We start from the raw sequence: 144,179 nt of genomic DNA on the forward strand, positions 1-144,179 counted from the left end.
CTCTGTTTTTACCCCCAATACAAGGCATTTAAACACTGCAAGTGGCTCGTACTTGGCCGAGCACCGAGCGTACCCGAGCATAGTGATGTTTGTTCCAGTGGTCATCATATGTAAAGCACCCAAACTCTGAACTCCAACACTGATTTTTTTGAAAACTCTGTCTTTGGTACAAATACCAAACTTTACTGTTCGAGTCTGCTCATCTCTAAGAGGTCAGCCAAAAGCAAAGTCAGAAAACCTAAGGTCGGATCAAGGGGGAATCTTGGAGATAGATGTAGTCAGCATCAAAAGCTGGGTTCAGAACTGGATGAGGACAACAGATTAAGGCCGGTTTCACACATCCGGCTTTTTGCCGTTTTGCCGGATGCGGCGCTCTCCCGTACAGTTAATACAGTACAATGACAGCGCTGTAACTTCCGGGTCACATGCGCCGGTCACATGACAGCATGTGACCGGCGCTTGTTGCGCTGTCATTGTACTGTATTAACTGTACAGGAGAGCGCCGCATCCGGCAAAACGGCAAAAAGCCGGATGTGTGAAACCGGCCTAATTGCACAAGAATACAAGGAGTAAACCAAGCACAATAGTTATCAACTTCCAGCTGGGAGTTTAAGTAGAGTGTGGTTCTTCCCCTTTGGCCAGAACAAGGAGCTGATTGTACCTGTTGCCTTGCTGGACAGCACACACCCATTCTATCTAGCTGGGTGGCACCACATATTCCAGCCACATCAGTTTCTATGCCTGTACAGTGCCTGAGCCATCCAGTCATATTGGCCATGGTATCTCCTCCACCACTGGCAGAGTGACGATGGCAGCATCTGATGACAGATGTCAGTTGAGCAGATTCAGGAAGGATTGTAACAATAGCTTTCATTCTGACAAACCTAGTCTGTTCAAGTATTACATGGTCAGCCATTTATTTGAATTGTCAGCCGGTAAAGCTACAATTTTCTTGGTGACGTTGGACTACAATGAATTGTGTCCAAAAATACCCACTCCTGTCAAAAGTACCCACCTTAACCCAGACCCCATTAAGCTCTATCTGATCTTAAGCTTCATTACATCCTAAGAATAATTTTAAGACCACCTTTTTTGTCTTATTAAAACCATTTAGCCCAATCTGAGTGACGCAGAGGTTATTATCTTGATATACTTGAAACTTGTGCAGTTTTTACCTAATTTTCTCTTTTTTGTTGTATAATGCAGGGACTAGCAGTAAACAAATTTTGGAAATATGGTGGCAAATTACAACAAGTTGATGGAAGAAAAAACTGAAAATAAGGTACTGGTAATAATGGATTTGTTAAAATCAATGACAAATTACAATTAGAGAACAGCCTCTATGAATAAGATATTGAAATAGACTTGAACAATAATGTCATTAGGTCTTTATTTTTCTGGTCACTGGCACACCCGGTGCTTTCTACTGGATAGTAGCCCCTGCCAGTGAATACTTGCTGATTTGGGCAATCACCTTTGGCTCTGTTAATTTGTAGCAGGGACGCCGACTTACTCACCACCCCGGCCGGGTTGTGTCCTCCCCAGTTCCCTGCAGCCATCCACGAGTGCTCTTGCCCTCTCCTCACCTAGGGTCTGTGCACACCGCACAGGCTCCCCAGGAATGTGCTTAGGTTGTGCGCGTACATCGCCATTTGCACTATTTATTTAATGCACCCTCCCATTAGGGGAGGTGCCTGCAACACATCCTTAGTTAGTCAGTTTTCCAGTCTGCTTGCTAGTTGTCAAGTCCTGGTAAACATGTGTCAATCACCAGTACCTGTACTTGCCTTCCCATACTTGTCTACTCTTCAAAGCCCACCATACCTGTCTGTACCTGCTGTCCTGTATGCCTCAGCCATCCCGCCAGTACCTAAATGCACCTGTGTCCATACCTGAGTCCGTTTCCAGTCCTGGGGTCAGCTGCCAGAGTCCCGGTCACTGCCCTGGGAATGGTACCTGGTGTCTGCAGCAGGTGTTTAGTTAAGACCCTCCCACTGAAGGGTAAGTCCGAACTCCCCTGTGGTCCAGTGGGTCCACTCCTGCTCGCCACCCCAGCAGGATTGGCAGTGAGGGTTGCAAAATTGACTAGAAATGTAGAAGTTATACTTTTATTGTGGGCATCTTCCATCACGTTAAGTGAAGACCAGGAGGTTGTATCTGTTGGTCCACTGGTTCTGCTTGGCAACTTCTCTATCACAACATGTCTACTTCTTCCATTGCTTCAACTCCCATGTTGCACACCGACCAAACACAAGATGTGTACATGATTAGAGTTGAGCGCGGTTCGTGGTTCGTGGTTCTCCAGTTCTAGGCTCGAGTGATTTTGGGGCCTGTTCTAGATCGAACTAGAACTCGAGCTTTTTGCAAAAGCTCGATAGTTCTAGAAACGTTCGAGAACGGTTCTAGCAGCAAAAAACCAGCTAAATCATAGCTTGGTCTCTGCTGTAATAGTGTAAGTCACTCTGTGAATCACACTATTATCACATTTCAGTGTATAGTGTGCGTGAACAGCGCCTTCATATCACTGCTGTTTCTATAATGGCGATCGCCATTTTTTTTTTTTTTCTTGTCTTCCTTCCCTAAGCGCGTGCGTCTTGTGGGGCGGGCCAGCATGTCAGCCAATCCCAGACACACACACAGCTAAGTGGACTTTGAGCCAGAGAAGCAACGGCATGTGTGATAGGATGTCCATGTCACATGTCCCTGCATTATAAAACCGGACATTTTCTTCCAGGACGCCATTATCTGCTTTCTGCGTCTTTGGTGTCAGACATCACTGTCGCAGCTCCGTCCTCCTGAGTCCTATCGCCGATACAGCTGTATGCGCTGCATACACAGCGTTAGACAGCTTAGGGAGAGCACTTTATAGCAGTCCTTTTAAGGGCTCAAACCGGCAGGGTCAGAGTTAAGGTGACAGGTCCTGAAAACAGCAACAGCGTCTGTGTAGCCAAGGTCAGGGATTTCCTCCCTGCATTTCCCTATTAGGAGGGATAGAAAGGCAGGCTTCCATTCCTCTACCCATACCCACAATCCTGCCACTGTACCCTCCTGTCCTCTGCACACTCCAACTCATTATAACTAAGCCATTATACTAGCAAACACTCAGTGTACCTAGTGGCATCCTATACGTGGCTATTGGACTTTGCTATAGTCCCACTAGTGCAAAGACATTTGCAGAGCGCATCTGCCTGCATTGCACACTCCAACTCATTATAACTAAGCCATTATACTAGCAAACACTCAGTGTACCTAGTGGCATCCTATCTGTGGCTATTGGACTTTGCTATAGTCCCACTAGTGCAAAGACATTTGCAGAGCGCGTCTGCCTGCGTTGCACACTCCAACTCATTATAACTAAGCCATTATACTAGCAAACACTCAGTGTACCTAGTGGCATCCTAAACGTGGCTATTGGACTTTGCTATAGTCCCACTAGTGCAAAGACATTTGCAGAGCGCATCTGCCTGCGTTGCACACTCCAACTCATTATAACTAAGCCATTATACTAGCAAACACTCAGTGTACCTAGTGGCATCCTAAACGTGGCTATTGGACTTTGCTATAGTCCCACTAGTGCAAAGACATTTGCAGAGCGCGTCTGCCTGCGTTGCACACTCCAACTCATTATAACTAAGCCATTATACTAGCAAACACTCAGTGTACCTAGTGGCATCCTATACGTGGCTATTGGACTTTGCTATAGTCCCACTAGTGCAAAGACATTTGCAGAGCGCATCTGCCTGCATTGCACACTACAACTCATTGTTACTAAGCCATTATACTAGCAAACACTCAGTGTACCTAGTGGCATCCTAAACGTGGCTATTGGACTTTGCTATAGTCCCACTAGTGCAAAGACATTTGCAGAGCGCATCTGCCTGCGTTGCACACTCCAACTCATTATAACTAAGCCATTATACTAGCAAACACTCAGTGTACCTAGTGGCATCCTATACGTGGCTATTGGACTTAGCTATAGTCCCACTAGTGCAAAGACATTTGCAGAGCGCATCTGCCTGCGTTGCACACTCCAACTCATTATAACTAAGCCATTATACTAGCAAACACTCAGTGTACCTAGTGGCATCCTATCTGTGGCTATTGGACTTTGCTCTAGTCCCACTAGTGCAAAGACATTTGCAGAGCGCGTCTGCCTGCGTTGCACACTCCAACTCATTATAACTAAGCCATTATACTAGCAAACACTCAGTGTACCTAGTGGCATCCTATACGTGGCTATTGGACTTAGCTATAGTCCCACTAGTGCAAAGACATTTGCAGAGCGCATCTGCCTGCGTTGCACACTCCAACTCATTATAACTAAGCCATTATACTAGCAAACACTCAGTGTACCTAGTGGCATCCTATACGTGGCTATTGGACTTAGCTATAGTCCCACTAGTGCAAAGACATTTGCAGAGCGCGTCTGCCTGCGTTGCACACTCCAACTCATTATAACTAAGCCATTATACTAGCAAACACTCAGTGTACCTAGTGGCATCCTATCTGTGGCTATTGGACTTTGCTATAGTCCCACTAGTGCAAAGACATTTGCAGAGCGCGTCTGCCTGCGTTGCACACTCCAACTCATTATAACTAAGCCATTAGACTACCAAACACTCAGTGTACCTAGTGGCATCCTATACGTGGCTATTTGACTTTGCTATAGTCCCACTAGTGCAAAGACATTTGCAGAGCGCATCTGCCTGCGTTGCACACTCCAACTCATTATAACTAAGCTATTATACTAGCAAACACTCAGTGTACCTAGTGGCATCCTATCTGTGGCTATTGGACTTTGCTATAGTCCCACTAGTGCAAAGACATTTGCAGAGCGCGTCTGCCTGCGTTTGCCACTCCAACTCATTATAACTAAGCCATTATACTAGCAAACACTCAGTGTACCTAGTGGCATCCTATCTGTGGCTATTGGACTTTGCTATAGTCCCACTAGTGCAAAGACATTTGCAGAGCGCGTCTGCCTGCGTTGCACACTCCAACTCATTATAACTAAGCCATTATACTAGCAAACACTCAGTGTACCTAGTGGCATCCTATACGTGGCTATTGGACTTAGCTATAGTCCCACTAGTGCAAAGACATTTGCACAGCGCATCTGCCTGCGTTGCACACTCCAACTCATTATAACTAAGCCATTACACTAGCAATTTTTGCTGCCAGTTTAAGGCCTGTAGTTGCATTGTCAGGGATATTTATTCTTTATTATTCTGCTGTTAATAAAGCTAGACCACCACTGCAATCTACACCACCTCTCAATTTTTACTACCACATTTTCAGTCCACAATCTTGTCGCAATCAACATGAGTGGCAAAATGACAGATGCTGGTGGAAAGGGGAAGAGGCGTGGTGTAAAAGGCAACAAAGGTTTTGTCCGTGGGGAAGGTGGCAAAGCTCCATTATCATCTGCTGAAGATAGACCCTCTACCAGCAAAAGTAAGATGTCTACTACTTACCATGGACAATCCGATGTGCTCCCTTTTTTACGGACACGAACAACAGGAAGAAAGGTAGATGATGGGCAAAAAAGGAAAATGCTTGAATGGATCTCAAGTGGTCCAACAAGTGCCCTCTCAGCCACTTCAAGTACCGCATCCAAAAAACACCAGTCCTCTGAGTTGTCATCCCAATCACACTTGATTTCTCCCAGCTCTGAAGTCTCCATCAGCCCTGCACAGTATGGTGGAACTGAGATGGCTGAGTCTGCAGAGCTGTTCAGTCACAGTATAGCCTGGGAATCAGAGGTCTGCTCCCAAGCTACAGTGAGTACAGAACAGGAAATGGTCTGCAGTGATGCCCAGAACCTTTGTGACTCGGATTCAGGCCGTGAGGAACAAGTTTCTGAGCATAATGTTGACCCTTTGTCACAAACTGTAACACCTGTGGTTATAGACAATGAGGAACATTCTGATGAAGATGAGACGCAGATACCCGATTGGGATGACAACTTAAATATTCGGTCAGGGCAAGAAGAGGCTCGGTCAGAGGGGGAGGGGAGTGCAAACACAACAATTGATGATGAAGTTCTAGATCCCACCTACTGTCAACCCCCAGTCAGGCACTCGAGGAGGTCAACAGAGGCGGTGGAGGAGGATGCAACCGACGACGAAGTTACCTTGCGCCTTCCTGGACAGAGTCGGAGCACTGGTAGCACGTCTACAACTGCATCCTCAGCCACCACTCTGCCTCTGAGCATTATTCGGGGTGGATCAACAGGTCGCATGGCCTCTAAGCCTTGCCTAGCCTGGTCCTTTTTTGACATAGAAAAACATCGCCCAAATTATGTGATATGTAAAATTTGTCATGGTCGTCTTAGTAGAGGTCAAAACCTCAGCAGTTTGACAACTTCTTCCATGAATCGTTACATGAATAAATATCATATGGCCCGGTGGGAAGCTCACCGTGCTGCAATGCGGCCTAGCGGAGCAAACCATCCACCGCCTGCCCCTTCCAGTGCATCCGCGCGCTCGTCATCTTCTAGGACTGTTGTGACAGCTGTCACACCTGTTTTTCCACCAACAACTTCCACCACTGTAACCGCAACAGGCAGTTTGCTTGGTAGGTCGTCAGCTGTTTTAGAAGGGGAAACAAGTGAGTGTGTACAGCTCTCTCAGACATCGATAGCACCAACTTTGGATGAAGGCAACATCATGTCTCCGCCTGCACTTTCCTCACAAAGCTGCATTTTTCCAGGGACACCCTACTCAACACCGTCTACACACAGCAGCCAGATCTCTGTCCCTCAGATGTGGTCAAATAAAAGGCCACTTCCTGCGACCCATGACAAAGCGAAGAGGTTGACTCTATCCCTCTGTAAGCTGTTGGCTACCGAAATTCTGCCTTTCCGCCTAGTGGACACACAGGATTTTAGAGACCTTATGTCTGTCGCTGTGCCCCAGTACCAGATGCCTAGTCGCCACTACTTCTCTAAGAAAGGTGTGCCCGCGCTACACCAGCATGTCGCACACAACATCACCGCTTCCTTGAGAAACTCTGTGTGTGAACGGGTGCATTTCACCACCGATACTTGGACCAGTAAGCATGGACAGGGACGTTACATGTCGCTGACTGGGCACTGGGTAACTATGGTGATAGATGGTGAAGGGTCTGCTGCACAAGTCTTGCCGTCCCCACGACTTGTGTGTCAATCCTCTGTCTGTCCAAGTTCCGCCACTGCTTCTGCATCCTCCACCTCATCTGGGTCCTCCACCTCCGCCCCAAGCCTGCCTGGTCAGGCCACCAGCGTTCTCACTGCGCAGAAGGAATCACGCACGCCTCATTACTATGCTGGCAGCAGAGCGCAACGGCATCAGGCGGTCTTTAGCTTGACATGTCTTGGGAATAAGAGTCACACAGCTGAGGAGTTGTGGTCAGCTCTGCGGTCCGAGTTTAATAAATGGTTGTCTCCACTCAACCTGCAGCCTGGTAAGGCCGTGTGCGACAATGCTGCAAACCTGGGTGCGGCCCTTCGCCTGGGCAAGGTGACACACGTACCTTGTATGGCTCACGTGTTGAACCTTGTCGTCCAGCAATTTTTAACACACTATCCCGGCCTAGATGGCCTTCTGAACAGGGCACGAAAACTGTCTGCTCACTTCCGCCGTTCAAGCGCCGCAGCAGAGCGACTTGCATCGCTCCAGAAGTCTTTCGGCCTGCCGGTTCATCGCCTGAAATGCGATGTGGCGACACGCTGGAATTCAACTCTCCACATGTTACAGCGACTGTGGCAGCACCGCAGAGCCCTGGTGCAATACGTCATGACGTATAGCCTGGGCCAACGAGATGCAGAGGTGGGGAAGATCACCCTGATGGAGTGGTCTCAGATCAAGGACCTATGCACCCTTCTGCACAGTTTCGACATGGCGACGAATATGTTTAGCGCTGACAATGCCATTATCAGCATGACGATTCCAGTCATTTACATGCTGGAGCACACGCTAAACACTATTCGGAGTCAGGGGGTGGGACAACATGAAGGGGAGGAACTACAGGAGGATTCATATGCGCAAGGGACAACAACATCACCAAGGTCCAGACGTTCATCATCACCAACGCAGCAGGCATGGGACCATGGGGGACAGGGATTGACAAGGGCGCATAGTAGCAGGCGAAATGTTGAGCAAGGTGCAGGAGAACATGAAGAAATGGAGGACGAACTGTCCATGGACATGGAAGACTCAGCGGATGAGGGAGACCTTGGTTAAATTTCAGTTGAAAGAGGTTTGGGGGAGATGTCAGAGGAAGAAAGAACGGGTAGCACCTCTATGCCACAAACACAGCGTGGACTTGGTCCGCATGACTGCGCAAGACACATGAGTGCCTTTTTGTTGCACTACCTCCAACATGACAGTCGTATTGTCAAAATTAGAAGTGATGATGACTACTGGATTGCCACACTATTAGATCCCCGGTACAAGTCCAAATTTTGTGACATAATTCCAGCCATAGAAAGGGACGCACGTATGCAGGACTATCAGCAGAAGCTGTTACTCGATCTTTTCCACCAAACAACCGTGCAGGTGCAGGGAGGGAATCTCCCAGTTGTAACTTGACAAACATGGGACGGTCTCGTCATCTTCAACAGTCTACCCGTACCAGTAGGACCGTATCTGGTGCTGGTAACAGCAATTTTATGGAATCTTTTCATAATTTTTTTAGACCCTCTTTTGCAAGGCCACCAGAGACAACAAGTCTGACACATAGTCAACGGCTGGAGAGGATGATACAGGAGTATCTCCAAATGAACATCGATGCCATGACTGTGCAACTGGAGCCTTGCTCCTTTTGGGCTTCAAACCTAGAAAAATGGCCAGAGCTCGCAACTTACGCCTTGGAGATTTTGTCGTGTCCAGCTGCCAGCGTTGTCTCTGAACGTGTCTTCAGTGCTGCTGGGTGTGTGCTGACAGATAAGCGCACGCGTCTGTCCAGTGACAATGTGGACAGACTGACGTTCATCAAAATGAACAAGTCATGGATCCAGAAGGAATTTACAACCCCTGTGTCATCCTGGGGAGAGTAAATGCTTGTGGATTTGGAATGTGCTTGATGCAAATCTAGCTGTGAAGTGTACAACTAGGGCACAAGTGCTGCCACTGAATGGGTGGGTGTGTGTGGGGCACAATTTTTGGAAAAAAGGGAGACTCCGCTTGGAGTAACCCTTGCTTACAGTGTTTTTAAAAGAAGCCAAGATGAACAGAGCTGGGATCAGTAAAGACTTTGCTACCTACCCCGGTGTCATCCTGGGGACGGTTAATTATGGCGTATTTTTGAATGTGCTTGATGCAAATCAAAACATCCTGTTTGCAACTAGGGCCCAAGTGCTGCCACTAATGGGGTGGGTGTCTGTGTGGCCCAATTTTTGGAAAAAAGGGAGACTCCGCTTGGAGTAACCCTTGCTTACATTGTTTTTAAAAGAAGCCAAGATGAACAGAGCTGGGATCAGGAAAGACTTTGCTACCTACCCCGGTGTCATCCTGGGGACGGTTAATTATGGCATATTTTTGAATGTGCTTGATGCAAATCTAGCTGTGAAGTGTACAACTAGGGCACAAGTGCTGCCACTGAATGGGTGGGTGTGTGTGGGGCACAATTTTTGGAAAAAAGGGAGACTCCGCTTGGAGTAACCCTTGCTTGCTGTGTTTTTAAAAGAAGCCAAGATGAACAGAGCTGGGATCAGGAAAGACTTTGCTACCTACCCCGGTGTCATCCTGGGGACGGTTAATTATGGCGTATTTTTGAATGTGCTTGATGCAAATCAAAACATCCTGTTTGCAACTAGGGCCCAAGTGCTGCCACTGATGGGGTGGGTGTCTGTGTGGCCCAATTTTTGGAAAAAAGGGAGACTCCGCTTGGAGTAACCCTTGCTTACATTGTTTTTAAAAGAAGCCAAGATGAACAGAGCTGGGATCAGGAAAGACTTTGCTACCTACCCCGGTGTCATCCTGGGGACGGTTAATTATGGCGTATTTTTGAATGTGCTTGATGCAAATCTAGCTCTGAAGTGTACAACTGGGGCACAAGTGCTGCCACTGAAGGGGTGGGTGTGTGTGGGGCCCAATTTTTGGAAAAAAGGGAGACTCCGCTTGGAGTCACCTTGCGGTGTTTTACATGACTTTAGAAGGGCGTGCCATGCCTATATCTGTGTGTCCTCCTCTTTTTCCTTGTCCAGCTGTTTTGTTTTCGCATGAGTATATGTCCTTGTCACTTTCCCATGTGTTTGTGTTGTGTTGTGAGTTGTTTGTCACCTTTTGGACACCTTTGAGGGTGTTTTCTAGGTGTTTTTCTGTGTTTGTGATTGCCTGCCATTGTTTCCTATTGGCTCGAGTTCGGTTCGTCGAACGTTCGACGAGCCGAACTCGAACGGGACCTCCGTTCGGCGAACCGACCTCGAGCCGAACCGGGACCGGTTCGCTCATCTCTATACATGATGCTTTCTACGCTTCCAGACCTCTCTGAAAACTTTCCTCTGGAAACAAGACTTACTTTGCTGTAGATTATACAATTGGCTTCTTGATGGTCTACCAGATCTACCATTCAAAATGAAAAATACCTGCACCTGTTACTGAGTAAGAAAGTAGAAGATAAGCCTTGAAGGTGATAATACCAAACAGGTTCAAGCATTATTACTCTTGTTTAACCCAGTAATGTTCTATCTCGTTACTATACCCATAAAAAATTTTAAGGTATGCACTATCTGAAAATCAGATCTGTTGATTTCTTTTAGAAAAAAAAGGCCCAAGGGTTTTCTATGAAAAAAAAAAACAAATATGAGAAGGACAACTTCAAATTATTTTATAAAAAAAAAATACATCAAACTTATTTACTTAGAAATGGAATCTTGAAGAACACGTCAACTTCTACAACTTTCAGTTACTTAGAGGCTACCACGGAACTTACAGCACTATACGGAATGTGCTAACAAAAACGCTTGTAGAAATGATAGATTTGGACTTACGGTAGATGATAGATTTTGACTTTACGGGGAGTGTCACCATTTTACATATCTTTCCGACTTATGGCTTATACTGCAACAGTGAGATGCATAAATTTACTGGTTGCTATAGGAACACTGTTCCCATTATGGCTCACAATCTAAAGTCCCTATCTGTATGTCTTTGGAGTGTGGGAGAAAACCGGAGTACCCGGAGGAAACCCACGTAAACACAGGGAGAGCATACAAACTCCTTGCAGATGGTGTCCTTGGTGGTATTTGAACCCAGGACCCCAGCGTTACAAGACTGCAGTGCTAACCACTGAGCCACCGTGCCACCCTAGTATTCATCGTGTTAGGTAGCTTTCCTGCTGGATTTTCATCTCTCTTCCTTTAGGACCCAGCAGAGTCCTCATTCCATCCAGCTGCTGATTATCAGTAAATCACATGTGTGCCTCACAGGCGCAGGGGGATCCACGATCCACCCGCACCTTTTAACCCTTTAAATTTATGAGACCCCCCAATTACTAATCGTGTAAGCAAAAAGAAATAAACATAAAACACAGAGAAAAATCTTTTATTTATAAAAACAAACCAAAAAAACCCTCTTTCTCCAATTTATTAACCCCCAAAGCACCTATGCAGGTTTAACGTGATCCACAAACACGATGTCCCACGGCATATGGCTTTGCTACATATGAGGTTGCAGTACGCGGTCACAAAAGAAAATGTGACTGCTCACTGCGGTGTCAGGGACAAACCAATACCATATCAAAATGCATGCGGTACCGGTGCGTTTTTTTATCTGTTACAACTAGATCTATTATATCTCATAAATCCTTAAAACATAGCACCATTGTACATAGAGCCGAAATAATGTCTACTACTCGTCTGACCACATTCTGTTAAACATATTTATGTCCAAGTAACTATTGTAAATGAATAAATATTGCGAACAACAGATGTAGAGTCAATGCCGCTCCTGCAGAGAGTCTTAGTGAGTGTTGTTCTATTGTAGCTCTGTAAGGGACCGTGGAGAATTTGCATTATACGGTTTATCTTTTATGGCATCGAATACTGTGTATACACTATAATGTAGTACACAAGAAAAGAAAGGGATATACAAAGAGGTAGGATGCTTTCAAGGCTTGTCTTCAATTCCACCATCTGACAAGCTAGAAAGGCAACCGTAATCCTTGTTATTTGTTAACATGGAAGTGTTAGTTGTATCTTAGGAAATGTCACATCTTATATTACTGTCTCGAAGGACAACAACAAAACTAAGACTGTGGCAAAGTGAAACATTGCAAAGCACAAAAAAAAAGAAAAAATCAGTCCGAAATTCCATACAGGGCCAAAGTAATTACAAAAACAAATAAAATGTATCCAACGCAATAGACAAAAAGACATATTAGTGAAGCAACAGGGAAACCCACAAATAGGAATAAGCGTTACAAACCATATAATGAGCAAACAAAACAAGAATAAGTAATGCATGCAACAAAACAGAATTGATAAAGTGGTAAAGGAAAAATTAGAAAAAAGAATAGCAAATAAAAACAGTAATTCCTTGAGAAAGGAGGTAAAAAGGATACACATTCACCCAACACACCTGATAGGAGTTTCGCAAATGCTTCATCAGGGGTTTGACGAAGCATTTGTAAAACACGTGTCAGGTAGATGAGCTGTTATGTTCTGCTACTTATGTGCCCACGGGAGTTTGTACCTGCGGATATATCCAGAGGTACGGCCGCAGGTTTCCCGCAGGTGCACGCCGGAATCTGCAGCTATTTTTAGCTGCGGTAGTACAGCGAAAAAGCTGGGGTAAACCTGCGGGCATTCGAGTGACTTACCTGCGGAAGTGCCGGCCTCTATCTACATAGTGGAGGGTCGGGATTTCCGCAGTAATTCCGCAGAAATAATTGACATGCAATTACGTGCGGCTGCGGGACATCTGCAGCATGTTCCGCAGCCGCACGTATCCGCAGTATAGACACAGCCAGCGTCGGACTGGCTACCGGAGGTATCTCCAGTACTCCCAGGCTTGGATTCAGGTACCTGCATTGCACTCCTGAGCTTTCACCTGAGCTCCAGAGTGCAGTCAAGACTGTACCGCGAGCGCCGAGTGATTGATTCCCCGGCGCTTGCGGTTCAGTTCATGACAGCTGCAGACAGGCCGGGGTGATCTCCGGAGTTCAGGTGAGAGCACCAGAGATCACCCCGGCCTGTCTGCAGCTGACATTAACTGAACCGCAAGCACCGGGGAATCAATCACTCGGCGCTCGCGGTACAGTCTAGGCTACACGCCAGAGCTCAGGTGAGAGCTCCGGAGTGCAATGCAGGCACCTGAATCCAAGCTTACTGAAGATTCCTCCAGTAGCCAGTCCAACGCTGTACACAGCACTCCTCATGTCCCATAGGATAACATGGGGAGTGTCTGTACATGCTGAAACCTGTGGATTTATCTGGAAAATCCAGAAAACCCGCGGATTTTCCGCAGATAAATCCGCAGGTTTAATCTCCTGTGGGCTCATAGTGTATTAATTTTACCTCCTTTATCAGGGAATTGCTTTTTTTGGCACTACAATCTAAATAGTCTAATTGCATATCTAATTTTTCAGGGAATTTTTTTTGTGTCTGACAAAACATTGTGAAATGTGGGCCTGGGATGTTTGGAGTGGGGAGGGTGAAAGGTTAAATTCTGCTATTTTATAGTGTATCCCTGTTACCTTCTCTTTTAGGGAATTACTGTTTTTGGGGTCTGTCAAACAATTTATGGAATGTGAGTTTTGTGTTTTTGTGGGGGTAACCCATATAATCTGCTATTTTAGTGTGTATCCCTTTTACCTCCTTTATCAAATAATAACTGTTTTTTGGCACTGCAATCATAATATTTGATCTTGTGTACTTAAAGGTAGCGTGTCATGTGGAAATATATTATTAACCTACAGATATGGGGATAATCTGCAGGTTAATAGCATTTTAAACCTGCCCAGTAAACCCTGCTGCTGAGAGGAAATTAACTATAATCCTTCAGGCCTGCAACACACATCCGTGCCGCCGGTACGTGTTTGGTACGTTTTTGCACGTACCGGAGACACGGAGACACATTGACCAATGTTACCCTATGGTAGATGGCACACACACGTAAAATCACACAGAATGTGTGTCCGTGTGGTTAGTACGTGTGTGCGGTTTCCCACACGCCCGACATGTCCGTTTTTGGCGGTCAGCATGTCAATGGGTCCGTGCCTGCACGGGCGGCACACGTAGCATGTCCGTGTTCAGCACGTACCGTCCGTGTGTGTTTTTAAACGAACGATGACGGGGTTTTTCTTTTTTTTGCTAAATGTCAGTCTACTTACCTTTTTTTCTGCTGTTCTCAGTCATCATCCCTTTGGCGCTCGGTCTGTATCTTCCCCTGTCATACTCACTGATCTCCGATCGTCAGCGCGGCGAGGAACAGCTGTTCCAAAGAAACGCGGCTTCAATTAATTTGAAAATGTCGGCTGCTCATTAATCAATCTACTATTCCCTGCTTCCCCCGCCCACTGGCACCTATGATTGGTTGCAGTTAGACACGCCCACACGCTGAGTGACAGCTGTCTCACTGCAACCAATCACAGCCGCCGGTGGGCGGGTATATACTGTGCAGTAAAATAAATAATTAATTAATTAAAAAAATCGATGTGCGGTCCCCCCCAATTTTGATACCAGCCAGGGTAAAGCCATACGGCTGAAGGCTGGTATTCTTAGGATGGGGAGCTCCTCGTTATGGGGAGCCCCGCAGCCTAAAAATATCAGCCAGCAGCCGCCCAGAATTGCCGCATCCATTAGATGCGATGATTCTGGAATTCTATTCGGCTCTTCCCGATTTGCCCTGGTGCGTTGGCAATCGGGGTAATAAGGAGTTAATGGCAGCAACTCATAGCTGCCACTAAGCCCTAGATAATCATTGCAGGTGTCTATGAAACACCCCCAATGAGTAACCTGTAATTTAAAGGTAATAAACACACGTAACGAAAAATCCTTTATTTGCAATAAAAAAACACTAACAAATACCCTCGTTCACCACACAGGCATTACTCCTGGAACTCCTGTAGCGGGCCTGGTAAGCAGCAGGCAGGAAGGGGGCCCGGGCACGCTGACAGGCCCCTCCCCTTTCATTCCTCTGCTCACTGAGCGGGCCCCCAGGGGCAAGGGGCGTGCACATTGACACGTCACACTACATTTGTCAACGTCCACGCCCCCTGCCCCTGGGGCCCGCCCGGTGAACAGAGGAATGAAAGGGGAGGGGCCCGGGCAGTCAGCGTGTCCGGGCCCCCCCCTCCTGCCTGCTGCTCAGCTCACTACTCACTGCACGGCCGGGCCAGCCCTGCGAAATGTAGTGTGACATGTCTGGCCTGGACACGCTGACACTACATTTCGCAGGGCTGGCCGTGCAGTGAGCTGAGCAGTAGGCAGGAGGGGGGCCCGGACACGCTGACTGCCCGGGCCACTCCCCTTTCATTCCTCCCCTTTGTCTGTTAGCGTGCTTGTCAATAAAGTTTATTAGATGTGAATCCCACCCACAGTGATGATGACGCTATGACACAGGTCACAGGGCTGGATGGTTCTAGGCTGTAACCTCCCATCGTGGATCACGTGAGTGGTCACGTGATCAGCAAACCAGGAAGTCCTGCGTTCCAGTAGCTGTTCAACCAGGGTGGCGTGCGCTCCACTCAGACTCCATGTATCCGGTAAGGACATTATAATTTAGGGTACTTTCACACTTGCGTTTAGCGGAGTCCGTCACTATGGAGAATAGCGCAGTCCGTTAATGCACTGCGCTATTCTCCATAGACTTGTATGGATGATACACTGTAACGCAAGTGTCAGCGTTGCATCCACTGGACGACGCAGCGTCGTTATTTTGACGCTGCGTCTGGTGAAAGGAACGCAGCATGTAACTTTTTTTGAGCGGCGGAAACCTTTATTTTTCACTGCGCATGCTCATTTTTTTTTTTTTTTTAATCACAGAAACTTTATTTTGTTTCTTGGTGGCCGAACATTCCGCTGAGCGCCTGGCCGCCGGCATGTGAGAGGTCTCAGCTGAGCACTTGGCCGACGACATGTGAGAGCTCTCAGCTGAGCGCCCGGCCGCCGGCATGTGAGAGCTCTCAGCTGAGCACCCGGCTGCCGGCATGTGAGAGCTCTCAGCTGAGCACTTGGCCGACGACATGTGAGAGCTCTCAGCTGAGCGCCCGGCCGCCGGCATGTGAGAGCTCTCAGCTGAGCACTTGGCCGACGACATGTGAGAGCTCTCAGCTGAGCGCCCGGCCGCCGGCATGTGAGAGCGCTCAGCTGAGCGCCTGGCTGCTGGCATGTGAGAGCTCTCAGCTGAGTGCTTGGCCGCCAACATGTGAGAGCTCTCAGTTGAGCGCCCGGCCGCCGGCATGTGAGAGCTCTCAGCTGAGCGCCCGGCCGCCGGCATGTGAGAGCGCTCAGCTGAGCGCCTAGCCGCCGGCATGTGAGAGCTCTCAGCTGAGCGCCCAGCCGCTGGCATGTGAGAGCTCTCAGCTGAGCGCCTGGCCGCCGGCTATTGAGAGTGATCAGCTGAGTGCCCGGCCGCCGGCATGTGAGAGCGATCAGCTGAGCGCCCGGCCGCCGGGTGATCAGATGATCGTTCACAATAGTCTGCTGTCGGTAAAACTGTAAAGAAGAAAAAAAAAAAAAAAGAAAATAAAAGCTTTCTGTTGTTTTGTACGATCCGTTGCATCCGTTGTGCCATTATATGAAACGCATCCGTTGCATCCGTCACACAGCGCAATGCAACGGATGCCGTTCAACGCAAGTGTGAAACTAGCCTTATGCAGACCGGACTGTTGGAAAACATGTTAAGGCCGATTTGGCCGGGTGTATCATGTGAGTGGTGAAACGTACTGAGTAGGTTATCTGTATAGAACATATTGGACCATTCCGGGGTTTTTCCGGTGCCACTTTAGAATTTGCATGTTGATCAGAGGAGGGAGAGTAGGTGGGGAGGGAGACTTGGGCCCTATTTATAACCCCAGTATATCATATACTCCTATTGATATCAGGCTGAATAGGGATGAGCTCTGTGTTTGAGTCACTAGTGTTAGTATAGGGGCTGTATCTTTCTCCCCTGATGAGCAGGTGAAGTGAAACGCGTCGGGAGGCACCTGGTTTGAAGACAAGGGTCAGTTCCAACAGGGCCAGTTGTGGACTGCCCTTGTAAGTGCGGGAGCTTGTGGGGAGTAGAAGGGTCAGCTTAGTCCCTAACAGGGTCAGTGACTGGACCTCCACCTCCGCTTTGCGGTATTTGGATCAAAGAATACAGGAGAAGTTCGATCCACCATCTGAGATGAGAAGATCGGAGTGAGATCTTTCCACTTTTGAGTGGTTTTCTTTAATATCTTTCACTGATATGTATTGTATTAATGGGTATTGCTACCATCTAGAAAGTATATTTTCAGGGCACTAATCACGTTCCAGGGTGGTTGTGGTTGGCACCTTGTGTGCCTATACACTGTAATATGGTGGTGGTTACTCTAGAGACAGACACTGATTCATCCATTGATGTTTAAAGTGCCTATGGGTATTTAAAAACGAATAGTAACAACACACTATATACATTAATATAAACCTAGGAATGACTGATCCAATTGAACGAGCATAGTGCCTATATTTGTACATCTTATTTAGAGCTCATCGTTCTCTTGCTCTTTGTTGTTTTTGAGCGGATAGACAATCCCCTCTTTCTTTGAAATTTGTAGTGCCGTCGTAATTGAATTATGTGGATGGCTGAACCAATTTCAGGTTTTTAAATGGGTGTTGGATCACTGTGTGTATTTCTATTTTAGAAGGACCCCAATTAAAGGTTACGTTTTAAATAAATCACGTGTTGCTTTTTCGGAGTTAATATACATGTTGGAATCTGTTCTACTAAACCTACTGGTTGTGAATAAGTGCTTTTCTCCCCCAGAAATCATTTTTCCCAACGGATGATTACAGGACATCTGGACTCAGCCTAATTCTGCCTTATGGGGCATTTCTTGTTCACAACCCTCCTAAGCTCTCATAAAGAACAACCATCTGTTTAAATCTCAGCTTACAACGCCATGCATGGCCTAGGCCTGATCTGACCTGCATCCTCATATATGCTATGAGGCTGCTGAGGTCAGGAGACCCTTGGCCAGTCCATGCACTGTCCAAGTGTAGACCGGTTTTCACCGACTGCTGAATGAGCCTTAAAGTGAATCTGTCAGCAGATCCTTTCTCCCCCATCCGAGATCAGCACAATGTAGAGACAGAGACCATGATTCCAGCGATATGTCACTTACTTGTCTGTTTGCTGTCATTGTGATAATATCAATGTTTTCTCTGCTGCAGATCTAGCAGTTATACAGAGCTCATAATATGCTGGACTACCTGCAGCATGCCAAGTAGTCCTGTAATGATAATCTCCTGCTGATTAACCAGTGATGTTATCAAAACTACACCAAGCAGCCCAATAAGTAACAATTGCCGGAACCAGGACCTACTCCCCCACGCCATGCTGTGCCCGGATTAGGTGTTTAAAACCTGGTGACAGATTCCCTTCAAAGGGGTTGTCAGGTCTAAATCCATGTCTGCATTATCACAATTTGGTTTCAATTAGTTTAAAAACCTGTATGTGACACATTCCCTTAAAGAAAAAAAAATAGATATACCAACAATAAATTTATACTAAAACTTAGTTTTAAAAAGAAAAAAAAAAGTTAGAATAGAGTAGGGCCCTACCAAAAGAGTCTACCTTGTCATGGTGGTAGGCTTACAAAAATCTGATGGCCAAAACAAAATCTGCTGTCTGTGTGTGTGATACGGTGTTCATTGTGAAGGGTTAATGTGTGATTGGTGAGGCTGTAGTGCAGAAGTGAAGTTTTTCCAAGAGTGGCAATGATGAGACTATGGAAGATTCGCAAGGTGGAGGCGGAGCTGGGGTGGAGGTGGAGCTGGGGTGGAGGCGGAGCTGCGGTGGAGGCGGAGCTGGGGCGGAGCCTCAAGGGGGCCCCAAAGTTTTGCCAGTATGGGGCCCTGAAATTCCTAGTGGCAGCCCTGGGTATACCACATGGGCCGGGGAGGAAGTAAAAAGGTATACAGACATTACAGCACACAATCACAGTTTATTCTTTTTGTGAAGTAAAACCTTCCCTGCCTGTTTTTTTAAAAGTGAATAGAAAGAATCAATTTTATTTTTTTTTTTAAAAGTGAAAAATATTTTAAAGATAAATAGAAATTTAAATCCGGATTTAAACAAAACAAACCAGCTACCACTTTGCACAATCACAATGTATTGTTTTTTTAGTGGACGCCATGATTATCGAGTTTATTCTGTTATGTTGCTACCGTAGTGGGATCGTTTGTACAAGTGATTGGTGAAATAGTTGGTTGTCGACATTCCTTATGTGTATGGCCGGCTTTATCCTGACACAGCAGGTCCACATTTAAGAACTTTTCAGGTTACCGAAGTCTAAAGATGCCTCCAGTCAAATCAACTAGTGTTTCCCAAAAGACAGGCTACTTTCACAGTACTTTGGCGGCACTTAAGATCTACTATTCCCTATCATAGCAGACCTCTAGAGTGGAATTTGAAGAAATACTTGACAAATGCTTTAAAAAAATAGTAAAAAGAATTTTTTTAAAAAATCTTAAGAATTCTGAAAACAATATGTAAATCTAAATCTACAGCACCATGATGGGTCCATACACAAGGCCTTAAGCCTGCTTTACACGGTACGATCGATTGTGCGATTTCACAATCGATCGTACCCGCCCCCGTCCTTTTTGCGTCACGGGCAAATCGCTGCCCGTGTCGCACAAAGTTACTAAACCCCGTCACACATACTTACCTCTCGTGCGACCTCGCTGTGGGCGGCGAACGTCCACTTCCTGGAGTGGGAGGGACGTTCGGCGTCACAGTGACGTCACACGGCCGCCGGCCAATCAGAGCGGAGGGGCGGAGATGAGCAGGATGTAAACATCCCGCCCACCTCCTTCCTTCCACATAGAGCCGGCGGCGGCCGCGGGAGGCAGGTGAGCTGCTCATCGTTCCCGTGGTGTCACACGGAGCGACGTGTGCTACCACGGAAACGATGGGCGACTAAAGTAACCGATATTATGGAACCTAACGAGCAGTACCCGACTCACGATTTGTGAGCGATACTGCGTCGCTAGGAGGTGTCACACAGGCCGGCATCGCCAGCGATGCCGGATGTGCGTCACAAAAACCGTGACCCCGACGATCTATCGCCCGATAGATTGCCTGGTGTAAAGCAGGCTTTACTATGTGTGCGGAACTTGTATAGTTGTCTATGGGCATGAGAATCGCAAAGGGTTATTGGGGCCCTAAAGATTACTTTTTGGGCAGACTAATGGTATAAATGACTTGTTAGTGGCCCTGTTACATATTTTTCAGGGCTCTTTGCATACAGGTTCATATGACGGACCTTCAGGCACTCTTTGTACCCCAGCATGCTGTTATTGAGAGACACGGTATTCTTTCCTAGAAGCAATGCCTCAAGTGGAGAATATATCTACGATAAGACGTGCAATGCGACGTGCCAAGATTTTTTTCTCATGACTTGACACACACAGAAAAAAAAGGTGTATAGCCAGATAGAATTCCATGAGTGCCTTATTACTGATCTGTTAACTATGCTCGTGTGTATGAGGCCCAAGGGACCAGCATATTACATCTGTAGCACGCCTTCATCTCATAGAGATAATGTCCACCTTCATAATGTTATAGAAAACGAGTGCAGCATGGTTGCATTATACAATAGTGTAGCATCCCCTACATTAAAGGGAACCTGTCAGTTGATGCATGTTGCCCAAATAACCCAAAGCACAAACCTGAGACTAGCTGCATGGTGGCCAGGGACCATAGGGAGAGATGAGACTGGTCTGGTTTACCCCTGGCCGACTTCTTTTTCCATCACTCCAGGTGATTGACGGGTCTTTCTTTGTGTACACACATTGGAAAGACCTGTCAATCACCTAGATCGGTGCTGGGAACGGTGCTGGACTAGTCTCATCTTTGACTTTGGTCCTTGACCAGATCTTTAAAATATACAAAACCTAAGATAAAAATAAGCATATACCCTGCTGTAAGTAACAAATAAACTACTATATAAAGCTGTGTATGTTTGTGTGTATGTATGTATGTGTGTGTATGTATGTATGTATGTATGTCCGCTAAAGGAATCTGTACCATCACATTTACAATCACGAAATTTTGCACAGATGCCTCATTTGAATCAGGGAACGTCATAGACTATGTTTTGATGGGCAAATGTATCCCTGCACTTTACAGTTATTCACCAAAAACCTTGCCTTCATTAAAGTTAATGGAGCTGGGAGCTACAGGTCATTAATAGGAGCTGTGATTGGTTGCTATAGGCAACACAGGACATTCATAATATAAGAAGCTTATGTGTGAGGTAATATGATTTCTGTGAAGAGACGGACACAGACAGAGAAAGACAGCCATAGGCACAGACAGAGACAGACAGACATAGAGACAGCCATAGGCACAGACAAAGACAGACAGGGAAAGAGACAGAGACAGACAGAGACAGATAGAGACAGACAGGGAAAGAGACAGAAAGGGAAAGAGAGAGATAAAGGCAGACAGAGAAATAGACAGACAGAGGCAGATAGGGAAAGAGACAGACAGGAAAAAGAGACAGACAAGGAAAGAGACAGAGAAAAACAGAGACAGACATGGAAAAGGGCAGACAGACAGGGAAAAGGGCAGACAGACAGAGACAGTAAGACAGGGAAAGAGACAGACAGAGACAGACAGAGGCAGATGCAGACAGGGAAAGAGACAGATGGGGAAAGATACAGACAGATAAACAGGAAAGAAACAGACAGAGAAAGAGACAGACAGGGAAATATACCGACAAAGAGACAGACAGGGAAAGAGACAGACAGACACACAGAGACAGACAGACACAGACAGACACAGAGACACACAGACACACCGACAGACACACAGATAGACAGACAGACAGACCAAGAAAGAGACAGACAGAGAGACAGGCAGAGAGAGACAGACAAAAAAATACAGAGACAGACAGGGAAAGAGACAGAGACAGACAGACAGATAGAGGGACAGACAAAGAAAGATAAAGATATACAGAGACGGACAGAGAAAGACAGACAGACAGACAGAGACCGACAGACAGAGACTGGGAGAGAGGGAGAGAGACACAGAGACAGATACTAACCTGGGCAATGCCGGGTACTACAGCTAGCTGTATATAAAAACAACATAGGGCACTTAGCAAAAACTATTTTTGATCAAAAAAGCATCCCACCGCAACAAAGTGTACCACAATTGGGATGGTCCCTAATTTATGATTACAACCTCATCTTGTGTCAGATGACCTCAATGTAGAATGGGGAAGAGCTCTGCACCCATCTAATTTTAGGTGTTTTTTTCTAGGGGTCCAGTTTACCATGTATGGCTTGGTCAACCTTTTGTGATGTTATTTTCCATCTTAAACCCCATTTTTTGCCATGCTGTCATTATTTTTATGGGTCCTGTGGTTTGGGATTTTTTTTTCCAACAGGTATGTGTTGATGGTACTACATATTTGTGATATCTGTTATTTGTTTGCTTATTGCAATACCATTTATCCTATTGTGAATTTAGTGCATGTTGGGGGATGGTGTGAGTCCATACAGGAACACACATGCTGGAATTTTACCCTGATTGGTTTTTTTTAAATGTTTTATATGTTTGTGTTGTCTTGAATCTTGTTGGGTTTTTTTTGAGTAAAGTGTTTCCATACATTTGTGGTGATCCCAATTGCTATACACACCGTTTTTTGTGTTTCTTTTTTGCAAACATCATCTTGTCCCACATATAATAAGTCCCCACTCAGCTTCATCTGCAGAAATATAAAAAAGCTATAGCTGTCAGAATATAGTGAATATAGTTCCATTTAAATCTTTGAAATACATGATACACACTGTCTCTTGTGGGGGTTTCTGCAGTTATGACATGTCAGGAGCTCTTCAAATGTGACATGGCATACGCAATCTATTCCAGCCAAAATGGTGCTCCTTCCCTTTGTGCACCCAAACAGTAGTTTTCCACCACATATGGGGTATCAGCGTTTCCCAGGAGAAATTGCACAATCAATTGTATGGTACATTTTTTTCCTGTTACCTTTGTGAAAATAAAAAAAATTGAGGCTAAAGCACTATTTTTGGTGGAAAAAAATGTGAGTTTGTATTTTCATGGCTCAACATTATAAAATTCTGGGAAGAATCTGGGGTTCAAGGTGCTCACCACACATCTAGATAAATTCCTTCAGGGGTATAGTTTCCATAATGGGGTCTCTTGTGGGGGGTTTCTACTGTTTAGGCACATCAGGTGCTCTCCAAACACAACATGATGTTTGCTATATTCCAGCAGATTTTGCATTCTAAGCCTAAAAATGGCGCTCTTTCCCCTTCCGAGCCCTGCTGTGCATCCAAACAGTAGTTTTACGCCCCATATGGGGTTTTATAGAAACACCATATAATGGGGGGTTCTCTTTTCCTTTTCTTTTTGCCAGGGTTGTTTAAAAAACTGAGAAGGGGTGCATATGTTTCTATTATACTTTTTTAAATAACTAACCAAATACTGAATGTGTGCATCTGGTGTAAGAAGAGAAAAGGGTTTAAAAAGCCAGTATTTATGTGCATAAACATTGACAGACAACGCCTGCATAAAGGGATAATTTTTGGACTATGATAACAAAAAAGTTTTTTATTAACCATAGCCATATATGTTGAGGTCATATTTGCATTGCTAAGGTTGTTTTTGTATTAACTCCGCAGGCAGTAATATTACGTCCTAAGCAGTCATATTCTAATCCCCCTGGCTGTTGCCTGCAGCCTGCGGGGATCCGTGCATGTCATCTGATTTGTACAGCTGATTTGTGTAGTTGGGATCATCAGAAAAGAATTAGCGATCAGACTGCTGATCCTTATAGTCCCCTAGGGGAATTAGTAAAAACAAAAAATTAAAAAGTTAAAATAAAATAAAAAACCTAAAAGTTCAAATCACCCCCTTTTGCCCCCTTGAAAATTAAAGGGTTAAAAAAAAATAAAAAAATACACATATTTGGTATCGTCACATTTAAAAATGCCCAATCTATCAAAATATTAAATCAATTAATCTGATCGGTAAACGGTGTAGCGGCAAAAAAATTTCCAAATGCCAAAATTACGTTTTTTGGTCGCCACAAGTTTTGCGCAAAATGCAATGACAGGCGATCAAAACATAGCATATGTGCAAAAATGGTACCATTAAAAACGTTAGCTCGAGACACAAAAAATAAGCCATTACTGAGCCAAGATCCTGAAAAATGAGAACACTATGGGTTGCGGAAAGTGGTGCAAAACATGCGCCACATTTTTGGACAAATGTCTGATTTTTTTTAACCCCTTAGATAAAAGTAAACCTATACATGTTTGGTCTTGACAAACTCGTACTGATCTGAGACATCACACCGACACATTAGTTTTACCATATTGTGAACACGGTGAATAAAATATCCCAAAAACAATCATGCAATCACACTTTTTTTGCAATTTTTCCACACTTGGAATTTTTTTGCCATTTTCCAGTACACTATATGGAAAAACTTATGGTTTCATTTAAAACTAGAACTACTGAGGTAGTCATTTTGACTACTTTGCACTATGTATTTCTATATAGGTGTCACGAGTCCAGTAGTTCTAGTGTTAAAAGTACAACTCGTCCCGCAAAAAATGAGCGCTCATATAGCAAGATTGACGGAAAAATAAAAAAGTCACGGCGCTCGGAAGAAGGGGAGCAAAAAACCCCAAAAAACGAAAAACGGAAAGTTGTCCAGGGGTGAAGGGGTATAACTTCATTGAAGTTGGATACAGTCCTAGGACACCTCAGGCTATTACACATATCTTTTTCAGGACAGTTGAAGGCTTTGGATTACTTTTGATTCATGGAATAAACATATTGAGAAATATTTTTCTCCATTCTGGAGAAAGACATTTTTAGCAATGAGGGAAAAAAATGATTTGAGTAGTCTTAGGCCTTCCTTGACAGCTGCATTGTGCGTTAGTTTGCATGTTTTCTCAAACAATTGAACACCTGATTTGCTATACAACTTCCTCCCGAGCATTTCGCTCTCTGTTTCTTTGTTGTTCTTTAGTAGGATTGCTTTTTATTCTTTTTATGTACATAAAGAGATTGTACAACAGGTGAAGACAAACAACATCCAGTGTAAAAAGCAATAAAAAGCTGTAAAATAGACCAGTACAACAGGAAAAGCCAAACCCAACATGTAACTAAACTGCGTGAAATACAATATAGTACAATACTCTTGAAAAATATTAATTTTAAAATTTTTTGAATATTTTGTGTGGTTATGTATTCATTTTCAAACTAATCATGATTTTGAGATATGGAGATTGAAGTATAATGTAGATACAGTGCCTACAAGTAGTATTCAACCCCCTGCAGATTTAGCAGGTTTACACATTCGGAATTAACTTGGCATTGTGACATTTGGACTGTAGATCAGCCTGGAAGTGTGAAATGCACTGCAGCAAAAAAGAATGTTATTTCTTATTTTATTTTTTTTTTAAATTGTGAAAAGTTTATTCAGAGGGTCATTTATTATTCAACCCCTCAAACCACAAGAATTCTGTTTGGTTCCCCTAAAGTATTAAGAAGTATTTCAGGCCCAAAGAACAATGAGCTTTACATGTTTGAATTAATTATCTCTTTTTCCAGCCTTTTCTGACTAATTAAGACCCTCCCCAAACTTGTGAACAGCACTCATACTTGGTCAACATGGGACAGCCTTTGAAAGTTTCCACCCGTGCCGAGGCCAGGCTTGTCCGAAGAGTCAAGGCTAACCCAAGGACAACAAGGAAGGAGCTCCGGGAAGATCTCATGGCAGTGGGGACATTGGTTTCAGTCAATACCATAAGTAACATACTCCACCGCAATGGTCTCCGTTCCAGACGCGCCCGTAAGGTACCTTTACTTTCAAAGCGTCATGTCAAGGCTCGTCTACAGTTTGCTCATGATCACTTGGAGGACTCTGAGACAGACTGGTTCAAGGTTTTCTGGTCTGATGAGACCAAGATCGAGATCTTTGGTGCCAACCACACACGTGACGTTTGGAGACTGGATGGCACTGCATACGACCCCAAGAATACCATCCCTACAGTCAAGCATGGTGGTGGCAGCATCATGCTGTGGGGCTGTTTCTCAGCAAGGGGCCTGGCCATCTGGTCCGCATCCATGGGAAGATGGATAGCACGGCCTACCTGGAGATTTTGGCCAAGAACCTCTGCTCCTCCATCAAGAATCTTAAGATGGGTTGTCATTTCATCTTCCAACAAGACAACGACCCAAAGCACACAGCCAAGAAAACCAAGGCCTGGTTCAAGAGGGAAAAAATCAAGGTGTTGCAGTGGCCTAGTCAGTCTCCTGACCTTAATCCAATTGAAAACTTGTGGAAGGAGCTCAAGATTAAAGTCCACATGAGACACCCAAAGAACCTAGATAACTTGGAGAAGATCTGCATGGAGGAGTGGGCCAAGATAATTCCAGAGACCTGTGCCGGCCTGATCAGGTCTTATAAAAGACGATTATTAGCTGTAATTGCAAATAAGGGTTATTCCACAAAATATTAAACCTAGGGGTTCAATAATAATTGACCCACACTTTTATGTTAAAAATTTATTAAAATTTAACTGAGCAACATAACTTGTTGGTTTGTAAGATTTATGCATCTGTTAATAAATCCTGCTCTTGTTTGAAGTTTGCAGGCTCTAACTTATTTGCATCTTATCAAACCTGCTAAATCTGCAGGGGGTTGAATACTACTTGTAGGCACTGTATATGTAAGGACATGTACATGGGCCGAGGAAATAAAAAGCACAATTATGTAATAAATGATAGAACACTAGATAAAACTGCTGCTTAAAAAAGACTTCGGAGTAACAAGTGAAAAGAAAATTCATCTTTAGTGACCAGTTCCAGGCAGCTGATGACAAGACAAAAAGTCATGGGATACATTAAAAAAGGCTTAAAGTTCTGGGCTGCTATTTTTAGGCTGGGGTGGTCCGAATATCTATGGGCCTCCTCAGCCTAATAATACTAGCACTCAGCTGTCAGCTTTATCATGACTCGGTATAAAAATTGGGGAGACCTCAAGCCAGTTTTTTTAAATTATTTTTTAAAATAATTTTTAAAAAGCCGCATGCGGTCCCTCTTATTTTGAAACACAGCCAAGATAAGTGCACGGCTGGGGGCTGCAGCCTGTAGCCGTATGCTTTATCTGTTCTGTGACCATAAGCCATTTTTTAATTTATTTATTTTTACAACACTATAAAGACAGAGGCTCAAACCGCGTGTGTAATTTCAAGAAATCCCAGATGCTGTCACACGGGTTGAGGCGTGGTCTGACTGCAACCAATTACACGCTGGGACTAATGGTGGGCGGACAAAGCAGTGAATATGTATGAGAGTTAATTATCGGACTCGGAAGTAGTTTTGCAGCCCTGCAGGAAACACAGTAAGGGGACTTTTGGGATCCTTGCATGACACTCGGCTTGTGCTGGCAGCACAGCAGGAGCTGAGTGTCATGCGAGTGCCACTGCAACTGAGGTCCAATTATGCGATCGGACCTCAATTGCGGGGTACAGGCCAGCACTGAGGATGGGCGGTTCGGCACGGAGGACAAGAGAGAGGGATTTATCTCCCTCTCTCCTCTGTTGCCGGCTATTGCCATTCTCGCACTGCACTCGCGGTACACCGGTGTACCATGAGTGCAGTGCAATCTTTCTCTCGACCCATAGACTTGAATGGGTGCGAGAGAAAGAGTCTCGCATTACACTCGCAGCATGCTTCGATTGTTTTCTCGGTCCGATTGGGGCCGAGAAAATAATCGCTCATGGGTACTGGAACATAGGTTAATATTGGTCCGAGTGGAATGCGATGTTTTATCGCATTCCACTCGGTCCGATTTTCATGCCATGTGGCTTAGGCCTAAGTATAATGGTTCTGCTGTAATCCCCCTAGACCCTACTACCACCATTTAAAAGCATAATGTTGGGGTCCCCATACACTTATATGGGGATTGGTGTCCGGGCAGATGTTCGGGTTAAAGTCTAGTCTCGAACTGCGTATTTTTTTTTAAATCCGGTTGGACCCACGAAACCCGAAAATCTGCAGGTTCGTCCATTTCTATTCACTAATTCTTATTTTCCTAATAATATGATTTTTAATAATAGATTTATTTACTTATTATTTTTTTCAAAGTCAGAAACTTTTTTTATATAAATATTTTAACACATACATCTGTTTGGTGATTTCCATTTCTTTCTGCATAGAGCTGGGTTTCCGGTTGGTATTCTGGACTTCACAGACACCTGTAATATGTTTTTGTGCTTTAGATAGGGAACATTTTTTAAACAATGCTAAGAAGATATCACTCTGTGTAAATACATTATACTTTTTTATTATTTCTTTCTTGTATTTTTTGACCTGTGGCGCATATTTTGTTAAAAAAGCACAGCATGTCAATTTTAAAGCAGCAAGATGAACACAATTTAGGCCAAAAAAAATCACATAAAAAGCAAGTGAAAAAAACAAGCATGAAAAATGCAGGTCATCATCACCAAGGTGGATTTAATAGAAAAATGCATCAAAGAATCTACGTGTGAACATACCCCAAGAATTTTTTTTATAACAAAATTTAAGGAAATGAAATAACTGGTGCTGACAACCCGGTAATTTCACAACTGTTGAAATAGCAGGAACTCCAAGCAATTTCTGTAGTCTTGGTTGAAATTCTTCGGAAGACGATCTGGTTGGGGTTGTTTTATTCTTTTCAGGAATATGTGACTAATGATAGCGAGATGAAATAAGCAACCTGAGAACCATTGACTAGTTAACCCTACTATAGGAAACTTTGCTGTACAGGGAAGTCAGTAGCATATATTTTTTGGAAAGGTACAATGAGAGATAAGCAAAACAGTTAACAAGTCATGGGTGAAATTGTTTAATGTCAGATGACATTAGTGTCATTGTCCTTGGTGGACATCCTACGTAGTCCTCTACCGCTAAGCTTCCACCTGTGAAGGACCACTCATATATATATATATATATATACACACAGTATACACTGATGACCAAAAGGGTAACAATGTTTTGAGCTCTTGTCTTTCTGGCTCCATATCTCACCATCCACTACAGCTTTGGGCATGAGACAACCTTTATTTTATAGACAATCATCTTGGATATCTCATACATAAATTTGACTTTAGCAATTGATTAGTTATGCAGATTCTTGTCATGTCACTGCATTGTTTATTGATCTCCTTCTGTAGCTGGAATAATCTTTTTTTTCCTGTATTCTACAAATTACATCCTGTTGTTACATTCCCTAATAATTCAGTGTGATATTAGGTTGATTCCCAAGCAAAAGGTCACTAGATCGAATCAAGGAGCAGCCATGAAGATGATTTCCCAAGAAAAGAGAAACAGCATCATCCAGCTCATTGATAGCGGTCTGTCGGCCAAGAAATTTGCCAAACTGCATCATGTGAGGCCATGACAGCTGGAAGAATATGAAATGAAGTCCATCAATTCAAAAGCCAAGAGGTGGACGTCCAGGAAAAATATTGCATTCAACAAGTTGTTTTTTCACAAGGTCTATGAGATCTTGCGCACAAAACACTGTAGTGGAGGCAGCTCATATGTTTTGTCATAGTGACAATACGTAAGCTCCATGAGACACACGTTACACAAGTCTGGAATGGTGGCTCAAAAAAAGGTGAAGACGCCTCGAATGCAATATCGTTAGTTCGAGTTTTCAAAGAAGTACGTAAAGTGCACAGTAGAAGATTAGAAACAGGTGTTTTGGAGCGATGAGACAAAAGTCAATAGATGGCTCTGATTGGTGCAAATGGGTCTGGAAGAAACAAGGGAAAAAGAGGCTAACAGATTGAGAAATTGAAGGAACTGTCAAGTTCGATGGAGGAAACCTGACGATATGGAGTTGTTTCACAGCCAAAAATGTTGGATACTTGACCAGGATGGATGGGGGACTCAATGCTGACTTTTATGTGAGTCTCCTCAAAGACTCTCCTCGAATACTATGGGTATGAAAAGGATGACATAGTGTTCCAGCAGGACAACAACCCAAAGTATTTGTTGAGATTGGTGAAGAAATGGGTTAATGACAAAGAAGTAGAGGTGCTGGATTGTCCTCACAGTCCCCAGACCACAACCCAATTGAACGTCGGGTTGTGGGCAGCTCGATAGCTGAGTGGTCAGCACTACAGCCTTGCAGCGCTGGGGTCCTGTGTTCTAATACACCCAGGACAACATCTGCAAGGAGTTCTCCCTGTGCTTGCGTGGGTTTCCTCCAAGTACTCCAGTTTCCTCCCACATTCAAAAAGACATACTGATCGGGATCATATGTTGTTGTGTACTTACATATAAGTTCGACCAATAAATAAATAAATAAACATTTCCAGGTAAAGATGAAGATAAAGCTGTATACATCTAGAAGTGAGCCAACCAGTATACACCAACACTGGAAACGTGTAGAAGAGATGCGGGATCATATTTCGGTCGAGACACTCTTGAATCTGATCCAGAGCATGTCCAGAAGGATTCAGGCAGTGCTGAAAGCCAAAAGTGAATTTATAAAATTCTAACAAAATATCAGTGTAAATTTGGTGTGTCCCCTAAATAACATACAGTCATTAATGCCTAATCTGCTGTCCTTAAATGTTAACAATCCCTTTTATGGTGATATGTCAAATTCTCCTATGTTTATTTATGGCTGTCTTTACAATTATAGGAGACTTTTTCCCAGTATAAAATTAAACATTTCCCTGAAATTTGGGTCTATACAATATCTATAAAGTAATCCCAAACGCGCCCTTCTGTCCGAAGCCAGGATCGAACCATTTGATTGGTCAAAGCCGGGATCGAACCATTTGATTGGTCAAAACCAGGATAGTTCAATAGATTAAGAACATTCAGCTCACCGACTGCTGTATGTTTCCCCCTCGTTCCCTGGACTGTGCGCAGAAGGTGAGGCAGCCAATATAATGGTAATCCAAAAAATGAAAAAATCAAGCACGGTCCTCAGAGGTATATAAAATATTCCTTCTTTATTCAAAAATTAAAAGATTCAGGAGACATACAGCTAAGAAATATACACCATCTCAAAACTACGCGTTTCGACAACACGTTTTACTGCACCGTCGCAGCTACAGCCACAAAATTTTGCACACTCACACTTCTGGACCCCGAGAGTGTCATAGGCTATGTTTTGAGGGGAAATTTTAACCCCGCTCTTTACAATTATTCACCAAAAAACCTGCCTCCATTAAAGCGAATGGAGCTGGGAGCCACAGTGTCGCCAGAACTTCAGAAGAATGCGCAGCCACGCCCTTATATGGAATGTTGGCGTGTCACAATGCAGCCAGGGAAAGAGACAGACACAGACAGGGAAAGAGACAGAGACACAGACAGGGTAAGAGACGGACACAAAGAGACAGACACAGACAAAGAAACAGACTGACAGGGAAAGAGACAGACAGGGAAAGAGAGGGAAAGAGACAACCCGGGCGAAGCCGGGTAGTACAGCTAGTTTTTAAATAAAGATGGGCTATTTTATATACCTCAGAGGACCGTGCTGGATTTTTTCTGTTTTTTGGAGAGCCGGGATCGAACCACTTGATCGGTTAAAGCCAGGATCAAATCATCTGATTGGAGAATTGCCTCCCAGTAAGATCACCACTGTAGAGGTAACTGGGGCCTCATTTATACAATTGCCTCCCAGTAAGATCATTCTGGTTTCCTATAACCACTGCAGAAGTAACTGGAGCGTCATTTATGAGAACTGCCTCCCAGTAAGATGGTTCTGGTTACCTATAGCAATGCTGCTTTCTTCTTACAATCAGCGCTCTGCCGGCAGTGAGAGGAATTGACTCATGATAGGTATAGGAGTCATCACATGGCAACCATTGGCTCCACGTGATCACATCACGTGACTTCCGATGGGGGTGGGTGAGTGAACGCTTACCGTGCCGGGCATGTACATCACACTGTCACATTTTGATAGCGCAATGTAAGGGGTTAACAGGCACAGGTGGATCGCAGATCCACTTGTTCCTAGGAGGAAAACATGTCAGCTGTTCAAATCAGCTGACATGTGCAGGACTCACCGCCGGCTGCCTGCAGCAACCGGTGGTGAATACCCTGACATGATCCATGATGTACCCAGTATGTCATTTATCATGAAGAGGTTAAAGGAGCTGTGTAATGCTGACTTTCCCTCATAGAGGTGCTGTGGAGAAATAGAGCAAAGTACAGTTGTTGGCCGGGGGTCTTTTAGCTTTGTCAACAGGAATTTTGTAAAGTGGACAACACTTATAAGTGTCTGATATTTTGTACCCTCTAGGCCCTCAGACTTCAAAAAACTTTTAGGATGGGTGAAAACAAACTTTAATTTGCTGTAACTGGACTGTTATTGTCATGGTAGATGTCCCCTTGTTAAAAAAAAACAAAAAACCTCTTACACTGACATTCAGAGCATGAAAATATGTGTCCTTGAGAATGGATAGAAAACACTGACTCTCTATCTATCTATCCATCTATCCCTCTATCTATCTACTTGTCTTTCGTTTTATCCTATACCTATTTTTCTATCTACTATCCTTCTATGTATTTATCTATCCCTTTATCTATCTATCTATCTATCTATCTATCTATCCCTCTATCCCTCTATCTATCTATCTATCTATCTATCTATCTATCTATCTATCTATCTATCTATCTATCTATCTATCTATCTATCTATCTATCTATCTATCTCTCTATCTATCCATCCATCTATCTATTTTTCTATCCATCTCTCTATCTATCTATCTATCTATCTATCTATCCCTCTATCTATCTATTTATCTATCTATCTATCTATCTATCTATCTATCTATCTATCTATCTATCTATCTATCTATCTATCTATCTATCTATCTATCCCTCTATCTATCTATCTATCTCTCTATCTATCTCTCTATCTATCCATCCATCTATCTATTTATCTATCCATCTCTCTATCTATGGATAGAACACATACTCATTATAATCTGTTTATTTATCTTCGTATTTTAGTCTACAAAAAAATCATTGAGACGTCCATTTTTTTTTTTTTATAAAAGTCACTGATAAAAATTATCCCTACAAGTCTATGGCTCTGCAAAAGTAATGAGTAGAAGAGGTTTTGCAATTTTTTAGGGGGAGGGGGCATAAATAAAAATCACTGATGAAATTCGGATGAAAATCGGATCCAGGACACTGATGGAAATCACACTGTTTATTCCACGTACATGAAAAAAATGGCCATCTGAATGATGTCTAGATATATGTAATAACATTCTTTTTGATATTCTACTACATAATTCTTGGTTAATGAGTACACATCACTTGTGATTGGCTGACTAGGAAGAAATTAAGCAATTCTCTGTTTTTAATTAAAAAGAAAAATAATATTAATAATGAAAACTCTCTACATGGCCTCTAGAGGAGCTAACCTTGTGATAAAGTTCTTCTGGGTTTATTAATCTGGCAATGCCATATGGTTTCTTAAAGTCATCCATGGCTACATTTGCATACGCACTAACTTTGGAAGAACAGTAAAAGGGACGAATTATGTGGCATGACCACACCCATAACCACACCCCAAACCACACCCATTTTCCATTTCTTTCTCCCCGGGCAGGAGGAGATGTCAGAAGGTTGGTGGCAATGAGGAACATTCAGACAACACCCGAGACTGTAGGGCGTAGACCCAAATTCGGAATTGTCCCACTGTATCCTGGATGGATGGGACTGGATATGAGTAATCGATTCACAGGCCTCCGGTCCAGGTCAGTGGTACCTGGCAGCTGGACAGGAGGCCGTGAATCTTCTACCTTCCAGCATCCCCAAAACTGTTCTTGATCATCCAGGGCTGTTGCAACGTCCTTCTGTATGTCCTGCTCATCTCTAGTTGGCCCCTATGGATTTATTTTTTGTTAATTCCTTCATAGTTGTGGCAGCCAGAACTTTCTCATCTTTATAGAAGCTTCACTATATGACATATTGTTTTTTTATGTCTATAAGGCCATGCTCACACGTTGCATAAATTCTGTTTTTTGTTTTCTGCAGCTGTCCAACCAAAACTACGCAATAACAATTTTCTCTTGTTATTTCATTGTTGCTGCATATTTTATGTTTAATAGAGAAAAATAATCAATCATGCCATGTTTTTCCAATATTTTTCAATCACCATAAATAATATGATCGCTGTGTTGTCCGATCGTTACAATTACAAAAACGCCAAACATGTCCGTTATTTGCTAATTTGGAATGGTTTTTCTTTCAACATGTGTGTTAAACCGTATTTTCAATTTTTTTACATAATTTTGATAGGAAGAAAAAAAACCCTTCTCTTTTCTCCTTCCTCTACAATACAGGGACATAGAAATACACTGCTATGTACAATGTAACTCTATGTACCTCTATAATCTGCTTGGAGAGTCAGAGGCTGAACTGCAGCTTCAAGTACACAAAACTCTCCCTGTGACAGAGGTGGAACCTGTAGCTCAATGGTTTAGTTGCTGCCTGCAACTATAAAGGTTGTCAGTTCAAGTCCCAAGGACACTCAGAAGAAGAAATGATGACATTTTTAGAATTAGAATTAGAAAGAAATTTGCAATTGTTTTTTTTATTATTAATATCAGCTGACACATGCTGCCCGATCCAGTCAATGGCAGCAGTCATGGAGAATCCACTAGGGAACAGCCTGTCCTACTAGTCTCCTGTGCAGATTAGTCCCAGGATGGCTTTTAAAGTATGTTTCCTCCAAAACTCCCCTAAGTCTAACAAAAATGGCTGAAATCATATAGTATTAGGTTCCCCTTAATAGGGGTGTGCCGTAAAATCTAATGGGACAAAAATGATTTACAATTCTAAAAATAAACAAAATGAAAAAAAAATACAAAAAACTACTTTTTTTTTTAACTTTAACAGATATTTTTCATTGAACAAATAGTTGTTTAACTGTTTTATTATCTTATTATCCTCATACAATAAACCAAATCTGTTAACCTAGGTGACAGCACATTAAAACAATGTTGTCGGACCTGATTTTTTCATACATTCCACATCGTAAAAAAAGAAAAAAAAAAATTATGTCAATTAATCATTGTGATAAATATTCCTTTATATGTAGGTATATTATATGTGTAAAGCTGCATTCTCATGATCCATGTATTTATTGTTTCCAGATCGGTCAGGGGTCTCCAGATCTGGCCACAATAGCCTTATAAATGACAAACCGATGGCCTGGAAATCATGATCTGTACAATGACCAGTAGACACGGACATGTGAAACTCATCCTGAAGAATAAAAATTACAAAGTGAAGGCTGATTGACTAATGAAAAAAAAAATAAATAAAAAATTGAAGCAGTCCTTAAGGGGTTAAGTATGTATTGATTAACACACCCTAAAGTTAATAGCCTTATTTCTGGTAACATATTTGTCTTTTTGAGAACTCAATATTATATAATCCTCTTAGCTGGTAATAATAGAACACTATATAATTCAAATTCCCTAGAATAAGAATTTAGTTGGCAAATTGCCTCCATATTATTTCACATATTAAGGGGGGCACTGTATAATAATCATCATAACAAGCGATAAAAACACAAGAGGCAAAGGAAAAAGAACTGATAAAATATACTTGATTTCTCTTTAATGGATGTGACATTGATACAAGCAAGTGCAGCCTGATTTCTGCAATGTCAAGACCTGTCATTGTGGTGGAGGAACCTGTTGTACCTGTCAAAATCCTCCTCCCCTGCCATTCCAATAGTCCACCTTATAAAAGCTGTCACAGCCTTTCTACCCCTGCATTCCACCTGGTTAGACTGCTGCTTGGAGATTGCTGGTTTGGTGACAGTAATGACAACTCAGTCCCAGTAACCTACAGTGGAAGGTGCAGAACTGGGATTTATTGACTAAGTTTCAAGTCTTCCCAGGAGTTGGCACCATGGGTGTCCTCCACATTGTGCTTCTATCCGCACTATGCCTGCTTAACGCAAAAGCTGATGATAAAGACGGTAAATATCTTTTCTTTTTTTATAATTAAATCTATAGGATAAAGCAATTTTACATTGGGGGGGGGGTGTCTAAATTTTAAAAATTCAACAGGTTGTAATCAATAGAAACATGTTCCCGGAAGGATGAATGGGAGAAAGTATTTAATTGGGAAAATATCATATTAAATTATTTTTTAGTAATCTATTTCTTTTATCGGGATGTTTATCTTTTTGGGTCGAAATATTATTATTGATGATATTCAAGAAAAAGGGATTAATTTGGTCCTTTTACTTGGTAAATAAAGAAGGGATAACAGCAATGAATTCACCTAATTGGTGGAGCCGGATTAGATCTTAATTGGTATATTAGGCAATAATCTTGTAGACTGTGACCCCTCGTGGGCAGGGTCTTCTCTCCTCCTTTTCCTGTCCGTACCTTGTATTGGTCAATTATTGTACTTGTCTCTATTATGTATACACCTTTGTGCCATGGAATTAATAGCGCTATAATAATACTCCCGTTAAAGGGATTTTCTCTCGGGACACTGATTCAGAATACAACAAAGGCCAACAGTCCAATAGGGGTCCAATAAATTGGGTCATACGTTCATGGTTTAACAAATTTACAGTCTTCTAGGGGTCTAATAAATTAGGTCAGACATTCATGGTTTTACAAATTTATAGTCTAGGGGGCCAATAAATTGGGTCATACATTCATGGTTTAACAAATTCATAGTCTTCTAGGGGTCCAATAAATTGGGTCATACATTCATGGTTTAACAAATGTATACAGTCTTCTAGGGGTCCAATAAATTGGGTCATACATTCATGGTTTAACAAATGTATACAGTCTTCTAGGGGTCCAATAAATTGGGTCATACATTCATGGTTTAACAAATTTATACAGTCTTCTAGGGGTCCAATAAATTGGGTCAGACATTCACGGTTTAACAAATTTATAGTCTTCTAGGGGTCCAATAAATTGGGTCATACATTCATGGTTTAACAAATTTATACATTCTTCTAGGGGTCCAATAAATTGGGTCAGACATTCATGGTTTTACAAATTTATACATTCTTCTAGGGGTTCAATAAATTGGGTCATACATTCATGGTTTAACAAATGTATACAGTCTTCTAGGGGTCCAATAAATTGGGTCATACTTTCATGGTTTAACAAATTTATACAGTCTTCTAGGGGTTCAATAAATTGGGTCAGACATTCATGGTTTTACAAATTTATACAGTCTTCTAGGGGTTCAATAAATTGGGTCATACTTTCATGGTTTAACAAATGTATACAGTCTTCTAGGGGTCCAATAAATTGGGTCATACTTTCATGGTTTAACAAATTTATACAGTCTTCTAGGGGTCCAATAAATTGGGTCATACATTCATGGTTTAACAAATTTATACAGTCTTCTAGGGGTCCAATAAATTGGGTCAGACATTCACGGTTTAACAAATTTATAGTCTTCTAGGGGTCCAATAAATTGGGTCATACATTCATGGTTTAACAAATTTATACATTCTTCTAGGGGTCCAATAAATTGGGTCAGACATTCATGGTTTTACAAATTTATACAGTCTTCTAGGGGTTCAATAAATTGGGTCATACATTCATGGTTTAACAAATGTATACAGTCTTCTAGGGGTCCAATAAATTGGGTCATACTTTCATGGTTTAACAAATTTATACAGTCTTCTAGGGGTCCAATAAATTGGTTCATACATGCATGGTTTAACACATTTATACAGTCTTCTAGGGGTCCAATAAATTGGGTCATACTTTCATGGTTTAACAAATTTATACAGTCTTCTAGGGGTTCAATAAATTGGGTCAGACATTCATGGTTTTACAAATTTATACAGTCTTTTAGGGGTTCAATAAATTGGGTCATACTTTCATGGTTTAACAAATGTATACAGTCTTCTAGGGGTCCAATAAATTGGGTCATACTTTCATGGTTTAACAAATTTATACAGTCTTCTAGGGGTCCAATAAATTGGGTCATACTTTCATGGTTTAACAAATTTATACAGTCTTCTAGGGGTCCAATAAATTGGGTCATACTTTCATGGTTTAACAAATGTATACAGTCTTCTAGGGGTCCAATAAATTGGGTCATACTTTCATGGTTTAACAAATTTATACAGTCTTCTAGGGGTTCAATAAATTGGGTCATACTTTCATGGTTTAACAAATTTATACAGTCTTCTAGGGGTCCAATAAATTGGGTCATACTTTCATGGTTTAACAAATTTATACAGTCTTCTAGGGGTTCAATAAATTGGGTCATACTTTCATGGTTTAACAAATGTATACAGTCTTCTAGGGGTCCAATAAATTGGGTCATACTTTCATGGTTTAACAAATTTATACAGTCTTCTAGGGGTCCAATAAATTGGGTCATACATTCATGGTTTAACAAATTTATACAGTCTTCTAGGGGTCCAATAAATTGGGTCAGACATTCACGGTTTAACAAATTTATAGTCTTCTAGGGGTCCAATAAATTGGGTCATACATTCATGGTTTAACAAATTTATACATTCTTCTAGGGGTCCAATAAATTGGGTCAGACATTCATGGTTTTACAAATTTATACAGTCTTCTAGGGGTTCAATAAATTGGGTCATACATTCATGGTTTAACAAATGTATACAGTCTTCTAGGGGTCCAATAAATTGGGTCATACTTTCATGGTTTAACAAATTTATACAGTCTTCTAGGGGTCCAATAAATTGGTTCATACATGCATGGTTTAACACATTTATACAGTCTTCTAGGGGTCCAATAAATTGGGTCATACTTTTATGGTTTAACAAATTTATACAGTCTTCTAGGGGTCCAATAAATTGGGTCAAACATTCATGGTTTAACAAATTTATACAGTCTTCTAGGGGTCCAATAAATTGGGTCAAACATTCATGGTTTAACAAATTTATACAGTCTTCTAGGGGTCCAATAAATTGGGTCAAACATTCATGGTTTAAAGAATTTATACAGTCTTCTAGGGGGTCCAATAAATTGCGTCATACATTCATGGTTTAACAAATTTATACAGTCTTCTAGGGGTCCAATAAATTGGGTCAAACATTCATGGTTTAAAGAATTTATACAGTCTTCTAGGGGGTCCAATAAATTGCGTCATACATTCATGGTTTAACAAATTTATACAGTCTTCTAGGGGTCCAATAAATTGGGTTAAACATTTATGGTTTAACATTTAAATGACCTTAAAATTAAAAGGGGGAAAAACAATCCTCTTTGATCACTTTAAGCATATCCAGCTTTAAATGTACTCTTAAAGGGTATGTCCAAAAGTTAAAAAAAAGTCTACTTTCTTCCAAGAAACAGCACCACTTTTGTCTAATGGTCATGTTTGGTATTGCAGCTCATCCCCATTTAGGTAAACACAACATAAAACTTCTATATAACACAAAGTCTTTGGTGATATTCCAAAAAAAAAGTTGATCTTTTTGTTAATTTTTGATAAGGGATGAAAAATGTATCTTAGGATATTAAAGGATGAGTTGTGACACCTCTTCTGTGCATAAAGGGAGTTGTCTCGGGCAGCCTGCCATGTTATGTATACAGACAATTGATGTTTTTTTATATCCTCGGGTATAACCAAAGTGGCCAAGGCTTTTAAGCAACAATTAGGTTCCAAAAATGTGTGAGTATTCAATTGTACTTTGTAATTTAGTCGAGGGGGGCTAGGAAATGAAAAATCATGAAAATGACGAAAAACTCCACTGTGTATACATGCTCTCTAGTCTAATTATATCCATGACTGTAAAACACGAAATGGCATTTCTTCAAGACTCCTTCCCTGTGCGTGTTGTTTGAGTCTCTTAACAATAACTAGAGATTAGTTCACTTGAGAAACTAGAGCATGCAAGATCTACAGTGCGTTCTTGTATTCTCACATTATGTGTGGCCCCATATACGTGAGATTAAATTTGCATTCTTGCTCTACTTCATTCTTTTGCAGTTAAAATAAAGGTGATCACATTCATTTTAGTCTCTTTTGAGCATTCCTTGGAGGATCTTATCAGTGTATAGTAGTTGTAGCTGTCATGTACGTGATATATGATTTTTTTGGGGCTCTCACCACTAGAATCCAAAGTTCCCTTTGTGTATGGAGCTTTAGTGAGCATGTGCGACCACCACTCCATTCAGGTCGCACATGCTCACTCCATTCAAAGCTGAGACTCACACAATTCTTAGGATTGGAGAGAAAATCAGCAGCAAGACTTTCAGCAATTATACATTTATCAATTTCATATAGTTAGATGATATGTATAGCTTATGCTAAATCCCCCTAAAATTGCACAGTCAACTACAGAAGTCTAGGGAAAAAAAAGCTGCTGTATGCCAAAAAGATCATAGACACACAACAAACCTTTAAAACCTTATCCTTATCAGGTCTCTTATATTATAGCCATTCTAGCTGCCAATCATTATTAGCCTCCCATATAGGCTTGCTCCTATTATATCTGCAGCTCAATATGCCATATGTATATCACTCCTATTGTTAGTGATCACCATATTTGCTAATTAAAAATCAGTAGCCTCTCCAACGCGTTTCACCACACTGGCGTCATCAGGGGGCAGAGGCTATTATTAGGTTATTAAACCCTAACTACATTTTCATTTTCTTTTATAATTTTTTTCCAGCATGGAAAGTTATGAAGCTATGTAAATCATTTTATTAGTCTTAATTCCTATAAAAAACACTTCCAGACAAAGGTTTTTCCCAGTTTATTTGCCTTTAGCTGCATTGATATCAGAATATACTAATTTGGAGTACAGATGATGGCAGTAGACCTACCACTGCCATCATCTGTACTCCACATGACTAGATTCTGATATCAGTGCAGCTAAAGGCAAATAGAATGGGAAAATCTGGGGTCTGGAAGCCACTTATATGTAATTTACTTTACAGGAATTAAGACACATCCTCTAATAAAGTGATTGGCAACATTTCATAAAATGCTTTAAAAATTAAAGTTAGTTACTCTTTATATGTGGAGCTATGAATAAATTTTAGACTTCAGTTTGTAGCTATTAGGTGCATTTATTCAACATTTTTATTATCTTTGCTTGCTCTCATTAAATGAGGAAAAAAAATTGGGACAAAAATTAGACCCAATGCTTCAATTTTTTTCAGTGAGGAAAATCCTCTGTGAGCTAAATCTTTTAGCAGCACAATTCTTTCTCCAGCAATGATAGCTAGTTATAAACCCTTAGAACTAAATTTGGAGCCCCGGAAATTTAGCGCACAGAGGTATGATAGGATTGTTTTACAAATGTTGCAAATTATAGTGAATCTGTCGGGCAGCGCTAGGTCATTGTCCTCCCGCTTCGTTGTGTTCCAAAAGTTGATAGAACTGACATAAAAGCACCAACACCCGCAGTCAGTGTTGATAAACATTCAGCAAGGGTTTTTGCTAGTTTATTATTAACAGGAACATTTTTTAAAGGGAATCTGCCAGCACAATCCACCATCCTATTAATACAAATCAAAATATCCAGGAAGCACTCACAATCCACGGTGCCCAAATCCAGGGAAGACATCCACAATATGCAGCAAACTTGCTTGTAACCTGAATAATTATGGAATAAATCCCTTATGGTTTATGAAGTTTGGAGTGCCGATTTTTTATTTGCCCCATCTTATTAATATATATGGTTGGATATACGTCACTCTGTGGAAGGCTCCGGTGCCTGGATAGGATATCCCTCCAGGAACCGATGTATAAAGAAATCCGGAACTTCTTATGTTGCAGAAAATAAGATTTTTTGGGAATTGCGATTTATGTAATTAAAATGATGCTTTGGTCAAACAGTTAGACCTTCTTCAGGCTGACGCAATCTGTCTGAAGAAGGTCTAATTTTTTGACTGAAACGTCAGTTTGATTACTTAGATTGCAATTCCAAAATAAAATCATATTTTCGGCTACATAATGAGTGATGGATTTCCTTACAGATATCTTATAATATCTTGTATTATAATATGCTGTTAATACGTTAGGTAATGTCATCCATACTTTTATATATATATATATATATATATATATATATATATACACTCTCCTACTCCCTGACCTGAAAAAAACACTGTTCAAATAAAGTTTAAAGGGGGTGTCCACTACTTTTACATTGATGGCCTGTCCTTAGGAAATTTCATCAATCTCTGATTGGCTGTGGTCCGACACCCTCCACGCCCGCCAATCAGCTGTTCTTGGTTTCAGCGGTGGCAGTAGGTGGCCGTAAATGCTCAGTTTCGGAACTCCTCCATCCTCTGATAGCAGTCACGGCCAGGTAGTTCAAATCAAGAGGGGGTGGATGTGCAGTAGCCAGCCGCAACCGCTAACACAATACGAGGCAGTTCAAGTACTGAGCATTTCTGGATAACTGCTGCCACCGCTGGCACCGAGAGCAGCTGACCTGTGAGAGTGGCGGGTGTTGGACCCCTGTTGATCAGATATTGATGACCTATCCTAAGGATAGACCATCAATGTTAAAGTAATGGCCAACCTGCTCTGGGTATTATCGGAGCACTTCCAGAGCCTGTACCTCCCCAGTTCTACCCCCTTCACATTCTTCTGCTGACTGACCATGTAGTCAACTCAGTGATATCCTGTAGAAGAAAAAAGGGAACAAGCCCTTTCTAGTGTGAGGGTATGTTCTGTCCGGGTGCTCCCCATAGAAAAAAACTGACATCCATCGGACTAACGTTATTCAATTGGGCTGTTCGGATGCCAATTTGTTTTACACGTGGATCGAATGTCCATGTGAAAAAATAATCACTGCATTCACTAGTCTCCACTTCACCGATGGGACTCTCCTATTCAAGTCTAAGGGTATGCCAAAAAAAAAGGCTTCGGATGTTCTCTGATCACTTCAGCTCAATTTCCATGGGAATTACAGTAAAACAGCAATCTTTGCTCTGGGAGCAAGAGATTGCATAAATATAAATACCTATAAGTATGGATAAAAATCCTTTCTGCTGGACAACTCCTTTAAAGTCTATATTGGACCATCTATTGGCTTATTTTGATGGTGATCTTTAAAGGGACTGTCCATCTTTGGGGATTTTTTTTTTTTTTTTACTTAAATGCATGTATTTGGGACTAATATAAGATGACTGATAAATACTCAGTTAACTTATTTTGCAGCCAGCAAGAAACACGGAGGTTTTAAAAGGCAAATGGAGTCCAATTGGGAATATTTTTAGCCCTATTCCATGATTTTAACTTAAAAAAAGCTCCCTAGATGTTGACCACCCATTTAAGGTGTTTGAGACCTTTTATAGTACATTTTGTAATAATCTGTATATAATACACAACTTTTGCCCTTTAGGCTATTACTTTGTATTTAGGTTGTTACTCCAAATCAATGTTTCCAAAACTTCAGTCCTCGTGGACCTAATAGGTCATGTTTTCAGGAGTTCCTTAGCTGGTAAGGGAATCGTTATCAAGGCACCACCTGTCCAATGTTAACGAAATCCTAAAAACATGACCTACTGGGGTTCATGAGGTCTGGAGTTTGGGAAACACTGGTCTAAATGAACAGACTAATACTTTAAGTCATCCACAGAAGTTCAGTTTTGGTTGAAGAAAAGACCTTCTGAACCAAATTACTTCTATTTCTGGGTGAAAAAGGTAGGTCCGGTCTGAAAATCTTTGCCAATGTAGGCAACACAGCCAAGATTGATCTACGAAGTGGATCCTTAGTAAGGGTGATGTGATAGACCAAAGTCCCCCAAAAACAGTAGAATAAAGTCGGACTAAGTGGGACGATCGGCCTAAAATCCAATATTGGGACCTCCCAACAGATGATATTTCATGGAGGGAAATGTCAACAGCTGGTTGGGATTGAAGTTGGGAGTAATGGCTGACCTTTATCTCTCCCATCAAACTAATCTGTCTGGGGGCCTTTAGAGCTAGGGGGTCTTGATATATCTTTGTAATCCAGATTGAGTATAATTTACATCAGTTTAATTAGTATTAGACCAAAGTCACACTTGTGTATGACTCGGCGAGTATTGTATCGGCATTACCCGGGGCGGCCGCACACTCTATGGACAGGAGCTTCTCAGCTGCATGTATTTCTATGCAGCTGACCGGCTCCTGTCCGAGAGTGTGTGCTTGTGTCGGGTGATGCCGATGTGAGACTCGCCGAGTCATACGCAAGTGTGACTCTGGCCTTACACTTATGGCACCTACTTTGGCTTAGGTTGTCCTCAGAAGTACAGTTTCGGTTGGAGAATAGATCTTCTGAAGCCCCCTAGAATTACCAGATTCTTGCTATTTCTGGGTGGAAAAAGTAGTTCTGGCCTGTAGAGCTATGCCAGTGCAGTCAACATGGACAAGATAGGATCTTTTCTCCTTCCTGATCTACGAAATGGATCCTCAGTAAGGGTGACGTGACAGATTAAAGTCCCCCATAGATAGTAGACTAATATTGAACTAATTGGGACAGTCGGCCTTAAATCCAATATTGGAACCTCCCAACAAATGATATTTCGAGGAGGGAGATGTCAACCGCTGGTTGGGAGAAAAATTGGTAGTGACGGCTGACCTTTATCTCTCCCATCAATCTAATATGTATGGGGGCCTTTAGGGCTAGGGGCTCTTGAGTCAATTTTCACCTCTAGATTGAGTGTAATTTACATGAGTGCAATTAGTATTACACTTATGGCAACCACTTTAGCTTAAGAAATGCTTTCTGGTATCTTTAAAATTACATTTCATAAAGTAGTTTCAGAAATACCAAAGCTGAGTATAAACATGGAGAAATAAAGCAGCTTCTCAGAATGTACCTTACTTCATTCTATGGAGTCCATAGAGTCAGAGGCGTAACTTTACTCTTATGGCCCCAGGGCAAAATATTTGCCTAGGCCCCCACCAGCACCATTGGCATGTAGCCCAGAAGCGGGGGCCTTGGTGGAGGAGTTGCTAGATACTATGAAGATATATGTTGATAACCTGTAAAAATATATATATATATATATATATATATATATATACTGTATATATATTACCAATATTACCAACTGTTACTAGAAAAAAACAATATACGAAGACCAATATACCAATAGAGCAAAACATTAGGAACAAATAATAACGCCACACCATGACCACATTTTGTCAGCATATACAATGGTGACACTTGTGGACACCATCAGAAAAGTCCACTGATCAAGAACAGTATATGGGCCATGATTCGCCTCTACAGATATCCATGGTTGATCTCTTTTAAAGCACCCTCTCCAATTTTCCCAGACTTCTACAGTACCAGTACCTTGTTATTGCTCCAACCAAAGTTACAGAATGCCCAAAAATAAAGTACATGACAGTATTGATGCCCACCTTTGTGACCTCTTCACAATAGAAATGTACCCTCGCTTTCCCCATTTTTGTTTATGTCCCTATTTGTGTCCCTCATACAATAGTAAAATCCCTCTTTACGGTCAAATACAATAGTAAGAATGCTCCATGGCACCTATACAGTAGGTGGAACCACACAAGAGTAATATAACCCTTTGTGGCTCCAAAATAGTATTAATGCCCACCATTGTGGCCTCAAACATTAATAATGTCCTCCATTCATGACCCCATATATTAATATTGTCACCCATCTATGGCCCCACACAATTATATTTGTATGCATTTTTGGCCCCATACATTATTAATGTCCCATATTCATGACCCATATATTAATAATGTCCCCATTTATGGCCCTAAAACAATAATATACTCATTGTGGCCACCATACATTAATAATGTCCACAATTTGTCATACCATATACTTATAATTTCCCCCATTTGTGGCCCCATATATTAATATTCTTCTCCATTTATGACCCCATATATTAATAATGTCACCCATTTATGGCCCCAGAAAATAACATTTTAATGCATTTTTGGCCCCATACATAATTAATGTCTCCCATTCATGGCCCCATATATTAATAATGTCCCCATTTGGGGCCCTAATTAATAGTGTCCCCATTTGGGGCCCTAAAACCATAATATCCCCATTTGTGGTCAAAATATATTAATAATGTCCACCATTTGTGATACCATATATTACTAATCTCCCCAAATCATGACCCCATATATTAATAAAGCCACCTAGTTATCGTCCACACAAAATTACATTTTAATGCATTTTCAACCCCATACATTAATCATGACCACATTGTAGCCCCCACATATATTAATATATCCCATTATTGACCACATACATTAATAATGTCCCTTATTTGTGCTCCTGCACAATAACAGTGTCCCCCATTTTTATTCCCATGCATTAAAAATGTCCCCAATTGGGCGCCATTTGTGTCTTGCTAGATTAGTGATGTCCCTCTTTGAGGCCCCCATTCTGTAGTAATACCTCTTATTATGTTTTCATAAGTTTAATAAGAAGTAAAATGGGACCAATACTCATCAATCTGATATTTTGGGATGAAAAATGAGCAGACAACATATGGAAATGTAGATGATTAATTTGTTGGCTATAGCTAGTCTTTTCACCCTCCCTGATTCTTTAGAATTTGCCACTGTGCATAGGATATGATGAACGTACTCCTCAAACAGAGAGTAGCTCTTCAGACTGTTAAGTCCCAGATTTTATTTTTTACACTGCAGCCCTGTGAAGATATCTATGCTCTATTCTGCGGCACAATAAGGAGTGTTGTAAGGTGATACTTCTACCGATTAATGAGTAACCTTATTGTATTGCTCCTTTATACGACACAGTGAAGTGTTTGCCGTGTTGCCATAACTTGGAATGTTGTATTTTAAACAGTATTTCACATAAAACGGCAGGACAGAGTTATGACGGAGTTTTGGTATTATGAACTGGGTAAAGGGTGGGGGACTCCCGTCAAATATGTACCTTATGTCAACATTTCTATTTGTTATACCGTCAAAGAATGACAAGAACAAAAGTAACGCGTTACTGTATTTTTTTGGTATTTATGCCTTTTATGCTTGGTATTTTAAGATAAATTACTTGTGTTTACATAATTTTTTCTACGGTGGGTCCGCACCCAATCAATATCTTATGGCCACTGACCTGGAGTAGTTCCCTATTTGTGTCTCTTGTTGACAGAAGATGGGTTTGGTCAAGGAAACCTCTTCAAGGAAGCGAGAAAGCTCCTTGCAACCATTTATCATTACTGTGCAAATATCTCAAGTGACATTTTAGATCTTCCGCTAGGATCAACATGTGAAGAGCGTCGTGCATTGCTATGACTCTTTTTTTCCATTAGGGCTAGAAGGATTTGTGCTCTGCCGTACCCAAATTCAGCCCTTAGACCCCAAAAAATAAGTTTTGGGCCTTGGTGAACATCTGCTTTTCCAAATACCAAAGTTAAGCATATTAATCTCATAAAGAGGTATTTTATTAGTTTAGTTATATAGCACCATTATATTCCAAAGCACTTTACAGTCATTGTCATCCCTGTCACCATTAGATCTCATAATCTACTAATTCGTCTTCGGAATTTTGGTGGAAACTGGAGTATACCAACATAATAAGAACATACAATTGCTTGCAGATGTTGTCCTTGGTGGGATTTGATCCCCAGATCCCACCGTGCTAACCACTAAGCCACTGTGCTGACCACTGAGCCACCCTAATACCACTGAGCCACCATGCCCATTGTTATCCGGATGAGAGAGCCATTATAAAGAGTGGCTTCCCTCTGGAGGATTTGACATAATGGTGTATCATCTGGCTATTCTTTCATTAAGGTGGATAACACGTAACTACAATAAAAGTGTGGTGATCAGTTGATTTAACTGAATGAATCCTAGAAAAACAATAATCAGTAAATTTCAGTAAAAGAAAAAAAGAAGCAGCACTTTGAAAAAACAGATTTGTATCATATGGCTATCCTTTCATTTGGATTTGTATCATATGTTATCCTTTTATTAGGGTGGATTCCACGTTCTACAACAAAGGAGTGGTGATTAATTGATTGAACTATATGAATCCTATAAAAACAGTAAATATCACTAAAAAAAAGAACCAGCACTTTAAAAAACATAGATTTGTATCATATGGCTATCCTTTCATTAGGATTTGTATCATATGACTATCCTTTCATTAGGATTTGTATAATATCGCTACACTTTCATTAGGATTTCTATCATATGGCTATTCTTTCATTAGACTTTGTATCATATGGCTATTCCTTCATTAGGCTTTGTATCATATGGCTATCCTTTCATTAGGCTTTGTGTTATATGGCTATCCTTTAGGCTTTGTATGAAATGGCTATCATTTCATTAGGCTTTGTATCATATGGCTATCAATCATTTGGGGGAATTCCATGCGCTGCAATAAAGGCCTGGTGATCAATTGATTGAACTATATGAATCCTATAAAAACAGTAAATATCAGTACAAAAAAGAAGCAGCACTTAAAAAAACATAGATTTGTATAATTTGGCTATCCTTTCATTAGGATTTGTATCATATTGCTATCCTTTCATTAGGTTTTGTATCATATGGCTATCCTTTCATTAGGCTTTGTGTTATATGGCTATCCATTAGGCTTTGTAGCAAATGGTTATCCTTTCATTAGAATTTTTTTCATATGGCTATTCTTTCATTAGGTTTGTATCATATGGCTATCCAATCATTTGGGTGGATTCCATGTACTACAATTAAGGAGTGGTGATCAATTAATTGAACTATATGAATCCTATAAAAAACACTAAATATCAGTACAAAAAAGAAGTAGCACTTAAAAAACATAGATTTGTATCATATGACTATCCTTTCATTAGGATTTGTATCATTGGCTGTCCTTTCATTAGGGTTTGTATCATATGGCTATCCAATCATTTGGGTGGATTCCATGTACTACAATTAAGGAGTGGTGATCAATTAATTGAACTATATGAATCCTATAAAAAACACTAAATATCAGTACAAAAAAGAAGTAGCACTTAAAAAACATAGATTTGTATCATATGACTATCCTTTCATTAGGATTTGTATCATTGGCTGTCCTTTCATTAGGGTTTGTATCATATGGCTACACTTTCATTAGGATTTGTATCATATGGCTATCCTTTCATCAGGCTTTGTATCATATGGCTATCCTTTCATTATGCTTTGTATAATATGGCTATTCTTTCACTAGGCTTTATATCATATGGCTATCCTTTCATTAATATTTGTATCATGTGGCTATTCTTTCATTATGCTTTGTATCATATGGCTATCCTTTCATTAAGATTTGTATCATATGGCTATTCTTTCATTACGCTTTGTATCATATGGCTATCCTTTCATTAGGCTTTGTGTTATATGGCTATCCTTTAATTAGGATTTGTATTATATGGCTATTCTCTCAGGCTTTATATCATATGGCTATCCTTTCATTAAGATTTTTATCATATGGCTATTCTTTCACTAGGCTTTATATCATATGGCTATCCTTTCATTAAGATTTGTATCATATGGCTATTCTTTCATTATGCTTTGTATCATATGGCTATCCTTTCATTTGGGTGTATTCCGTGTACTACAACAAAGGTGTGGTGATCAGTTGATTGAACTATATGAATCCTATAAAACAGTAAATAGCTTCTTTTTGGGGGGGGGGATTAAATTTTTCTATCTAAGACCTTTGAATCGGGTATGTTGGAGCCTACCCTGCTGTACTATAAATGTTCCAGAGCTTCCTATAATTTGTCGTCTAGTGTTAGTAAAACGTTAGGTGATCTCTAATGTATGGCTTAAGAAAATTTTCTTTCTAAATTATTTTTTCAACACTTCTATTTAATATACATGTTTTTTTTTTTCAACAGGAACTTGCTTTTATAATGGAAAGACATTTCAAGATGGAGAAACAGTTTCTGAGAACTGTGTAGTCTGGTAAGTGACCAAATCTGATATATAAAACTAAAACACGATAAAGACCTTTTCCAATTACTATATATTTTATTTCTTACTAACTGTAGCACCCGGCGTTGCCCGGAATAGTAACTGTCTCTCTCCCAGTCTCTGATTGTCTCCCCCTCTGTCTGTCTCTCTGTCAGTCTATCTGTCTGTCTCTGTCTATCAGTCTCTGTCTGTGTGTCTGTCTCTGTCTGTCTGTCTCTGTCTGTTTCTCTGTCTGTCTATCTCTTTCCTTGTCTGTCTTTGTGTGTCTGTCTCTTTGTCTGTCTCTTTCCCTGTCTGTCTCTGTCTGTCTGTGTGTCTGTCTCTTTCTGTCTGTGTGTCTGTCTCTATCCATGTGTGTCTCTGTCTCTGTCTCTATCTCTCTATCTCTGTGTCTGTCTCTCTCTGTTTCTTTCCCCATCTATGTCTCTTTTCCCGTCTCTGTCTCTTTCCCCGTCTCTGTCTCTTTCCCTGTCTCTGTCACTTTCCCCGTCTCTGTCACTTTCTCTGTCTGTCTCTTTCCCCGACTCTGTCTGTCTCTTTCCCTGGCTGTCTGTCTCTTTCCCCAGCTGTCTGTCTTCCTCTGTCTCTTTCCTTGTCTGTCTCTGTCTGTGTCCGTATCCCCACTGACATCATATTATCTCATACATAAGTTCCTTATACTATGAATGTCCTTCGTTGCCTATAGCAACCAATCACAGCTCCTATTTATGACCTGTAGCTCGCAGCTCCATTGCCTTTAATGAAGGCAGGTTATATTTTCCCGTCAAAAAAAAGTCTACGACGTTCCCTGAATCACATGAGGTGTCTGTGCAAAATTTCGTGATTGTAAATGTGATGGTGCAAATTCATTTAGCGGACAGACATACACACATACACTCAGCTTTATATATTAGACTATATCTTTGGAAAAAAGCTAAGTCTTCATCTTGTAGCACTTTCTTTTCAATGTAGGCTGTGTTACTTAAGAACCATACATCACATGTAACCACTTTCTTTATTTTCATCCATAGTGAATGTGTCAAAGGAGAACTCACGGACTGTGTACTTGTCAAGGACTGCCCTGAAAGTAAGTTTTTGTTGTGTGTTATGTTATTTTGATGTAAATGCAATCTTTAACTTATTTATAGCAATATTAAGAAATATTTCATGTTCAGACAATAGAATTTAGACAATTATAATGACCACACCTACAGAGGCGAACTTAAAAAAGTATTTTTTGACTTTAGTCTTAAAGGGAATCTATCATCAGAAAAAGAGCTGTTGTTTAAAGAGGACCAACCACCAGGATTTTCATATATAAACTAAAGCCAGTGCTATACTGGCACTATCATGCTGATTCTATACATACCTTTAGTTAGGAGATGTCATGTATACTTTGCTAAATATAGGCAAGTAAAGTTTGTGAAATGCACTGTTATTTGATTGATAGCAGCTACAGAATATCTAATAGGTTCTATCTAATAGTTTTGCTAGTTATTCCCGCCCCTTTCTGCCTGCCTGTCCTTCCTTCCCCTGTCCTTCCTTCCTCCCCCTGTAAAAACAGAAACAGGGGGAGGAAGGACAGGCAGGCAGACAGGGCGGTAATAACTAGCAAAACTTGACCCACCTATTATTCTGTAGCTGCTATCAATCAAATAACAGTGCATTTTGCAAACTTTACTTGCCTATATATATATATATATATATATATATATATATATATATTTTCTATTTCAGTAAAGCGCACCAATCGCCAGGTTTTTCCTATATAAACTAAAGCCAGTGCTATACTGGTGCTATCATGCTGATTCTATACATACCTTTAGTTGTGAGATCGGATGTATACTTTCTGAAATACAGGCAAGTAAAGTTTGTGAAATGCACTGTTATTTGATTGATAGCAGCTACAGAATATCTAATATGTGGGTGGGGTTTTGCTATCTATTCCTGCTCCTGTCTGCTGTTTGGCCTCTGTAGATGCTAGACTGTATGGGCTCCTTCCAGGTATGTCATTCCTGTCACGTAATAGGGGCATGTTAGTATGCAGTCCATGCAGTTTAGCATCTACAGAGGCCAGGCAGCAGACAGGCGCAGGAATAGACAGCAAAACCCCACCCACCTATTAGCTAAACAGCAGCTGTTGCCAATCAAAAAGCTGTACATTTCTTTAAATTTATTTGCCTGTATTTCAAAAACTATACATCCGATCTCACAACTAAAGGTATGTATAGAATCAGCATGATAGCACCAGTATAGCACTGGCTTTAGTTTATATATGAAAATCCTGGTGGTTGGTCGTCTTTAAATCAAATTTTTGTGTTAAATGTATTTAAAAAATTGCTTTTTTTTCCATTTTACAATCTTAATTGGAAAAATAAAAAGAAAAGTGATCTTGCAATTTTCACATTGGCCACTGGAGCTTTTCTAGAGTCAAAGGTCATACTTTATCAGGTAGAGTTTTCAGCAGGATCTTTATCAGCACAGGCAAGATTACAATGACAGGTCACACCTTTATACACAGCTGATAACAAAGGATAAACCAATTACAATTGGTGATGTTTCAGCTCCTTCTCCTCCCCTTTTTTCATAATGACCTTTGCAGATGCTCATTAGATGATTCAAAACAAAATATAGGATTGGGGTCTGACCAAAATCTAAAAATAAATAAATGAATTGAACACAAAAACCTGATTTAATCAATGGGTCATTTTCTAATGATAGCTTCCCTTTAAAAAAGCGTGCTTTGCTATTGTAAGGATTTTGCAACCTGAGGCTATAGCTATTTCTCTATTTAAAGATTGAAACCCAGTTTTTGAGGACCTCATCTCCCTTCCCCATTGGAAATATCTATTTTGTTTGCTTATAAAGTTCCATTAATTCCAGTGCTTTACAAACATTATCATCACCGTCCTCACTGGGGTTCAAAATCTGAATTCCCTTTCTGAATGTCTTTAGGAGAAAACCCACACAAAGAACATTTAAACTCCTTGCAGATGGTGTCCTTGGTGGGATTCAAACCCAGGACCCCAGCACTGCAAGGCTGAGCCACTTAAGTGTCCATCAAGAAGAAGCCCGACAAGTGTCTTCCAAAGTTCCTTAAAGGGAACCTGTGATCAGATATGGGCCTTGTAAATTAAAACCAACACCTTAAGCAGCGCCTGTGCTGCATTCTATAAAGGGGCATGTTACCCCCTGACCCCCCTGTAGTCCCCAAAACTACCTTTATAAAATCTCCCGTCTAGTATGTAAACTGCCCGGGCCGGTTCGATGGGCGTCCTATTATGTGCCTCCTGTACCTTCTTTCGCTGTCCTCCTGTGCTGATTGATGTGGAGGATGCCTCAGACGCCATCCACATAGGCAGGCAAAATCTCTCACCTGCACAAACATATTCTCAGCTCGCGCAGGTGCACTTTGCTGTACCCCATTACAGGCAGAGCCGAAAACATAGGTGCGCCTGTACGAACTGGCAAGCTCTCTGCGCAGGCATGAGATTTTTCCTGGTGATGTGGATGACATTATCCATGTCACTCGTCACTGGTGCCTGCGCAGAGAACTCGTCAGTTCACACAGGCGCATCTATTTTTTCTGCTCTTCCAGCAACAGGGCAGCTCTTGCCTACATGAGCTGGGAATATGTTTTCTCAGGTGATAGATTTTGCCTACGCGAGACAGGGATATGGAGATTTTGCCCGCCTACGTGGATGGCGTCCGAGGCATCATCCACGTCAATCAGCACAGGAGGACAGTGAAAGGAGGGACAGGTGGTGCAGAATAGGATGCCCATCGGACTGGACCAGACAATTTACATACAGGGGGGAGATTTTATAAAGATATTTTTGGGGACTACAGGGGGGTCAAGGTCTAATGTGCACCATTATAGAATGCAACATAGGAGCTGCTTAAGGTGCTAGTTTTATTTTACAAGGCCCAAATCTGGTGACAGGTTCCCTCTAATAGAAAAAAATGGGAAAGGTAAAGAACACATAACCCACTTCAAGAATTGGTCCTATGTTCGGTTAGGAATATGATTACTGAAGAGTGAGCACTACCATGCTAGGGTGCTCGGTACTCATAACAATCAGTTGGATGCTCGGACGGGTGCAACTCGTGTTTTAAGTATAATGGAAGTCAATGGGGAACTTTTGATAGAAGTTCCCACTGAATTCCATTATACTTGGTACTCCAGTTAAACCAGTCTGAGCGTCCAACTGCTCCTTACGACGAGTACTGAGCACTATCAATATTTAGGATCACTATGTAGACTTACATACAGCTCTACACAAGATAAAGGACTAAAGAGATGTAGCAAGCACCCTCTTCACACTATCACTCTATTTGTATAGCATGAAAGGTGTCATATACATTAAAAGGGTGGCCTCCTCATTTTATAACAATAGTGTTGTAAGATATTGGCGTAGCACCGCACGCACACTTCTCAATTTGAACATTGCTACAACCGTACTATGTAATATCGCAACATTGACATTGCTATATTCAAAACTATTGATATGCAGGTAGCAGTGGTAGCAGTTGCACATGGACCCCATTGCAAGTGTGGTACTAAAGGGCCATTTGCCACATAAAAGGGCACCAATATTCAAAACGATTGTTGTATGTTCAGCTTTGGTACCCAAAATCTTTGAGTTTGTGAAATTACATTTATATTTCATATACTATGTATGTTATGCTTCCCTTTAATTGGATTCACTTATCCATATATATGTCTTCAAGATACAAACGAGGATGTCCCAGATGACATTAATTATAGCGATCACCCAAACGTCTTTGCAAGTAGCCAAAACCGTAAAAAACGTTCCCTGGGCATGCTCGGAATGGGTAAAAGTTCTGGTAAGTTTTAAAACACTTCTAAACTAAAGTCCTTTGCTTGTTTTTCTATGATCTTTGCCAGAACACTGTTTTTGTTGATTAGATTACAAGTGCCAATTTAACATTTGAACCCAAAGTGACCACCTCTATGACCGCAAAGAGATATAATGCTGTAAAAAAACTAAAGCGAAAAAAAAAAAAATCTTATTCTTTCCTTAGGCAACCAAGTTGGTGGTGGTCTCAACCTCGGAGGAACACTTGCTCTGCAAGGTGGCAATAACATACTGGGTGGCAACCAAGCTGGTGGTGGCCTTGGCCTGGGAGGAACACTTGGTCTGCAAGGTGGCAATAACATACTGGGTGGCAACCAAGCTGGTGGTGGCCTTGGCCTGGGAGGAACACTTGGTCTGCAAGGTGGCAATAATGTACAGGTTGGCAACCAAGCTGGTGGTGGCCTTGCCCTGGTAGGAACACTTGGTCTGCAAGGTGGCAATAACATAATGGGTGGCCACACAGAAGTAAAGACGTCTGTCAAAGAAGACAGCAATACTCTTGGCAGTATTCTAAACCCAATCCAAAAAGGTAATTTATACATCAGTTACAATGTCCTCCTTAAATATTATAGTAGATGATTATATTTATAAATATATAGTAGGGCCATTATATATTTTTATATTGATGATTTATATGACGGGGTTATTTGTATATTTAACAGAAGTTAAAGTCAATGCAAGTCTCCAAGTAGGCGGAATTGCTGGTATCGGTGTTCAAGGAAGTGTAGGAGCAAGTGGCGGTGAAGATAAGAGGATCCAGGATGAACTTACAAAGATATCCCAGCAGAAGCAAGAAACATCTGGTAAGTTAAAACAATGCCGTGGTCCTCAGAAGGGAAGTTGATCTTCCTTTCTTGACCACTGAAGCCTAGAAATCTTGGTTAATATGAATACATCTAGCCAATCTTTTACAAAGGATCTGGTGAATCATCTCTTGAAAAGGTGTCCTCCTCATAGGGGGTTGACTACTTTTAACAATTCCTTTTAGTTGAAAAAGTGTCCTGAAAATAAAGATTTTTTTCTGTAATGGGAACCACTTATGATCATTTGTAATCTGTAGGAGAACATAAATTCAAGAGAGCTCATAAATGATCAATTTCTTCTAGTTGCAACAGAGGAAAAATTAATCATAAGGTGCTCGTAAAAATTTAACTGTGCATTAAATGCTTGGAAAAGTCAGGTCCTTCAATACAAGATATATTCTTTGAAGGCACCTCTTAAGGTACCGTCACACTAAGCAACATCGCTTGCAACATCGCTGCTGAGGCACAACTTGCTAGTGATGTTGCTGTGTGTGACATCCAGCAACAACCTGGCCCCTGCTGTGAGGTCGCTGGTTGTTGCTGAATGTCCTGGGCCATTTTTTAGTTGTTGCTCTCCCGCTGTGAAGCACACATCGCTGTGTGTGACAGCGACAGAGCAACAACTAAATGTGCAGGCAGCAGGAGCTGGCTTCTGTGGAGGCTGGTAACCACGGTAAACAGCGGGTAACCAAGAAGCCCTTACCTTGGTTACCCGATATTTACCTTTGTTACCAGCGTCCGCCGCTCTCACACTGCCAGTGCCGGCTCCCTGCTCCCTGCACACGTAGCTGGAGTACACATCGAGTAATTAACCCGATGTGTACTGTGGCAAGGAGTGCAGGGAACAGGGAGCCGGCACTGACAGCTGAGAGGGGTGGACTCTGGTAACGAAGTTAAATATCGGGTAACCAAGGTAAGGGCTTCTTGGTTACCCGCTGTTTACCGTGGTTACCAGCGTCCGCAGAAGCCAGCTCCTGCTGCCTGCACACGTAGCCACAGTACACATCGGGTTAATTACCCGATGTGTACTCTGCTAGGTGTGCAGGGAGCCAGTGCTAAGCGGTGTGCGCTGGTAACCAAGGTAAATATTGGGTTGGTTACCCGAAATTTACCTTAGTTACCAAGCGCAGCATACTTCCACGTGTAGCGACGCTCCAGCGATCCCTGCCAGGTCAGGTTGCTGGTGGGATCACTGGAGCGTCGCTTAGTGTGACATCTCACCAGCGACCTCCTAGCAACTTACCAGCGATCCCTATCAGGTAGTATCATTGTTGGGATCGCTGGTAAGTTGTTTAGTTTGACTGGGCCTTTAGAGTATACAAAGATTGATTTTTTAGGTCAAACAACCCCATTAAGCAATTTCCTAAACATATTGAGATTATTGAGTAGCAAAGGGCTACAATGAAACCATGTAGGCTAACTTTACAACTATTATTCTAGGTGGCATTGGTGGTATTGGCATTCAAGCTGGCATAGGAATAAATGGTGGGGAAGAGAAGAGGACTCAGGAAGTGCTTACAAAGATATCCGAAGAAAAGCAGGGGGCATCAAGTAAGATAAATATTATCTACAATGTGTTAAAATATTGGTTAACAATTAGGTCAAAAGATGTGAAATATCTGGTCCGGACACATCTCAGTATAGGAAACATGTTCTAAAAGTTGTACTCCATCTTTATTTCTTTTTCCTCTGTAAATCAGTTTCTCGTAGACACTGTTTTTAATATGGAGTACCTTGGATTTGGTGGGCTATGGCTAGAGATGAGTGATTCTATGGAGGTTTGGTTTGCCGGCAGCAAACGAGCCGAGCATCCACTGGGGAGAGGGGAGAAGCTAGAGGAAGACAGACATTCGTCTGTAAGTTCTCATAAAATGGAAATTGTTCCTTGATTAATTCTTCGGTAAAATATGTACTCAGTGACCACAAATTTTCCCATTGCTGAGACAGGAGATGATAGTTGGTGATTAGGTGATATAGGAAGACAGAGACATTCTTCTGCAAGTTGTCAACTTTGCAACTTCATTTGAAGACATTGGGAACATAGGAAGGCGCGGTGCCTGACGGGAAAATACTTTATACTAAAAGTACAAGGGCAAAGCTGAGGCTTGGATTCTCTTAAAGGAAGTATAAGACTATCTAGACAGCCAACTATGGTTTTCAGTTTTCTTATCAGATGCTATCAGGATAGTAGATATACTAGCTGATATAGGGCCCAGCCAGTAAAGAGGTCCATCTTAACACATTTTAACAGATAATGTGAGGAGCAATAGGAAATGTAACTCAAGCAAACTAAGAAGACTCAAGGGGTAAAGTAAAGACCATGGTCTATTTTTGTATTTTTGTCTTGACCTTTTATTCTTGCTGTATATGGTTCTGGGTTTTTTTTCCATGGCCACATTAATTTTTAATAGTCTATATTCCTTATGTTGTACAATGCCTATACAATTTTAATCACAAAATATTTTTTCATTTGCAAAAGATCTGATTGATGTACAAAGTGGAATACAACTAGATAACTTACAGTTGATGGGTTTTCTTGGTCCCCAAAGTGGGCAGATCGTTCAAGAGAGTGGATTTAAATTGTAATTTCCATTTCATGACAACTTGCAGAAGACTGTCTCTGTCTTCCTATATCACATAATCACCAACTATCATCTCCTATCTCAACAATAGGTGGTCACTGAGTACAAATTTTACTGAAGAATTAATCCAGGAATAATTTCAATTTTATGAGAACTTACAGACGAATGTCTGTCTTCCTCTAGCTTCTCCCCTCTCCATAAAATCTCATAATCACCAACTATCCTCTCCTATTTCAGCAATGGGAAAATTTGTCATTATTGAGTACAAATTTTACCCATGATTTGAGAGAAAACGATCAATCAAGGATTAGACAGGAACCAAATTTGTCTGATAAGTGTTATATTATACATGCTCAGAATATTTTTTCACTTTGCATTGCAAATATTCTGAAAATAATTCTAAAAAATTACAAGAAAATTTGAGATTCTCAAAAGTTTAAAAGTATTTTCAATTACCATATTCTCCAGATTGTAATGCGGGCGTCACACGGTACGATATATCGGGCGATATGTTGTCGGGGTCAAGTCGTTTGTGACGCACATCCGGCATCGTCAGAGATATCGTACTGCGTGACACCTCCGAACGACTGTGAATGAGAAAAAATACTCACCTTATCGTTGCTCATTGACACGTTGTTCATTTTCATAATCTCGTTCCTCCTTCTGCACACCGGTTGTTCTTCGCTCTCGTGGCAGCACACATCGCTCTGTGTGACACCCCAGGAGCGACCAACACAGCTTACCTGCGTCCCACCGGCAATGCGGAAGGAAGGAGGTGGGCGGGATGTTTACGTCCCGCTCATCTCCGCCCCTCCGCTTGTATTGGCTGGCTGCCGTGTGACGTCGCTGTGACGCCGAACGTCCCTCCCCCTTCAGGAAGAAGATGTTCGCCGCCCACAGCGAGGTCGCCTGGGAGGTAAGTGCGTGTGACAGGGGGTTAACAATTTTGTGCGCCACTGGCAACTAATTGCCCGTGACGCACAAACGACGGGGGTGGGTGCGATCGCTTATGCGATCGCACGATTTATCGTCCTGTGTGACGCCCGCATAAGACAAACTTTTTTCCCCTAATTTGGGGGTGCGTCTTAAAATGCAGATATGGCTTTCCGGAGTGGCGGTGGTGGAGCGTGGTCATAGGAGGCAGGGTCGGTGATACTGAGGGTGTCACCACAGTGTCGCGGTGGTAGCAGGTGCATTGAGCTGACTGCAGGTTCTATTGAATCGCCCGCGGTTAACGTGATGAACTTTAAGAAAATGGCTGCGGAGGTGGCGTGTGCGCAGAGTGACGCGACAGACTTGTAGAAAATGAGCACGCACCAGCTCCGTGGCCATTTCTTTTAAGTCAACTGCGGATGATTCAATGGAGTCTGCAGTCAGATCAGGCATCCACCACCGCAGCGACACCCCGACACCCCATCCTGTGACCATCCTGAGTCCTCCACTGCAGTGACACCCCCACAGCACACCGGTAGATCAATAGCGCCTGCCACCGTGACACCCCAAGGCCACACATAAAGGAAAAAATAGATCCAGCTTACCCAGTCCTCTGGAGATCCTTTGGACGAACGGTGCATGGATATAGAAGAGCAGGCATGCACTCACATAGGTCAATTCAGATAGGTGCCTGCGGACCACAAGAAGCAGCCAGACCGGGTCAGAGCACAGTGAAAGTACGGAACCGGAAGTGTGTGCAGTGAGTATTTGCTCGTACAGCAAAGCGTAACTCGCAAGTCGAGTTACAAATTTGCAGCAAGCTTTGCTTTTATAGCGAAATGCTCCCACACGGGGTTTCTCGTAATCTGAATTTCCACTGTATAAATGTTAAGAATTTTGTTGTTTTTTTGTATAAAATTCATGTTGATGAAATATAAACACTTACCTTTCTCAAAATGGATTGAATTAATGACAAAGGCAAAAAATTAACATAAATTCTGGTACCCTGAAACAATTGGTGAAAATTATTAATTGGTCAAACAACTGGAAAACGTAAATTAAGGCTCAAGATAAAGTGGTCAAGAAAACAATTCAATTTCTTGACATACTTTGGTTTATGAAAATGTGCTGGCCTTTTTAAGATGTCAAGGTGATGGGTATCATATCTGGCAAGGTAAGAAACAAATAAAACACTTATTTCTTCATATAAACAGAAACACTTAATCTGGGAGGTGGAAATATGCAAATACCCAACCTAAATTTGGGGGGACCTAGATAGTCAGTAAAGTGGAAAATTTGAATTTTGGGCAGACACATAGTTACATAGGTTGAAGAAAGACCTAGCTCCATCTAGTTCAACTTTATACTTTTGGAATGACTGGAAACCAGGAAATTAATTAATGGCGGACTTAAAATTTCAAGGTCCATCAAGAAGGAGGACACTATTATAATTAGTAAATATAAACATATATAAATAAACCTGTCAGGTGGTCGGATATATGTCTCAATATAGTAGTATAGTTGGAAATAAATGTTTTTTGCAATTATATTGAATATTTTAGGGACATGTGAACATTGATGTTTCCACAAATTGAATTAAAGGAGTTGTCCATTGATAGGACAACCCTACCCTTTCTGATTCCACATGTGTCCCCGATGCCATGCTGAACTCGTTGTTCCTGCCCTCGCAGATATTACTATGTTTCCCCCAGGTGAAATAAAAAGATTATACTCAACCTTCGTGCCGGTGTCGTTTCAGCTTTGTCAGGGCTCGTGTTGCCAAGGCTCATATGATGTTGTGATGCCACATGAGCTCCGAGTCTAGTAGTCACTGCCAATTTCTCTCTTCCTGTCTTCGGACAAATGGATTTATTAACAGGAAGCGAGTGCTGCCGATGTGGATCACTTCTTATTGATTACTCTTTCGCCCAAAGGCAGAGAGAGAAGTTGGCAGTCAAAACGACACATAAGCCCCTGGAACGCGAGTCCCAACACAACTAGAACTTCGCCGGTATGGGAGGTGAGTATAGGCTGTTTTATTTTACCCAAGGGAAACATGTGGTTGTTCTAATAATGGACAACCTCTAAAATTAATGTGAAAGTAAAAAAATGTAGTTGGGATTTACAAATTTGCAATCAGCGAGGCTTAACTGGTGATAGAGCTTGTAGAGACTGGAGATGATATGCAGAAAATGCATGAAACTAAGCATGAATTTAGTACAGTATATAGTATAAATTAAATTAAGAAAAGAAGGAAAATATTAGCTTTCTTGGTACATACTTTGGTAATGATGTACTAGACTCTTTATGCTGTTGAGGTGATGGGTATTATTTTGTTAAGAAAGTTCACAGTGGAATTTTGAAGGAAATACTTTGTTTCTTTATGTAAACAGTCATTAACGTTGGAGGTGGAAGCCTACAATTATCCAATCTAAATGTGGGAGGCGTAGTTGGGCAACAAGGTGGAAAATTGGAGTTTGGTAATGCAGGGGCAGCAGTTGGTTTTGGAATGAATGGAAATCAGGATATTAATGGTGGACTTAAAATATCAAGTCAGAGTAACCAGGAAGGAGGAGGCCGTAAGTTATTACAATTTGTAAATATGAAAATATATAGATAAACCTGACAGGTGATGGGATATTTTTCAGTCATATAGTTAAAGAAAGCATTTTTTTTAATTCTTTTGTCCATTTTGGGGTAAATGAGAACATTTGTATTTCCCATAATGGAATAAAATGATGCGAAACACAAAAAATGTACATGATGTGGTAACTAACGATGAGCGGGATTTAGTTGGCAAAACAACTAGTAAAGATTGGTGATGGTGGGTAGAAAAAGCATCAAATTAAGGCTAAATTTATAAATTTAGCGCATTATCTGAATTAAAGAAAGGGGTGAAGGAAGACATAATATTTCTTCAGTATATACTAACCTTTCTATATTGTTGAGGTTATGGATATTATTTTATTATAGATTAAAATTAAAGAATTTTGAAATAAATATTTTTGTTTCTATATGTAAACAGAGGTTGCCCTGGAAGGTGATGGGTATTATTTTATTAAAATTAGAATTCTGAAATTTTGGAATAAATACTTTTTTTCCTTTATGAAAACAGAAATTAACCTTGGAGGGGGAAACCTACAGCTACCCAATGTAAATGGGGGGAGCATAGTTGGGCAACAATGTGGAAAATTGGAGTTTGGTAATGCAGGGGCAGCAGTTGGTTTTGGAATGAATGGAAATCAGGACATTAATGGTGGACTTAAAATATCAAGTCAGACTGGAGGAGGAGGCCGTAAGTTACAATTAGTAAATATGACCATATCTAGATAAACCTGACAGGTGATGGGATATTTTTCACATTCTTTTTAACAAAGTCGTATAGTTAAAGAAAACATTTTTTGTAATTCTTGTGTCCATTTTGGGTGGAAATGAGAACGTTTTTATTTACCATATTGGAATTAATTGATGTGAAACAAAACATGTACATGGGTTATGGCAACTAACAGTGAGCAGGATTTAGTTGGTAAAACAACTAGTAAAGATTGGTGATGGTGGGTAGAAAAAGCATGAAATTAAGGGTAAATTTAGAGCATTATCTGAATTAAAGAAAGGGGTGAAGGAAGACAATATATCTTAAGTGTATACTATGCTAAGTATATACTAACCTTAATATAATGTTGAGGTGATGGGTGTTATTTTATTCTAGATTAAAATGAAAGAATTTTGAACGAAATACTTTGTTTCTATATGTAAACAGAAGTTGTCCTGGAAGGTGATGGGTATTATTTTATGAAAGCTTAGAATTAAAAAATTTTGAAAGAAATAATTTGCTTCTATGTGTAAACAGACGTTGGCCTGGAAGGTGATGGGTATTATTTTATTAAAGATTAAGTTTAAAGAATTTTGAAAGAAAGACTTTGTCTATATGTAAACAAAAGTTGACCAGGAAGGTGATAGTATTATTTTATTAAAGCTTAGAATTAAAGAATTTTGAAAGAAATACTTTGCTTCTATATGTAAATAGAAGTTGACCTGGAAGTTGATGGGTATTATTTTTTAAAAAATTTAGAATTATGAAATTTTGAAATAAATATTTTTTTATGCACATAGAAATTAACCTTGGAGGTGGAAACCTACAAGTACCCAGTCTAAATGTGGGGAGCATAGATGGGCAACAAGGTGGAAAATTGGAGTTTGGTAGTGCTGGGGAGGCACATGGCTTTGGAATTAGTGGACAACAGGAAATTAATGGTGGACTTAAAATATCAAGTCAGACTGGAGGAGGAGGCCGTAAGTTATTACAATTAATACATATGAGAATATCTAGATAAACTGGAGAGGTGATGGATTTTTTTTCACATTTTTTAACACAAAAATTTACATGGGTTATGGTAACTAACAATAAATGGGGCTTAGTTGGTAAAACAACTGGTAAAGATTGGGGATGGTTTATAAAAATAAAGGGTACATTTAGATTATTATCTAAACTAAATAACGGGGTAAAGGAAGACATAAGATTTCAACAGTGAATACTAAGCTAAGTATATACTAACCTTTCTATCATGCTGAGGTGTTGGGTATTATTTTATTAAAAATTGGAATGAAAGAATTCTGAAAGAAATACTTTGTTTATTTATGTAAACAGAAATTGCCCTGGGAGGTGGAAACCTACAACTACCCAATGCAAATGTTGGGGGCATACTTGGTCAACAAGGTGGACAATTGGAGTTTGGTAATGCTGGGGAGGCACATGGTTTTGGAATTAGTGGACAACATGAAATTAATGGTGGACTTAAAATATCAAGTGAAAGCAACCAGGAAGGAGGAGGCCGTAAGTTATTATAATTAGTAAATATGAGAATATCTAGCTAAACCGGAGAGGTGATGGGATGATTATCAAGTTTTTTTAACAAAGTCGTATAATTAGAGAAAATATTTTTTGCACTTCTTTTGTCCATTTTGAGGGAAATGGGATCATATGTCTTTCCCATAATGGAAGGCATTGAGGGGAAATGCAAAAAATGTGCATTGGTTATGGTAACTAACAATGAGCGGGATTTAGTTGGTAAAACAACTGGTAAAGACTGGTGATGGTCAGTAGAAAAAGCATAAAATTTAGAGTAAATTTAGAGCATTATCTGATTTAAAGAAGGGGTGAAGGAAGACATAAGATTTCTCCAGTGTTTACTATGCTAAGTTTATAATAACCTATCAAGGTGATGGGTATTATTTTATTAAAGATTAGAATTAAAGAATTTTGAAAGAAATACTTTGTTTCTATGTGTATACAGAAGTTGCCCTGGAAGGTGATGGGTATTATTTTATTGAAGATTAGAATTAAAGAATTTTGAAAGAAATACTTTGTTTCTATGTGTAAAGAGACGTTGCCCTGGAAGGTGATGGGTATTATTTTATTAAAGCTTAGAGTTAAATAATTTTGAAAGAAATACTCTCTTTATGTAAACAGATGTTGCCCTGGAAGGTGATGGGTATTATTTGGTTAAAAATTAGAATTATGAAATTTTGAAATAAATGTTTTTTTTTATGTAAATAGAAATTAACCTTGGAGGTGGAAACCTACAACTACCCAGTCAAAATGTGGGGAGCATAGATGGGCAACAAGGTGGAAAATTTGAGTTTGGTAGTGCTGGGGAGGCACATGGCTTTGGAATTAGTGGACAACAGGAAATAAATGGTGGACTTAAAATATCAAGTCAGACTGGAGGAGGAGGCCGTAAGTTATTACAATTAATACATATCATAGTATCATAGTATCATAGTTTTTAAGGTTGAAGGGAGACTCTAAGTCCATCTAGTTCAACCCGTAGCCTAACATGTTGATCCAGAGGAAGGCAAAAAAAAAAACCCCAATGTGGCAAACAAGTTCCAATGGGGAAAAAATTTCCTTCCTGACTCCACATCCGGCAATCAGACTAGTTCCCTGGATCAATACCCTGTCATAAAATCTAATATACATAACTGGTAATATTACATTTTTCAAGAAAGGCGTCCAGGCTCTGCTTAAATGTTAGTAGTGAATCACTCATTACAACATCATGCGGCAGAGAGTTCCATAGTCTCACTGCTCGTACAGTAAAGAATCCTCGTCTGTGATTATGATTAAACCTTCTTTCCTCCAGACGTATCGGATGCCCCCGTGTTCCAGTCGCAGGCCTAGGTGTAAAAAGATCTTTGGAAAGGTCTCTGTACTGTCCCCTCATATATTTATACATTGTGATTAGATCCCCCCTAAGCCTTCGTTTTTCCAAGCTAAATAACCCCAAGTTTAATAACCTGTCTTGGTATTGCAGCCCCCCCATTCCTCTAATAATCTTGGTGGCTCTTCTCTGCACCCTCTCCAGTTCAGCTATGTCCTTCTTATATATCGGTGACCAGAATTGTACACAGTATTCTAAGTGTGGTCGCACTAGTGACTTGTACAGAGGTAGAACTATATTTTTTTCATGAACACTTATACCTCTTTTAATACATCCCATTATTTTATTAGCCCTGGCAGCAGCTGCCTGACACTGTCCACTAAAGTGAAGTTTACCATCCACCCATACACCCAAGTCTTTTTCTGTGTCTGTTTTACCCAGTGTTCTACAATTAAGTATATAATCATAAATGTTATTTCCTCTACCCAAGTGCATGACCTTACATTTATCTACATTAAACTTCAATTGCCACTTCTCAGCCCAATCCTCCAATTTACATAAATCTCCCTGTAATATAAAATTATCCTCCTCTGTATTGATTACCCTGCAGAGTTTAGTATCATCTGCAAATATTGAAATTCTACTCCGCATGCCCCAAACAAGGTCATTTATAAATATGTTGAAAAGAAGCGGGCCCAATACTGACCCCTGTGGTACCCCACTATGAACTGAGACCCAGTCCGAGTACGTACCATTAATAACCACCCTTTGTTTCCTATCACTTAGCCAGTTTTTAACCCAGTTACACATATTTTCCCCTATCCCCATTATTCTCATTTTATGTACCAACCTTTTGTGTGGCACCGTATCAAAAGCTTTTGAAAAGTCCATATACACAACATCCACTGCATTTCCCTGGTCCAGACTTGAACTTACCTCTTCATAGAAGCTGATCAAATTAGTTTGACAGGATTGATCCCTCATAAACCCATGTTGATACTGTGTCATAAGGTTATTTTTCTTGAGATACTCCAGTATAGCATCTCTCAAGAAACCCTCAAGGATTTTACCAACCGTAGAGGTTAAACTTACCGGCCTATAATTTCCCGGCTCAGTTTTTGTCCCCTTTTTGAATATTGGCACCACATTTGCTATGCGCCAGTCTTGCGGTACCGACCCTGTTATTAAGGAATCTGAGAAGATTAAAAATAATGGTCTATCTATCACAGAACTCAATTCCTGTAGTACTCTGGGGTGTATGCCATCCGGGCCCGGAGATTTGTCAACCTTAGTGATTTCGAGGCGGCGGCGTACTTCCTGCTGGGTTAAGCAGGTAATATTCAAGGGTGAATTTATGGTATCACTGGTCATGTCATCTGCCATTGCATTTTCTTGTATAAAAACCGTAGAAAAAAAGTCATTCAGCAGGTTGGCTTTCCCCTCATCCCCTTCCACCATTTCACCAAGACTATTTTTAAGGGGGCCAACACTATCGCTTTTCAGTTTTTTACTGTTTATGTAGTTAAAGAATATTTTAGGATAATTTTTACTTTCTCTCGCAATGAGTCTCTCTGTCTCAAACTTAGCTAACTTAATTTGCTTTTTACATATTTTATTTAATTTTCTATAATTATATAATGCCTCATCACTACCTACCCTCTTTAATTCTTTTAAGGCTTTCTGTTTTTCTTTTATTGCTTCCCTTACAGCTCTATTTAGCCATAGGGGTTTCCTCCTATTTCTAGCATGTTTGTTCCCATAGGGTATATTTTCTGCACAAGCCCTATTCAGGATGCTCATAAAAGTCTCCCATTTGCTTTGTGTACTTTTATTACTTAGTACATCATCCCAGTTTATTGCACTAAGATCATCTCTCAACCGTTTAAAATTTGCTTTCGTGAAGTTTAGTGTCCTTGTAGACCCTCTACTAGACATCTTACTAAAGAATACATGAAAACTTATTATTTTGTGATCACTATTCCCCAAGTAACCCCCAACTTGTATATTTGATTTGCGGGCTGGCCTATTGGTTAGTACAAGGTCTAGTAGTGCTCCCCCTCTTGTGGGGTCCTGTACCATTTGTGAAAGGTAATTATCTTTCATTGTTATCAAAAATCTATTTCCTTTGCTGGAACTGCAAGTTTCTGTTCCCCGATTTATATCAGGATAGTTAAAGTCCCCCATAATAATTACCTCTCCGAGACTCGCTGCTTTATCAATTTGCTTTATGAGGAGATTCTCTACCTCTTCCATAATATTCGACGTCTTATAACACACCCCTATCAGTATTTTATTATTCATTCTCCCCCCCCTTATTTCCACCCATAGGGACTCTACATTCTCAGTACCCTCACATATGTTGTCACGCAGGATGGGTTTTAAGGATGATTTTACATATAGACACACACCTCCCCCTCGCTTATTTGTACGGTCATTCCTGAATAGGCTATAACCCTGTAAATTAACAGCCCAGTCATAGCTCTCATCCAGCCATGTCTCTGATATCCCCACTATATCATAATTTTCTTCCAACAATATTAATTCTAATTCCTCCACCTTATTTGTGAGGCTTCGGGCATTAGTGTACATGCACGTTACGTATGACTCTGTACCTGTATTCCTGCTTACTGTATTAACTGTCCTAACCCTTCCCCCCGTACCACCCCCAATTTCATTACTTGTGCCCTGGTCACTATCTGCACTACATTCCCCTTCTATAAAGTGAATACCCTCGCCCCCCATTCCTAGTTTAAACACTCCTCCAACCTTCTAGCCATTTTCTGCCCCAGCAGAGCTGCACCTTCCCCATTAAGATGCAGCCCATCCCTAGCATAGAATCTGTAGCCAACTGAAAAGTCGGCCCAATTCTCCAGGAACCCAAAACCCTCTTTCCTACACCAATTCCTGAGCCACCTGTTAACCTCCCTGATCTCTCTTTGCCTCTCTGGTGTGGCTCGTGGCACAGGTAGTATTTCCGAAAATACCACCTTTGAGGTCCATGCTTTAAGCTTACAACCTAATTCCCTGAAATCATCTTTAAGGACCTTCCACCTACCTCTAACTTTGTCATTTGTGCCAATGTGTACAATGACCGCTGGGTCCTCCCCAGCCCCTCCCAGTAATCTGTCAACCCGATCAGCGATGTGCCGAACTCGAGCGCCAGGAAGACAACACACTGTTAGGCGATCCCTGTCTTTGTGACAGATTGCCCTATCTGTCCCCCTAATAATTGAGTCCCCCACTACCAGTAAATGTCTTGCCTGCCCTGCACTCCTATTCCCCCCCTTACTGGAGCAGACACTCCTCTGGCGTTCAGAGGTCATGCCTTGCTGCAGCAATGCTACCCCTGTAATGACATCCCCCTCATCTGCCAAGTTTGCAAACCTATTGGGGTGTGTCAGTTCAGGACTAGCCTTCCTAGCACTTTTCCCTTTACCCCCCTTTCTAACTGTCACCAAACTACCTACCTCACCGTCCTGCCGCTCCCTACTACGATCCTCCCCCACATCTGACTCAGCAAGCTGCTGCTCAGTGAGCAGCACACTCCTTTCCATATTGCTAATGCATCTCAGAGTTGCCAGCTGCTCATTTAGATCCAATATCTGGGCTTCCAAATGTGCAACTTGCTCACATCTCGAACAACAGTACGCACCCTCGAACGGCTTTTCAAGGACTGCATACATGAGACAAGATGTACACTGGATCGCATTAGCAATAGTGGAGCACATTTTCTAATGGGGATAGCACTAAACAAATGTTAAGTAATTAAACAACTAAATACAAACAATTCTACTCACACTTACCTTTGCTCACACTTTGCTCACTCACGCTCACAATGAAGAAGACAGCGGCGCGCGGTTTTCAGAAGTCTTCCTTCCGGCTGTAACGGCCAAAACCCGGTTCTCCTTGAGCTCGCGGTGACTCTTCACTTATCCCAGAAGGCACTGGGAATATGCAAATTATCCTCGCAAGACTCCTTCCCTGGCTTTCAGAAGTCTTCCTTCCGGCTGTAACGGCCAAAACCCGGTTCTCCTTGAGCTCGCGGTGACTCTTCACTTATCCCAGAAGGCACTGGGAATATGCAAATTATCCTCGCAAGACTCCTTCCCTGGCTTTCAGAAGTCTTCCTTCCGGCTGTAACGGCCAAAACCCGGTTCTCCTTGAGCTCGCGGTGACTCTTCACTTATCCCAGAAGGCACTGGGAATATGCAAATTATCCTCGCAAGACTCCTTCCCTGGCTTTCAGAAGTCTTCCTTCCGGCTGTAACGGCCAAAACCCGGTTCTCCTTGAGCTCGCGGTGACTCTTCACTTATCCCAGAAGGCACTGGGAATATGCAAATTATCCTCGCAAGACTCCTTCCCTGGCTTTCAGAAGTCTTCCTTCCGGCTGTAACGGCCAAAACCCGGTTCTCCTTGAGCTCGCGGTGACTCTTCACTTATCCCAGAAGGCACTGGGAATATGCAAATTATCCTCGCAAGACTCCTTCCCTGGCTTTCAGAAGTCTTCCTTCCGGCTGTAACGGCCAAAACCCGGTTCTCCTTGAGCTCGCGGTGACTCTTCACTTATCCCAGAAGGCACTGGGAATATGCAAATTATCCTCGCAAGACTCCTTCCCTGGCTTTCAGAAGTCTTCCTTCCGGCTGTAACGGCCAAAACCCGGTTCTCCTTGAGCTCGCGGTGACTCTTCACTTATCCCAGAAGGCACTGGGAATATGCAAATTATCCTCGCAAGACTCCTTCCCTGGCTTTCAGAAGTCTTCCTTCCGGCTGTAACGGCCAAAACCCGGTTCTCCTTGAGCTCGCGGTGACTCTTCACTTATCCCAGAAGGCACTGGGAATATGCAAATTATCCTCGCAAGACTCCTTCCCTGGCTTTCAGAAGTCTTCCTTCCGGCTGTAACGGCCAAAACCCGGTTCTCCTTGAGCTCGCGGTGACTCTTCACTTATCCCAGAAGGCACTGGGAATATGCAAATTATCCTCGCAAGACTCCTTCCCTGGCTTTCAGAAGTCTTCCTTCCGGCTGTAACGGCCAAAACCCGGTTCTCCTTGAGCTCGCGGTGACTCTTCACTTATCCCAGAAGGCACTGGGAATATGCAAATTATCCTCGCAAGACTCCTTCCCTGGCTTTCAGAAGTCTTCCTTCCGGCTGTAACGGCCAAAACCCGGTTCTCCTTGAGCTCGCGGTGACTCTTCACTTATCCCAGAAGGCACTGGGAATATGCAAATTATCCTCGCAAGACTCCTTCCCTGGCTTTCAGAAGTCTTCCTTCCGGCTGTAACGGCCAAAACCCGGTTCTCCTTGAGCTCGCGGTGACTCTTCACTTATCCCAGAAGGCACTGGGAATATGCAAATTATCCTCGCAAGACTCCTTCCCTGGCTTTCAGAAGTCTTCCTTCCGGCTGTAACGGCCAAAACCCGGTTCTCCTTGAGCTCGCGGTGACTCTTCACTTATCCCAGAAGGCACTGGGAATATGCAAATTATCCTCGCAAGACTCCTTCCCAATATCTAGATAAACCGGAGAGGTGATGGATTTTTTTTCACATTTTTTAACACAAAAATTTACATGGGTTATGGTAACTAACAATAAATCGGGCTTAGTTGGTAAAACAACTGGTAAAGATTGGGGATGGTTTATAAAAATAAGCTTGAAATTAAGGGTACATTTAGATTATTATCTAAACTAAATAACGGGGTAAAGGAAGACATAAGATTTCAACAGTGAATACTAAGCTAAGTATATACTAACCTTTCTATCATGCTGAGGTGTTGGGTATTATTTTATTAAAAATTGGAATGAAAGAATTCTGAAAGAAATACTTTGTTTATTTATGTAAACAGAAATTGCCCTGGGAGGTGGAAACCTACAACTACCCAATGCAAATGTTGGGGGCATACTTGGTCAACAAGGTGGACAATTGGAGTTTGGTAATGCTGGGGAGGCACATGGTTTTGGAATTAGTGGACAACATGAAATTAATGGTGGACTTAAAATATCAAGTGAAAGCAACCAGGAAGGAGGAGGCCGTAAGTTATTATAATTAGTAAATATGAGAATATCTAGCTAAACCGGAGAGGTGATGGGATGATTATCAAGTTTTTTTAACAAAGTCGTATAATTAGAGAAAATATTTTTTGCACTTCTTTTCTCCATTTTGGGGGAAATGGGATCATCTGTCTTTCCCATAATGGAAGGCATTGAGGGGAAATGCAAAAAATGTGCATTGGTTATGGTAACTAACAATGAGCGGGATTTAGTTGGTAAAACAACTGGTAAAGACTGGTGATGGTCAGTAGAAAAAGCATGAAATTTAGAGAAAATTTAGAGCATTATCTGATTTAAAGAAGGGGTGAAGGAAGACATAAGATTTATCCAGTGTATACTATGCTAAGTCTATAATAACCTATCAAGGTGATGGGTATTATTTTAATAAAAAATAGAATTATTAAATTTTGAAATAAATGCTTTGGTTTTTTATGTAAACAGAAATTAACCTTGGAGGTGGAAACCTACAACTACCCAATGTAAATGTTGCGGGCATACTTGGTCAACAAGGTGGAAAACTTGAGTTTGGTAGTGCTGGGGAGGCACATGGTTTGCATGATTGTTTTGAGGGTATTTTATTCAAAATGTTCACTATATGCTAAAACTGATGGTCTTTGTGATGCCTCCGGTCGGTACGAGTTTGTTGATACCAAACATGTATAGGTTTACTTTTATCTAAGGGGTGAAAAAATTCTCCAAAGACCATAGAGACTTTATATAGGGGAGAATCTATATTTGGTCTATATATGTGAAAAAAATTCTGAATTTTGTCCAAAAAAAGTGGTACATTTTTTGTGCCATTTTCCGTGACCTGCAACGTTGTCATTTTTCGGTATATGGAGCTCAGTGATGGCTTATGTTTTGTGTATTGAGCTGACATTTTTAACGGTACCATTTTTGCATAGATGCGCCATTTTATCGCCTATTATTGCATTTTGAGCAAAATTTGCAACAACCAAAAACCTTAATTTTGATGTTTGTAATTTTTTTGCCCCTACACCGTTTACTAATCAAGTTAATTGATCTTATATTTTGATAGATTGGGAATTAGTCAACATGGCGATACCAAATATGCGTATATTTTAATTTTTTTAACTGTTTAATTTTAAATGGGGCGAATAGACGGTGATTTGAACATATTACATTTTTTTTTCCAATTTTTTAAGACTTTTTAAAAAAAATTCATATTTTACTAGTCTCCCTTGGGGACTATAAGGATCAGCAGTCTGATCGCTTGTTCATTTATGTTGATCAGATCTGCACAGCTCTGATCAGCAGAAATGCAGTGTTCTTGTTAGAGCTGGCTCTTTGTCGGCTCTAACAGGAAATACATCATGATAGCGACAGGAGTCATCACATGCCCCTGTGCTACCATGGCAACCATCGGTTCCCCGTGATCGTGTATCGGGGCCTCCGAGGGTGGCAGAAAAGTGTACATTCCCCACTGCAGCTATTTATATCGCGTTGTCAGTATTTGGATATAAGGGGTTAACAGGAGCGGGTGGATCACAGATCCACCCTCTCCTGTTGGCTACATATGTCTGGTGTTCAAATCAGCAGATATGTGCAAGGATCACCACTGGCTGACCGCAGCAGCCAGCATTGAAAACCTTGACAGAACTTAGGACGTACCAGTACATCCTCAGTCATGAAAGGATTAAGGGTAAAGTTAGAACATTATATGAATTAAAAAAATGGGTGAAGGAAGACATAATATTTCTCCAGTGTATATTATGCTAAGTATATAATAATTACTTACAGCAAAGTGCTGCAGTTGTACACTGCCAAGGCCAAAACTAGTGCTCTAGCAGGATGCAGCTAAGCCCCTTTCTGTTAGGCCTTGCATATTAGAGCTCCTGTCCCTGTATGGTGCACAGAAGGAGTACGGCTTGGCAGCCCATTTGATGTAATAGTATGGCCATCACCTAATAGGCTGCGGGCTTGTGACTGTGCATCTGAATGTGTGAACAGCGCTCTATGCAAGCCATCAGTGTGCAGTTTTCTCATCCATCAATCGCCCCCTCCATTTTTTGGAAGTGTGTGTGTGTGATTTGCTTCTCCTGCACCTGTGATGCCTCCATTTAGTGGGGGTTTAGCGGTGTCCTGCTAGAGCACTAGTTTTTGGCCTGGGCGATGTACAACTGCAGCCCATTTTTGCTGTAAGTAATGCTTAATTTTTGGAGGATATTTTTTCCTCTTTTTGTTGCTATTTTTATATTTAGTGTAGGAACCTACAAGCATGAGGTTCCCATGACTAGGGTTGTAGGCTTCCATATTCTGGCCATAGTACCAACTAAAACCTCATTTTTATTGTACAGGATGCAGCCAGGCCCCTTCTGTTGGGCCTTACATATTAGAGTTCCTGTCCCTGTATGGTGAACAGATAGAGTGTGGCTTGGCAGTCTGCCTGATTTAATAGTATAGGCATCACCTAATAGGCAGCGGGCTTGTGACTGTGCATGTGCATGTGTGAACAGCGCTCTATGCAAGCCATCAGTGTGCAGTGTTATCATCCAGCAATCGCCCCCTCAAATTTTTTGGAAGTGTGTTTGTGATTTCCTGCTCCTGCACCTGTGATGCCTCCACTTAGTGGGTATTTAGCTGCATCCTGCTAGAGTACTAGTTTTTGGCCTGGGCGATGTACAACTGCAGCCTTTCTTTGCTGTAAGTAATACTTAATTTTTGGAGGATATTTATTCCTCTTTTTGCTGCTATTTAATATTATAATAATAATTTAAGTATATAATAAGCTTTCTATACTGTCAAGGTGATTTGTATTATTTTATTAAAGGTTAAAATTAAAGAAATACTTTGTTTTCTTATGTAAACAGAAATTAACCTCGGAGGTGGAACCCCACAACTATCGAATGTAAATGTTGGGGGCATACTTGGTCAACAAGGTGGAAAATTTGAGTTTGGTAGTGCTGGAGGTGCACATGGTTTTGGAATTAGTGGAGAACATGAAATTAATGGTGGCTTTAAAATATCAAGTGGAAGTAGCCAGGAAGGAGAAGCCCGTAAGTTATTACAATTAGTAAATATGAGAATATCTAGATAAACCGGAGAGGTGATGGGATATTTTTCACATTCTTTTTAACTAAGTCGTATGGTTAGAGAAAATATTTTTTTCACTTCTTTTGTCCACTTTGGGGGAAATGTGAACATTTGTCTTTCCCAAAATGGGAAATGGGGCTTGAAACTTAAAATGTACATAGGTTATGGTAACCAAAAATAAGCAGGGCTTACTTGGTACAACAACTGGTAAAGATTGGTGATGGTGGGAAGAAAAAGTATGAAATTAAGGCTAAATTATGATTATTATCTGAATTAAATAAAGGGGTGAATGAAGACATAAGATTTCTCCAGTGTATACTGTGCTCAATATATAATAACCTTTCTATACTGTTGAGGTGATGGATATTATTTTATGAAAAGTGATAAGGAATTTTGAAAGAAATACTTTGTTTCCTTATGTAAACAGAAATTAACCTTGGAGGTGGAAGCCTAGAACTACCCAATGTAAATGTTGGGGGCATACTTGGTCAACAAGGTGGAAAACTTGAGTTTGGTAGTGCTGGGGAGGCACATGGTTTTGGAATTAGTGGACAACATGAAATTAATGGTGGACTTAAAATATCAAGTGGAAGTAGCCAGGAAGGAGGAGACCGTAAGTTATTACAATTACTAACTATAAGAATATCTAGATAAACCGGAGAGGTGATGGGATATTTTTCACATTTTTGTTAACAAAGTCGTATAGTTAAACAAAATTTTTTTTTGCACTTCATTTGTCCATTTTGGGGAAAAATGGGTCCTCTGTCTTTCCCAAAATGGAAGAAATTGATGTGAAATGCAAACATTTTACACGGGTTATGGTAAGTAGCAATGACTGGGGCTTAGTTTGTAAAACAACTGGTAAAGATTGGTGATGGTGGGTAGAAAAAGCGTGAAATTCACCCTTTCATGACCAGGTAATTTTCCGGTTTTTGTTTTTGCTCCCCTTCTTCCGAGAGCCCTAACTTTTAAATTTTTATGTCAATCTTGCAATATGAGACTTGTTTTTGCGGGACGAGTTGTACTTTTAAATGAAACCATGAGTTTTACCATATACTGTACTGGAAAATATCAAAAAAGTTCCAAGTGTGGAAAAATTGAAAAAAAACGGGCGATTGCCTGATTGTTTTGAGGGTATTTTATTCACTGTGTTCACTTTATGGTAAAACTGATGATGAGTCTTTGTGAGGCCGCCATTCAGTATGAGTTTGTAGATGCAAAACATGTATAGGTTTAGTTTTATCTATGGGGTGAAGAAAAATTCTGAAGTTTATTAAAAAAAAATGTGGCACTTTTTTTGCATCATTTTCAGTGACGCATAGTGTTCTGATTTTTTTGGGGATATGGAGCTCAGAGATAACTTTTTTTTTGTGTCTTGAGCTGACATTTTTAACAGTACCATATTTGTGCAGATTTGCCATTTTGATCGCTTGTTATGTCATTTTGAGCAAAATTTGCAATGACCAAAAAAATGTAATATTGGCATTTGGAATTTTTTTGCCGCTACGCCATTTACTGATCAATTTAATTGCTTTTATATTTTGATAGATATGAAATTTCTCAATGCAGCAATACCAAATATGTGTATAAGTTTTATTTTGTTAACTGTTTAATTTTGAAAGGGGCAAAGGTTGGGATTTGAATTTTATAACTTATTGATTTAGATTTTTTTAATTTTTTCAACATTTTTAACTTTTTTATATTTTACTAGTCTTTGCAAGGTACTATTATGATCAGCAGTCCGATTGCTTGTTCATTTCTGTTGATCAGATCTGCACAGCTCTGATCAGCATAAATGCAGCATTCCTCTTAGAGAGAGCGCTCTGTTGGCTCTAACAGGAAATACGTCATGATAGCAACAGGAGTCATCACATGACCGGCCGCTACCATGCCAACCATCGGCTCCCCGTGATCGCGTCAGTGCGGATTTCCCACTGCAGCTATTTGAATCACGTTGTCAGTATTTGGCAGCACAATATGAGGGGTTAGCAGACGCGGGTGGATCACAGATCCACGTGCGCCTGTTTGCCACATATGTCTGCTGTTCAAATCAGCAGACATGTGCAGGAATCACCACTGGCTGACCGCAGCAGCTGACGGTGAAAACCTTGACATGACTTAGGACCAGTACATCCTCGGTCATGAAGGGATTAAGGGTAAAGTTAGAACATTATAGGAATTAACGAAATGGGTGAAGGAAGACAATATTTCTCCAGTGTATACTATGCTCAGTATATAATAACCTTTCTATACTGTTAAGGTGATGGGTATTATCTTATTAAAGATTAGAATTAAAGAATTTTGAAAAAAATACTTTGTTTTCTTATGTAAACAGAAATTAACCTCGGAGGTGGGAACCTACAGCTACCCAATGACAATGTTGGGGGCATACTTGGTCAACAAGGTGGAAAATTTGAGTTTGGTAGTGCTGGAGGGGCACATGGTTTTGGAATTAGTGGACAACATGAAATTAATGGTGGACTTAAAATATCAAGTGGAAGTAGCCAGGAAGGAGGAGCCCGTAAGTTATTGCAATTAGTAAATATGAGAATATCTAGATAAACCGGAGGGGTGATGGGATATTCTACACATTCTTGTTAACAAAGTCGTATAGTTAGGGAAAATAATTTTTTGCAATTCTTTTGTCTATTTTGGGGGAAATGAGAACATTTGTCTTTTACAAAATGGAATAAAAGGACATGAAATGCAAAAAATGTACATGGGTTATGGTAACCAAAAATAGCAGGGCTTAGTTGGTAAAACAACTGGTAAAGATTGGTGATGGTGGGAAAAAAAAAGCATGAAATTAAGGCTAAATTTAGATTTTTATCTAAATTAAATAAAGAGATGAAGGAAGACCTTGGAGGTGGAAACCTACAACTACCCAATCTAAATGTTGGGGGCATACTTGATCAACAAGGTGGAAAATTCGAGTTTGGTAGTGCTGGAGGGGCACATGGTTTTGGAATTAGTGGACAACATGAAATTAATGGTGGGCTTAAAATTTCAAGTGAAAGTAGCCAGGAAGGAGGAGGCCGTAAGTTATTACAATTTGTAAATATGAACATAGCTAGATAAACCTAACAGGTGGTGGGTAGAGATGAGCAAACCCAAGGTTCGGTATTTGGATCAAATACAAACTTTACTAAAACAACAGGGTTTGGGTTCAGTTTGGGTGTTTTACGTATGTAAACCCCTTACGTGAGCATCACTGTGCTCGGGTACGCTCGGTTCTCGGCAAAGTGTGAGCTGCTTGCAGAGTTAGAACGGCTCACATGAGGGGTAACAATAGCATGATTGGACGTAGTGTGTACCAAACAAAGAAAGTGATCTGTTTAGGGCTGGCTGCATGTGGGCCAAGACCAAAACTGCCCAATTAGTGACTTCCATTGGAGTTCAGGTCAAGTTCAGGTCCCAAACCAAACTTTATCTAAATTCCGACTGTACCCACCGAAACGAAATTTTGCAGATTTGCTCATCTTTAGTGGTGGAAAATTTCCTAATTATCTACAAAGTATTATAGTTAAACATTTTTTTGCAATTCTATTGTCTATTTTGGGGGAAAGTTAAACATTTGTCTTGCCCAAAATGGAATGAATTAATTTGAAACACAAAAAATGTACATAAGGTATGGTAACTTGGAATGAGCCAGCTTAGTTGGTAAAACAACTGGTGAAGATTGGTGATGGTGGGTAAAAAAAAAAAAGCATTCATTATGGGTAAATAAAAAGCATTAATTATGGATAAATTTAGAATATTATCTGCAGTAAATAAAGGGGTGAAGGAAACGTAATATTTCCCTAGTGTATACTATGGCAAGTATGCAATAGCCTCTTTATACTGTCGAGTAAAGGTTATTATTTTACTAAATTAAGGAACTAAGGAGTTTTGAATGAAATACCTTGTGTCTTCATATAAACATAAATAATTAACCTGTAAGGTGGAAACCTGGGGGGAAAAAGACTATTAAAACACCATTCTTTTTTACTTGAGCACTGTAGTGGTGCTTTAAATCTAAGTCCCCTGACTCCTGTATTATACTCGCCTACCAGCGGGCTTCATCTGCTATCGTGGCCGCTGCGGTCAGTCTCCGGTCTTCAGTGATTTGTAGCCTTCTGGCAGCTCAGTATTTCATGGAGCGTGCAGGAAGTCCGAACTCATTACAAGCATATGACAGCCTTGTTTTGGCCTTGTTCTGGCTCTCATAGAGATGCATTGGGAGCTTGTGACATAACTTCACACTTCTGGTCAGTCAGAAGTTGCAGTCACAAGATAGCTTTGCTGGATCAAACCGGCGTCGGTTAAAGGTGAAGCCACAGGAAGATTAGATATGACGGGGGCAGTGGGCTTCGATTTAAAGCATCATTCCAGTACAGAAAAAAATGCTGGGTTGGTGTTAAAATTAATAGAAGCCATGAGATTAATCGTCGACTTGAAATATCAAGTTTTCCTAACAACGAAGGAGGAAACAGTACGTTTTTGCCGATTGTTACTATAGACATAATTACGAGACTGATAAAGGGAAATTTTCCAACTGTATGTTGTAAAGTTACAGATTGGGTTTCTTCTCTACAAATCTAATGTTTATATACTTAGTAAACAAGCAAGAACAATACTTGGATTTCTGATAAAAGTGAAAAAATTATTATGGATTAATATGCAATTTACATGGTCAAAAAACTGGAAAGGTAGAAACTGGTATTTATAGGCAGAAAAAAAATCTTTAATTCCTTATTGACATCTGCCGAACATGTACGATGGAAGTCGGAAGCAGGTGTATGGAGCAGGGTGAGCTTGAGCCATACTAGGCAAGAAATGGCTATGTCTTACAGCCAGGACCTGCCTCTAACAGTCTCAGGGGGGATCAGAGCAGCCAAGACCTGCCTCTAACAGTCTCGGGGGGGATCAGAGCAGCTAAGAACTGTCTCTAACAGTCTCGGGGACATCAGAGCAGCCAGGACCTGCCTCTAAAAGTCTCAGGGGGATCAGAGCAGCCAGGACCTGCCTCTAACAGTCTCAGGGGAATCAGAGCAGCCAGGACCTGCCTCTAACAGTCTCAGGAGGATCAGAGCAGCCAGGACCTGCCTCTAACAGTCTCGGGGGGGATCAGAGCAGCTAAGAACTGTCTCTAACAGTCTCAGGGACATCAGAGCAGCCAGGACCTGCCTCTAAAAGTCTCAGGGGGATCAGAGCAGTCAGGACCTGCCTCTAACAGTCTTGGGGGAAGCAGAGCATCGCCCACAACTGTTGACCTGTTAAATGCTGCTGTCAAACTCCGACAGTGGCATTAGTGCACCGGCAGGGGGCGAGTCATTCCATGCCTCTATTTGCGTTCCTGTGATACAATTGTGAGGCCTTGATGGGTTGCTATGACAGAAGGATTTTTTTTAAAGACTTACATGTCTGTTATCACAAAGCCCTGTTGAAACCTTGCTTGAGTTTTACTATATGCAACATAATGCAAAACAGCGATCAGATGATCACATGTTCAGGATCCCAAAAGAAGACTAATGTATACAGTGAAAATTTAAAAAAGAGTTTTAATTAATTAATTAATTTAATTAATTTTAAAATATGAAAAAAAATACAAAAATTAAATGTTCAAATCATCCGCTATTCCTACCACATTAAAAATAAAGAAAATATAAAAATAATAAAAATGCACATATATAGTATCGATATGTCTAGAAAATTTAGACCTATCAAAATATAAAAACTAGATGGGTAAACACAACAAACAGAAAAAACAATCAACATGTCAAAATTATGTTTTCTTGGTTGCCATAATGCTGGAAAAAATACTCGGTATGTAGCAATCAAAATATCTTATCTATCCCAAAATGATATCAATAAAAACATTGTCTAACTTTGCAAAACATAAGCCTTCATATAGCGCTATCGATCGAAAAGGAAAAGATTATGGGTCTCAGAAACTAGTATCACAATAAAAAAAAATTCTTTCAAATTTTATTTTTTTTACCAGTAAAATAATAACAGATTTGGCTTGGTACCACCATAATTGTAGTGATGAGGAGAACTAAATTGCCAGGTCATATTTACCACATCGTAAAAACAATTCCCAAAAAGCAATGACAGAATCACCGTAATTGGATTTTTTTCCCCCCATTATCCAACAAACTATTTGGTAAAATGAATGGTGTCATTCAATAGCACAAAAAGCAAGCCCTCATATGTCTAAGTGGACAAAAAACAAAAAAATGTATGGTTCTTGGAAGGAGGGGAGGAAAAAACAATTAAAAAAAACAAATTAGCTGCGGCAGGAAGGGTTTAAAAGGGTGGATTTATAATATCTGAAGAAAAGAAAGCTCCCTCCATACTAAATGACTTGGAAAAAAGCAAAATATAATTAACCGGCCTACGTTTTCGGGAGTTATTTGGTCACCAAATGAACAGACTGATTTTCGTAATAACTTTTGAAATTTATGGAAAACATTGTATTAATCTTGGAATAAGAAGTGAACTTAATAAGAATTGTGAAAATGTTAGATATTGATATAGGGAGTATTTATACATTAGAAGTTGAAGGAAGCCTACCTTGGATATATTTTTATAACAGATGTTAATTGTTTAATCAATTGCTTGGTTTACACAGACGTTATTGGCTTGAATGGAGGCCAAGTCCAACTAAATGGGGGCTCATTTGGTCTTCAAGGTGGAAAATTTCAGTTTGGTAATATTGGGGAGACAAACACTCTTGAGATTAATGGAGGACATGGAATACAGGGTCAATTTGGGGTATCCTCGGAAGCGACTGATGGAGGAAAACGTAAGAATCACCCTTGTATTCTCCTTTTGTATTATTAAGGTGATGGATATTTAAAAAGTAATTCAAAGCTTAAAGAAGTGGTTCACCCATATTTAACATTTGCTAGATCGATATTATGTTGAAAAACTATGTTTCTTTCAAATACCTTATGTTGGCAATAGTACCTGTGAGTGGCGCTATTGCAGTCCACTCTTCCCCATCGCTTCACCCCCGGGCTCTGTGACCTCGGGGATCTGGTGATGTCACATCAACTTCCTGATCACGTGACATCACCGCGGCCGGCCCCAGTCTTCCTAAGTCACTGGGCTGTGGGCGGTGTTTCATGGCTCATCATAGCCCAGCGTGTCTCCTGCTTGCAGTGCTCTGCTGTGAGGGAGGAGGGAGCAGGGAGCTGATGCGCTGTCACGCTGGGCTGTGCTGAGCGGTGAAACACCACCCACAGCCAATCACTCATGGAGACTGCGGCTGGCCGCGATGATGTCAGGTCAGCAGGAAGTTGACGTGACATCACCGGATCCCTGAGGTCACGGAGCCCAGGGGTCAGGTGATGGGGAACAGCAGTCCGCAATAGCACTGCTCACAGGCACTATTGCCAACATGAGCTATTTGAAACATTGTTTCTCAACATAATATCGATCTAGCAAATAATAAATATGGGTGATATGGTATCTTGCTTCATGAGAGAGTCATTTTTTTACAGCGAACGTTTTTTATAATAGAAGTTAAGGGATTTGCTTTTTTATTTAACCTTTTGAGAATCATAAAATTACGAAATCAAATAATTTTCAGTTTAAAACTATGTGAAGAAGACTGAAAAGACAAAAGGCGCTGATAGGCTAGCAACATTACAAACGTTTGTGGAATAAAATCAGATGTGCTCACCTAATCCAGTTGTGAAATAGTCATTGAAAGCATGTAGATTACGGCTGCAGCAGGAACCACGAGTAAGCGTCAAAAATTCAATTAGAAGTGGACTCCCGCGCTGTCGTAAGAAGATGGTCAGCAGTAATGGTTAAACGTGATTTTATTACGCGTTTCAGAGATCACATCTCTTTCCTAGATCACACATGTACATCTTCCTAATGAGGCAGAGCAATCACCGGGAATGAGAAGCATCTGCGAGAGCACCTCCCAGGACCAGCATGAAACCCAGTGCTGTGAAACAACCTGCAGAGCATTCATCCTGCAAAACTCTCTGCACCATAAGCAACATACACCGGCTCTGCAGGAGAGCATGGCAGAACAATACAGAATGTTCTGCACATAGAAATTCTGACAGTAAGGCTGGAGTTACACTTGCGAGTGACTAGGTGAGTCTCGCATCTGCATCAGTCGGTATGGCCTCACACTCTTTGAACAGGAGTGTCTCAGCTGCATAGAAATACATGCAGCAGACCTGTTCTTGTCAGGAGAGAAGCCAGCCATGCCGGGTGATGCGATCCGATAATTGTGCGAGTCATACGTTCGTGTGAGCGTACCCTAATAGGTAGCACTTGTGAGATTGTTTTCTTCTCATAAAGCTTTACCAATAAGACTTCACACTGAGGTGGTCTCTTTACCAAGAGGCAAGGGTACTTTACACGCTGCAATATCGGTATCGATATCGCTAGCGAGCGTACCTGCCCCCGTTGGTTGTGCGTCACGGGCAAATCGCTGCCCATGGCGCACAACATCGCTTACACCCGTCACATGGACTTACCTTCCCTGCGACGTCGCTCTGGACGGCGAACCGCCTCCTTTCTAAGGGGGCGGTTCGTGCGGCGTCACAGCGACGTCCCACGGCAGCCGTCCAATAGCAGAGGAGGGGCAGAGATGTGCGTCCGGAACATGCCGCCCACCTCCTTCCTTCCTCATTGCCGGTGGCCGCAGGTAAGGAGATGTTCATTGCTCCTGCGGTGTCACACATAGCGATGTGTGGTGCTGCAGGAATGACCAACAACATCGTACCTGCTGCAGCAATGATATTTGGTAAAGGAGCGACGTTTCAACGATCCACGATTTTTGACATTTTACCGATCGTTTAACGTTGCTCCTTGGTGTCACACACTACGATATCGCTAACGGCGCCGGATGTGTGTCACTAATGATGTGATCCCGACGATATATCGTTAGCGATGTCACAACGTGTAAATGGCCCTTTAGTCCCACTCCTTCCCCCAAAATGTGCATCAGTAGTGCTTATGAGTAACCTAAGTAGTCAATAGATTGTTTTTAGACTTGGCTAACGTCTCGAATTATGTTCCAAGGCTTGGATCATGACTTGTGTAAGTGGCACTTACAAGATTGATTCTATCTTCTGGAAAGATCTAATTTGCATATGTCATTTAAAGAAAAATAATTGACTTAAAATAGGCAAAATATAACCTTGCCACCTTGATGGAGTACTTGGTCACCAAAATAGAAAACTTGAGATTGAGAATTGTGCCTTTGGGACTGTAAATGATTGTTGGGTCATTTCATTTTTAGGTACCTATCAAAGGAATTGGAATATTGTCAATTTTTCTTTTAGTAGTTAAGGAAATTTTTTTTTATAGTGGAATTATTTTATAATACAACTTACAAGTTTTTTTCCTTCATTTAAACAGAAATAATTAACTTGAGCGAAGGGAAATTCCAACTACCTGATTTATATCTGGGGGGTGCAATTGGCCAACAGAATGGAAATATTCAGTTTGGCAATGCTGGGGAGTCACATACTTTTGAAATTCATGGAAACCAGCAAATTAATGGTGGACTTGATATATCAGGTGTAGTGATGAGCGAGTACTAAAAAGCTCGGGTGCTCGAAGCTCGGGCCGAGCATCCCAAGATACTCGTGTACTCGGGCCGAGCAACGAGCCCAATGTTATCCTATGGGAGACCCGAGTATTTTTGTGAAATGACCCCCCGGCAGCATGGAGAAACCCTAAAAATGGCACAAAAGTCTCAGAAGAGTGCTCAAATGACATGGCAACAGCATGGGGAAGACCCCTTGAAGCATTTATCACTGAAAAGTCACAGCTGTGAACAATTTTGTCCGCGTTTTACGCCATTTTTACGGACTCACCAGAAAACCTTCCAAAATGACCCCAAAATGATTTTTCATGGCAGAAATGTTAAGGGCACATACGCAATAGTGAGATAGAGCTGGTGTATGTTACTTTTTGAGATTAATACATGAAAGATTTTACGTGAAAACATTGTGTGGCACTCCGATGTCCCTGAGAAGAGACGTACATGAAGGCCTCTTGAGTCTAATGTGCCCATTTTGAGGAAGTGAGTCTTTGTAGTATTTTCCTTTGCCAGGGCAGTCCAAAATTGTGAGGTTCACCAATGCCCCTGCATACAGACGTGCATGAGGGCCTGTAAACCTGAAGTGCCCATTGGAAGGAAGTGGGTCTATTGTAGTATAGCCCTTAGGCAGGGCAGCCAAAAATTGGGAGGCTCCACGTTGTCCCTGGATAGAGACGTGCATGAGGGCCTGTAAACCTGAAGTGCCCATTGGAAGGAAGTGGGTGTATTATAGTATAGCCCTTAGGCAGGGCAGCCAAAAATTGGGAGGCTCCACGTTGTCCCTGGATAGAGACGTGCATGAGGGCCTGTAAACCTGAAGTGCCCATTGGAAGGAAGTGGGTCTATTGTAGTATAGCCCTTAGGCAGGGCAGCCAAAAATTGGGAGGCTCCACGTTGTCCCTGGATAGAGACGTGCATGAGGGCCTGTAAACCTGAAGTGCCCATTGGAAGGAAGTGGGTCTATTGTAGTATAGCCCTTAGGCAGGGCAGCCAAAAATTGGGAGGCTCCACGTTGTCCCTGGATAGAGACGTGCATGAGGGCCTGTAAACCTGAAGTGCCCATTGGAAGGAAGTGGGTGTATTGTAGTATAGCCCTTAGGCAGGGCAGCCAAAAATTGGGAGGCTCCACGTTGTCCCTGGATAGAGACGTGCATGAGGGCCTGTAAACCTGAAGTGCCCATTGGAAGGAAGTGGGTCTATTGTAGTATAGCCCTTAGGCAGGGCAGCCAAAAATTGGGAGGCTCCACGTTGTCCCTGGATAGAGACGTGCATGAGGGCCTGTAAACCTGAAGTGCCCATTGGAAGGAAGTGGGTCTATTGTAGTATAGCCCTTAGGCAGGGCAGCCAAAAATTGGGAGGCTCCACGTTGTCCCTGGATAGAGACGTGCATGAGGGCCTGTAAACCTGAAGTGCCCATTGGAAGGAAGTGGGTGTATTGTAGTATAGCCCTTAGGCAGGGCAGCCAAAAATTGGGAGGCTCCACGTTGTCCCTGGATAGAGACGTGCATGAGGGCCTGTAAACCTGAAGTGCCCATTGGAAGGAAGTGGGTGTATTATAGTATAGCCCTTAGGCAGGGCAGCCAAAAATTGGGAGGCTCCACGTTGTCCCTGGATAGAGACCTGTTAGGTTCTTAGAGCCTCCGTGCTTGCATTTAAAAACCGCACGTGTGTGCCTGTTGGTGGCAGCTTTCCGCTGCATTTGTGTGACTTTTGCAAAAACTTGGATATAACGCACAAGTCTAGTGAATAATACACATCAGCACAGCATTGCAAAATGCGCAAGGGCGTTGTCAACGAACAAGGAAGTGGACGTGATGGTGGTGCAGGCAGAGACCGAGGTTGTGTGCAAGCTCTAATTTCGCCACAACAAAGGGCCACATCTAGTCGCTCGCACGTCCTGTCCCAAATTCTTGGGGACCGCAGCAGTACACCGCTCTTGAACCAAGACCAGTGTCAACAGGTTGTTAGTTGGATAGCGGATAATGCTTCTAGTCAGATTGGCACCACCACAAACACTCTGTCTTCCACACGGTCAAGTGTCAGTAGCCGTGATACTGCACCGCACATTTCAGAACCTGATCCTCCTTCCTACCACCAGACCGAGTACACGTCCACGGACATTACTGATCCCACACTTGGACACTCGGAAGAGCTGTTCGTTCACGTTTCCATTCACAAATTCTGGCCTCTCGCCAGCTCCTGTTGAAGTGGGCCATGACGAGATTGTATGTACAGATGCCCAAATATTTGAGCAGCCACGTTCTCACGAAGTTGGCAACGTGTCTCAACAAGGGGTGGACGATGATGAGACACAATTGTCAGGAAGTCAGGAGGAGGAGCAGGGTGCGGAAGAGGAAGACGACGTGGTGGATGATCCAGTAACTGACCCAACCTGGCAGGAGGATATGCAGAGCGAGGACAGCAGTGCACAGGGGGAGGGAGGCGTAGCATCCCAACAGGCAGTAAGAAGCAGAGTGGTGGCCCCAGGCAGACGTCAGGCAACTGTTCCCCGGAACAACACGACACAAGGTGCCTGTACAAATGTTAGGTCTTCCCGAGTCTGGCTGTAATACTATTGTATGTATTGAGGATTTCGATTGCGTTAGGGCAATGACAACCAGAGACGAGTTCTTGGTGCAAGACGTTTATAATATGCAACCAGCAAATATGTACATAAACGGAACAAAAACACAGTAGAACATAAATACAGGAAATACCTTCCAGGGACGGAGCGAAAGGGAATTCCCGGGACCGCGCACCGGACTCCCCCAGGGAGACCACCAAGAGCGAACCCCTATACAGGGACTGTCTGGCAATCACCCCAGAAGCCCTAAATGCGCAGCAGCCGGGACACAAAAGGGCAATAGGTAAGTCCAAAAATGTCCGTACGTGATGTGAGTCCAGAGTGGTATTAAACGGAAGGAACCGGGCAGAAATGCCGACCAAAGACGGCAAACGGAGTCCGGGCACAGCTAGATGATACCAGATGAAGTCCAGAGTCGGTGTCGGTTGTTTTCCAAGAGGATCCGAATAACAATCAGGAACCAAAAGCAGCAGGGCAGGAGCACACAGGAAGCAGTATACTCAGGCACTGGACTAAGCTTTAGGGGCGGCTTTTAAACAGATGGACAGGAAGTAGGGCAACAGAACAGAAAACTCCATGTTAACAAAGGGCAAGCTCTTTCAAAAGAAAACTGGAAAACCCGGAACTCTGACACTGGCAGTTTTTTAAGTTGGCTCCAGATGATTCTAAAAAGGCCATTTGCAACACCTGCCATGCCAGCATCAGCAGGGGTACCAAAACTAGCAGCCTGACCACCACCAGCATGATCAGGCACATGTCAGCCAAGCACCCGACTTTGTGGGAAGTACAACAGAGTCGAGGAGCAGTGCTTGCTGATGTCACTGCTACGTCTTCGCTGGTTGTGCATGCGAGCCAATCCCCTGTCCATGCTGCCTGAGAACAAGCCTCCTCCACTCCTGCACCTGCAGTTGCCTACGCAGAAAGAACACCATCATCAAGCACGTCCTTGTCCCAGCGCAGCGTTCAGTTATCCATTCAGCAAACCTTTGAACGCAGGCGCAAATACACTGCCAACACCCCACATGCCACAGTTCTAAATGCTAACATTTCGCGACTGCTTGCGCTGGAAATGTTGCCTTTTAGGCTGGTTGAGACAGAAGCATTCCGCGACATGATGGTGGCAGCTGTCCCACGTTACTCGGTCCACAGCCGCCACTATTTCTCCCGGTGTGCCGTCCCCGCATTGCATAACCACCACGTGTCACAAAACATCACACGTGCCCTGAACAACGCTGTTTCAGCCAAAGTCCACCTAACCACAGACACGTGGACAAGTGCATGTGGGCAAGGCCGCTACATCTCGTTGACGTCACACTGGGTTAATATTGTGCAAGCTGGGACCCAGTCTGAGCGAGGGACGGAACACGTCCTTCACACACCAAGTTTTGCAGGCCCTACCTCAGTCAGGGTTTCACACACACTCTACAGCTCCGGAATGTCATGCTCCTCAGCCTCCTCCTCCTCCTGCGCATCCTCATCCACTTTACCCTCCACACCAGTCCCAAGCTGGAAGTGTCGCGGGCGGAGGAGGGGACGGTGCGCTCTCCCACTGCTCGGGTCCGGCTGACGCTGCTCTACGGCTGCTGCTATCGCTCGTTGGCTCGAGCGATGGCCGGATCCCGGGGACTCGAGCGGCGCTACTCGCCCGTGAGTGAAAAGGGGTGGTTTGGGTTTTGGGGATATTGTCCGTGACGCCACCCACGGTTGTGGTGATTGTGTGGACACCACCGCTGCTCTGGACGGGGATCCCGGGAGCCTGTGACAGGGAGCAGCTTTGTTGTTATTTCTCCCCTCCGTGGGTAGGGGGGTTGGTTGTCCCGGGGCCTGGTGATGGGGTAGAGATGGATGACAGGCGGGTTGCGGGGCCTGATGAGGTGCAGGGTCGCAGGGGCAGCGCTGTGCCGCACGGCATGGAGGTACTCACTCAGCCCAATGATGATGACACAGTTCACGGTAAAACAAGTGGCTGGATGGACGGGTCACTCGGACGGCTGCGGTTGTTCCTCCCTGCAGGTTAGTGATGACTGTCTCTCCCTGCACCTAAGTTAAGTGTTGGTAGTGATGGTTTCCCAACGGTAACCCGCTCCCCGACCTGGATATGGGCCGGAGGAGCCCCTTTTGCCCACAGGCGCTGGCCCTGGGAGACGGTTGCCCTTGGCGGTGGCGGTGTCTCCCCTTCACGGTTGTACGGTTGCCTTCTATCTGGACTTGGCTGTTTGGAAACCCTGAGGTTCCCTTCACTAACGGATTTGGCAAATTCACGGCGACACCAAGCCTTGCCGGGATCCGAAAGTCCTCTGCCAATGGTGCTGGCTTCTCTTTGTATACCGGTCCGGTACGGCCGGGTCACCACCCGTCCACGGTCCTTACGGCAGACTCCAATCGGCCTCAACTGCAGACGGTCACCACATCCTGCCAACCTTGCTGTCCTGTCCGGTCCACACACCCGGACCAACTTCAGGCTCTTTGCTGTCACTTTTCTCCTATCTACTACTTTCCTCCTTCCACTTCCTTAGCTTAACTCTCACTGCCTGTGTTTTCCCTCCTCCTCGGTGGGTGGAGACCAACCGCCTGGCTCCACACCCTGGTGTGGACAACAGCCCCTGGGGAAGGCAACTAGGATTTTGTGTTTTGACTATGATATGCCTGCAGGGAGTGTGGGGTGTTTAAGTGTTGTGCTCTGTGGCCCCTGGCTTGTCCAGGGCGACACAGAAGCACTGCAGCACTGCCTCGGCGAAGCGGCAACAGGCAGTGCTGAAGCTAATCTGCATAGGTGACAAACCCCACAATGCAGAAGAGGTGTGGACAGCTCTGAAACAGCAGGCAGATCACTGGCTCACAACTCTGAACCTGAAGCCAGGAAAGGTCGTGTGTGACAATGGCCGGAACCTGGTGGCGGCTTTGAGGCGAGGCCAGCTGACACATGTTCCATGCGTGGCCCATGTGCTCAACCTCGTGGTTCAGCGGTTTCTAAAGTCATACTCAGAGCTGTCTGATCTGCTGATAAAAGTTCGCCGCCTGTCTGCACATTTTCGAAAGTCACCTACTGCTTCAGCCGGCCTTGCCGGCTTAAGACGCCGTTTGCATCTTCCGGCACACAGACTGGTGTGTGATGTCCCCACGCTTTGGAATTCAACTCTGCACATGTTGGTCAGGATATGTGAGCAGAAGAGGGCAGTTGTTGAGTACCTGCATCACCTAAGCCGTCGGGAAATGGGTCAAACTCCACACATAACACCTGAGGAGTGGAGAGGGATGTCCGACCTATGCACCATCCGCCAAAACATTGAGGACTCCACCAAGATGGTGAGCGGCGATGACGACATTATTAGCGTCACCATACCGCTTCTCTGCCTTCTAAAATGGTCTCTGCTCAAAAAACAACCATGATGCATTGCAGGCGGAGCGCGATGAGTTTGAGCAAGAAACAGTAGTGGGTGTGGGTGATGATAACACACAGCCCAGCCTCGTCTCATCACAACGTGCAGTGGAGGACTATGACGAGGAGGAGGATGAAGACATGGAGCAACTCTCTGGCCAAATTGAGGATATGACATGCAGTCATATCCTCGGTTCAGCGTGGCTAGCCAGAGGACAGGGTAGATGATGAGGAGGAGGAGGAGGAGGAGGACAGCATGTTCAGTCATCGTGTTGGTCAGGATACTGAAGTGATGGCTGTTAAGAGTCTGGCACACATGGCTGACTTTATGGTAAGCTGCCTGTCTCGTGACCCTCGCGTTAAGAACATCTTGGCCGACAATCATTACTGGTTGGTAACACTGTTAGACCCACGCTAAAAGGACAACTTTATGTCTCTTATTCCCGAGGCGGAGAGGTCAGGCAAAATGCAGCAGTTCCAGAAGGCCATAGTCACGGAAGTAGGCAAAGCATTCCCCTCACAAATCGCTAGCGGCATAGGTCAGGAATCAGTGGACAACCAAGGCGTACAGCCGAGAGGGGCACAAGTCCAATCCGCCAGAGGTAGGGGAACAGTCTTTAAGATGTGGGACAGTTTTCTCAGCCCCTCACATACCACAGCCCCTGAGGTGAGGGGTAGTGCCACAAGAAATCCTAAGTTTGCCCAGATGCTCAAGGAGTACCTTGCAGATCAAACAACTGTACTCCGACATTCCTCTGTGCCTTACAATTAATGTGTATCCAAGCTGGACACGTGGCATGAATTGGCTCTCTACGCCTTGGAAGTCCTGGCCTGCCCTGCCGCTAGCGTTTTGTCAGAGCGTGTTTTTAGTGCCGCAGGTGGAATCATTACAGATAAACGCACCCGCCTGTCAACTGTAAATGCTGACAGGCTGACTCTGATCAAGATGAACAAGGGTTGGATTTGGCCAGACTTCACCACACACACCAACAGCAGATTACAGCGGAATTTAAAGTTTGTAACGGGAATTTGCCATGTACCTCCACTCACCCATGGGTACACACTTCTGGACTTTGGCTAATCGCTGGACTGCTCCTCCTTCTCCTCATGCGCCATCATGGTGACCGTTACAATAGTTAAGCCGTTGTTTCAGGTATACCCCCAGTGGTAAATTTTTTCGCCCATTCTTTCTGAATGGGCATTACAACGACAGGAGACCCGCTCCTTTGCAATGGGAACAATGTTTTGAGGCCCTCATGCACATCTCTATCCAGGGACAATGTGGAGCCTCCCAATTTTTGGCTGCCCTGCCTAAGGGCTATACTACAATAGACCCACTTCCTTACAATGGGCACTTCATGTTTACAGGCCATCATGCACGTCTCTATCCAGGGACAATATGGAGCCTGACGCTGCCACCGACTGCCACACACGTGCTGTTTTTAAATGCAAGCACGGACGCAATAAGAACCTAACTGGTTTTTAGGAGCGACAATTACTGAGAAGTCTGACACTATCAGACACTGCTGACTGACGTGTATTATACACTAGACTTGTGCGTTATATAATAGTTTGTGCAAAACGCGCACCTGTACGCTGCCACCGACTGCCACACACGTGCTGTTTTTAAATGCAAGCACGGACGCAATAAGAACCTAACTGGTTTTTAGGAGCGACAATTACTGAGAAGTCTGACACTATCAGACACTGCTGACTGACGTGTATTATACACTAGACTTGTGCGTTATATAATAGTTTGTGCAAAACGCGCACCTGTACGCTGCCACCGACTGCCACACACGTGCTGTTTTTAAATGCAAGCACGGACGCAATAAGAACCTAACTGGTTTTTAGGAGCGACAATTACTGAGAAGTCTGACACTATCAGACACTGCTGACTGACGTGTATTATACACTAGACTTGTGCGTTATATAATAGTTTGTGCAAAACGCGCACCTGTACCCTGCCACCGACTGCCACACACGTGCTGTTTTTAAATGCAAGCACGGACGCAATAAGAACCTAACTGGTTTTTAGGAGCGACAATTACTGAGAAGTCTGACACTATCAGACACTGCTGACTGACGTGTATTATACACTAGACTTGTGCGTTATATAATAGTTTGTGCAAAACGCGCACCTGTACCCTGCCACCGACTGCCACACACGTGCTGTTTTTAAATGCAAGCACGGACGCAATAAGAACCTAACTGGTTTTTAGGAGCGACAATTACTGAGAAGTCTGACACTATCAGACACTGCTGACTGACATGTATTATACACTAGACTTGTGCGTTATATAATAGTTTGTGCAAAACGCGCACCTGTACCCTGCCACCGACTGCCACACACGTGCTGTTTTTAAATGCAAGCACGGACGCAATAAGAACCTAACTGGTTTTTAGGAGCGACAATTACTGAGAAGTCTGACACTATCTGGACTGTTTTACACTGTGTACACCAGCCCCAGATATGATGAAGGCTGGTATACGGTCACCACTAGGAATGGCTATATACCCTGCCTGCCTGCCTGTATACTGCTACAATAGTCCTGACAAGGACTCTTCTGGTCACTAGCCTGTATTCCAACCTGGCTATACCCTGCCTGTATATAGCAACAATAGTCCTGAGAAGGACTCTGCTACTGTACTCCGACCTGGCTATACCCTGCCTGCCTGTATACAACTAGAATAGTCCTGAGAAGGACTTCTGGTCACACTGTTTGCAGCCCTGCTCCGGAACTAACTATAAAGGGCCGCAAAGCTTTCCCTGAATCAGCGACACTCTCCCTACACTGACTGTCTGAATAGCTGTGAGCAGAGCACAGCGCGCCGGCCGATATAAAGGCTCGGTCACGCTGTGCAGGCCGGCCAATCACTGCAATTCCACAACTAACAGGGCTGTGGCATTGCAGTGGTCTGCCAGCCAATCCCTGCATGAGGGCTGGCTCTCAAAAGAGCGCCAACATGCAGAAATGAAGACCACGAGTACAGCACGAGTATCGCGAGATTACTCGGTCCCCGCCGAGCAGCCCGAGTACAGCGATACTCGTGCGAGTACCGAGTAGTGACAAGCATGCTCGCTCATCACTAATCAGGTGTGCTCAATAAGGATGGGGGAAAACGTAAGTTGTTACTATTAATACAGATGGACATGAATAGACAACCTGAGAGGTGATGGAATATTTTAATGCTTGCAGCTTAATTATACATTTTTGTATTAGCAAATAGTTGTTTAATCCTTATTTACATACAGACAATTGACTTGAACGGAGGCAACATACAACTACCCAACCTAAATGTTGGGGATTATTTGGACATAAAACTAGAAAAATTTAGTTTAGAAACATTTGAAATTAGTGGAAACCATAAATTTAAGGGAGGATTTGGGAAATCATCTAAAGAAGACAATAATTAAGCAATTAAAAGATTCTGACATATATTCTTTATTTAGTAAATACAAGGTGGCCTTAAAATAACTTAAGGTGTTTGGAGCTGTGTGCAGACTGACCCAGTGGACAGAATTGGCTGAAAATTGGTATGTATGCTATTCAAGGCATGGGGAAATGGAAGGCATCTTAGACAAAAATTGACGATGACACGTTTTGAGGCAACAGGCTTACTAAGTAGAGATGAGCGAACCGGTCGCGGTTCGGCTCGAGTTCGGTTCGCCGAATGGAGGTCTCGTTCGAGTTCGGTTCGGCGAACCACTCAAACCGCATAGGAAACAATGGGAGGCAATCACAAACACATAAAAACACCTAGAAAACACCCTCAAAGGTGTCCAAAAGGTGACAAACAACTCACAACACAACACAAACACATGGGAAAGTGACAAGGACATATCCTCATGCGAAAACAAAAGAGCTGGACAAGGAAAAAGAGGAGGAGACACAGATATAGGCATGGCACGCCCTTCTAAAATCATCTAAAACACCGCAAGGTGACTCCAAGCGGAGTCTCCCTTTTTTCCAAATATTGGGCCACACACACCCCATCAGTGGCAGCACTTGTGCCCTAGTTGTACACTTCACAGGTAGATTTGCATCAAGCACATTCCAAATCCACAAGCATTTACTCTCCCCAGTATGACACAGGGGTAGTAAATTCTTTGTGGATCCATGACTTGTTCATTTTGATGAACGTTAGTCTGTCCACATTGTCACTGGACAGACGCGTGCGCTTATCTGTCAGCACACACCCAGCAGCACTGAAGACACGTTCAGAGACAACGCTGGCAGCTGGACACGACAAAATCTCCAAGGCGTAAGTGGAGAGCTCTGGCCATTTTTCAAGATTTGAAGCCCAAAATGAGCAAGGCTCCATTTGCAAAGTCATGGCATCGATGTTCATTTGGAGATACTCCTGTATCATCCTCTCCAGCCGTTGACTATGTGTCAGTCTTGTTGTCTCTGGTGGCCTTGCAAAGGAGGGTCTAAAAAAATTATGAAAAGATTCCATAAAATTGCTGTTACCAGCACCAGATACGGTCCTACTGGTATGGGTAGACTGTTGAAGATGACGAGACTGTCCCATGTTTGTCAAGTTACAACTAGGAGATTCACTCCCTGCACCTGCACGGTTGTTTGGTGGAAAAGCCAAGCTAAGATCGAGTAACAGCTTCTGCTGATACTCCTGCATATGTGCGTCCCTTTCTATGGCTGGAATTATGTCACAAAATTTGGACTTGTACCGGGGATCTAATAGTGTGGCAAGCCAGTAGTCATCATCACTTCTAATTTTGACAATACGAGGGTCATGTTGGAGGTAGTGCAGCAAGAAGGCACTCATGTGTCTTGCGCAGCCATGCGGACCAAGTCCACGCTGTGTTTGTGGCATAGAGGTGCTAACCGTTCTTTCTTCCTCTGACATCTCCCCCCAACCTCTTTCAACTGAAATTTGACCAAGATCTCCCTCATCCGCTGAGTCTTTCATGTCCATGGACAGTTCGTCCTCCATTACTTTATGTTCTCCTGCACCTTCCTCAACATTTCGCCTGCTACCATGCGCCCTTGTTGATCCCTGTCCCCCATGGTCCCATGCCTGCCGCGTTGGTGATGATGAACGTCTGGACCTTGGTGATGTTGTTGTGTCTTGCGCATATGAATCCTCCTGTAGTTCCTCCCCTTCCTGTTGTCCCACCCCCTGACTCCGAATAGTGTTTAGCGTGTGCTCCAGCATGTAAATGACTGGAATTGTCATGCTGATAATGGCATTGTCAGCGCTAAACATATTCGTCGCCATGTCGAAACTGTGCAGAAGGGTGCATAGGTCCTTGATCTGAGACCACTCCATCAGGGTGATCTGCCCCACCTCTGCATCTCGTTGGCCCAGGCTATACGTCATGACGTATTGCACCAGGGCTCGACGGTGCTGCCACAGTTGCTGTAACATGTGGAGAGTCGAATTCCAGCGTGTCGGCACATCGCATTTCAGGCAATGAACCGGCAGGCCGAAAGACATCTGGAGTGATGCAAGTCGCTCAGCAGCGGTGGTTGAACGGTGGAAGTGAGCAGACCGTTTTCGTGCCCTGTTCAGAAGGCCATCTAGGCCGGGATAGTGTGTTAAAAATTGCTGGACAACAAGGTTCAACACATGAACCATACAAGGCACGTGTGTCACCTTGCCCAGGCGAAGGGCCGCACCCAGGTTTGCAGCATTGTCGCACACGGCCTTACCAGGCTGCAGGTTGAGTGGAGACAACCATTTATTAAACTCAGTCTCCAGAGCTGCCCACAACTCAGCCACTGTGTGACTCTTATTTCCAAGACATTTCAAGCTAAAGACCACCTGATGCCGTTGTGCTCTGCTGCCAGCTTAGTAATGAGGGGTGCGTGATTCCTTCTGCGCAGTTAGAACGCTGGTTGCCTGACCAGGCAGGCTTGGGGCGGAGGTGGAGGACCCAGACGAGGTGGAGGAGGCAGAAGCAGTGGCCGAACTTGGACAGACAGAGGGTTGACACACAAGTCGTGGGGACGGCAAGACTTGTGCAGCAGACCCTTCACCGTCTATCACCATAGTTACCCAGTGCCCAGTCAGCGACATGTAAAGTCCCTGTCCATGCTTACTGGTCCAAGTATCGGTGGTGAAATGCACCCGTTCACACACAGATTTTCTCAACGAAGTGGTGATGTTGTGTGTGACATGCTGGTGTAGCGCAGGCACACCTTTCTTAGAGAAGTAGTGGCGACTGGGCATCTGGTACTGGGGCACAGCGACAGACATAAGGTCTCTAAAATCCTGTGTGTCCACCAGGCAGAAAGGCAGCATTTCGGTAGCCAAGAGCTTACAGAGGGATAAAGTCAACCTCTTAGCTTTGTCATGGGTCGCAGGAAATGGCCTTTTATTTGTCCACATCTGAGGGACAGAGATCTGGCTGCTGTGTGTAGACGGTGTTGAGTAGGGTGTCCCTGGAAAAATGAAGGTTTGTGAGGAAAGTGCAGGCGTAGACATGATGTTGCCTTCATCCAACGTTGGTGCTATCGATGTCTGAGAGAGCTGTACACACGCACTTGTTTCCCCTTCCAAACCAACTGACGACCTACCAAGCAAGCTGCCTGTTGCGGTTATAGTGGTGGACGTTGTGCGTGGAAAACCAGGTGTGACAGCTGTCGCCACAGTCCTAGAAGATGAAGAGCGCGCAGATGCACTGGAAGGGGCAGGCGGTGGATGGTTCGCTTTGCTAGGCCGTATTGCAGCACGGTGAGCTTCCCACTGGGACATATGATATTTATTCATGTGGCGATTCATGGAAGAAGTTGTCAAACTGCTGAGGTTTTGCCCTCTACTAACAGAATCACGACAAATTTTACAGATCACATAATTTGGGCGATCTTTTGCTATGTCAAAAAAGGACCAGGCTAGGTAAGGCTTAGAGGGCATGCGACTTGCTGATCCACCCCGACTAGTGCTCAGAGGCAGAGTGGTGGCTGAGGATGCAGTTGTAGACATGCTACCAGTGCTCCGACTCTGTCCAGGAAGGCGCAAGGTAACTTTGTCGTCGGTTGCATCCTCCTCCACCACCTCTGTTGACCTCCTCGAGTTCCTGACTGTGGGTTGACAGTAGGTGGGATCTAGAACTTCCTCATCAATTGTTGTGTTTGCACTCCCCTCACCCTCAGACTGAGCCTCTTCTTGCCCTCACAGAATATTTAAGTTGTCATCCCAATCTGGTATCTGCGTCTCATTGTCATCAGTATGTTCCTCATTGTCTATAACAACAGGTGTTACAGTTTGTGAAAAAGGGTCAACATTATGCTCAGAAACTTGGTCCTCACGGCCTGATTCAGAGTCACAAAGGTTCTGGGCATCACTGCAGACCATTTCCTGTTCTGTATTCACTGTAGCTTGGGAGCAGACCTCTGATTCCCAGGCTATAGTGTGACTGGACAGCTCTGCAGACTCAGCCATCTCAGTTCCACCATACTGTGCAGGGCGGATGGAGACTTCAGAGCTGGGAGAAAGCAAGTGTGATTGGGCTGAGAACTCAGAGGACTGGTGTTTTTTGGATGCGGTAGTTGAGGTGGCGGAGAGGGCACTTGTTGGACCACCTGAGATCCATTCAAGCATTTTCCTTTTTTGGCCATCATCTACCTTTGTTCCAGTTGTTCGTGTCCGTAAAAAAGGGAGCACATCGGATTGTCCACGGTAAGTAGTAGACATCTTACTTTTGCTGGAAGATGGTCTATCTTCAGCAGATGTTAATGGAGCTTTGCCACCTTCCCCACGGACAAACCCTTTTTTTCCTTTTCCAACACGCCTCTTCCCCTTTCCACCAGCATCTGTCATTTTGCCACTCAATTTGATTGCGACAAGATTGTGCACTTAAAATGTGGTAGTAAAAATTGAGAGGTGGTGTAGATTGCAGCGGTGGTCTAGCTTTATTAACAGCAGAATAATAAAGAATAAATATCCCTGACAATGCAACTACGGCCCTTAAACTGGCAGCATAAATTGCTAGTATAATGGATTAGTAACAATGAGCTTGAGTGTGCAATGCAGAGGTGCTGCAAATAGATTTGCACTAGTGGGACACTAATGGAAGTCCAACTGCCACTTTTAGGATGCCACTAAGTTTACTCAGTGTTTGCTAGTATAATGGCTTAGTAACAATGAGTTTGAGTGTGCAATGCAGATGTGCTGCAAATAGATTTGCACTAGTGGGACACTAATGGAAGTCCAACAGCCACTTTTAGGATGCCACTACGTTTATTCAGTGTTTGCTAGTATAATGGCTTAGTAACAATGAGTTTGAGTGTGCAATGCAGAGGTGCTGCAAATAGATTTGCACTAGTGGGACACTAATGGAAGTCCAACTGCCACTTTTAGGATGCCACTAAGTTTACTCAGTGTTTGCTAGTATAATGGCTTAGTAACAATGAGTTTGAGTGTGCAATGCAGAGGTGCTGCAAATAGATTTGCACTAGTGGGACACTAATGGAAGTCCAACTGCCACTTTTAGGATGCCACTAAGTTTACTCAGTGTTTGCTAGTATAATGGCTTAGTAACAATGAGTTTGAGTGTGCAATGCAGAGGTGCTGCAAATAGATTTGCACTAGTGGGACACTAATGGAAGTCCAACTGCCACTTTTAGGATGCCACTAAGTTTACTCAGTGTTTGCTAGTATAATGGCTTAGCAACAATGAGTTTGAGTGTGCAATGCAGAGGTTCTGCAAATAGATTTGCACTAGTGGGACACTAATGGAAGTCCAACTGCCACTTTTAGGATGCCACTAAGTTTACTCAGAGTTTGCTAGTATAATGGCTTAGTAACAATGAGCTTGAGTGTGCAAAGGGCAGGAGGGTACAGTGGCAGGGTTGTGGGTCTGGGTAGAGGAAAGGAAGCCTCACTTTCTATCCCTCCTAATGGGGAAATGCAGCGAGGAAATCCCTGACCTTAGCTACACAGACGCTGTTATCTTGTGTAGCTGTTAAAATCTGTTTTCACGGACCTGACTGTCACCTATGGCTCTGCTGGTATTAGCCCTTACAAGGACTAATAGAAACTTCTATCCCTATTCTGTATAGCGCTGTGTGTAGAGCGTACACAGCAGTATCGGAGACAGGAGCTACGCCAGCGGTGACTGACACCCAGACGCAGAATGCAGATAATGGCGTCCAGACGGGCAGATGCCCGTATTTATAATGCAGGGACATGTGACATGGACATCCTATCACACATGCCATTGTTTCTCTTGCTAAAAGTCCACTTAGCTGTGTGTGTGTCTGGGATTGGCTGACATGCTGGCCCGCCCCACTACACGCGCGTGCTTAGGGAAGGAAGACAAGGAAAAAAAAAATGGCCATCGCTATTATCCCAGCAGCAGTGATCTGAACGTGCTGTTCCCGCACACTATACGCTGAAATTTAATAATAGTGTGAGTCACAGAGTGACTTACACTATTACAGCGGAAAGCCAGCTAGTAATTAGCTTGGCTTTTTGCTACTAGAACCGTTCTCGAACGTAACTAGAACTATCGAGCTTTAGCAAAAAGCTCGAGTTCTAGTTCGATCTAGAACAGCCCCCAAAATCACTCCGCGAACTGGAGAACCACGAACCGCGAACCGCGCTCAACTCTATTACTGAGTGTTCAGCCAGGGCACAGAGGACTTTCCACACTGTGCTGTACGGTATTGCCTGGAAACACAGCATGCACTGCTGTTCCCGGCAGGGTTGTTCGTGCTCTGTTCCACGATGGCAGTGGCAATGTCCTCCACAACCTCTCTGCTTACCGGTCGTCGCTCTTGCCCTGGCTGAACAGTTAATAACCCTGTTGCCTCAAAACATGTCATCATCTGTCTCAGCAAAGTTTTGTTCTAATTTTTTTTAAGATGCCTTCCGTTTCCCCAAAAAATTAGACCAAACCTTCGCTGAGGCAGATGATGACATGTTTTGAGGCAACAGGGTTATTAAGTGTTCAGCCAGGGCAAGAGCGACGACCGGTAAGCAGAGAGGTTGTGGAGGACATTTCCACTGCCGTCGAGAAACAGGGCATGAATAACCCTGCCGGGAACAGCAGTGCATGCTGTGTTTCCAGGCAATTGGGGCTCCTGTACAGCACAGTATGGAAAGTCCTCCGTGCCCTGGCTGAACATTCAGTAACCCTGTTTCCTCAAAATGTGTCATCATCAATTTTTGCTTCAGATGCCTTCCATTTCCCTATGCCTTGAATAGCATACATACCAAGTTTCAGCCTACTCTGTCCACTTGGTCAGTCTGCATACGGCTCCAAACACCTTTGGAGGAATTGGCATCAGCTCATCGGTAAAGAAAAATGGTGTAATTTGGGTGTGGTGCAAGGAAGCTCATGACCAGCTCTTGGGCAAAGAAGGCAATGAAAGGAATGTAATTTCTACTCAACTGCCATCTGAGGGGTGTTATTGGTCACCAAAATGTAAAATTTGAGTTTGATAATGTTGGAGAAAAGATTTTTGAAATTCATCGAAATCATGAATATAAATGCCCCGTCACACACAGAGATAAATCTTTGGCAGATCTGTGGTTGCAGTGAAATCATGGACATATTGTTCCATTTGTACACGGCCACAAACCTGGCACTGATTGTCCACAATTTCACTGCAACCACAAATCTACCACAGATCTGCCACAGATTTATCTCTGTGTGTGACTGGGCCTTAATGATAGATTTTTGAAATCTTCACAAGAAATAAGAATACTTTACTTAGTAAATATATATTAATATCTGCATGCTATGGAGGTGGCCATTTTTTTTAAATAACTAATTAATAAAAAGTTATACATATTTATATGTGTTCAGACAAATTTTATTTGGGGGAGAGGGGTACTTCTTACTATAAAGGAAATTAAATTATTGCTATCTTTAGTTAAACAGAAATAGTTGATTTGAAAGGAGGCAATCTAAATATTGGGGGCTTATTTGGACAGCAAAATGGAAAGTTTGCGTTTGGTAATGGTGGAAAAAAAAGACTTTTGAAATTCATGGAAAACATAAATATAATGGTAAATTTGGAAAATCTTGTCAAGGAAATAAGAATACCAAAATCCAGCATTTAAAAATGATAGTAGAAGGGATAGGGATATTGGAGCAAGCGTGTTATACTTACCAGTCTTCGCTGCGGCTGTAACTGTTTCCGGAGCCACTCATTTAACTCAATACATATTCACTGCTTCCCCTGTCCACCAGCAGCCCTGGCATCTGTGATTTGTTGCAGTCAGACGCGTCCCCAGTCTGTGTCACAGCATGTCTGACTGCTTGCAATCCCAGATCCTGTCTGTGGCTAAATCATGGAGTAAACATAAATGGATATAAAAAAATTGGCATAAGGTCCACCCATATTATGATACCCAGCACAGCTAAAGCACATGGCTAGAGGCTGCAGCCCCCAGACATGCTTTTATCTTGGCCGTGTATCAAAATAAGAGGAACCGCATGTGGCTCTTTAAAAAAAATATTGAAATAAATAATTTAAAAAAAACAGCATACGGTCTCCCCAGTTTTGCTACCCAGCCATGATAAATCCAACAGCTGGGAGCTGATCTTCTCAGGCCAGTGATTGGGCCCCTCTGCTTAAAAATAACAGCCCACAGCAGCCCAAGATTGTCACATCCATTAGATTTGACAATCCTTGAACTTTACCCAACTCATACCGATTGCCCTAGTGCAGTGGTAATTGGGGAAATAAGGCGTTAATAACAGCTCACAGCTGCCACTAAGCCCTAGATTAGTAATGGGAGGCATCTACAAGACCTCCCTATTACTAATCTGTAAGCAAAAAGAAATAAACAAAAACACTGAAAAATTATTTTTATTTGAAATGAAATACAAAAAAACACCCTCTTTCAACCCTTTATTAACCCCTAGGTTTTACGTAATCCACATGAGGTGCCACAATGCTTCCAGCTCTGCTATATTACGGAAGGCACAGTGTGCGGGCACAGAACATGTCTGCATGCTGTGGGCTTCAGGCCTTGCAAGGAGCGATGACGTCACTCAGGTTTTTTGTGGTCACAGGTGGAGGTTTCTACAGACCTCTATCTGTGATTGCAGGTAACCTGACCTCAGGTGACCTCATTAAACTCAGTGACCTCACCAGGTCTGTGAGGTGAGGTCACTGAGTTCAAAAACCTGGATCTCCTGACAAAAAACTGTGTTTTTATTGCCAAGAGATGTAGATTTTGTGCTGAAATTTTTATACCTGTGTTATGATATGGTTTTATTGCATTTTTTTTTGCCAGGAGTTGTAGATTGGGTGCAGGAATATGTTGTACAAATTTCAGCATCAAATCTGCACCTGTTTTGGTGCAGTTTTCTGCCAGGAGGTGAAAATGTTGTGCTTAAATCTGGTTCAGACATTCCAGCACCAAATTTGCATTTCCTGGCAGGAAATCGCACTGAGACGCCATCAAGACTGTTTTCCTGCAATTTGTGGCACAGAAATGCAGATTTGCTGTTGAAATGTTTAAAACATATTCCTGCACCAAATCTATACCTCCTGGTAAAAAAAACTGCATCACTATCACATCATGGTGTTTGATGCATTTTTTTGTTTGCCTGGAAGTGTAGATTGGGTGCAGGCATATGCTGTAGAAATTTCAGCACCAAATCTGCATCTCTTAATAAAAAAATACCGTTTTCTGCCAGGAGATGCAGGTCTGTGAACTTAGTGACCTTACCTGAGGTGAGGTCACTCAATTCAATTAGGTCATCTGAGGTCAGGTTACCTGTGATCACAGGCGGAGGACTGTGAGAAGCTCCAGCTGTGACCGCAAATAGCCTGTGATGTCACTACTCATTGCGTGGCCCAGTCTCTGCCTTAAGGTCACAGTGATAGTCATATTCTATGACCGCTCACTGTCACTTTAGATGTAGCAGAGCTGGAATTGTCATGGGACCTCATGTTGATTACGTCAGGCATGGATGCTTTGGGGGTTAATAAATTGATGAAAGATGGTGTTTTTTGGTATTTTATTTCAAATAACTGATTTTTCTGTGTTTGTGTTTATTTCTGTTAACTTACAGATTAGTAATGGGGGAGTCTCATAGTTGCCTCCCATTACTAATCTAGGGCTTAGTGGCAGCTGTGACCTGTTATTAACCCCTTATTATCCTCATTGCCACCGCACCAGGGCAATCGGTATGAGCTGGGTAAAGGTACGGGATTGTCAAATCTAATGGATCTGACAATTCTGGGTGGCTGCAGGCTGCTATTTTTAGGCTGGTGGCCTAAAAAGCATGGGTCTCCCCAGCCTGAGATTACCAGCCCCAACTGTCAGCTTTATCATGACTGGGTATCAAAAATGTAGAGGACGGCATGCCGTTTTTTAAAATTATTTATTTATGTTATTTTTTTTAAAAAGCTACATGTAGTTCCTTTTATTTTGATACACCATCAAGATAAGCTCACAGGTCGGAGATGCAACCTGTAGCTGTATGCTTTATCTGTGCTGGGTATCATAATATGGGGGGACACTATGCCAAATTTAGTTATTTAGTTTTACACCAACAGACCCACAGACAAGGTCTGTGATTACAAGCAATCAGATACTCTGTCACACAGATGGGGGAGCGTCTGACTGCAACCAGTCACAGACCGCAGGACTGTGGTCGGGGGAAGCAGTACATATGCATGAAGGTAAATGAGTGGCCCTGGAAGTATAATGAATGGCGCAGAAGCAGTTACAGCCGCTAAGTATAACACACTTGCTTTATTCTTGTTTTCTTTATTTTTCCTTTTTTTATTAACTTGGTGGCCGGATATGGATCGTTATGCAAATTTCTCTGAAAACTCTGGGTCCGGTGCTCGGGTACTTTTGAACCCGCACGGATCCAAACTTTTACAGTCTGGGTCCACTCATCACTAATCATGGCTTAAATGGTGCATTTGGGAAATCGTCTGAAAAAATATAGTAATGAAGGAAAACATAAGATTCCTTCATTTACATATATTGTACTTTAGTCTATATCTTGGGGTTTATTAGGACAGCACGGTAGAAAATTTGAGTTTGGTAATAGTGGAGAGACAGTCTTTTAAAATTCATGAAGACATGAATTTAATGGTGGATGTGGGAAATCTTCTGAAGAAAATAAGAATGAAGGACGACATAAGATTCCTTCACATATACTGTAAAGATATACATGGATAAGCATTGGTCTCTCCATGTTATCAAGGTGGCTGGGTATTCTATAAAATCATTGTATACTATACATAATTATTTTTTTAAGTTGATAATAAGTACTTCTTACGATACAGTTAAATTATTTTGATCTTTATTTAAACAGAAACAATTGATTTAAAGGGAGGCAACCTAAATGTTGGGGGCTTATTTGGACAGCGTGGTGGAAAATTTCAGTTTGGTAATGGTGGAAAGACGCAGACTTTTGATATTCATGGAACACATACATTTAATGGTGAAGTTGGCAAATCTTCTGAAGAAACTAGTAGTGAAGGACAACGTAAGATTCCTTTGTATATATGATTTACTTAATAAATACATATAGGTCTCTTCATACTATAAAGGTACTTATTTATTTTTGTTGAGACATTTTTGAAAAGGGGAGATAGGTATTTCTTTTTAAAAATAAGTTGAATTATTGTTATCTTTATTTAAACAGAAACAATTGACTTAAAGGGAGGCAACCTAAATATTGGGGACTTATTTGGACAGCATGGTGGAAAATTTAAGTTTGGTAATGGTGGACAGACAAATACTTTTGAAATTCATGGAACACGTACATTTAATGGTCAATTTGACAAATCTTCTGAAGAAAATAGTACTGAAGGACAACGTAAGATTCCTTTGTATATATAGTTTATTTAAAAAATAGATATTGGTCTATGCATACTATAAAGGTGGGCGGATATTTTAGCACTCATTACGTATTATCCTTATTTTTGTTGAGACATTTTTGAAAAGGGGAGATAGGTATTTCTTTTTAAAAATAAGTTGAATTATTGTAATCTTTATTTAAACAGAAACAATTGACTTAAAGGGAGGCAACCTAAATATTGGGAGCTTATTTGGACAGCATGGTGGAAAATTTCAGTTTGGTAAAGGTGGACAGACACAGACTTTTGAAATTCATGGAAAACATGAATTCAATGGTGGACTTGAGGAATGTTCTGAAGAAAATAGTAGTGAAGGACAACGTAAGATTCCTTTGTATACATACTTTATTTAATAAATACATATTGGTCTCTTAATACTAGAAAGGTGGGCCAATATTTCAAAATTCAACATGTATTACTTGATCTTTATTTAAACAGAAACAATTGACTTAAAGGGAGGCAACCTAAATGTTGGGGGCTTATTTGGACAGGGTGGTGGAAAATTTCAGTTTGGTAATGGTGGACAGACACAGACTTTTGAAATTCATGGAACACGTACATTTAATGGTCAATTTGGCAAATCTTCTGAAGAAAATAGTACTGAAGGACAACGTAAGATTCCTTTGTATACAAGATTTACTTAATAAATAGATATTGGTCTCTTCATACAATGAAGGTGGGCAGATAATTTAGAATTCATAACGTATTATCCTTATTTATTTTTATTGAGACATTTTTGAGAAGGCGAGATAGGTATTTCTTGTTAAACATAAGTTGAATTATCTTTATTTAAACAGAAACAATTGACTTAAAGAGTGGCAACCTAAATGTTGGGGACTTATTTGGACAGCATGGTGGAAAATTTCAGTTTGGTAATGGTGGACAGACAAAGCCTTTTGAAATTCATGGAACACGTACATTTGTGAATTTGGCAAATTTTCTGAAAAAAATATTAGTGAAGGACAACGTAAGATTCCTTTGTATGTATACAAGATGGCCATAAAATAACTTAAGTGTTTGGAGCCATGTAAAGACTGACCCAGTGGACAGAATTGGCTGAAATTTGGCATGTATACTATTCAAGGCATGGGGAAACGGAATGAATTTTTTTAAAAAAAGTTAAACCAAAACTCCCTACCAGGAGAAAAAGTGGCGCTGTAAAGTGAGCACACCTTGCAACTCAGTCTGCAAGATGCCTGTCTCTTTGATGGATCGTGCGCTGTTAGTGTGGTTTTTTTATGAGAATGCGAGGAATGCTACAGCTGCACTGAGTTCTCCGAAAGGTCTTGCGGGCATACCTGTGCAAAATTAGCCATCATCAAAAACGTTTTCCTTGTGACAATGATACCCGCATGACATTTGCATTCATGTTTTTGGCGAGAGAAGAAGTAGATGGCATTTTTTTTTTAAGATGCTTTCTGTTTCCCCATGCCTTGAATAGCATACATACCAATTTTCAGCCAATTCTGTCCACTGGGTCAGTCTGCACATGTCTCCAAACATCTTAGGTTATTTTATGGCCACCTTGTATATTGGTCTCTTCATACTATAAAGAGAACTCACTACGTATTATCCATATTTAGCTTTGTTGAGACATTTTTTAAAAGGGGAGATAGATATTTCTTGTTAAAAATAAGTTGAATTATTTTGATCTTTATTTAAACAGAAACAATTGACTTAAAGGGAGGCAACCTAAATGTTGGGGGCTTATTTGGACAGCATGGTGGTAAATTTCAGTTTGGCAATGGTGGACAGACAAAGACTTTTGAAATTCATGGAAAACATGAATTCAATGGTGGACTTGAGGAATGTTCTGAAGAAAATAGTAGTGAAGGACAACGTAAGATTCCTTTGTATACATACTTTATTTAATAAATACATATTGGTCTCTTAATACTAGAAAGGTGGGCCAATATTTCAAAATTCAACATGTATTACTTGATCTTTATTTAAACAGAAACAATTGACTTAAAGGGAGGCAACCTAAATGTTGGGGGCTTATTTGGACAGGGTGGTGGAAAATTTCAGTTTGGTAATGGTGGACAGACACAGACTTTTGAAATTCATGGAACACGTACATTTAATGGTCAATTTGGCAAATCTTCTGAAGAAAATAGTACTGAAGGACAACGTAAGATTCCTTTGTATACAAGATTTACTTAATAAATAGATATTGGTCTCTTCATACAATGAAGGTGGGCAGATAATTTAGAATTCATAACGTATTATCCTTATTTATTTTTATTGAGACATTTTTGAGAAGGCGAGATAGGTATTTCTTGTTAAACATAAGTTGAATTATCTTTATTTAAACAGAAACAATTGACTTAAAGAGTGGCAACCTAAATGTTGGGGACTTATTTGGACAGCATGGTGGAAAATTTAAGTTTGGTAATGGTGGACAGACAAAGCCTTTTGAAATTCATGGAACACGTACATTTGTGAATTTGGCAAATTTTCTGAAAAAAATATTAGTGAAGGACAACGTAAGATTCCTTTGTATGTATACAAGATGGCCATAAAATAACTTAAGTGTTTGGAGCCATCTAAAGACTGACCCAGTGGACAGAATTGGCTGAAATTTGGCATGTATACTATTCAAGGTATGGGGAAACGGAATGAATTTTTTAAAAAAAGTTAAACCAAAACTCCCTACCAGGAGAAAAAGTGGCGCTGTAAAGTGAGCACACCTTGCAACTCAGTCTGCAAGATGCCTGTCTCTTTGATGGATCGTGCGCTGTTAGTGTGGTTTTTTTATGAGAATGCGAGGAATGCTACAGCTGCACTGAGTTCTCCGAAAGGTCTTGCGGGCATACCTGTGCAAAATTAGCCATCATCAAAAACGTTTTCCTTGTGACAATGATACCCGCATGACATTTGCATTCATGTTTTTGGCGAGAGAAGAAGTAGATGGCATTTTTTTTTTAAGATGCTTTCTGTTTCCCCATGCCTTGAATAGCATACATACCAATTTTCAGCCAATTCTGTCCACTGGGTCAGTCTGTACATGTCTCCAAACATCTTAGGTTATTTTATGGCCACCTTGTATATTGGTCTCTTCATACTATAAAGAGAACTCACTACGTATTATCCATATTTAGCTTTGTTGAGACATTTTTTAAAAGGGGAGATAGATATTTCTTGTTAAAAATAAGTTGAATTATTTTGATCTTTATTTAAACAGAAACAATTGACTTAAAGGGAGGCAACCTAAATGTTGGGGGCTTATTTGGACAGCATGGTGGTAAATTTCAGTTTGGCAATGGTGGACAGACAAAGACTTTTGAAATTCATGGAACACGTACATTTAATGGTGAATTTGGCAAATCTTCTGAAGAAAATAGTAGTGAAGGACAACGTAAGATTCCTTTGTATATATGATTTACTTAATAAATAGATATTGGTCTCTTTGTACTATAAAGGTGGGCGGATATTTTAAAATTCATTATATATTATCTGATCTTTATTTGAACAGAAACAATTGACTTAAAGGGAGGCAACCTAAATGTTGGGGTCTTATTTGGACAGCATGGTGGAAAATTTCAGTTTGGTAATGGTGGACAGACAAAGACTTTTGAAATTCATGGAACACGTACATTTAATGGTCAATTTGGAAAATCTTCTGAAGAAAATAGTAGTGAAGGACAACGTAAGATTCCTTTGTATATATGATTTACTTAATAAATAGATATTGGTTACTTACTTTACATACTTTAAAGTTGGGCAGATAATTTAGAATTCATTATGTATTATCCTTATTTTTTTTTGTTGAGTTATTTTTTGAAAAGTGGAGATAGGTATTTATTGTTAAAAATAAGTTGAATTATTGATATCTTTATTTAAACAGAAACAATTTATTTAAAGGGAGGCAAACTAAATGTTGGGGGCTTATTTGGATAGCATGGCGGAAAATTTCAGTTAGGTAATGGTGGACAGACACAGACTTTTGAAATTCATGGAAAACATGAATTCAATGGTTGATTTGGGAAATCTTCTGAAGAAAATAGTTGTTACTGTAGAGCTGTGTGTGTGGGTAAAAGATGGTACATAAGTCTCAATGGACAGACAGGGGCCACCGTGCAGTGGATTAAACTGCAGCTGGATGCAGAAAGGCTAAGCAAAGACTCAGCAAATACACAACAAAGGAGAACAGGTATTGTGTTAATGTCACACAGATCCTGTACTAAACCTGAACCTCTGTTACTTCACAGAAGTAGGTAAACTAATATGGACTAAACTTCTGTTACCTCACAGAGTTAGGTATAACAAAGTATGGGTAAAATATATAGAAATAGGAAGACGGGTTTTAGCCGCGCTGAAAAACCACTGGTACAGGATTAATGAAGAGGTTTCTTTTTTATTTCAGCATTTCCAACGCGTTTCAGAGACTGGAACCGTCTCCTTCCTCAGGGAAAAAAGAAATGTTGATTTCTTTTTTCCCTGAGGAAGGAGACGGTTCCAGTCTCTGAAACGCGTTGGAAATGCTGAAATAAAAAAGAAACCTCTTCATTAATCCTGTACCAGTGGTTTTTCAGCGCGGCTAAAACCCGTCTTCCTATTTCTATATATTTGACAATTGCTAGCCACGGGGCCGCTGCTTTCAAACCAATCTGACACTCACATGCGATCTCAGGAGTTGTGACTGGCACAACCAGATCAGGTGAGTGTACTCTTATTTCTGTCATCTCCAGTCATACCGGGTAAGACCCTATTTGCGCCTTCTGTCTCCCCACCTCTAGCACCTGTAAAGTATGGGTAAATGAGAGCAATTGAGAGCTAACCACACTCCACTAGACTAGGGGAGTGAGGCAGAACTCCTGTGGGTGAACACAAACAAGCCTACTAATCCGGCTATGCTCTAACCCTATACAGATCCACAACCACCTATCTGCCATGCCCCTAGGTCCCAGCCGGTTAACCACTGGTCCCCACATGACAGACATAGTCCGGCCTCGGCGCCTTACCCTGAGTCTAAGAGACTGAAGAAGTGTTACGGTTGCTGTGGCACTGGAGACTATGTTCGGATTTCTTGCTACTGCACATGTGCGAGCACTGGAGACTATGTTCGGATTTCTTGCTACTGCACATGTGCGAGCACTGGAGACTATGTTCGGATTTCTTGCTACTGCACATGTGCAAGCGCTGGAGACTAAGTCCTATCTTGGAGCCATTGCACATTGCGGGTGACATCATCGCTGACACGAGGTCACTTGTCTCTGACACCTTCTAAGCTGATTGGCCGCTGGTCATGTGCTTGTGACACGTGGTCACATATCTCTGACACCTTCTATGCCGATTGGTCGCTGGTCATATGCTTGTGACGCTTTGCTCGGTGATAGGCCAGCGTGACGTCATTGCTGTCATTCTGGCAGTGGATTGGCTCTGGTGTCCTCCATCTTGGATGAGGCACAGAGTCTATATAAGACCCTGACGCACGCCGCCCGGCGCTCAGTCCTCTTGGTTCATGCATGAGAGTAGACACTCTGTGCACGTCCCTCTAGGCATCTCTCTGTCTATGCTAGGTGAGCGCTACCGGCAGGGTAACATTCCTGTACCTTACAGCTTCGGCTGCAGTCCGTTTCCTTACATCTTAGTGGAGCGGACATAGGCAGGTGCCTGAGGCACATGGTCCGGCTGGGCCTTGTGATTCTACTCATAGGTGGACGTTGCCGCTAGGGTAACGTTCCTTATACTGTGTCTGGCAGTTGTTCGTATCCTCGCACACTAGGGGAGCGAACATAGGTAGGAGCTTTGTGCGGCTTGTGCTGCTGTCTGTCTCTTTTGCACCCCTAGTGCAGTGGACCTAGGCAGGTGCCATATCTAGTGGTTCGTGTCCTCGCACACTAGTGGAGCGAGCGCAGGTAGGAGCTTTGTGCGGCTTACGCTGCTGTCCATCTCCTGGCACCACTAGAGGAACGGACCTAGGTAGGTGCCATTTCACACTCACTGCTTTTGTCTCTGTGATCATTAACAGAGACCATACCACACACCCTCCGAGTAAGGGACGAATTGCTTTATTTCCTAACTATATGCTTCTGTGAGTTTAACAGAGGTATTGCACTCTGCACTTGTGCTACTACTATTACAGCGGCACACTTATATACTCTTCCTCATTCATTAACCTATCCCTTTTACGTTAATGCTAAATACGGTAGTTGCTGTGACTTTAACAGTACACACCGTGATTGGCTCTAGTGTCACTGAGACGTATCAGTGTCAGTACTGCTTCCATAGTACAAGATACCCCTTATCCTCTGCCATAGTCTGCAGCAGAGACTTTGCACAGTGGACCCTGACTGTCTGATATCCCTTTGGTTTTTATAATCAGACAGCCCCCGTAACAAGAAGGTAGTGCTTACAAGTTACTGTCTGTATACAAACAGACAACTGCGCATCCACATGCAGGCTCCAAGGATCCTTAAAACCTACGCTCCACCCCAAACAAGAAGGAGCAACAATTCAGCCAGAGCCTTGGCCAATGAGGAGCAACTACGTGGCAGTGACGTCAGTGGCGACGTCACCCGCAACCGATCACATGGCAGCTCATCAGTGGTAACGTCACCCTCAACCACTCCAGTACTGCCACGTGGCACACATGCACAGTGCTGTGTCTCTCACAATTAGATGTATAAACAGCGCTATTCCTCCACACATGCACACTGGCACTTTTTTTTGACACAGACTCAGGAACAGCCACCTCATCCTGCACCTGCGCAGTAGGACTGAATTGAGACTTAAGGCCACTTTACACGCAACGACATCACTGTCGATGTCGTTGGGGTCACGGAATTTGTGACGCACATCCGGCCTCGTTAGCAAAGTCATTGCGTGTGAAACGTTCAAATGACCGCTAACAATCAAAAATACTCACCTTATCGCTGATCGTTGACACGTCGTTCTAATCCCAAATATTGTTGATGGTGCTGGATGCAGGTTATTCGTCGTTCCTGAGGCAGCACACATCGCTACTTGTGACACCCCAGGAACGACGAACAACACCTTACCTGCGTCCTCCGGCAATGAGGTGGGCGTCACTTTCTTTCAGCTGCTCTTCGCCCCTCTGCTTCTATTGGACGGCTGCCGTGTGATGTTGCTGTGACGCCTTACGAACCGCCCCGTTAGAAAGGAAGCGGTTCGCCTTCCACAGTGACGTCGCTAGGCAGGTAAGTCCGTGTGACGGGGACTAACGATATTGTGCGCCACGGGCAGCGATTTGCCTGTGACACAAACGACATGGGCAGGTGCTTTCACCAGCGACATTGCTAGCTATGTCGATGCATGTAAAACAGCCTTTAGTCTCTGAACGCCAAAAATTCCTACCACATAATGACCAGAGGCCAGATGGGTGGAACGCCATTGAGAGGGGACTGGAGATTTGGTAATACTGACCAAAAGTGACCGAGGCGTGGATGCACCTCAGTGGGTGACAATAGTAGTGAAGGGCAACGTAAGATTCCTTTCTATATATACTTTAATAAATAGATATTGGTCTCTTCATACTATAAAGGTGGGCGGATATTTTTTAATTAATTACATTTTATTCATAATTATTTTTGTTGAGACATTTTTGAAAAGGGAAGATAGGTATTTTTTGTTATAAAATAAGTTGAATTTATTTTGATCTTTATTTAAACAGAAACAATTGACTTAAAGGGAGGCAACCTAAATGTTGGGGGCTTATTTGGACAGCATGGTGGAAAATTTCAGTTTGGTAAAAGTGGACAGACACAGACTTTTGATATTCATGGAACACGTACATTCAATGGTGAAGTTGGCAAATCTTCTGAAGAAAATAGTAGTGAAGGACAACGTAAGATTCCTTTGTATATATACTTTATTTAATTAATAGATATTAGTCTCTTTACACTATAAAGGTGGACAGATATTTTAGAATTCATTACGTATTATCCATATTTATTTTTGTAGAGACATTTTTAAAAAGGGGAGATAGGTATTTCTTGTTAAACATAAGTTGAATTATTTTGATCGTTATTTACACAGAAACAATTGACTTAAAAGGAGGCAACCTAAATGTTGGGGGCTTATTTGGACAACGTGGTGGAAAATTTCAATTTAGTAATGGTGGACAGACGCAGACTTTTGATATTCATGGAACACATACATTTAATGGGGAAGTTGGCAAATCTTCTGAAGAAAATAGTAGTGAAGGACAACGTAAGATTCCTTTGTATATATGATTTACTTAATAAATATATATTGGTCTCTTCATACTATATTTATAGGTATTTCTTGTTAAAAGATAAGTTGAATTATTTTGATCTTTATTTAAATAGAAACACTTGACTTAAAGGGAACCTGTCACCATATTTGGCCTTCTAAACTAAATCTAGTACCTTAAGCAGTGACTGTGCTGCATTCTATAAAGATGCACATTACCCCCTGCCCCCACTGTAGACCCCACAAATACCTTTGTAAAATCTCCCACTATGTATATAAATTGTCTGGTCCAGTCCACTGGGCATCCTTAGCTGCACCTCCTTCCCCTTCTTTTGGTGTCCTCTTGTGCTGATTGATGTAGATGATGCGTCGGGTGTCATCCACGAAGGCGGACAAAATTTCGCGTCTGCGCAACCACATTGGTGGCTCACGCAGGTGCACTTCGCTCTGCCCTATTGTGGGCAAAGCTGAAAACATAGGTGTGCCTGCGCAAACCGGCAAAATTTTGCCTGACGATGTGGATGCCATCACCTGCTTCATCTACGTCAAACAACACTAGAGGACAGCAAAAGGAGGGACAAAAAGTGCAGATTAGTACACCCATTGAACCAGACTGGATAATTTACATCTATGGCGGGGGATTTTATAAGGTATCTGTAGGGTCTACAGGGTGGGTCAGGGGGTAACATGCACCTTTATATAATGCAGCCCAGGCGCTGCTTAAGGTACTAGTTTTAGTTTAGAACAAAGGCCAAAATTTGGTGACAGGTTCCCTTTAAAGTGAGGCACACTAAATGGTGGGGGCTTATTTGGACAGCATGGTGGTGAATTTCAGTTTGGTAAAGGTGGACAGACACAGACTTTTGAAATTCATGGAAAACGTACATTTAATGGTGAATTTGGCAAATCTTATGAAGAAAATAGTACTGAAGGACAACGTAAGATTCCTTTGTATATATCTTATTTAATAAATAGATATTGGTCTCTTCATACTATAAACGTGGGCAGATATTTTAGAATTCATTACGTATTATCTATATTTATTTTTGTTGAGGCATTTGTGTAAAGTGCAGTTAGGTATTTCTTGTTAAAAACAAGTTGAATTATTGTTATCTTTATTTAAACAGAAACAATTGACTTAAAGGGAGGCAACCTAAATGTTGGGGGCTTATTTGGACAGCATGGTGGTAAATTTCAGTTTGGTAATGGTGGACAGACAAAGACTTTTGAAATTCATGGAACACGTACATTTAATGGTCAATTTGGGAAATCTTCTGAAGAAAATAGTAGTGAAGGACAACGTAGGATTCCTTTGTATATATTATTTATTTAATAAATACATATTAGTCTCTTAATACTAGAAAGGTGGGCGGATATTTTAAAATTCATTACGTATTTTTTGATCTTTATTTGAACAGAAACAATTGACTTAAAGGGAGGCAACCTAAATGTTGGGGGCATATTTGGACAGCATAGTGGAAAATATCAGTTTGGTAATGGTGGACAGACTCAGACTTTTGATATTCATGGAACACATACTTTTAATGGTGAAGTTGGCAAATCTTCTGAAGAAAATAGTAGTGAAGGACAACGTAAGATTCTTTTGTATATATGATTTATTTAATAAATAAATATTGGTCTTTTGATTCTATAAAGGTGGGTCGGATATTTTAGAATTCATTCCGTATTATTTGATCTTTATTTGAACAGAAACAGTTGACTTAAAGGGAGGCAACCTAAATGTTGGGGGCTTATTTGGACAGCATGGTGGAAAATTTAAGTTTGGTAATAGTGGACAGACACAGACTTTTGATATTCATGGAAAACGTACATTTAATGGTGAAGTTGAGAAATCTTCTGAAGAAAATAGTAGTGAAGGACAACGTAAGATTCCTTTTTATATATACTTTACATAATAAATATATATTGATGTCTTCATACTATAAAGGTGGGTGGATATTTTAAAATTCATTACGTATTTTCCATGTTTATTTTTGTTGAGACATTTTTGAAAAGAGAGCGGGTATTTCTTGTTAAAAATAAGTTGAATTATTTTGATTGTTATTTACACAGAAGCAGTTGACTTAAAAAGAGTCAACCTAAATGTTGAGGACTTATTTGGACAGCATGGTGGAAAATTTAAGTTTGGTAATGGTGGACAGACACAAACTTTTGAAATTCATGGAAAATTTAATTCAATGGTGGATTATTTTTATCTTTATTTAAACAGAAACAGTTGATTTGAATGGTGGCAACCTAAATGTTGGGGGCATAGTTGGACAACATGGTGGAAAATTTCAGTTTGGTAATGGTGGAGAGACACATACTTTTGAAATTCATGGACATCGTGAAATACAGGGTGGATTTGGGACATCAGCTGAAAAAGATAGTAATGAAGGACAACGTAAGATTCCTTCATATATACTTTATTTAGTAAATACATATTTTTCTCTCCATAGTATAGAGGTGGCTGGATAATCACTAATTCTTTAGATTATTGAAAAGGGGAAATAGGTATTTCTTGTTAGAAAATAAGTTTAATTATTTTGCTCTTTATTTAAACAGAAACAATTTACTTAGAGGGAGGCAACCTAAATGTTGGGGGCTTTTTTATACAGCATGGTGGAAAATTTGAGTTTGGTAATGGTGGAGAGACAGACTTTTGAAGTTCATGGAAGACGTGAATTCAATGGTGGATTATTTTTATCTTTATTTAAACAGAAACAGTTGATTTGAATGGCGGAAACCTAAATGTTGGGGGCATAGTTGGACAACATGGTGGAAAATTTCAGTTTGGTAGTGGTGGAGAAACACATACTTTAAATATTCATGGACATCGTGAAATAATGGGTGGATTTGGGACATCAGCCGAAGAAGCTAGTAATGAAGGACAACGTAAGATTCCTTCATATATACTTTATTTAGTAAATTAGTAAATACGTTTTTTCCTCTCCATACTATCAAGGTGGCCGGATAATCAGTAATTCATTATTCAATACATATTTGTATTTGCTCACAAAAATATTATTTGAGAGAGAGACGTATTTCTTATGACAAAAAAAGTTAAATTATTGTTATCTTTATTTAAACAGAAACAGTTGATTTGAATGGCGGCAACCTAAATGTTGGGGGCTTAGTTGGACAGCATGGTGGTAAATTTCAATTTGGTAATGGTGGACAGACACAGACTTTTGATATTCATGGGAAACGTACATTTAATGGTGAAGTTGGCAAATCTTCTGAAGAAAATAGTAGTGAAGGACAACGTAAGATTCCTTTGTATATATTTTACTTAATAAATAGATATTGGTCTCTTCATACTATAAAGGTGGGCAGATATTTTAGAATTCATTACGTATTATCCATGTTTAGTTTTGTAGAGACATTTTTGAAAAGAGGAGATGGGTATTTCTTGTTAAAAATTAGTTGAATTATTTTGATTGTTATTTAAACAGAAACAGTTGACTTAAAAAGAGTCAACCTAAATGTTGGGGACTTATTCGGACAACGTGGTGAAAAATTTAAGTTTGGTAATGGTGGACAGACACAGACTTTTGAAATTCATGGAAAAATTAATTCAATGGTGGATTATTTTTATCTTTATTTAAACAGAAACAGTTGATTTGAATAGTGGCAACCTAAATGTTGGGGGCATAGTTGGACAATATGGTGGAAAATTTCAGTTTGGTAGTGGTGGAGAAACACATACTTTTGAAATTCATGGACATCGTGAAATAAAGGGTGGATTTGGGACATCAGCCGAAGAAGATAGTAATGAAGGACAACGTAAGATTCCTTCATATATACTTTATTTTGTAAATACATATTTTTCTCTCCATACTATCGAGGTGGCTGGATAATCACTAATTCTTTAGATTATTGAAAAGGGGAGATAGGTATTTCTTGTTAAAAAATAAGTTTAATTATTTTGCTCTTTATTTAAACAGAAACAATTGACTTAAAGGGAGGCAACCTAAATGTTGGGGGCTTTTTTTAACAGCATGGTGGAAAATTTGAGTTTGGTAACGGTGGACAGACAAAGACTTTTGAAGTTCATGGAAGACGTGAATTCAATGGTGGATTATTTTTATCTTTATTTAAACAGAAACAGTTGATTTAAATGGAGGCAACCTAAATGTTGAGGGCATAGTTGGACAACATGGTGGAAAATTTCAGTTTGGTAGTGGTGGAGAAACACATACTTTTGAAATTCATGGACATCGTGAAATAAAGGGTAGATTTGGGACATCAGCTGAAGAAGCTAGTAATGAAGGACAACGTAAGATTCCTTCATATACACTTTATTTAGTAAATACGTATTTTTCTCTCCATACTATCGAGGTGGCCGGATAATCAGTAATTCATTATTCAATACATCTTTGTATTTGCTCACAAAAATATTATTTGAGAGAGAGACGTGTTTCTTATGACAAAAAAAGTAAAATTATTGTTATCTTTATTTAAACAGAAACAGTTGATTTGAATGGCAGCAACCTAAATGTTGGGGGCTTAGTTGGACAGCATGGTGGAAAATTTCAATTTAGTAATGGTGGACAGACACAGACTTTTGATATTCATGGAACACGTACATTTAATGGTCAACTTGGGATTTCTTCCGAACAAAATAGTAGTGAAGGACAACGTAAGATTCCTTTGTATATATACTTTATTTAATAAATATATATTGGTCTGTTTATACTATAAAGGTGGGCAGATATTTTAAAATGCATGACGTATTAGTTATATTTATCTTTGTTGAGACATCATGAAATAAAGGACATCATCTGAACAAGATAGTAATGAAGGACAACATAAGATTCCTTCATATACATGTATACTTTATTTAGTAAATACGTATTGGCCTCTCTAATCTATCGAGGTGGCCACATACTTTAAATACTATAAATATTTATATTTGCTTTGCCAATATTTTTTAGGGGTGAAATAATGTAGGTATTTTTTTCTATAAAATAAATACAATTATTTTTATAATAGAAATAATTGATTTGAAAGGAGCCGACCTAAGGCTATGTGCGCACCAGAAATGTGAAGTTTAAATTTCTTGAGAAACTTCTGGGAGTGAAAGATTTCCGGACCTCTGGAAAAAATCCGCACCAAATCCACATGCGGATTTGCCGCGGATTTTCCGCAGATTAGCCGCGGATAGCCGCAAATTTGCCGCGATTTTCCCGTGGGTGGTTCCCTGCAGATTTTGCAGGCTGTACTGCCGAAATCCGCAGGGTACCTGCGGAAAAGAATTGACATGCTCATTTTCTCAAGAAATTTTCTCGAGAAATTCTTCTCAAGGAAATTTCTTGAGAAAAATCCGCACAGTGCGCACAGCTATTTTTTTTCTCATAGAATTTGCTGGGAAATGTCTGCACAAAGATTGCAGACATTTCTCAAGAAATTTGCCGCGGGTAAATCCGCGGGTAAAACGCACTAGTGCGCACAGAGCCTAAATGTTGGGGGCTTATTTGGACAAAGAAGTGACAAATTTGAGTTTGGTATTGGTGAAGAGACAAAGACTTTTGAAATTCATGAAAGACATGAATTCATTGGTGGAATTTTGAAATATTTTTAAGAAAATAAGAATGAAGATTTCTTCATAATGAATACATATGGGCCCACTTATGGGAGCAGGGAATGATGTGCTCTTCGCAGGCACGTGTTGGAGATTAACAGCGGGATTTAACTGGTTAACCATCCGATCCACCAGAGCCTGTTAGGGGCACATGTCAGCTGATCAGACCAGCCATCATGCGCAGGAAAAGATGCAGGCTCAGAGTGTGAGCCCGCATCTAAGTCAGGAGCCAATATAGAGCATACTAGTGTATCCTATGTTAGTAAGGAATTTAAGAGAGAACTAGGGAAATTATTTGAAGAATATAATTAGGAACGAAAACACAAGGCTCTTCTCTGTGCAATTTTTTTAAATTTTTTTTTTTAAAGTGTGCAGCTTTTTTATAATATTGAGTAGTGGGTATTTTTATGGTAGACATCGGAACCATAGAATTTGGAGTAGTCATACTTTTTTTCTTACTATGTTAGAGACAGTTTAGTGAGGCTATTTTTTCATATTAGTATTTACATTTTTTCGTTAAAACAAAAATAATTGACGTAAAAAAGGCAAAATAGAAAAACCCAACTTACACCTAATGGGTGTAGATAGATAATAACTGGAAACATTGAGTTTGGGAATAGTGGGGAGACAAAGAATTTTTAAATTAATGGAAAACTAAAATTAATGGTGGACTTTAAAATCAAGTGATCTTAACGAGGAAGGAAGAAAATGTAAGATATTGATATTGATGGACAGAACTCAAGAAACTGCCGGAATGTTTTTTCAAAATACAATATAGTTTGTTAATGTTTTTTGCCTCTTTTAATTCTTTTTTTTTTAAATTGATATTGGTCCAGAAATGACCATACTATAGACAAGTCCATGTGGCCAAGTTGTCTGGCTGTATCTACTTTGCTTCTTGGTTACAAGAAAATAATCAAATTTTAAAACTTTCAATGAACTAGGAATAAAGATTGAATGATCGCTTCATGGGATTTGGTCCAGTACCTAAGTCAATGATTCTTCTTGTCTAGACAGGAGTCCGCAAATCTCTTATCTTCCGGCATCCCTGCCATCCCCGGAGCAGCTTTGATTAGCCAGGGATGGCCTTGACAAATCAAATGGCACGCCGGGAACACCAGAAAGTAAGAGTTTTGCGGGCATTCCATCTAGCCTCCAGATACTACTGACCTTGATGTTGTACCGGAATTCGGCAAATCGATCTGCTCATCTGTAGCTGGAAATAAAACTCAGGATTTTGGTATGAGGAAAGAACTATGTTTTCCTCAGGGGACCAAACCTAATGTAATAATGGCAGGCCAATGGACTTTTGTTTCTCTTGTACATTATTAAGATATTGTTTTTTTTGTGGTATAATAAGTATTTAATAGGCAAACGTAGAAAATAGATCATTTTATTTTTTTCATTTGCATTTTAATAATATTGGATGACTTTTCTTCCTTGATTCAGATTTGGGTGGTGCTTACACCTAGGGGGATTTTTGGGCCAAAATGGCAAACTCAGTGCAAGTGGGGAATCAAACTCATTTGAAATCAATGGTCATTGAGAATTTAAAGGTGGATTTAAGCATACTAATGGACATAGTGAAGAATATCAATGTATGTTATTGTTAAGTTCAAAGGCCACAATTTACAATACAAATTGATGTAATTTAGTTTAATATTTTTGCTAATTTTTTGCACCCACGTATTTATATTATGTTCATCAGATAAACTGAGTTTAACCCTCCAGTTGGGTCTGGATAATCTTGTGGCTTTAATGAAATCAAACCAGGTCACATACCAGGAGACCAGATTTCTTTTTATCTCCAGCGACATATTTATAAAAGCTTTCCAACCAAAGTTTCTATCACCTTAATATATTGCAGTTATCATGTTATATAGCACTGTGTAATTCAAATTGCTCATTTTGCCATTCTACCCAGTTAATTATTTTGCTTTCAATTAGGTCTATGACATCACGTGATTAAAAACTGACTAGCTAAATCCTTCTAAGTAGAAACAGGAAACCTCTTTTCCTTGTAGGTGTCATAAGTCAGCTGGGTGAGGAGAATACGAGGGGAATGATTCATGTAGGGAGAACAGACTTCCTGTTTCTTCATAAAGAAAAGAGAAGAATTTAATGGGTAGCAGAGAAAAATTAGCAATTGTAAGTACACGGTCCTATATAATATGATAACTGCAATATATTAAACGATAAAAACTTTCATGGGAGTGCTTCTTTAATAAAATCCTATGAGGGTGCTGATCTTTGCTTTTTTTAAAATATTTCAATTTGATTGGATGGTAAAAAAAAAAATTCTAAACAATATAGTGTTGATATTAAGGACAGTGGTTAGATTGTCAAAAATATATGCCTGCAAAAATATATGCCTGCAAACTGGCAAGGTTTAGCTTCTCATTCTAACATAACACTTTCTGAGACCTTGGTTCAACTATTTTTGGGATCTCATAAAAATGTTTTGAGACAGTTGTGCATGTGTGGTAACCTCTCTATTTATAAAGGTTAGAGTCAAGGGACCGATAGTCTGAAGATAGATGCTGGTCTGAAAGGTGTCATATCCTGTGAACATACCATAAACGTCTGAGATGGGACTAACCCTTAAAATAACCTACAATGTGTCTACATTTTATGATTCTAAACAGTCATTAGAGGACTGTGTATAGACTTGTTAACCATATATATATTTATTCCTCATGGATTATTATTTTCTAATTTGAAGTGTTCCGCTTTTACCTTTAGCACCACTACTCTTGTACATGGGCTGGGTCTGATATTGCAGTTTTGCCAAATTTAAGTGACTAGAGGTGATTTGCAATAAAAGACCCGGTCCATAGAGTTAAGACTATGTTTAATATAAGGTTATTTGTTAAGTTAAGTTTACATTAGTTTCATTTTATCACATTTTGTATGAATTTTAAAAAATATTTATATTTTTAACAATTATAGACCCCAAAAAGTAAATACAGTAGGGAAAATTTGAAGGGGTTGTCTGAGCCAAAATTATTGAAGACTTGAATGAGATTGGTGCCAAGCCCCCACAGATCAGCTGAAATCTGCTTTGTCAATAGCTGGATGTAATCAGTGTATGTGCCTAAGGGGCACTTTGCACACTACGACATCGCAGGTGCGATGTCGGTGGGGTCAAATTGAAAGTGACGCACATCCGGCATCGCAGGCGATATCGTAGTGTGTAAAGCCTTTTTGATACGATTAATGAGCGCAAAATCGTCGGAATCGTATCATCGGTGTAGCGTCTGTCATTTCCATAATTTGGAAATGACCGATGTTACGATGTTGTTCCTCGTTCCAGCGGAAGCACACATCGCTGTGTGTGAAGCCGCAGGAGCGAGGAACATCTCCAACCTGCGTCCTGGCCGCCAACGTGGAAGGAAGGAGGTGGGCGGGATGTTTACGTCCCGCTCATCTCTGCCCCTCCGCTTCTATTGGCCGCCTGCCGTGTGACGTCGCTATGACGCCGCACAACCCGCCCCCTTAATAAGGAGGCAGGTCGCCGGCCAGAGCGACGTCGCAGGGCAGGTGAGTGCATGTGAAGCTGCCTTAGCGATAATGTTCGCTACGCCAGCAATCACAAGATATCGCAGCTGCGACGGGGGCGGGGACTATCGCGCTCGGCATTGCAAGCATCGGCTTGCGATGTTGCAGCGTGCAAAGTGCCCCATAGTCAAGTACTAGAATTTATCTCCTATTTTCTTCAATAGGAAATAAATTTCAGTACTAGGTGGTAACCATTACACAATGTATGCAGCTGTAGAGTTCTTCACTGCTCATTGTTTACCTTGGTCTACTAGAGTAGGTTTTAGCTGGTCAGTGGGGGCTTTTTTGTGTCCGATCCCATCAATCTGATTTTGTCCCTGACAACCTATTTAAGAATTCTGGCCAAAATATAAATAGAAAACTGAAAAAGATAGGCAAAACCTGCACCAAATTTATCACATTGGTGTATGGTGTGTAACAAATTTGGTGCATATTGCTAGAACAGTTTGACAGACACTTTTCCTTACACTACCTCTTGGCAGCTTACCGTATTTTTCTGGATTATAAAATGCACTTTTTTCCCCCCAAAACTGGGGTTAAATGGGGGTGCATCTTATAATCCATATATGGCTTACTGGAGCAGCGGTGGTGGAGCGGGGTCACAAGAGGCAGAGTCAGCGTGCACAGATTGACACGATTGACTTCAAGAAAATGGTCACGTAGTCCTACTTGCGCACGCGCTGCCTCCGCAGCTATATTCTTAAAGTCAATCTCGTCAACCCCGGGTAATTCAATGGAGCTTGCAGTGCACCATCAGATCAATGGCGCCTGCCACCACGACACCCCCGAGCCAGCAGTATCGACAACCCTCCGCCCATTGACCCTCATGAGGTGCGACTCCCCTTCCTCCGAGCCCACAGCATCATTGACCCAGCCTCCTGAGACCTTCCTGAGCCGCTCCATCACCGCTGCTCCCCCCTGGTGAGATATTATAAGACATTATTATATTATAAGACACACTAGGACTATAAGACGGACCATAATCTTAACATTAAAAATTATTTTTCCCTATTTTCCTCCTCTAAATTTGGGGTGCGTCTTATAATTCAGTGCATCTTATAAAACGAAAAAATACTGATGTGTTTTTTGCAGACCATTAAAAAAATCTAAAACTGTCTGTAAGGTGTAAAAAGTGTTTAAAAAGAAAATTGGTATACAGCATAAACACTAGTCTGTTTTTGCAATTTTTGAACCAGATTTAGTGCAATTATTAAAAACTGATCATAAAAATCTCCATTGTATTGTTTTTTAAACAAAGGATGAGTATGGTCAAAAGTGCATTACCTATGTATGCATGAGACTACAAAAGTTAATGCATGGAATCTGTTTATGTTAAGGATTAAAGAACTTAAATACATTACTTTTATTGTAGTTGGAATTGGTATCAATGGAAAGAAGAAAAATGGTAAAAATGGTGATAACTCAGGAGAAGAAAACTCAAATGAAAGCGGTATGTTTTGCGAAAACAAAAATGACTATTTTGTTGCTATATTTCTAAAGGGAATATATGGTATTTTATTTCAAAACATCTTTGAAAATAACTTGAGGTCAAGTTGTATAAAACTTACGTCTTTGCCTTACTGATTTCTATGATTCCTTATCCACATACATAATTTTTAGGGATGATCGAATATAACAAATATTCGGCAATATTCGGCTTCGCGAATATCCAACGAATAGGTTGCCGCTATGCAAATATTCGTTGCACAATGTAAGTCTATGGGAAGCCCGAATAGTTGCTATTCGGCAACTATTCGGGTTTCCCAGAGACTTACATTGCGCATCGAATATTCGCAAATAGTTGAATAGTGGCGACCTATTTGGCATATATGGGCGTTGCCGAATATTTGAGGTATTCGATCATCCCTAATAATTTTCCCTAAATCATTCTCATAGTTACTTAAAGTTTGGAACAAACAAATAATTTGTAAAATATGTAATTTTACTTAGATTTTTTTAGTACTAGATTAATGGGTGTAACTATAATACATTTCGATCTCCCTCAAAAGTTTCCAATTTAACATTTCTTGGAAACATTTTTGTTTTTCAATATGGGAAATGAGCAAATCTGATAACATTATAATTTGTAAAATTGTGTAGATTTTCCAGAGAAATTAAATTCTCAGTGATAATATTCTTAAATGTTTCTTATTATTTTCTGGGGTCTTTGTTGACCCCAGAGCATAATAAATGTAAGATATAGAAAATACGATACTACGTAGAATCACCATACTGCTTACCTACCCAGCCTCTCCGCTCTTCCCCATCTCCTGTCCAGTCAATGGTGCATCTTTTTATCACTTCTGTTGAATGCTGAATCTTTACATTGGGTCGAGACTTATGGTTTTGATGAGGCTCAGAAATTGTCATGACTATCGCTTGGCTCTGAAGAGATTAAGTCAAGTGGGATGGGTCTGTTCTGTTGTGCCTCATTCCGGGACTCTTGCCGCTTTGTTATGGCGTGGACTCCTCCGGGACGCCGCCAGTAATAGTTCCTGCTCTGCAGCGTGTGAACTGGTTCCTGTGAGTTGCTCTGATCTGTCCCACTACCCCGCTTTCCTCTCCCTGACCTCCATTTTCTCCATACTGTCTGTCCGCCCTGTCTACCTGACCCTGGTTCCATCCCATGTTGCCATCTGTGCATGCTCTCCCGACCTCTGACTTCAATAACGTCCCCTGACTATGGCTTTGCTCCTCCTTGACTCTTTACGTGACTTCTCAGCTTCTGACCCCCTTGCTTCCATTTGACTTCGGCTTTCTCATTCACCTGTATTGACCTGACATTCCGGTTTGATTTTGGCTTGCCTGACTACTCTTACTATTGTGCTAGAGACCCCTGGTGCCCTGGTGGGCTTTTGTATTACTGCACTTAGGAGTTCAATCTCCACTAAGTTCCTGCGCCCCCTAATGGAAGCTTGACACAAATATTTTTAAGCAGGCACATGTAAAGTCACAATGTCATGATATCACGACGTGTGCCATGATCTCGCATGTGCATGCATGGAATAGTCCCTCGTCTCATCAGAAATGGAATTTTTGGCTCAGGGATTTAGCTGGGATCGGACAAGAGATAGTGCAGAGCAGAAGGGCCGGAGAGGTGAGCGGTAAGGTGCGTGTACATATTTTTTTTACATATATTTTTTTTTTAAATCTAAATTTTGGGGAAGGCAAATTTTTGTTAAACTTGAATAGAATTTATATCCACTAAAATATATTATATTCACTCATCATCACTATTCACTATGCTTGACCCTAACAGTTGAGATCACTTAAAATGCAAAATAGAAAAAGTTCTGAAAAGAGGATCAGATACTACAGTTTCACCAGAATTGTGAATGTTTACGCAACTTCACACACATTTCTATGAACTTTCTTCAAAAAGATAATTGAACAATCTATTACTTTAAACAGGAAAGATTAATCTTGGAGGAAATCTGGGTGGCAAGCTGAACATTGGTCTTGAATCCGGCAACATTCATATTGGTGGTAAAGGATCTGGTGAAAAAAGCAGCAAAGAAGGTAGGCAGAATCTTTATCTTTAAAATGTTATCTACAACCTAAGGCTTTCCAGCTGTTGTAAAATTGCAGTTATTATAATGCCCTGACTGCATGGAATTATACTACTTACAGGCTTAATATATGATAAAGAACTCAATAGTGTTGAGAGTGCCTAATTGAAGCATTCAATATCTTGCCTTACCATGTCACGATATTTATTTATATACTCTTAGCAATGGTATTAATGGCATTGGGTACTACTCATCTCCTATTCTTACAGTACAAAATGGCTGCATAATCTTGACTTTGCTTCCATTGCCCATAGCATGTCAGGGTTACTTTTCAACTTTTCCATGATCCTATAAAACAGGTATGGAACATGGGCTGGTGAGGCTCAATAAGCATTGGCCTCCCAGCCAGAGAATACCAGCCTCCAGATATCAGCATTCTCATGGCTGAGTATCAAAATTGGGGGGAATCAATTCCATTTTTGAAAAATTATTTATTAAAATAATTTTTCAGAAAAGCTGCATGCGGTTCCTCTAATTGTGATACACAGCCAAGATAAGAGCACTGCTTGGGACTGCAGCCTGTAGCTGTATGCTTTATCTGTGCTAGGTATCATAATATGAGAGGACTCTATGCAATTATTTTTTTATTTATTTAGTTTTACACTACAGACAGGATCTGTTATTGGCTGCAGTCAGATGCTGTCACACAGGCTGGGAGTGCATCTGACTGCAACCAACCACAGACGTCAGGACTGCTGGTGGGTGGGAGAAGCAGTGCATATTGATGAGTGATAAAGAGCGGCCCTGGAAGGAGTAACAGCCATGTGGGAGACTCAATAAGTATAGCGCGCATGCTTTATTCTTATTTTCTTTTTCTTTTTTTCTTTTTTTTATTTCCCAAGTTGCCGGATTCGGATCATTACCTGGAGTTACCTGAGAACTCCAGGCTTGGTTCTGGCACTCGAGTACTTTTAGAAGCGTGATTTTACAGTCCATGTCTCCCCATCATTATTTGAAATGTTTCAGCATGTTCTCCACAATAGAGTTACATTTTTGATTTTTGTTGTTATGTAAAAACATTTTCACCACTTCTTTAAATAAATCCAAAGCTCGTTTCTCAAAAGATTTCATTTTGTTTTCAAAACGATGTCCATGATCTTCGAAATATCCAGACCCAAAAATGTCTTCCTTCAGTTTTGCTTTTAAGATAAACTGTGGAAAAAGAAGCGCAATAGGGTCTTACCCCAATATATACAGGGTGAGGAAATGAGCAATACTACTCACCAAAAGGGGTTGTGACTTTCACAACTCCTATAACAGCATGTAACTCCAAGCCACGGCAGCGGTCCCCATAAGGCTACGAAAAGGGGTTGTAAAAGTCACAACTCCTATAACAGCATGTAACTCCAAGCCACGGCAGCGGTCCCCATAAGGCTACCAAAAGGGGTTGTGAAAGTCACAACTCCTATAACAGCATGTAACTCCAAGCCACGGCAGCGGTCCCCATAAGGCTACCAAAAGGGGTTGTGACTTTCACAACTCCTATAACAGCATGTAACTCCAAGCCACGGCAGCGGTCCCCATAAGGCTCACCAAAAGGGGATAGATACCCTCAACAGGATCGGTTAGTAAACTAATCCACATATAACGAGTGGCACAATCAGCTGCACGTTCCCCGCACACTGTTCCCGGCTCCTGGGTTAATGAGTACCTGACGCTATCTATAGTGTTCTAGGCAACCTGCGATACACTGATATATTTGTATGCACATATACAGATACATTTATATACATATATATATATATATATTTTTAGAACTTAATTAAACCACTCTTACATATTTCTTCAATACAAATTTTTATTCATTATTTTTAATGTCTTGGGATGAAAGAGAGAGTTTATAAAGAGATAAATTGTATTATTCTTTTATTACAATGTACTACGTCATTTGTGATCTTGAAAGGTATAGATTCCCGCCGATTTTTTTCTTTGGGGGTGTGTCATGACGTCATCTCTAAGGTATATAATGTTGTGTAGGGTCTCTATACAGCAGATTTGATGTTCTTTGCCAGTTTGTCCTGAGGAAGGGAGCTGTGCCTCCTGAAACGCGTAGACCTGTGCATGAAATAAAGCAACATTAATCTTAAGCTTTCATGATCTGTTGGTCATTGGCGCGGCTTTGAAACCCATCTCTACTGCTCTCTGTGATCAGTTTTGCTTTTGACAGTCCATGAAACTTGGTACACAAGTATATAAAAGTCTATCATTTTGGTAGACCTTTCACAAACTCTTTCATCAGTCTAAGCTTTTTGTGGTGTGGTGGCCGGAGAACCTTAATGGGATTAACTAAACTTTCCACAACTATGTTCTTGAGTGCAGGTTGCAGAGATGTTCTCATTGGCCAACTTATTTACCTCCAGGGAGTCCTATCCCGGCTGTTCCATTCACAGAAAAAGCAAGGGTATTCATGTATTGTCCTTGCTGGCTGCCCAAGGAGCAAAGAGAGAGCTTTCAGATCACCATATATCGACCATCCTTGATCCTTGTAGTTAAGGTTCCTGAGAATAAAGTCTAATTTCTTCTAGCTTCAAGTGCACAGAATTCCCTACAAGCACTGAAGCATACTTGCTGCCCTTGTGCAGTTGAAGCTTTCAGACTTTTTGTGAATGAATCAATAAATAGTCTCCACTTGCTCTATGTTTCTAATATCACTGCATATACTAGAGCACCGTCTTGAGAAAAAGAAGAAAGGAATTCCTTTTCTCTGCTTCTTAGAGTTGAGCGCGGTTCGCGGTTCGTGGTTCTCCAGTTCTAGGCTCGAGTGATTTTTGGGCTGTTCGAGATCGAACTAGAACTCGAGCTTTTTGCTAAAAGCTCGATAGTTCTAGAAACGTTCGAGAACGGTTCTAGCAGCAAAAAGCAGGGCTTTTTACAGCTACAGTGTGCAGGAGCCATCGCTGGCAGCCTGCCAGAAGCTGGTAACCAAGATAAACATCGGGTATCCAAGCAAAGCGCTTTGGTTAGTAACCCGATGTTTATCTTAGTTAAGTGCAGGAAGCCCACACTTCCCGCTCAGCTCGCTCCGCCCCCTCCTGCCTCCTGCCCGCGGCATGTATACATACATATACACACACACACACTCTCACTCACGCACACACCCCCCCCCCTCCCAGCTACAGTGTGCAGGAGCCATCGCTGGCAGCCTGCCACAAGCTGGTAACCAAGATAAACATCGGGTATCCAAGCAAAGCGCTTTGGTTAGTAACCCGATGTTTATCTTAGTTACATGCAGGAAGCCCACACTTCCCGCTCAGCTCACTCCGCCCCCTCCTGCCCGCGGCATTTATACATACACATACACACACACACACTCTCACACACGCACCCCCCCCCCCCCGCTCGGCTTACCTGCGGTGATGAAGTCCCGCCATCCCGACCTCAGCGCTGTCACTTTCCTCCATGGCCGCCGCTTGTCACATCACCTATCGCTTCCGACCCGAGACTGACACTGGCGGTGACGTCACGGACCTCTCGCGATACTTGATGTGAAGGCGCCGGTCATTGACCTCAGTGACAGGGGCTGTCGGCAGTGCTGGAGATCAGCGCAGGTAATGTACCTCGCTGACAGCAGCACTTGTCATCCCCTGCAGTGACCTGGGCTGACCCATTGATGTTAGCTCAGCTCACTGCACTGCTCTCCCAGCCAATGGGGAACATCCTGCTCTTCATTGACTGGGACAGTGTGGATCGTCATGGCAACCCCTTGGATTACACCAGACCTGGATTTGTTTTTCAATCTAATAAATTGGTTAAAGAGGGAATGTTTTGGGGAGTGTTTTTTCAAATAAAAATGTGTTTGTCGTCTATTTTTTTTTATTACTGACTGGGTTGGTGATGTCGGGTATCTGATAGACGCCTGACCTCACCAACCCCAGGGCTTGATGCCAGGTGACATTACACATCTGGTATTAACCCCATATATTACCCCGTTTGCCACCGCACCAGGGCGCGGGATGAGCTGGGGCGAAGCACCAGGATTGGCGCATCTAATGGATGCGCCACTTCTGGGGCGGCTGCGGCCTGCTATTTTTAGGCTGGGGAGATTCCAATAACCATGGACCTCCCTAGTCTGAGAATATCAGGCCCCAGCTGTCTGCTTTACCTTGGCTGGTGATCCAATTTTGGGGGACCCCTACGTGTTTTTTTTTTTAATTATTTATTTAATTTAAAATAACAGCGTGGGGTGCCCTCAGTTTTGGATTACCAGCCAAGGTGAGGTTGCCAGCTGTGGTCTGCAGGCTGCAGCCGTCTGCTTTACCCTAGCTGGCTACAAAACTAGGGGGAACCCTACGTCATTTTTTTTTCATTTTTTTGGCTAAATACAAAGCTAAGCACCCCTTAGTGCCACATGAAAGGTACCAAAGGGTGCTCCACTTTTTCTCCATTTTTTTCTCCACTTTTTCTCCACTTTTTTCTCCACTTTTTTCTCCACTTTTTTCTCCACTTTTTCTCAACTTTTTCTCCACTTTTTTCTCCACTTTTTCTCCTCTTATGCTCCACTTTTTCTCCACTTTTTCTCCACTTTTTCTCCTCTTATGCTCCACTTTTTCTCCACTTTTTCTCCTCTTAATCTCCACTTTTTCTCCTCTTATGCTCCACTTTTTCTCCACTTTTTCTCCACTTTTTCTCCTCTTATGCTCCACTTTTTCTCCACTTTTTCTCCTCTTAATCTCCACTTTTTCTCCTCTTATGCTCCACTTTTTCTCCACTTTTTCTCCTCTTATGCTCCACTTTTTCTCCACTTTTTCTCCACTTTTTCTCCTCTTATGCTCCACTTTTTCTCCACTTTTTCTCCTCTTATGCTCCACTTTTTCTCCACTTTTTTCTCCACTTTTTCTCCTCTTATGCTCCACTTTTTCTCCACTTTTTCTCCTCTTATGCTCCACTTTTTCTCCACTTTTTCTCCTCTTAATCTCCACTTTTTCTCCACTTTTTCTCCACTTTTTCTCCTCTTATGCTCCACTTTTTCTCCACTTTTTCTCCACTTTTTCTCCACTTTTTCTCCACTTTTTCTCCTCTTATGCTCCACTTTTTCTCCACTTTTTCTACTCTTAATCTCCACTTTTTCTCCTCTTATGCTCCACTTTTTCTCCACTTTTTCTCCACTTTTTCTCCTCTTATGCTCCACTTTTTCTCCACTTTTTCTCCTCTTAATCTCCACTTTTTCTCCACTTTTTCTCCACTTTTTCTCCACTTTTTCTCCTCTTATGCTCCACTTTTTTCTCCACTTTTTCTCCTCTTATGCTCCACTTTTTCTCCACTTTTTCTCCACTTTTTCTCCACTTTTTCTCCACTTTTTCTCCTCTTATGCTCCACTTTTTCTCCACTTTTTCTCCACTTTTTCTCCTCTTATGCTCCACTTTTTCTACACTTTTTCTCCTCTTAATCTCCACTTTTTCTCCTCTTATGCTCCACTTTTTCTCCACTTTTTCTCCACTTTTTCTCCTCTTATGCTCCACTTTTTCTCCACTTTTTCTCCTCTTAATCTCCACTTTTTCTCCACTTTTTCTCCACTTTTTCTCCTCTTATGCTCCACTTTTTTCTCCACTTTTTCTCCTCTTAATCTCCACTTTTTCTCCTCTTAATCTCCACTTTTTCTCCACTTTTTCTCCACTTTTTCTCCTCTTATGCTCCACTTTTTCTCCACTTTTTCTCCACTTTTTCTCCACTTTTTCTCCACTTTTTCTCCTCTTATGCTCCACTTTTTCTCCACTTTTTCTCCTCTTAATCTCCACTTTTTCTCCACTTTTTCTCCACTTTTTCTCCACTTTTTCTCCTCTTATGCTCCACTTTTTCTCCACTTTTTCTCCTCTTAATCTCCAATTTTTCTCCACTTTTTCTCCACTTTTTCTCCACTTTTTCTCCTCTTATGCTCCACTTTTTCTCCACTTTTTCTCCACTTTTTCTCCTCTTATGCTCCACTTTTTCTCCACTTTTTCTCCTCTTAATCTCCACTTTTTCTCCACTTTTTCTCCACTTTTTCTCCACTTTTTCTCCTCTTATGCTCAACTTTTTTCTCCACTTTTTCTCCTCTTATGCTCCACTTTTTCTCCACTTTTTCTCCACTTTTTCTCCACTTTTTCTCCTCTTATGCTCCACTTTTTCTCCACTTTTTCTCCACTTTTTCTCCTCTTATGCTCCACTTTTTCTACACTTTTTCTCCTCTTAATCTCCACTTTTTCTCCTCTTATGCTCCACTTTTTCTCCACTTTTTCTCCACTTTTTCTCCGTTCTTTTTCTATGGTCGGTCTACCCATTAGCTCTGCCATGCATACTGTAGCTCTACACCTACTGCACATGTTACTTTATGATTGACATCTCTTTCGTACCAGAGCTGTCTAAGTCTACTCTGACCCCATATTTGTCATTACTATATTGTCCTTGTACTGTATTATGACATTTGTATCATGTGTTTCATTTCTTGCTGTGTTGCAATTTTTTTGCTGCATCCCAATTGTACCTCTACATTGTTCGAGTTTATGTTATTGTTCTCTCACTCTTATGTGATACTGATTATTGTCATTTTTCATGATTACATGCAGATAAGTCCAATCTGACGAAGGCTCAGGCCGAAACGTCATTTGTAACTTGTTTTGGACAAAAACATATATGCTTATGAAAAAATTTTTTTTCTTAATATGGACCAATAAAGAGTGATTTTGCATTACTATCCATTGTGACTTACTGACTTAGTCTGGGAGATTTAGAGTGCCGAGGTTACTCACTAATTTTATCTATTATTACCTCTGAGCACCTATATACCAGTGAGCAGAGTTTCCTCTACAGTAGTTCTCCTGATTAGGCATGCCCTTACCTCATGAGCAGGGCATTGCAGCTTTGGTAGCAACCATTACGACATGGACTCTGCTGCTGTGGACCCGGGGAGAGTGAGTGCAGATTCATTGCACCCACACTCCTCACATGAAGGGTCCGCACTCCTAGAAAATGGGGGATACGTTCCCTGAGTGTCTCCCCCCCATATTCTAGACGGTCCAGAGTCGTCGTGGGACCCCTTTATTTTTTTTCTTACAAAAAATTGGTGAAAGAGGAAATGTTTTGGGGACTGTTTTTTCAAATAAATTTCTTTTGTCGATTTTTTGTTTTTGTTAGTACTGACAGTTTATGATGTTGGGTATCTAATAGACGCCATGACATCACAAACTGCTGGGCTTGATCTCAGGTGACTTTACAGCTAGTATCAACCCGATTTATTACCCCGTTTGCCACTGCACCAGGGCACGGGATGAGCTGGGGTGAAGCGCCAGGATTGGCGCATCTAGTGGATGCGCCACTTCTGGGGTGCCTGCGGCCTGCTATTTTTAGGCTGTGAAGGCCCAATAACTATGGACCTTCCCACCCTGAGAATACCAGACCACAGCTGTCCGCTTTACCTTGGCTGGTGATCCAATTTGGGGGGGACCCTACTTTTATTGTGTAATTATTAATATTTATAAAATAATTATAAAAAAGAGCCTGAGGGGACCTCCACATTGGATCCCCAACCACGGTAAAGCTGCCAGCTGTGGTTTTCAGGCTACAGCCGTCTGCTTTACCCTAGCTGGCTATCAAAAATGGGGGGACCCAACGTCATTTTTTTTTTTAACTATTTTTTAAATAGAAAAAATTAATGGGCTTCCCTGTATTTTGATTGCCAACCAAGGTAACGGCAGGCAGATGGGGGTGGCAACCCATAGCTGTCTGCTTTATCTGCGCTGAGAATCAAAAATACCGCGGAGCGCTACGTCATTTTTTTAAAGATTTATTTTTACAGCACTGTGATGTCCAGCAATCAAAATACAGGGAAGCCCATTTTATTTTTAGTTATTTAAATAAATAATTAAAAAAAATATATATGGGCTCCCGCTGCATTTTTTGTATTGCTAGCTAAGGGTAATCCAAGCAGCTACTGGCTGCTAACCCCCACTGCTTGGTGTTACCTTCACTGGCAATGGAAAATCCAGGGAAGCATTTTTTATTTTTTTTGCCAAAAAACTACAAAAAAAGGACGTGAGCTTCGCCATATTTTTGTATGCTAGCCAGGTATAGCAGGCAGGTGCTGGAAGAGTTGGATACAGCGCCAGAAGATGGCGCTTCTATGAAAATGCCATTTTCTGAGGTGGCTGCAGACTGCAATTCGCAGCAGTGGGGCCCAGAAAGCTCAGGCCAACCTGTGGTGTGGATTCCAATCCCCAGCTGCCTAGTTGTACCTGGCTGGACACAAAAATGGGGCAAAGCCTACGTCATTTGTTTTCTAATTATTTCATGAAATTCATGAAATAATAAAAAAAGGGCTTCCCTTTATTTTTGGTTCCCAGCCGGGTACAAATAGGCAACTGGGGGTTGGGGGCAGCCGTACCTGCCTGCTGTACCTGGCTAGCATACAAAAATATGGCGAAGCCCACATAATTTTTTCAGGGGGCAAAAAACTTCTGCATACAGTCCTGGATGGAGTATGCTGAGCCTTGTAGTTCTGCAGCTGCTGTCTGTCTGTATGGAGAAGAGCAGACAGCAGCTGCAGAACTACAAGGCTCAGCATACTCCATCCAGGACTGTATGCAGAAGTTTTTTGCCCACCAAAAAAATGACGTGGGCTTCGCCATATTTTTGTATGCTAGCCAGGTACAGCTGGCAGCCACGGGCTGCCTCCAACCCCCAGTTGCCTATTTGTACCCGGCTGGGAACCAAAAATATAGGGAAGCCCGTTTTTTTTAATTATTTCACTTATTTCATGAAATAATTAAAAAACAAATGACGTGGGCTTCGCCCCATTTTTGTGTCCAGCCGGGTACAACTAGGCAGCTGGGGATTGGAATCCGCAGCACAGGTTAGCCCGAGGTTTGTGGGCGCCTCTGCTGCGGATTTCAGTCCGCAGCCGTCCCAGAAAATGGCGCTCTCATAGAAGCGCCATCATCTGGCGCTGTATCCAACTCTTCCAACAGCCCTGGAGCCGGGTGGCTTGTTGGGTAATCATGAGTTAATACTGGCTTTGTTTTACCAGCCAGTATTAAGCCAGAGATTCTTAATGTCAGGCACGTTTGACCCGGCCATTAAGAATCTCCAATAAAGGGTTAAAAAAAGACACCACACAGAGAAAAAATACTTTAATAGAAATAAATACACAGACACATTAGAGACTCCATCTTTATTACCCCCTGTCAGCCCTCCACGATCCTGCTCTTCTGTCTTCTTTCTTTCTAGTGTAGTAGTAGTGACGATTGTAGTGAGGATGAGATTCACCAGCTCATCACTTGGGGCTGGGGAACCTCCATCCTCACTACAATGCTCACTACAATCGGGAAGCAGCGTGCAGCCTTCATTCCGTGAGTGATCACTGCTGGCTGCTAGCGGTAACGCTGATAGACGCGTTACCATAGCAACGGTGCTCTCGGAGCCGCGGTTAGCGGTGACGTCACCGCTAACTGCGTTGCTATGGCAACGGTGATCTCCGTTAATGACCGGCTGTGTCAGCCGGTCCCTAACGGAACGGGGAGTCGACCGTGTGCTAGAGCATGTCGCCGGTACACGGCGATACACATATGTGCACCGTGTACCGGAGAGATGCACTCGCAGGTCCTACATGACGTGTCATAGTCATGTGACCAGTCTGTAGCCAATGAGATAATAGCCACGTGACTGGTCACATAGCTATTTTGACGTCACGATAGGTCCTGCTTCTCTGCTGGCAGTGCAGGTCACCGGGAGGATTCAGCGATCATCGGATGGAATAGCGGCAGGAGACAGAGTGCAGAAGGGATCGCGAGGACCGGTAAGTGTTATGGCAATGTTTATTAACTGTTTGTGTACATTTATAATGCATTTTTATGTGTTTGTGATTGCCTCCCATTATAGCCTATATGTTCGAGTTCGGTTCGTCGAACGTTCGACGAACTGAACTCGAACGAGACCTCCGTTCGGCGAACCACCTCGAGCCGAACCGCGACCGGTTCGCTCATCTCTACTGCTTCTGTACCATGAAAAACAAGTACTAGTAGTTAGCAAGTTCTTTTCCTGTACTGTAGAGTCTAAACGTTCTGCAGAATGTTTAGGAAGGTCCAAGTCCTTGACTAAATCATTGAATTCAAGCATAACCTGTGGCTCGTTAGGACAGGCATGAAAGTCTACATCACAGTCGTGCTTTTCACATTCTGAAACATCTGAATCAGGTGTATCTTCAAGTTTTGTCAGAGGTACACCTTGAGGCACAGGGCGAATCACTGACAGGATGTCTGGTATATCATTTCCTTCTTATTTTTAAGGTTGAAACCCTCCACGTTGCACAAACAAAAATATCAGTCATCACTATGATTTTGTAGTTCCCTCCAGATAATAGCCACGGCAAAACAAACTCTCTCTTTATTCCCTTTAGACCACCGTCCTAGTTCTTCTACCCAAACATGAAACACTGTAAGTGGAACTCACGAGTTGTCCCGATCACCTAATTTTACACCAAAATATGCATAATACAGTTTTCCAATGAAGTCCATAATGTTCCGTCCTTGTTTCTTCACTACAAAATAACTGCAAATGAAGCAAATGTTGGGTGAATTACCACCAAAGGTCAAACAAATAGGTACAAGAAAAAACCTATGAAGTCAGTGTTTGTTAAAAAACTGTAGATGGAAATTTTTCAATATTTGTACTGCAGTCAGTGATCAAAAGTATATAAAGATCAGATCTTTTCAAACCATTTTACCCTTGTAGATCTGTGAGGTGAGGTGACCAACTGGGCTACTTGGTTTATTTTTTAACATATTTGTCTATATAATGTTTATTTTTTATTATTTGCTTTCAACTAATTACTAGTCAATGTCTCCATAAGGTTTCAATAAGTTTGGAGGTACTTATAGCCATGTAACTATTTTAATATTAAATTTCTACAGGAATCAAGCTTGGAGGTATATTAGGCCTTGGAAGCATAGAACAGCATGGACAGATTGGTATTAATGTAAATGGAGGAAGCAAGGAATCATCTGAAGAAGGCAACTACAAGGAAAATAATGGTAATTTTGCAAGCTATGGATAAAATATTTTTCATCATAGTTTACAAATTCCCCAAATTTTCAAAATAAAGCAAATTCAAAACTTTGGGATTTCAATTTGTGGGAACCCATCAAAATGGCTGCCAGATGACTACCATTTTTTGGATTCATATAGACCAGAGGTCTCAAACACGCGGCCCGCAGGCAGCTTCGTGTGGCCCCCAGGCCTGTGCCCCTGTTGACTATCGCGGCCGGTGCAGGGGCCGCAGCCACTGTCTGCGCTTTATGTCAGATGAATGTTTTGCCGGTGCTGCGCTCTCAGAGTCCAGCGCTCTTTGCACAACTATTCTTCCAATGGAAACTGCCCTGACCTCAGCTGCTTACCTCTGATTGGCGGATGGCTGTGGCTGCATTGGAAACATTGAGCACAGAGAGCTTGACTCTGCGCACACAGTGCCGGCAAAGCAATCATCTGACATAAATCGCTGACAGGGGCTGCAGCCCCTGCACCTGCTGAGATAGTCACCGGGGGCACGGGCTTGCAGACAGCAAGAAGCAGAGATGAGGCAGCCGAGGGAATGCGGGACAGGTGAGAAGAATGATGTTTTTTGGGGGTTTTTTTGTGTTTGTGTGAACAATGGCACATTAACCCCTTAGCGACCTATGACGTACAGGGTACGTCATGGCTCTCTGGTACTCAAGGACCAATGACGTACCCAGTACATCATGGCGAAATTGCGGCCCCGGTGGCTGCGATTACTTTGCAAATAACTTAGATTCAGGGAGGAGGGGACCTCTGCCTGACCTCAGGAGGGGTGGTGTCTCCTCCCCGGACCTACGGAGGCTGTGATTGGCTGACGAACGCTGCTCAGCCAATCACAGCCACTGTAATGTTAAAGCCATTGAAAATGTCTGAAACATTGAAAACCAGCCATGATCAGTGCAGCTATAGCACTGATCATTGGCTGGAGCTGGGTGACCTCTGTTTCACCCGCCCCCAGCTCTGATTGGAGAGACCGGCCTTGTGACCGATCTCTCCAATCACTGTGGATCTGGAGACCGCTCGCCTCAGCTTAACTCAGGCGTCTGTAGAAGCTGAGGAGAGCGATCAGTAAGTTATAGTGCCACTACCCACTTTCAGCCGCCACATTACTATAGGATGGGGACATTACTATTGGATGGGGACAAGGTGGGCACATGACTATAGGATGGGAACAAGGCTGGGGACATTACAAGGATGGGCACAATACTATTGGATGGGGACATTACTATAGAATGAGGACAAGGCTGGGGACATTACTATAGGATGGGGACAAGGTGGGCACATTACTATAGGATGGGGACAAGGTGGGGCACATTACTATAGAATGGGGACAAGGTGGGCACATTACTATAGGATAGGGACATGGTGGGCACATGACTTTTAGATGCCGACAAGACTGGGGACATTACTAAAGGATGGGGACAAGGTGGGAACATTACTATGGGATGGGGACATTACTAAAAGATGTGGACATTACAAGGATGGGCACAATGCTATTGGATGGGGAAATTACTACAGGATGGGGACAAGGTTGGGAACATTACTATAGGATGGGCACAGTACCACAGGATAGGGACATTACTACAAGGGGACAAGGATGGGAAACACTACTATAGAATAGGGATAAGGCTGGGGACATTACTATAGGATGGGGACAAGGTGGGAACATTACTATAGGATGGGCACATTACTATAGGATGGGGACATTGCTAGAATGGGACAAGGATGGGGAACATTACTATAAGATGGGGGACAAGGATGGACACATTACTATAGATTGGGGACATTACTATAGGATGGGGACCAGGATGAACACATTAGTACAGGATGGGCACATTACAATAAGATGGGGACAAGGCTGGGGACATTACTATAGGATGGGGATAAGGATGGACACATTACTATAACATGGGGACAAGGATGAGGCACATTACTATAGGATGGGGACATTACTATTGAATGGGGACAAGGTGGGCACATGACTATAGGATGGGAACAAGGCTGGGGACATTACAAGGATGGGCACAATACTATTGGATGGGGACATTACTATAGAATGGGGACAAGGCTGGGGACATTACTATAGGATGGGGACAAGGTGGGCACATTACTATAGGATGGGGACAAGGTGGGGCACATTACTATAGAATGGGGACAAGGTGGGCACATTACTATAGGATAGGGACATGGTGGGCACATGACTATAAGATGCGGACAAGACTGGGGACATTACTAAAGGATGGGGACAAGGTGGGCACATTACTATGGGATGGGGACATTACTAAAAGATGTGGACATTACAAGGATGGGCACAATGCTATTGGATGGGGAAATTACTACAGGATGGGGACAAGGTTGGGAACATTACTATAGGATGGGCACAGTACTACAGGATAGGGACATTACTACAAGGGGACAAGGATGGGAAACACTACTATAGGATAGGGATAAGGCTGGGGACATTACTATAGGATGGGGATAAGGTGGGCACATTACTATCGGATGGGGACATTACTACAGGATAGGGACAAGGTGGGCACATTACTATAGGATGGGGACATTGCTATAGGATGGGGACAAGGTGGGCACATTACTATAGGATGGGGACAAGGTGGGCACATTACTATAGGATGGGGACATTACTGTAGGATGGGCACATTACTATAGAATGGGACAACTATAGGATGGGGACAATACTACAGGATAGGGAGATTGCTACAAGGGGACAAGGATGGGGGATATTACTATAAGATGGGGACAAGGATGGACACATTACTACAGGATGGGCACATTACTATAGGTTGGAGACATTAGGATGGGGACAAGGATGAATACATTACTACAGGATGGGCACATTACGATAAGATGGGGACAAGGATGGGGCACATTACTGTAGGATGGGGACAAGGATGAGACCCATTACTATAGGATGGGGACAAGGATGAGACACATTACTACAAGATGGGGACAAGGATGGGGAACATTACTATAGGATGGGGACAAGGATGAGGCAAATTACTACAAGATGGGGACAAGGATGGGGAACATTACTATAGGATGGGGACTAGGATGGGGCACAATACTACAAGGGGATAAGGATGGGCACATTACAACAAGATGTGGAACATTACTAAAAGATATTGGCCACAATTTCTATATAGTTCTAATTGTAACACTATTAGTTATAAAAAAGGATAAAATGTAAAAAAAAACAAACAACTCAAAATAAGGCATGACATTTTTTTTACCATCAAAATTTTTATTTTATATTTAAACAAAGAATTTATAACATTTGTTATAATAAACAAGTGAAAAATGTTCAAAATCAGTGATCCAAAGGTGTGTAAAAAAATATATATGGTACCAATAAAAATGTCACTTTGTCCTGCAAAGAATGCGGCCCCCCAAATTATTTTTTTTCCTCTGTGCGGCCCAAACACCCAGCCGAGTTTGAGACCCCTGATATAGACCATGAAGGGATATAATTAAAATAAAATATTATACTCGCAACTCCAAAGAAAACAATGGTAATTTGCAACCTTTGCTTATATTATTTTTCATCATAGTTTACAAATTCCCCAAGCAAATTCGAAACTTTAGGATTTGAATTTGTGGGAACCCAGCAAAATGGCTGCCAGATGGTTATCATTTTTTGGATTCATATAGCCGTGAAGGGATTAAAAAATATTTATTATACTCGCCTCACCCCTCAACGCTGGATTCATATATAGACCATGAAGGATTAAATACAAAATAATATTATACTCACCTGCCCCCTCACCAATGCAGCTCCCCACCGAAGCTCCGCGAGCTTAGTAAGGCATCCACTCCAGCTGAATATAGTTATTTGTTGCTTTGGTTTCTATGTCTTATATTTAGAGTCACTATTTTAATATTAACTTTTTACAGGAATCAAGCTTGGAGGTATATTAGGCCATGGAAACGCAGAAGAGCATGGACAGATTGGTATTAATATAAACGGAGGAATCCATGGATCATCTGAAGGAGAATCCAAAGAAAACAATGGTACTTATATTTCATTCACTATGTAATTTTTAGAATCTTCATATCCCGATCTTTTGTCGTTAGCCAACCAATTTTTAATTTTGATCTCCAAATTACTATTAGGCATTTTTGAATTTTTGTGCCTATGTTTTATATTCAGAGTCACAATTTTAAGCCCTTCACGATTTTCCATTTTTCCTTTGTTTTTTTTTTTGCTCCGCTTCTTTCAACAGCCGTAACGTTTTTATTTTTCCATCAATCTTGCCATATAACGCTTGTTTTTTGCAGAACGAGTTGTACTTTTAAATGGTACCATAAGTTTTACCATATATTGTACTGGAAAATGGCAAAAAAATTCCAAGTGCGGAAAAATTGCAAAAAAAGTGCGATTGCCTGATTGTTTTGGGGGTATTTTATTCACCATGTTCAATATATGGTAAACTTGATGTGTCGCTTTGATGCCTCAGGTCAGTATGAGTTTGTAGACACCAAACATGAATAGGTTTACTTTTATATAAGGGGTTAAAAAATGTAGACATTTGTCTAAAAAAGTAGCTCACCTTTTGCACCATGTTCCGCGACCCATAGTGTTCTCATTTTTTGGGATATGAGGCTCAGTTATGACTTTTTGCATCTGGAGCTGACATTTCTAATGGGACCATTTTTGTGCAGATGCTACTTTTTGATCACCTGTTATTGCATTTTGCGCACAATTTGCAAACCTAATTTTGGCGTTTGGTATTTTTTTGCTGCTACGCTGTTTACCGATCAGATTAATAGATTTTATATTTTCATAGATCGGGTATTTCGGAATGCAGTAATAGCAAATATGTGTATATTTATTATTTTTTTAACTCTAGTTTTCAATGGGGCGAATGGGGAGGGAATTTGAACATTTGCATTTTTTATTTTTGTAAAACTTTTTTTATTTTTTTTTAATTTTACTAGTCCTTCTAGTGGGCTATAAGGATCAGCAGTCTGATTGCTGATTCATTTCTCCTGATCAGAACAGCATCGCTCTGATCAGGAGAAATGCTGTGTTCCTCTTAGAGCCTGCGCTCTGTTGGCTGTAATAGGAACTACGTCATGATAGTCACAGGAGTCATCACTTGACTCTGTGATACCAAACATCGGCTCCCTGTGATTGTATCATGGGGCCTGCGATGGTGGTGGGGAAAGGTACGCTCATCGCTGCAGTGCTTTAACTTGTGCTGTCACATTTTGACAGCGCAATTTAAGGGTTTAACAGGCGTGGGTGGATTGAGGATCCACCTGAGCCTGTGAGGCACATGTCTGCTGCTCAAATCAGCAGACAAGTTCGGGGATAACCACCCCTTCATGATTTAGGACATACCGTTATGTCCTAGGTCATGAAGGGGTTAATATTACATTTCTATGTAGATTTGGCCATAGAGGCATAGAAGAGCATGGACAGATTGGTATACATGTAAAGGGAGGAGGCCATGAATCATTTGAAGAAGGCAACTCAAAAGAAAACAATGCTAATTTTGCAAGCTGGGCATATATTATTTTTCATTATAGTTTACCAATTCCCATTATTTGCAAATTTTAGCAAATCCGAAACCTTGGGATTTCAATTTGTGGGAACCCAGCAAAATGGCTGCCAGATGACTGCAATTTGCTGGATTCATAATGGGATTTAAATATAATAAAATATTATACTCGCAACTCCAAAGAAAACAATGGTAATTTGCAACCTTTGCTTATATTATTTTTCATCATAGTTTACAAATTCCCCAAGCAAATTCGAAACTTTAGGATTTGAATTTGTGGGAACCCAGCAAAATGGCTGCCAGATGGTTACCATTTTTTGGATTCATATAGCCGTGAAGGGATTAAAAAATATTTATTATACTCGCCTCACCCCTCAACGCTGGATTCATATATAGACCATGAAGGATTAAATACAAAATAATATTATACTCACCTGCCCCCTCACCAATGCAGCTCCCCACCGAAGCTCCGCGAGCTTAGTAAGGCATCCACTCCAGCTGAATATAGTTATTTGTTGCTTTGGTTTCTATGTCTTATATTTAGAGTCACTATTTTAATATTAACTTTTTACAGGAATCAAGCTTGGAGGTATATTAGGCCATGGAAACGCAGAAGAGCATGGACAGATTGGTATTAATATAAACGGAGGAATCCATGGATCATCTGAAGGAGAGTCCAAAGAAAACAATGGTACTTATATTTCATTCACTATGTAATTTTTAGAATCTTCATATCCCGATCTTTTGTCGTTAGCCAACCAATTTTTAATTTTGATCTCCAAATTACTATTAGGCATTTTTTAATTTTTGTGCCTATGTTTTATATTCAGAGTCACAATTTTAAGCCCTTCACGATTTTCCATTTTTCCTTTGTTTTTTTTTTTGCTCCGCTTCTTTCAACAGCCGTAACATTTTTATTTTTCCGTCAATCTTGCCATATAACGCTTGTTTTTTGCAGAACGAGTTGTACTTTTAAATGGTACCATAAGTTTTACCATATATTGTACTGGAAAATGGCAAAAAAATTCCAAGTGCGGAAAAATTGCAAAAAAAGTGCGATTGCCTGATTGTTTTGGGGGTATTTTATTCACCATGTTCAATATATGGTAAACTTGATGTGTCGCTTTGATGCCTCAGGTCAGTATGAGTTTGTAGACACCAAACATGAATAGGTTTACTTTTATATAAGGGGTTAAAAAATGTAGACATTTGTCTAAAAAAGTAGCTCACCTTTTGCACCATGTTCCGCGACCCATAGTGTTCTCATTTTTTGGGATATGAGGCTCAGTTATGACTTTTTGCATCTGGAGATGACATTTCTAATGGGACCATTTTTGTGCAGATGCTACTTTTTGATCACCTGTTATTGCATTTTGCGCACAATTTGCAAACCTAATTTTGGCGTTTGGTATTTTTTTGCTGCTACGCTGTTTACCGATCAGATTAATAGATTTTATATTTTCATAGATCGGGTATTTCGGAATGCAGTAATAGCAAATATGTGTATATTTATTATTTTTTTAACTCTAGTTTTCAATGGGGCGAATGGGGAGGGAATTTGAACATTTGCATTTTTTATTTTTGTAAAACTTTTTTTATTTTTTTTTAATTTTACTAGTCCTTCTAGTGGGCTATAAGGATCAGCAGTCTGATTGCTGATTCATTTCTCCTGATCAGAACAGCATCGCTCTGATCAGGAGAAATGCTGTGTTCCTCTTAGAGCCTGCGCTCTGTTGGCTGTAATAGGAACTACGTCATGATAGTCACAGGAGTCATCACTTGACTCTGTGATACCAAACATCGGCTCCCTGTGATTGTATCATGGGGCCTGCGATGGTGGTGGGGAAAGGTACGCTCATCGCTGCAGTGCTTTAACTTGTGCTGTCACATTTTGACAGCGCAA

The sequence above is a fragment of the Anomaloglossus baeobatrachus genome, chromosome 11, assembly GCF_048569485.1.
Source record: "Anomaloglossus baeobatrachus isolate aAnoBae1 chromosome 11, aAnoBae1.hap1, whole genome shotgun sequence".
Classification (NCBI taxonomy): domain Eukaryota; kingdom Metazoa; phylum Chordata; class Amphibia; order Anura; family Aromobatidae; genus Anomaloglossus; species Anomaloglossus baeobatrachus.